This window comes from Muscardinus avellanarius, assembly GCF_963383645.1.
Source record: "Muscardinus avellanarius genome assembly, chromosome: 12".
Classification (NCBI taxonomy): Eukaryota; Metazoa; Chordata; class Mammalia; order Rodentia; family Gliridae; genus Muscardinus; species Muscardinus avellanarius.
The window spans coordinates 2,865,400-3,009,578 of record NC_137798.1 but is presented as its reverse complement, the minus strand read 5'-3'; the positions used below and the strand labels follow the sequence as shown (position 1 = coordinate 3,009,578).

The window sequence follows — 144,179 nt, the reverse complement described above, 5'->3', positions numbered from 1 at the left end:
TTCCTACGAAACCTTTTTTAAGGTCTGTAGCTAAGAGGAAAACAGGCAGTTTGGGGCCTCCGCCCTGTTCATGGACTGGTAACGGGAAAGGGACTCAGTTTCCCCAGGGATTCATCAACAAGGGAAAAGAATGGCGTCCCCTTTTTCCTCCAGGAGCTTGGTATAGCAGTCATGTTCAGGCTTGGTATTCCAGAAGTTGTTAGACAATAGTATTGATGTTAAAGTGAGCTGATAGGGGAGGGAGAAGAGAAGAAGAAGGGGAGGAGGGGGAAGAGGAGGAAGAAAGGGAAGAGGAAAGAAGAGGAGAGAAGAAGAAGAGAAGAAGAGGAGAGGGAGGGGATAGCAAGGAGAGGGAGAGGGGAGGGGAGGAGAGGGAAGAGTAAGGGTTAAAGGGTAAGGGTTACGCATACGTAGTTACATAAAGGAGGAGGAAGCAATAATCAGAGAATATTAGAAATGAAGCAATGAACTCAGAATCACAGATTCCCAACCTGGAAGCACAAACTCATTTTTAACCCTCTATTAAACCCAAAAAGACTGAGGCAGGATGCCAGAGATGGACCAGAACCTGACTCTTCTAATTCCAACAGCCCTTTCCCCCACATTTACTTTATTACATTGTGCTGTTGAGGATTTTGAGAAACTTGGTCTGCACATAAACTGAAGTCTGACATGGCGCCTTACACAGTGTGGACTATGTCAATATTTAATGGCACTCACCTAGGGAGTGAGGATAAAAGCCGCCATGCCCACATTAGCACAAAGGCCTCTTCAGGTCCTGAGCAGCTCTCAAGAAGAAAAGGCAAGAATAAGGGCAGAAGCCCGGGTACAGAGCCGTGCAGAGCTGTGTTGTTATTTTTAGTGTGGAACTCCTCTCGGTTTCAGAGTTCTTTCTCCATGGGGTTTTCTCTTGAACAGCTGCTGTGTGGGATGGAGGAGGTTGACTAGAGGAGGAAACTTCTAAAAACAAATGGAAGAATGGGTTTCAGCTGCAAGGGATTAATGGCACAGGTACAAATCTAACCAGTGACAATGAGCTGAGGAGCCAGAGGGGATGCGAGAGAAGAGAGAAAAGGGACCCCTTACAGAACCGTCCAGAAGAACCCAAAAGAGTTCCAAACATTTTCTTTGGAAAATGCCTGGCATAGGGCATTTTATAAAATTTTGGTGAATAAATAAAGAACTCAGCCTCCTTCTCTCTTCCCTTTCTCTCTTTTCTTTCTTCTTTTTCTCCTTCTCCTCCTTCTCCTCCTCCTCCTCTTTCTCCTTCTCCTTCTCCTTCTTTTTTCTTCTTCTTTCTATCTCTATCTCTCTTCATATTCCTGGGCACAAAGAAGATATGTACACATGAAAAATGCAAAGACACAAAAGGAAAAATAAGAAGAAGAACAAAAAGGAAAAAACTGAAAAATAATGTGTCATTTATTCTGATGCCCATATGTCTAGTTAAAGGAGCTCTTATTTGAAAGCTAAAATGCCCCTTTCCACCAAGACTGATACTTAAGCACTCAGTGGGTAATGGAAGGTGGGGTGATGTGCACTGTGCATCTCTGCTGTCCTGTGAAATGGCACTGCCGTTAAGGCAACCAACACGAGGTCAGTTAAGCCAAGGATAAACCAGAAGTAGGAGCCCCTCTACCTCTCTGGGGGCAAAGACACTTGAAGTTCATGACTAGTTAATTGTAGTTGGAGATATTTGAAGCCCTGGCCTCAGTGAAGAAAAGAAGGTGAACACCAGGGAAGAGATCAGCGAATTCTAGATGGAGACAGGCACATTGGCAAGCTGTACCAGCCACCACCTTCGCACTGCGGTCCAAATCGGACATGAGTGGGTGACCTACAGCAACTCCTGACACTTTGACTCATGCTTGGGAAGAAGAGTAGAGAAGGAAAAGACAACTCAGTCATGTTTAGTTTGTATATGAAGAGAAAACCATTCAGACAACCAAAAATAGAAAAGAGATAGGAAGATCACAGGCTCAAGTCCGGCCTCAGCAATGTAGCAACTTAGTGAGATTCTGTCTCCAAAAAGAAAAAAATTTTAAAGAACAGGTGTATAGTGAGGAGGAAGAGGATGAAAAAGAGGAGGAAGAAAAGGCAACTCAGGTTAACACAGATTCTTAAAAGCTCAGCTTTGTCTTCTTTAAAGAAAGCTACCGGTTTCACCCTATGGGGAATTGTACAAAGACAGGGACTTTGCTGAACCTCCTTAGAACTTACACCTAGAAGCCCTCAGGCCCTAACGTCCCCATGGGTAGTTTCTCTTCTAGGCAGTGGCGCTTTCCTGGAGGGCAGGACCCATGCCTGTCTTCCAGTGTGGCCCACAGTGGATTGCCCCACAGGAAGGCGCTGTGTTGAGCGACTTAGCAAAGGAGAACCATCTGCAGCAGCTCTCAAAGAGGTCACTCATCTCTCTCCACTCCAAAACCAGATTGGCCTGCATAATGGAACTGGGTATCTTATCTGTTCTGAAGACTGTCCATGGTTCCCTCGTGCCTGCAGTTTGATTAGGTCCAACGTCGCTGGCTGACACTCAGACCATCTACGTGCCAGAATCATCTCACACCATTCATTCCCCTTCTAACTCCTCCGCCTGAACCTTTCCTAGTCCCCAAGCACTCGCCATGCCTCTCCAGGCCTATACTTTACTCCTGCTCCCTGGAAAAGCAGTAGGAGGAGGAACAGACAGAAGTCTGGATGCTTGGCTTTAAATCCCACCTGCACTGGTTCATTAGCTGTGGGATATACCGCAAGATTTTAAATCATTGAGTCTCCTTTCCCCATCTTTAAAATTAAGTCTTATAACATCCACCCCAAAAGGTCATAAAATTATAAAAGCAGCAAGATACTAGGTACCCAATAAGTGTTTGTCCTGGGGTGCAAAGTGAGACATACCAAGAGATGTTATGTGCAGATATAAATGTGTCACGTTGAATTTCACCACAATGTATAATCAAAATTCTTTAAAAATGGGTATAAAAAAGATGTTATAGGTTAATAGCTTGCTTGTTCCATATCAAAGAAAATAAACAAAGAAAAGCAGGACAGAAATGGTAGGTTTCATCAGCCTGAGAATACAAGTGAACTTTTCCCCTTGTGACTTTTACCCAGTCTCCTTTAGTATGTGTTCCTGTACATGCGTTTACATTAGCAACATATAGGATGCTTAAAGTATATGCATGAAAAAGCTAATTATGTTAAAAACAAAGAACATTGGACATTAATATAAAAGAACTAAACATTGGTTACCTCCAGTTTACTGCAGGCAGAAGAGCCTTCAGTTCCCTTGAACTGAACAAGTAGCTATGGGAGCATGTTCACGCAATCGTGAGGGAGGGATCTTCTCTAGGTCAGCTGAGTCCACAGTGGAAGCAGATGAGTCAGCAGACTCCACGGCCATATGTCACGGACACAGAAACCTAGAGTCATAAAGCAGAAGATTCTTACAGATTATATAAGCAGACCTCCTGTTGTATAAAGAAATTGAGGCCAGCAAAGGAGCCCAAACAGGACTCCTCCCTTACGCTCTCCACTCTTCGATGCATCATGAATAACAGCCCATATTCGCTGAACCCACCACAGGCACAGAGATGCCCTGTGCCGAGCCTGGAACTGGGATCACAGGCCCAGGAGCTTCTTAAGTAAGTGTTTTACTTACACGATACACATTGGACTCCTAAGGAAAGAAACCCAGTCAGAGCCTTAGAAATATTGTCAGGAGTTTAGTCCTAAGATGGGAAAAAGTAAAAGTTCCCCCTCCCCCTATTTGCCTGCAAGCAAACTAGCAGACACTTCCAAAAGATAAGGTAAACCAGAGTCATGATCCAGGAGCTCTTCCTAATGTAAACAAGAGAAAGCTCATTAAAAGACGAGGGCGCTGGGCGATGGGATGTAAGCACCTTGTGCATGCTAGGTATAATAAATCTCATGCTTACCCCTCCCCTCTCCAAGGAGAGAAACCAAGGGTATAAAAATCACGCAAGTCCTTTCTTCGAGCCTCAGTTCCTTGAGTTTGGCAACTGAGCCATTTACTAGTAAATAAAGAAACCTGCCTCTGATTTCAGCCTCCAGAAATCTTGTCTCAGGAATCAGGGGAAACTAAGAAGCGGGAAGCCCTGCAGCACTAATAAGTGTTGGGTCCACACATGTAAAGAGGATATTCACAAGTCTGAGGGCAGACACCATCCCATCCTTGGGATTCACCGTCCAGCTAGGGAGGAGCTACATGTTCAAATAATTGCCCTGCAGAACACCACCCACATCCACACCACTTCAGGAACTCCAAAGGACGGGATGGTGCTCCCTGGGGGAGCTCAGGAAGCGCCACCAAGGAGACCGATGAGTTGGCCCTTGAAGATAAAGCAGCTCGCTAAGAAGACAGGTGTTTGGAAGGGTGTTTAAAAGGATAAATGGTCCCACTCGATCATTTATTCTCTTTCTCTCTGCAAACAATTGCAGCAGTGTGTGGTGAGGTGTGGCTGTACACTTTGCTCACTCCTCACTGTCCTCTCAACACAAGGGGAGGCCTAGCTCCATGAAAGGCAGCCAAGGGCTGTCGCAAGCTGCGCCAGGGTCAGCTGTATTTTTAAGTCAAATGCCAATCCATTAATAGCTTCCCTAGTTCATTTCTTGGACATAATCCTTTCCATGTGTTGCTTGACACCTCCATAATTGCTGGGAGTAAGGTGGGACTGGATAAAACAAAAATCAGAAGCTCAAGCCTGGCGTGGTGGCACACGCTTGTAATCCCGGCATTCGGGAGGCTGAAACCGGAGGATCGCCGTTTGTGGACAGCCTCAGCTACTTAGTGAGGCCCGCCACAACTTAGTGAGACCCTGTTTCAAAATAAAGAATAAAAAATAGGGCAGGGGGTATAGCTTGGAGATCGAATGTCCCTGGGTTTCATCCCTAGACCCACACACACAAGAAAAAATTGAAAGCTCAGATATACGCAGTTTGATCCAGAAAAGAAAAAAAATAAAAATAAAAAGGCAGGTAGGAAAGCTCTTAAATGGGACAAGAAACATTTGGCACAGTGGGCAGTGAGGTTCTCTGGAAAGTAGACTTCTACAGGAAGGTAGAAGTGCAAGAGACTTCTCAGACATGAAAGGCCCATGAAAGATAAGAGGAGAGAGAGAGTAGGAGGAGGTAGGAAAGGCCAGCAAAGCGTGGTGTCTGACACCTGTGAAAAGAAGAGAGCTTGGGTAGAAGTTCAGGTGCAAAGATTGCTGATAGAGGAGAAATGCCCGGATCCTGCCGAGCTGGTCATCAGCTAGAGCTAGCTGGGCGGTGCATGGCCTCGATCCAAACACGGAGGCGGATCCCACAGGCCTCCGCCCAACAGCACGCCTCCCAGCAGCCTCTTCTAAAGAAGACCTGGGCAGGACTTTTCCATGGCTGTTGAACACTTGCATGATCCTGGAGTGAAAGAATGCACAGGGAATTTACTATGCTGGTAGGTAGTAGAAACTTGTTCTAGAAGCGTGGGAAGTAAACGTAGATCTTAAGATAACAAATTAATTGTAGACTCCTTTTGCTAATTAATTTTGGTATAACTGGCAGGAAAAACTCAGTCACTAGTGCTCATGACTGGTCTGGTTTGAAGGGAGAGCTTTGTGTCCTGAGCTCCTAAGTCTCTTTACACCCAAATCTGTACCCTCTCAGCAAGCTCTTCAGCTGTTTAGCCACAAAATAAAAATATATAAATATAAGCCAAAATAGAGAGAAAGGATGGGGAAGTGAAAGGGGGATAATCCGTTAGACCTTCAACATCATGACAACATGGGTCCCCTTGGTCTATTCCCCAAAAAAATCACCTACTGACCTCAGTGCCAGGCACACAGAGCCTCTACCAAGAGGCTGAACTCCGTCTGTTTGAAGCCTCTCTCCCAGGCCTGGAGCCCTAGAGTAAGGACGCCCTGTGCTTAGATCCTCCCGCTCTCTGTCCCTGCTGTCCCTGGTCCTCGCTGTCAGACCTAAGGGGTTTAGAGCAGAGGCAGGGGGATAGGGCGGCACCTGACCAACCAGGCGAGTCTGTGCTTTCTGGGCCTTGGGCGACATAATGCTGGTGAGCCTGGGTAAGAAAACTTTCTCTTTTATGGAGCCCTTTTTAGTTCCATTTTTATTGTATTAAAATACACATAAAATCATTAATAAATAAATAAATAAATAATAAAATTGGTAGATTTGACCAATTTGATGTTATGTCTATAGTGTGGTGGTAGTAAATGCCTTTACAGTATTGTACATATATCACCACCATACATGTACAGAGCTGTTTGTTCATCTAAAAAATGGGAACTCTATGCCCATGAAACATTAACTCCCCATTCCCTTTTCTCCAGCTCTCGGCAACCGCCTATCTCTGTGACTTCACTGCTCTCATGAAGCATTTTCGTGGCGCACGAAAATCTGGGAGAGACCCATCTCTCCTGCAGTCCCCACTGACCTGGGAACACATCGCTACTCTTGGTGGCCTCTTCATTGCCTGGGCACTGGGCAATGAACCTCTGGCCCCTTTCAATGGCATTCCTCCTCTCTCATCCCAAGAGATGCTCTACTTTATCTCTCTCATGATATATCCTTCATCTTGTTCCCAGGAAATGGGAAGACATTTATGGCAGCCCTACCCTGAAAACTCACTGATTGGGCGGAGGAAGCTGAGAGGCATGAAGAGGTCCTCGGGCTGTGTTTTCTATGAATCTGCAGAGGGCGTGGAGGTGGTAGATTCTGTCTCACACTCCTTTGGGTGAATAACCATCACGTTGTTACCTCAGTCGGCGAGGATGGGAACGGTCCATTTGAGCACCCTGCTGCATGCTCTCTCACGTCCCCTCACAGGGATCCTCGCGGCGCTCCCTCCGTAGGGCAAGTTTCGCAGAAGTACAAAGGCTCGCTTTCCTTCCCTTCAATCATATCCTTCAAGCTCCAAGCTAATCTCTCACGCCTCCGATAAAGCACACATCTTTGTAGCTCTTTCTAATGGGCTAGTGTTTCCTGATCTCTCAATGCCCCCATCAAGTTTGCCTCCATCAAATACTACACGGAACCTTGATACATCTGCCACCCTCATCACAATTCTCTCCCTGCTCGCAGCTCCCCTAGGACGTTTATGTACATTTCTTACTGCATTCTGTGGTGTTATTTTTCACCCCGTTTGCCTTACCCAGTAGCCTGAAAAGTCTTTGAGGATAGCAACCATGTCTGGTCAAGTCATACCTCTTGTCTCGCACCATACCAAGCCCATATAAGGCAATTCATGCATTCATTCATTCACCGCATGTTTCTTAACTACCACTTGACAGGCCCTGAGGATACACCATGGGGATTAAGGCAGATGAGGCTTTTGCCTTCCTGGCACCGGCAATCACAAATGCACCGTGGCATCTCACGATCCTCATCTATTCAGGTGCAGCCCATCAAATAGCACGGAGAAGCCCAGGTTGGGTGGTTTGTGCCTATAATCCCAATACTTGGGAGGCTGCAACAGGAGTACCACACGTTTCAGATCAGTCCCAGCAACTTGGCAAGGCCCTTAGTACCTTAGCAAGACCCTGTTTCAAAATAAAGAATAAAAAGGGCTAGGGGTGCAGCTTGGAAGAAGCATGCCCCTGGACTTGATCTCAATTGCCAAAAACAGAATTATAAAATAAAATAAAATAGCACCGTGAGATTCTCAACTACTTGACACGGTGGTCGTGGGAACCCGGTTGCTCTTCATAGCATTATCATGGCTCAGAATGCCACAGATGCCTCTGGAGAAGTCTGACTTGTTCCACTCACATCTTCGGTGACACAGTTACCCATAGGAAGGCCTGCCGGAAGGCCTAAAAGTCTGATTTGGGGGTCATTCGTGTTTCTTGAGGTGACGCTCCCTGTCCTTCCCCGTAAGTCGCCCGAGAGCACACCCATCCCAGGGCTCCCCAGGTGGCACTTGATCTGTGTGGGAAGCCAGCAAACCCCTCCAAGCCCAATGTCATGTCTCCACTTCTGATAAAAGGATCCGGCTCACTGAGGTTCTAGGTTATGGGACTACTGCTTTCTTAAACTCCCACGTGAGAGGAAGAAAGGATAATAGATCTGAGGCCAGGCATGGTGGCGCACACCTGTAATCCCAGTACTTGGGAGGTAGAGACAGGAGGGCCGCAGGTTGGAGGACAGCCTCATCAACATATCAAGGGCCTCAACCACTTAGCAAGACCGTTTTGAAAAAATAAAATAAAACAGCGCTCAGGGTGTGGCTCAAGGCAGAATATCCCTTGGATCAATCCTCAGTACCAAAAATAAAAATAAGACAACTGATACCCAAACTCTGGAGGTTAGGAATATCTGAATCTGAATCTATCAGTGTTAACAAATATTATGCATTCAATTTGCCAAAAGCAAAGGTCTTCTCACAGAATGTGACCTAAGATCAATGTCCTTTCTGCCCAAAGAACATTTCTTCTTGCACTGTGTATCACAAAGCAAAAAATTCCCGTAATGGAACTCCTGCCAGTGCAAGGTGATGCTCTAAAGATAGCTGTTGACAGTGTAGGTTGGTGGGCCCTAGACATTCTGATTGATCTCCAAGGATGCAGGATGGGGAGACCTGACAAGGGGAAAGTTAATAGGCCATGTCCAGACTGGGAACTGACACAGAGAAGAGCGGTTCTCAGGAAGACAAAATTGTGGGAAGCAGGAGCCTGGGGCCTGGGGCCTGGGGCCTGGGGCAGGGGTGTTCAGGAAAGGCAAACTCAGAGTCAGATCACAGGACAGGCTGCCAGTTCCTGGGAGGAAGGGAGGCGCCGCCCTGTGTTCAGCATGGAGTTATATATTGCAAAGAATATAGCAAGCTTTTCTGTGAAAGTTTCTGTAGTTTCCTGGAAGCCTTCCTAAGACTCTTCTGTCCTCAGTAAACCTTTCCACTAAACTCAGTTGTGCATCAGCTGCGCTGCCACCTTCCTGGAAGCTGGCCATCACGGAGCCTGGCAGACAGAACAGGCTTTTCCAGGTGTGTTGATGCCAACAGTCCAGCCAGATCTTCCCTGCAAAAATGGAATGTTGGTTCATCCTCTCCTCTCGCTTTGAAGTTGCTTTTGCTTCATGGCACTGACAATGGAGACTGGGAATACAAATGAGACGGTCTCAGGCCAACTTCAGGCTATCTGGCTTTACAACCAGGGAAAGCAGGAGCACTACTCCACCCGCCTCCAGAAGACGGCTGCAAAAATAGACCAAGATGAGGCTGAATCTGCAAACCCAAATGCTCTCTGCCTCACTGGCTCTCCCTTTTGGACGCGCTGCTCCTGTACCACAGGCCTCTTTATTTCATCCCTGCTTCCTCCCAGATGCCACAGAGAGGCCAAATACCCTGTCTCTCTGCTCTCCCACTACCGGTCTGGAATGGTCCTCACTCTCATCTCTGTCTTGCATTTTCTAAGGTCCAGATCTGTCTGGTTGCAACTTTATATCAAGGCATACTTGATAAGGACCAAACCTTAGACATCCTAACTGCATGCATAATCTATAATGGTGGTTCCTTAATTTGACTGCTAAACAAAACTCTCCAAGGAGCTTTTTAATATTTACTAACATCTCCCTTGGACGGTCTGAATTTGAAATTTGAGGAGTAAGGCCAGGAGATATTTCTGTTGCTGCTGTTGTCGTTTTAATATTCCTACAGACCTTCACTTAGAAATCATTGGTCTATAAAGAACCATGACACTTGAAATATTCTGTCATATTGATATACTGCCATACGTGATATAACCTATAAATATAGCATGTATATAAGTGTACAGTAGATATATTAGATATATGCTGTCGTATCATTTTCCAATCATTTCCAGTTTACTACTTTTGTTTTTTTCTATCAATCTATCTATACTTCTTTCACCAGATATAGGGCTTCCCACAACTCACATACACACACAAAACACACATACACACATAACACATACACAAACCCACAGATACACCACACATACACAAACATGTATATACACACATGCCACACCGAGTATACAGTGAAAACACGACCAGCCATTGAAGCTGGATTACCATAGCTAAGAAGAAAACAGAATTGCGAGAGACCGCCTTATTTATATTCTTTCTTTTGTTGTGACCCTATGAGATATAAATTCTACACGTGACTCAGACTTTCCTCCAAAGAGCTTTTCCTAAAAAGTGAAGGATTAGTGATCGCTTTACCTTGGGATAAGGCACACAGTCCCATCTAGACTTCCTCTGGTAAAAAGAGGGTCGTGATGGAAATAGAGAGATGATGGTATCTTGGAAAAGTAGAGAGGCAAAAGCCAAAGCTTAGAACTGAGAAGCCAGCAGGAGCACTACCAATCATGATCATAGCGGTTATCTGGTGAGCATCCGTTCCCATGTGGCAGGCACCATGGAGGTCAGCCCACCCGATGGAGCCATCATCATCCCTGCTTTAAAGAGGAGGAAACTGAGTTCAACAGCGCTAGGTGCTTGACCCATGTTCACTAGTGACAGAGACCACTTTCTAACTCAAGCCTGTCAGAAGCCAGACCTCAGGAGTGCTTCTGTCCATTCCACTTCTTAGGATCACGTGCCTTTCTTTTCTCTGCCCTTCTCAATAGAACAGCTCTCACTATTTTCTTATCCACTTGCTCGTGATATGAAATGGCCACTTCATCCCTATAGCTTTTCTAGATGCCTGTATCTCCGTGATTCCTAACCATGAGAGAATTTGATTAGCCACTGAGTTGGCTGCCTCTGAGGAAGATGTCCATCCGGGATTCCATTTGCCATAGCCAGGAGGGTCACCCTGGGTACTGTTAGCAAAGGCACATTGCCTGATCTGTTCATCACACAAGGGCCTCACTTACCACTTGTGAAGCCAAAACTCTGGGGCAGGCAATGTCAACTCACCACTTCCCTTGCATGTAGATTTAGACTAATAATGGTACACCCCTACAGTGCTATTTTGAGATGTAAAGGAGTTAATTTATGTCAAGGGCATAAAACGGTGTCTGGCACACAGTAATTGCTATGGATGATATTATGATACAAGTTGTACTACAAACCACTTGCCGTGTGGTTTCCAGTATACTACACCCTTGAATCTCAGTTTGGTTTATTGGCCTTGACCCGTTCCTTTCAAGAAGATGTGCCTCAACAGGTAGCAAGCTTAAACATCTCTGAAAACGTATTCTTTTTCCCTGCACAGCTTTAATAACACCTGTAGACAAGCAAAGGTAGATGATGCCAGCATGAAAATGGGCACTAATTCTAAAATGACCCAAACCAAGGTTGGCCTTTATCTTTTGGAAAATGATTATAAAAAACCAGATCTTACAGAGCCGGGCGTGGTGGCACACGCTTGTAATCCCAGCACTTGGGAGGCTGAGACAGGAGGATCACACAGGTTCAAAGCCAGACTCAGCTACTGAGTGAGGCTCTCAGCAACTTAGTGAGACCCTGTTTCCAAATAAAATATAAAATAGGTCTGGAAGTGTAGCCCGGAGGTAGAAAAGCCCCTGGGTTCCACCTCAGTACCACAAAAAAAAAAAAAAAAAAAAAAAAAAATCAGATCTTACAGGGAAGAAAATTGCTTATCCCAGAAGTGATTAGCAGAAATGCCCCGCAGCAAACTCTCTCCAAACCACACACATTTTCATTTAACAAAGAAATAACTCATCGATGACCTGATTAATAAGTTAAAAGTGACTGTCCTATGAGCGTGTCCAAATAGTAAGTTATATGTTCGCATGGTATCTTTTTTTAATTTTTTATCAGTGCATTATATTTCATACATCACTGATTTAACCCCTACCCCATCCCCACCCCATTCCCTAGCAATGCCACCATAAGCAATTCTGGGAAAGGGGTAAATATTTCAAGATAATTTCTATGAATCTCAGCCTCACGTTTCCACAATCAGTTTAAGCAGTGCCAAAGTAAGCAGACTTCCTTAACTTGCTAGAGAGTTAAGGAAGCACCAAGAAGCAGCTCTGCCGTGAATCATCAGCCAAACAAACAAGGTAAAGAACTGCTTGGCCTCAGTTATGATCCGTGTTATCAGAACAACAGCCACTAACCTATATTTGTGTTGTCTCCATTTCCTCATTGGATCCCAACTACAGTCCTGCGCTGAAGCGAGACTATTATCATCCAGTTGTACAAGGGCTGAAGTTGAGGCTCACAACATGTCGCTCGCTGCTGCTGGTAAGAAGAACATGGAATCAGAACCCAGGTCTTCTGCCCCCTCTGTCCTTTAGCTGTCCCGTGACGTGTGGTTGTGTTTCTCCAGATTGTAGAAGGAGCCTTCAGATAGTGAAATCAGATGATTGAGAAATAACTGGCATCTTTTAAAGCTCCTTATGTCACTGTTTGTCAGGATACTCTGAGGATAAGCTTGAAAACTGCTCACCCTGTAGCTCGTTCTGATTTAAAATGCACATGAGTTTAGTAAAGATCCTGAGCGATCCTACCACAAAGAAACCTACAGAACTCTCACTAGCCCTGCATTCCTCAAACTGATCTGACCATGGACTATTTTTGTTTGTATTTTTGTTAATATGGCACAAGGCAATATTCTTTGGAAAGTATTTTAGACTATGTTTAAAAAAAAAAAAACAATAATGCAGCAACATGAGTAACCCAACAAGCCTTATTCTTCCCTACTTGATCCTGAGTTTCTTAGGCCCAAACTAAGGTTTATTGTTGTTGTTGTTGTTGTTGTTGTTGTTGTTGTTGTTGTTATTGTTGTTTGGGATTTTTTGTTGTTGTTTGTTTTTTGCAGCACTGGGGATGGAACCCAGAGACATTCTACCTCCAAGCTACACCCCTACCCCTATTTCTTATTCTCTATTTTGAAACAGGGTATCAGTGAGTTGCAAAGGGCCTCACTAAATAGCTGAGGCTGTCTTCGAACTGTGATCCTTTTGTCTCAGCCTCCCAAATGATGAGATTACAAGCATGTGCCACCTCACCCGGCCCAAACTAAGTTTTAAAATTAATACTTCAAGACACCATAACCCATGCCTATAATCCTTATATGCAGGAGGCTGAGACAGGCCAGGCTCAACAATTTACTGAGACCTCAGCAGCTTGGTGAGACTCTGTTTCAAAATAAAATTAAGAAGGGCTGGGGTTCAGCCAGGCGTGATGGCACATGCCTGTCATCCCGGTACTTGAGAGGCTGAGATAGAAGGATCTCAGGTTCAAGGTTCAGCAACCTAGTGAGAATCTGTTTCAAAATTAAAAAAAAAAAAAAGGACTAGGGGGGTAGCTCAGAGGTAGAATGCCCCTGGGTTCAATACCAAAAAAGAGGAAGAAAAAGTAATACTAATTCTAAGATCCCTGGAGGTGCAATGTGCCATTGGGACGCATATCTGGAGAGCTGAAATTTTAAGGAACGGAGGCAGGCAGATGAGAACAGACACAGTGTCTGCCTCTCGCAGTGACCTGCAAGAGTTCCAGGTGAGTTCCATGCCTCGCCTTTTCTCTCCATCCACACGACTTTTCATCGTTTAGGGCTGATTCATTGTCTTGAGGAGTAAGATATTTCTCTTCCCACTCCTCACCTGTGGCTTTCCCCACAGAAAGAACTTTCCTTAACCTTCAGGGAGAAAACTCTGCCTTCTGGAGATCAACATGTCATATATAAAGCAGAAAGTCACCTTGTGGCTACAAGAGACAAAGAGTGGCAGCATTAAGGAAAAGGGGAAAGTCATCTGTGTGTCTTCCAGAAACCTTTATCAGATATTAAATAAACCAGCCAATTGAAATCCACTGAACCATCAAGGAGCCCTTTATTTTACTTTTTTTTTTTTTTTTTTTTGTACTGGAGACTGAAAGTAGGAACATTCTACCCTTGAGCTACACACCCAGCCCTGTTTTATTTTTTCATTTATTAATTTTAAAACAGAGTCTCACTAAATTGCTGAGGTTGTTATCCAACCTGCAATCCTCCTGTCTCAGCCTCCCAAGTCCTGAAACTATAGGTGTGCATCACTATGCCTGGCTGTGCCCTTTTTTTTTTATCAAATGACTTTTGCACACCTTCCTATCACTGGCCACTTACCAGTTGACTAATAAAACTCCATCCCTGCAGAGAACTAATTTTGATTCCTCTTGACCTCACATCTTTATATCCATATTAAATGGATGGCGTTCAAAAGGAGTTTCATCACGTGTGTCCCATGATGAAGTTCAAAACACAGTCATGACAAAGATAGCCCTTTGGCATTTCTATTTCTCTCCTTCTTTCTTCTCCCTGAAGCAGGCCAGAAAATTTAGCTGACCATCTCCTGAAGTAGGTCTTAAGACTCACATTCCGGGCAGGGCCTCCCTATACCTGGAGGAAAGAAACCAAAGACACAGAGACGCCAGGAAGAATCTGAACAAACAGGCCTTGCTCAGTTCCTCCACCCCAGCTTATTAGCATCCTGTCATTCTCCCTTTTGTCCAATCAGATCTCTGCACAACCATCCACTCCTCATTAGACCTAAGCAGAAGAATTAGAGTTCTGCCTGTCTCTTTGGGTCCTTATCTTTAAAGTCTACTGTGCCGTATAAAACTTGTATTAAATAAATGTGTGTGATTTTTCTCTTGCTAATCTGGCCTTTGCTGTGGGGGCCTAAGCTATAAACCTGGCAATGGGTGAAGAAAAACATTGACTTTTCTCCCCTACGCCAACTGGGGGAAACACAGGAGCGTCCCTGCCTCGGCCACACCAAGCAGCAGCCTTTTGAAGATGTTTTCTGTGTCTTTGGCCTCACTCTGGGCCAAGAGAAGGTTGAGTACTTGGCACCCTGGCTGCTCTCTGCAATTTTATTTACCTTCTCAACATGCTCCAAAATGTCTAAGCCTCCCAGAGACTTCTTTTTCCTATTCAAGCTCTCATCTCTAAGATTCTTTCTTTACTATCAGAGTAATTCTTCCAGAAAACAGTCCTGAAGTTCTGGACAATGTGCCCCAGAGGGCACAGGCCAGCCTCTCTCTGACACAGAGGCTGTGGATATCAAAGTTCCTGCAGGGTCCAGGCATCTCTCCAGGGAAGGGGATGTGTTTGTTCCAGAAGGGCTCCTCCAGAGTGGAGGTGGGGGAAACTTCCTTAGGGCCAGCGGAGAGATGCCATTTCTCCACCTTGCCTACATCCCCAACCCCAGCAGATGTTCAACTCCTTCCTATTCCCTCTGGAAAAACAACAGCCTGAGCACCCGGCCTGGAGCATAGCCCAGCCACTTGATCATGTCAGCACTCGACCGCCAACATCGAGCACTTCCCCGTGACTCTCTAGGAAGCACACTGTCATCTCCCTTCTGTCTCTCTTGTTGCCAGAAAGGACCCAAAATAACAGCCTCAACATTACAGATCGAAGGGTTCTTTCTTGAGGCTTTAACCACCCAGTTAAGAGTGGAACTGATGGTTGATGATTCCTTTTCTTGGGCAGAGTGGGTCTTATAGAGTGGCAGTAAGCTGGGATGTGGTAGCCAGGCCTGTTGCTCAGATTCTCTGCACCCTTGTGTCTTCAGAGATAAGGATGCTCCTTTCCTCTGGATTTAGGGAGGGCACCTTTGGAGGAAGAGTTCTGTGACCTTGTGAATGTCCTGGTTTTATGGCCTCCTTCAGGGGAGAAGAGCAAAGACACAGGTGGCCTCTGGAGATTCCACAATCTGCTAGTGAATCATGCAATCCTTTTTCACTCTTCTGTTCTTGGCTGTGACCCTGAAATGAGACCAGATGCCAGATCAGGTTGGCTCTCAAAGAGAGGCAGTCTTAAAAGTAAATAGACAAAGTTTTAGAAGGTTCCTTGCCAGGGGACGAGGATCTGATAAACACTCTTTAATTAGTTGATAGAGAGTGCCTGAGACACTCGGCAGGTGGGGAAGGTTCAGAGGACGTGGTATGGTGCCACAAGCCTGAAGTCCCAGTACCAGAGGCTGAGCAGGAGATCGCAGGCTCAGGGCCAGCCTCAGCTACTAGTGAGACCCTGTTTCAAAGACTAAATTAAGATAAAAATGGCTGGGGATGAAGCTTGTAGGTTAAAAGCCCCTGGGTTCAATCCCTAGTACCAGAAAAAGGAAGGAAGGAAGGAAGGAAGGAAGGAAGGAAGGAAGGAAGGAAGGAAGGGAGGAAGGGAGGGAGGGAGGAAGGGGAAGGAAGGGAGGAAGGAAGGAAGGAAGGGAGGGATGTGAGAGGTATGTCTGTACTCTAGGCCTAAACTAGGGGAACTTGGACAAAACTTGTAAAAGAGAGGGAAGGAGAAAGCTAAAATGAATAGAAGTAGCAGCAGCTCTAACTTTGTTACTTAGGAATTTGGGTCTGCTTACAGTCCGCCTTTTCTCAGCAGTGCTGTTAGCTCTGCCTGGGCAGCACGGGCAGGACAGGTTCTAATGATAGGAGGTGGTCGCCAGGGCCCCTAAGCAGCTGATTGGTTGTTCCAGCTTCTGCACTTGGTCTCCTCTGACCTTGCTTCCTGGGAAAGCAGGGTGGGAGGCAGTGAGTCCTGTGTGACCCCTTGTCACTCAAGACCGGTTCCCCACACCTCACCTTCCCCGCTCCCCCTGCTGCCTCTACAAGACAGACCAGAGACACCAACAAAGGGCAGCAGCCTGGCAAAGGGATTCCAGTGTGGCCCACGGATCACCTACATCAGGATCTCCGGGGTTTTATCAAAAATGCAGGTTCCTGTTCCCACTCCCAACGATTCTGAATCAGTGGTGTCGGGTTTGCATTCCATAGTGTGTAAATCATTCCAATTTAGTTCAAATATCAAAGAAAAGGGAGCATACTGCTTGTCCTTTTTGAGCCTTAACTAGTCAGGGCAGAGCCAGACTGGGCTCCAGATACCCCACTGTGCAGGCTCCTCCCACCCCGCCCCAACACCTCCTCCCAGGCACCGGCAAGGTGGAGAAATGGGTCCAGGTGGGTGACAGGCTCCACTCCCCGCCATCTGTGCACCATTTGCAATCCATCTGTTTATTCTCACAAAATATTTTGGCTATTAAGGCCCCACAGGTGAGACCTTGTTTCAAAATAATAATAATAATTACAATAATAATAATAATTAATAATAATAATAATTTTAAAAGAGCTATAGCTTGGAGATAGAGTACTTAATACCTCTCTCTCTCTCTCTCCCTCTCTCTCTCTCTCTCTCTCTCTCTCTCTCTCTCTCTCTCATCTCTCCTCCTCCAGGAAGAGAAGGAAAGAAGATCCTAAGAGAATCAATAGAGAAGGCAGCAACTCACATCTGTGCAAGGAACCTGGCCTTGTTTTCATGTGTTCTTCCCGATGACCAGCACCTCCTCCCCCAACCCTGTAACACTGGGGACTGAATCCAGAGCCATTCCACCACGGAGCCACAACTCCAGCCCTTTTTATTTTTTATATATATATTTTAAAGCAGGATCTCGTTTAATTACTGAAGCTGGCCTCAAACCAGTATTCCTCCTGTCTCAGCCTCCCAAGTACTGGGATTACAGGTGTGCATCGCCATGCCTAGCTATGACCAGCTCCTCTCGGCCATTCCAGGCCTTGCTTTCTTGGGTTCAGAGAATGATATTATTTAAACAATAAGTTTAAACTGTATCACTGGAAATTGCCCTAGAGATTTACTGTTTTCTCTGGATTTTCTGCCACATATGCCTAACATGTACATGCTAATAAATTTCTGTTCTTCTTTTATTAATCCATAACAAGAGTCTCCATTAAGAAAGGTAGAAAGAACATTTATTTTTCTTTCCCTATATATCTATTATTAATACTGTGAGGAGTATCCTCATTAATACAGGTTGTGACATTTCAGCTAACACAGACTGTAAGAACTTAAGGAGTAAAGAGAGCCTGGTATGTGCTGAGTGCTCAGGAGGTCTTAACTGACATCATCAGTGTTACTGGCTTCTCTCCTATGGATAATTCTTAAGATATGAGGGAGCTCAACTCTTAATTTGGCTCTCATGGGCGCGATACTGAGCAGCAGTTGCCCAGCTGTGATCTTGACCCCTGGCCTGTGCTTGGGCCATCAGTCAAGGCCACACACTGGCCCTGAGGTTGTTCCAGGACTGAACTGCCTGCAGCAGGGTGTGAGGGACCCGGCCGTGCCTCTGTCTCGTCACCCTGTGTCACCCTCAGGTGTCCTTCTTTGGTTAGTGCAAGAGCCCAGGGAACTCCCACTTCTGCCCTCTGAAGATTCGCTGGAATGAAGTGACAGAGACTAAACGGGAGAAAAGGCATACTCACTCATCAGCGTACAAAAGGGGAGAATCATAGCACAGGGCGGGATGGCAGGGGTGTGATCATGCACTAGCCTGGTACCGGGAGAGTGGGGAATGCAGGTAATTTTGAGGGGTGCAATTGATTTTTAGAAGAAGCCATTGGGTCGCGAGAACATGCAATAGCACGGGACAAAGTCCGCTTAGCCAGCAGGACACAAAGTGCCCGAATGGCTTGTTAGTGGTTTTCTGTGGATTGAACTAGAGGGTGATCAGGTGTATTGGCAAACTTCTGTCTTTCTCCCTGTAATATGAGTTTAGTGAAGGCTCACAACAGGGCCACAGGTAATTATTTCTTTCTTTAGGGGGTCTAGACTTTGAGCAAAGAAACTTTTCAGAAAGTTCTTTGCACTCGTGGCGGAGGGGGGAAGAAATGAGGGGAGGTCAGAGAGATTTCAGTTCTGAGGCAGGATCTGAAGTCTTTCAGCATGTCAAAAAACAAATCTTTGGGGTAACATCTCCTGAACCCCAATATTGGCTCTCAGTAGCATTACAGGAACATTTTAATACCACACACACACACACACACACACACACACACACACACACAAATCAGAGAGTTGTCTGCTAAAATGGGGCAGTCTCCTCGGGAAGAAACAGCTGAGACATCCCCTCTACTTGATTTGATCTCATTATATACCCCACCCCAAGCTTTCTTCCCAGACACCCAGTTAAGTGACTCTTGGAGTGGAGATAAAGGCTGAGATCAATTTAGCACAGCTTGTTGCCGAAAAGGAGAACTAGATTCCGTAAGCATTTTGTCTTTTTAAAAGAAGATGATAGCCGGGCGTGGTGGCGCACGCTTGTAATCCCCGCGCTTGGGAGGCAGAGACAGGAGGATCGCGCAGGTTCGAAGCCAGCCGCGCGCGCTGGCTTAGGAGACCCTGTTTCCAAATAAAAATGTAAAAATAGGTCTGGGAGTGTAGCCCGGAGGTAGAAGGGCTTCCAGGAACCCCAGTACCACCAAAAAAAAAAAAAAAAAGAAGAAGAAGATGCTATTAGGAAGTGATAACTACCAAACAGAGGTCTGTTACCCAAATAAAGAGCAAGCACTACGTGTCACAGACCTAAGCATGCTGAAGCATGCCCTAGACATGAGAATCTCTTTAGGGAGGTACTCTTCTTGCGTTAGGGGCTCACTGTGCATACGGGTTGGAAGTCATTAAAATCGCTGAAGCGTGTCATGTCCCAGTGCACCTGGTGGCAGAACTATATGACCCCGAGGTAACACAGCTGGAGACGAGTCGCTGAGATGCTGTCTACTTATGAAACAACAAGTATTCATCCTACGAGGCCCTGAGCTTTGGAGGCCACAGGTGGTGCATGAGATGTGGTTCTGTGTGGCCACTTGTTACCCGTCTGACTTGGAATAAATAATCCAACTCTCTTGGGAGGTTCAGGTCCTCATCTGTGTCACAGGGAGTGAGATGGAATGCATCTTCCCGTGGCTGAAAGTCACAGAGAAAAATGACTCTCAAGAGCTTTAGCAATCATGGGAAGTCTCATCCCGCACAACACAAAGGGCTTGTATGTGAACAAAGGTATTCCTGGTAGCTAGGCCTGCTGCTGCTTTGCTGGGTTCTGGCCTCTTCCTCCTCTGGTGTTGGCTTCCTGTACAAATGTACAATTCCAGGAAAATATCCAGACACCAAAGGAAGAAAGATCTCTTCTCACATGGCTCTTTTTTTGTCAGTGAGGAACTCTCCACCCCCACCCAAGCCAGGCTTCCACTGTGACTGGCTACAACTGTATCACGTGACCACCTCCGAACCAATCGCTGGTGGTGCATTACACGATTGATTTAGACTATTCAGTACTCACCCCTGTGCTAAGGACAGAACCATCTTCCCTGAGGACAGGGTCATAGGGAGGGAGACTAACTCAAAACAAAAACAGGACTCTGTCAAGGAGGAAGCAGTGGCTGGCTGGTGTATACAGCCAACCTTGTCTACCACACTTCCCCACCAAACTCTTGTGGTGAATAAAATCATGAATGAAAATCACTCAGTATGGTCCCTGGCACAAGAGAATAATACTTGCATCTGGCATTTTTTGAGAACTTTGAATATACCAGGCACTTTTTATGGGTTATCTAATTCAATTAGTGCCCTGTGAAGTCAACAGCATAATTATGCCCATTTTATAGGTGAGGAGATGGAAGAATAGGTGGGTTAAGTAACTTGACCAAGGCAGTGTCCACATTCAACCTCAGGCCATCTGACCCCTAAATCCTACTCTCGTGCACTCATTCCCTCAGATTCGCTGCTCTGAAATGTTAGTAAAAATGTATCGCCCCATTCCTTCTCTGAGAAATAAATAAATTTGGGATTCAGTGGGATTAACCCACAAGAAAAATAATAGATAATATGAGATGGCAGCTAGTGATGACCTCGGCAGTATCCTGGAGGAAAGATGGGATATGTTAAGGCCGCACCTAGGAAAAGAAGGTGCAGGGGTTGGGGGTGGGGAGTACCATCAGGAAGACAACAGGGTCTAGGTCTTGGTGCAAGTTTGGAGAGGCAATGGAAAACATGCCACACAGTGTGACAGTTTGTTTCTTCTAGAAATCAAAAGTTATTTCTATTTGACTGGGGGAAAAGGAAATAACTTTAGAATCTGCTAGTTGGAGAAGTGGAGAAGCAGAGTAGAGATCCAACTATGTCCACTTGAGAAGAGACTTGGAGGGGCATCACCCATTAAATTCCTGCGCTGCATACGGTGGCCTTCATGAGTCATGAAATCTTACTCAAGGGAAGGCCAACCCCATGAGAATTTTCCTAATATCTTCTTATGCCTACTGCCTGCTGGCCTCATTCTATAGTATTATGAACTTCTATAGCGTTCTGTAGTGTTGAGAGAAGTTTAATCTTGGTAGGCAAGTCCTAGAATTTTCCCCTGAAATCAGGAAATTATCCCCTGTAGGTTGAGTTTAGGTAAAGGACAATACTAGAGTTCAAAGTGAATGTAATTGGGCACATACCCTCACTTTTCACATCTCTTCCTAAAATTATATACCCATGCCCACAATGTGGGTACCCACACCTTCCAAATGACTGGAGAGTTAAACTTCTCATTCTTATGAAAAGTCAGAGAAGACTGTGTGAAATATTAGACACCAGATATTTCCAGAGGAATCTGACCTAAAGCTTTACCTCTTACATCACTTCCTGTAGCACCAACTTTGATGCCAAGAACCTTCAAGGACACGCTCTGGGCAGGTCTGGGGTCATGTTCTGCTTAAATACAATTGATCCATCTATATTTTATTCAGAGTCATATCTTTTAACAGGTTCTGGGTTTTGTTTGTCATCTTTTACTTTATCTAGTCTTAAAATGTCTTTCCAAATTTCTCTGCAATCTGGCCTTAGGTACCAGGTATCTTTCTAGGTAAATAAAACAGAGTTCTGGAAGAGTTGGGAAAGGATGGTGTTTGAGGTCGAATTGCAACCTTGCCAGTCAGTGCTGGGAGCCTGTGGACCAAGGACTGGATTTCTAAGTCAAAGTCCTCATGTGCAAGACAGAATAATGTCAGCTCCATCCTTAGAGAGTTCTAAAAAAAAAAAAAAATGAAAGCCATCTAGATCATGGTCTGGTACATAATTAATATTTTAAATGTAGTATTTTAAATTAGTATTTACTCCTCTCTGTTCTCTTCCTTTTATATAAAGGGGTGGGGGAGCCAGGGATAGTGGTAAACAGTCATAATCCCAGTCCTTGGGAGGCTGAGACAAGAGAACCACAAGTTCCTGGCCAGCCTCGGCAATCTAGTGAAGCTCTCCACAACTGAGTGAGACTCTGTTTCAAAATAAAAGAATAAATTAAGACTGGGGGTGTAGCTCAGAGGATGAATGCCTCTGGGTTCCATCCCCAGTATCATCACAAAAAAAAAAGAAAAAAATGTTCTATATAGTCCAAACAAAAGAGCACTTGTGTATAGTTTTCATGGTGCCTAATTATGCCACTAAGTTGCTGTCTTTCCTGGGGCAAGTTCTTTCCCTTCTCTGGATCCCATTTTCTCATCTATAAAAAAAAAAAAAAGGAGGTTGGGTTTTATATATCCAAAGTCATCTTTGTAAATTGTATGTATGTGTGTACATATAAGTGATATATATGACATGTATCTATTACACATGTGTAATATATATATTATAGACTGTCTACTTCCCCAAATCTGAGTCACAGGAATTCCCCCAATTCATCAACCACCTCCAGCCCCCAGGTGATCTCCCTCAACTGGGTGTGGTCCAATTTCTTTCTTTGCAACTTTCCCTGCAGGGTCCTTCCTGCTTCTGATGTGTTGTGCAATGGCTGCTAAGATTAACAAGAACCTACTGACCACATAGAAAGGTGGTGTGGCAGGGACCTGGTGATAGCAATCTCCAGACCTGGCCACACTGCCAGCAATTCAATCAAAGCGACTGGTAGCAAGCAAGTCAATAGAAAAGAATGTAGCTCCTCCATGAATCAACCTCAGCCTTCTTCCTCTGCTACCCTTCCTTTCTAGCTTTGCTGAGGTTTCCCCTCCATTATCTGGAGTCCCTCTGGTATCCCTAATACTCCCTAGTTTGGGCGTATTAGAGAAAATATATGTCCCTTCTCTTACTGTGCCTGACTGATCTCACTTAACATAATGTTCTCCAGGTCTTTCCATCTTCTTGCGAATGACATGATTTTGTTCTTTTTGATAGCTAAGTAGAATTCCACTGTGTGTATTTCCCATAATTTTGCAATCCATTCATCTGTTGATGGAGACCTCGAATATGTGTAAAAGTGTGAATGTAGCATGGTTAACCTGGACACTCATTGTTGGGAGGGGCAAAGGGGAAGTAGGGGGAGAGGGCGCCAAGCACAGTCTGAATGTATGCCATTTTTAATATGATCCACATAGAAATAATAAAAAGGTACCTAAAATATGCCATCTTTTCAAAACATTACTGTTTCAGTTGGAAAATTATCATAATAAACTGATTTTATGAAAAAAATAAAATATTGCTATTTTACTATTGTAGTTTAAAAAAAAGGAAAAGAATGTGATGGTACTTCACCCCATGGTTTCCAAACTGGTTGCCTCTGAGACCAGGAGGTTCTCAGAAGAGCCTTTGACTGCAGAGGGGTAGGGGAGGCAGAGATGGATGGCCAGTCCCTCAACTGGCTCACTTCTGACTCAGCTGCCTCCCAGGCTTCTGCTGGTGGAGGCTACTGGTTAGAAAGAAAGAACATTCCTGGAAGCCATCAGTCTCATCTTTCCCTCTTCGGAATGATTCCTATCTGCCTAGATTCAGCAATTCCATTTTCATTAAGTTACCAAAGAAAATAGAGATTTGCGAAAGCTTTTAAAATATTCATCTTATCATGCTTTCCAATAGAGAAAATAAAAGTACCAGTTGGATAAATATTGTATACTAACCATGTGTGGTAGCATTTACTTGTAGCCCCAGTACTTTGGCGGCTGAGACAGGAGGATGGCAGGTTTGAGACCAGCCTTAGCAACTTAGTGAGACATTGTTTAAAAAAAAAAAAAAAAAAGCCAGGGCATGGTGGCACATGCTTGTAATCCCAGCATTTGGGAGGTTGAGACAGGAGGATCATGGTTTGCAAACAGCCTTAGCTACTTAGTGAGGCCTTTTGCAACACAGTGAGATCCTGTTTCAAAATAAAGAATAAAAAAGCCGGGCATGGTGGCACACGCTTGTAATCCCCGTGTTTGGGAGGTGGAGACAGGAGGATCGCGCAGGTTCGAAGCCAGCCTTGCTGGCTTAAGAGAGCCTGTTTCCAAATAAAAATATTTTAAAAAAAGGTCTATGAGTGTAGCCCAGAGGTAGAAGGGTTTCCAGGAACCCCAGTACCCAGTACCCCAGGGCCTCACACATGTGAGACAAGGGCTCTATCCCTTAGCTACACCCCCAGCCAATCTCTCTGTCTGAAATTCATAATAAAAAGTTAGGGAAATTAAACACACACACACACACACACACACACACACACACACACACACACACACATTCAGAGTAGAAATCCACGTAAGCTTTGTATGAATGACATTCTGGAATCCACGCTAGACCTCCACTTGCCTCTCTCCACCTCAAGCCAGCCGCACAAAGTGCAAGGTGGGCAGTGGAGACGATCTCTAGGGTAGAGAAATTTTCCACAAGTCATTAAAAAGAAATGACATGGCTGGGCGTGGTGGCGCTCGTTTGTAATCCCCGCGCTTGGGAGGCAGAGACAGGAGGATCGCGCAGGTTTGAAGCCAGCCGCGCTGGCTTAAGAGACCCTGTTTCCAAATAAAACGTATAAAAAATAGGTCTGGGAGTGTAGACCGGAGGTAGAAAGGTTTTCAGGAACCTCAGTACCACCAAAAAAAAAAATTACATGGCTTTCTGCCTTTTTTTATTATTATTATTTTTATTGGTGCACTGTATTCATACATCATAGTGGGATAAAAAAAAAAACTTTTGTAGACATACATGCACACATCGCCCAGTTAGCCCCTACCCGATCCCCACCCTGTTCCCTCCCCATCCCTCCTTCCCATGCTTGGCTCAGTGGTTGACATCTAGTATTATAGCACTTTATCCAATATTAACAATGATAATCTCACATAACAGTTTCATTTGTCTGATACCAAGCTTTTGAGAACTTAAAGATAACATTTCAATTTTTTTTTGCTTTCTTTCTTACCAGAGAATATTTTTTCTTTTATTTTTAGGTGAAACTATCAAATATTTATGTATTTTTCAGAAAAAAATTTATCCTAATATGGATTATGGACTCTAGATACCCAAAACGATCTCGAAAAAGAAGAAAGCTAGAAGATGTATATTTTCTGATTTCAAACCATATAAAGCTACAATAATTGAAACAGTGTAGTACTGTTCTAAAGGCAGATATGTAAACCACTGGAGTTAAATAAAAGCCTAGAGATAAATTCTTCCATATATTGTCAAGTAAAGGTCCAGTTTTATTCTTTTTCATGTAATTATTATTTTTCAACAATATTTAGTTAAAAGATTATTATTTCCTCCACCAAATGTTCGTGGAAACCTTGTCAAAAACAGCTTTCTGCCTTTTTTAATGAGACAAAATAACTCAGCGCACAGGGAACATGTAAAATTTTCAGTTGTAAAACCGGGCGTGGTGGCACACGCTTGTAATCCCTGCGCTTGGGAGACAGAGACAGGAGGATCGTGCAGGTCAGCCGTGCTGGCTTAAGAGACCCTATTTCCCAAAAAAACAAAAAAAAGTATAAAAATAGGTCTGGGAGTATAGCCCAGAGGTAGAAGGGTTTCCAAGAACCACACACACACCAAAAAAAAATTCAGTACAATTACAAGTCTAATCAGGCTTTTCAGATAATACCTGCTAGAAATGAGAAAACAGAAAGGACATAAAGAGAGGCAAAGGCCAGTGATTTCCCACCTATGATGTAATCTTTTCAAGTAAAACTACACACTCTTTTGGTGAGAAAGCCTAATGGGGTTTTGAAGATGTGATGTACTTCTGAACGGTGACTCAGCCTGCAGCACCTATCCCTGAGCCTTGGGAAGGCCTTTTGTGGGTACTAACAATGAACAGCGATGAGAACTCCTCTGCGCTAAGAGGAACTAGCCCCCTGCCTACTAACAGGAAGGGAGGAAGCGCTGGGATTTCTCACCCCTTGGCCCTGAAGTCTAGACCTGCCTGTGCTAGCCACTTCCCGGGGACAAGGCTCAGGCCAGCATATTCCCAGCGTTCTCGCATGACTCTAAAGCTCACCCAGGAAAGCAGACCACCTGTCAATGTCCATGGGGTCCTTGTAGTCTCAGAAGACTGGGAACAGCCTTGTCAGATCGAGGGTGGGATCCACTTCTTAAGGTCAACACCATGATTCGTAAGAACCTTCTGTGTCCTCCAGATCAGCACTGACTGAGGTCTGGGTTGAACCTCCTTAAGAAACAAAACTAGGCCTCTAAGCCTTCAAAAGGTGTTTATTTTTATTTATTTATTTATTTATTTATTTATTTATTTATTTATTTATTTTTGTGGTACTGGGAATGGAATGCTTCTACCTCCGGGCTACACTTTAGACCTATTTTTTAAATATTTTATTTGGAAACAGGGTCTCTGAAGCCAGTGCGGCTGGCTCCAAACCAGTGCAATCCTCCTGTCTCTGCCTCCCAAGCGCCGGGATTACAAGCGTGCGCCACCATGCCCGGCCAAAAGGTGTTTTTAAAAAGAGGAAGGACGTCAGGCAGTGACAGGAGGATAGCACAGGTTCGAAGCCAGCCTCAGCTACTTAGTGAGGCTCTCAGCAACTTAGTGAGACCCTGTTTCCGAATAAAGTATAATATAGGTCTGGGAGTGTAGCCCGGAGGTAGAAAAAAAAAAGAGGAAGGACAAGACAAGACAAGAAAAGAGGAGCCTTGTAAACTGGAAGTTATTCTTGAGTTCTGATCCCTGTGGGAATGATAGTATTGTTTTCAGTTTGACATGTGGCAGGAAATAGGAGGTGAGCGTGATGGTAGATAAGACGGGAGGGACGGGCTCTTCCAGGGGCACTTTATGCTAGTCATGAGCACTAGGCGTTATTATTTATGTATATTTGATTGTTTATTCATTTATTTATGGTACTTCCCAGTACCACACTCTACCTCTGAGCTACACCTCTAGCCCTTTTTATTTTTTATTTGGAAATAGGGTCTCACTAAGTTACTGAGGCTGGCTGTGAACACACGATCCCCCTGTCTCAGCCTGCCAAGTACTGGGATCACAGGCCTTAGGTAGCTCTGGACGGTGGCTGACCTGTCCATCAAATTGTATTTCAGAAAGCAGTTTCACGTGCTTTCTCTCTGCAAAATGAGCGGCTTTGGTTCAGTGAGGAGTGAAATTCCAAATACCAGAGACTGAAAAGACTTTTGTTGTAGACAGTCTTTGGGAACCTTACTTTTCTTTAGCCCTGGTCCTATTCGTAGCACTCAACAATGATTTACTGTTCAGAGAAAGCCGCATCTGCCAAAAACATTGGCCTGAAAGTCTGATTCAAAAGCTACCCCTGACTCTCAGAAACCTATCCTAGATTGTGGGATATGAGCAACCTTACTAAGTTATAGCAAACAAAATATTAGGGCTCTGGTCAATCTCAGGCAACCCAACTCACTGCCTCTAAGTCACTAAGGCAAGACGACCGAACTTAGCAGAAAGAAAAAAACATCTTTCACCAGAGGAAGAAGTCAGGTGGTACACAGTAAAATATTTTTTTCAGGAACCTGGACCTATTATGCTTCTCTTTAGAAAATCTAGAAAGTAGTGAAATCATCCCACCTGCCTGTATTCCCTTGTATTTCCTCCTCTCTAGCCCCCTCTTAAGGCATCTTTAATTTACCATATGACACTTTCTTTGTATACATCAATACTTAGGACAGAACTTGGTATGTACTCTCAGGGCAGGCAAAGGGACCAGGAATCCACATTAAATAGAAGATAAAATAAAAATCAGTACCCAGATGGTCTGGAAGAATCAAAGGAAGATTGAGACGATGATGGAATTACAATAACTAGGAGTTTATATTCAGCCAGGCTGAGTGGTACACGCTGTAATCCCAGTACTTGATAGGCTGAGACAGGAGGATCACAGGTTTGAGGACGGCTTCAGCAACTTAGCAAGACCCTCAGAAACTTCCTGAGACCCTGATTCAAATTTAAAAAATAAAATAGGGCTGGGGTATAGCTCAGAGGTAGAATGCCCCTGGGTTCCATCCCCAGGACCACAAAAGGAAGAAGGAAAAGACAGAGAAGGAGAAGATGAAGATGTAGAAGGAGAAACTGAAATTTATATGTCACCTGGGAGTCTTTTCGGAAGGGCTGAGGACAGAAAGACGCAGTGCCACCAAGTCAGGACCCTCCGAGCAAATGAGCCACCCTGAATTCATAAGCGAGACACTTGAGGACCCCTTTCTTTTCAGAGACAGATCTGAATCAGAAGCTGCAAGCAGGCAAGGTAGAAAAATGTGGGAGAAAGATACTGAGAACACTCGCTTTCTGAGCTATTGCAGGAAGAAATGATCCTAGCTGAAAAACAGAAGAACTAGACAAACCACTCTAAAAAATAAAAAGAAAATGCAAAGAAATTCTAATTTGACCAGGAATTCTAATTTGACCAGGAATTCTAATTTGAAAATGCAAAGGAATTCTAATTTAACCAAACTTCTAATTTGACCAGGTCAGACCAAATATCTGAATTTATGTCTGCACCTTAGAAAACCACTCACACCTATTTAAAATACATTTTTTTATATTGGAGCACAATTCCAAATAGTTTGGTTATGAGAAGTAAAGTCTGAAAATAAGCTGAAATCCTTTTACAAAAAGATTTATTTATTTATTTATTTATTTATTTATTTATTTTGCGGTACTGGGGATGGAACCCAGGGACATTCTACCTTCGAGTGATACCCCCACTCCTATTTTTTTATTCTTTTATTTTGAAACAGGGTCTCACTGAGTTTCAAAAGGTCTCACTAAGTAGCTGAGGCTGTCCTCGAACCACCACTCTCCTGTCTCAGCCTCCTGAATGCTGGGATTACAAGTATATGCCACCACACCCCACGATAAAATATCTGAATAAACAAAACTTTTTGGCTCATAGTTAGACACAGTGACACACTGACACCCAGAGTCTATAGTATACATAAGGGTTTGTATGTGGTGCTTAAGTATATAGTATCCTACAGGAAATATTAAAGAATTATGCTTGAATCCTTTGGTTGAATCATTTCCCATTCTCTACAGGGCAAAACCTATGTCCTCAAAAGAAGAATCATGAAGATTTTGTAGCAAGAACATGTTTCTAGTCCAAATCCATTAAGAAGAGCCGGGCATGGTGGCGCACGCTTGTAATCCCAGCATTCGGGAGGCTGAGACCGGAGGATCACGGTTCGCGGACAGCCTCAGCTACTTAGTGAGGCCCTCTGCAACTCAGTGAGACCCGGTTTCAAAATAAAGAATAAAAAATAGGGCAGGGGGTGTAGCTCGGAGGTCAAATGCTCCTGGGTTTCATCTCCAGACCCGAAAAAAAAAAAAATCCATTAAGGAAACATATGTGTACACACACACACACACACACACATACACACACACACGTAATCCCTGCCCTATGAGAACTGATATATTAAACTAGCAGAGCTGTTGTAAATATCGGGACAAGGAGTGCACAGCTCAACAGCAGAACAGACTGCGTTTGGGGATAAATCTGGGAGGAGGCCTTGACCTGGAGAGAGAGTCCAGGAGGGTCAGTGGTCCCTGCCTTACAGACCAGGGGCATTAGGAGGGAGGTAGAGCAGAACTGCCAGGCACTCCTCCAATTGGTGGGTTTGACAACTGGCCGGAGCAGGTGACTTGATGAGGCTGGGGCCCTGGGGACAGTGAGAAGCACTTTCCGGCCACTCCAGAAGTCCTTTGTTCTTAACCTCCTTCGGCCAGGTCTCACAGACCTCACAGATCTCACAGTGCCCACATTGGCAGCCAGTCCTTGGGAGGCTGAGACAGGAGGATGACAGGTTCAAGGACAGGTTCAAGGAGGATGACAGGAGGCTGAGACAGGAGGATGACAGGTTCAAGGATGCCTCCACAAGTAGTGATACTTTCATCAACCTAGCAAGACCTTGTTTCAAAATAAAAATAGGGCTGGGGTGTAACTCAGAGGTGAATGGCCCTGGATTCAATATCCAGTACAACAAACAACAAAACAAAAAACAAGTAGCACAGCCCGACCAACACGGTAAAGTAGCGCACTGACAGTACATCTACTTTCACTTTTCAAATAACTTGAAAGTGAAAACTCGGGGCAGAGCCACATGAATCTGAGTTCGTGGTTCCTCTTCCTTTCACCAGTGGCCAGTGATGTTTAGCGCCGATTCTAGCTCAAGCCAGGCCGAGGAGCAGCCGGGGAGGAGGCCAGCATCCCCCGGCCCCACGCCCAGGCTTGGGGCTTCCAGCTAAGCGCCTCACCGAGAGCAGAAACAATCCATCGCTGGAGCTGGTTACTGACCCTCTGTGCCCACCCATCACTTCGTAACCATTAGCAACCAACACGCTCACACCTTTTCGGTACAAAACCTAACATGTCCTGAGTAGACAGAGTAACAGAGCAGGGAGAGGCTCAGGCCAGAATCACGCTGGCTTGAAACCCAGCTTACTTCTCTCTTGTGTCCTCCCAAGAGCAGCTTAACCTCCTAAGCGCTGAGTTCCTCAGCCACGCAGTGCAGACCGCGACGGCGGCCAGTCATCGGTGTGTGTGTGTGTGTGTGTGTGTGTGTGTGTGTGTGTGTGTGTGTGAAGATGAAGTAAAGTGAAATCCACATATTTCTTGGCACACCGCTCTACAGGGAGGACATGTTCCACAGGTTGGTGTGTCTCAGCATCATGAGGAATTTCAGGGAAACAGAAAAATACAGAGAGAAGCCGGGCGTGGTGGTGCACGCTTGTAATCCCCGCGCTTGGGAGGCTGAGACAGGAGGATCGCACAGGTTCGAAGCCAGCCTCAGCTACTTAGTCTCAGCAACTTAGTGAGACCCTGTTTCCAAATAAAATAGAAAATAGGTCTGGGAGTATAACCCAGAAGTAGAAAGCCTCTGGGTTCCACACTCAGTACCACAAAAAAAGAAAGAAAGAAGGAAAGAAAGAAAGAAAGAAAGAAAGAAGAAAGAAAGAAAAAAAGAAAGAAAGAAAAGAAGAAAGAAAAAAAGAAAGAAAGAAAGAAAGAAAGAAAGAAAGAAAGAAAGAAAGAAAGAAAGAAAGAAAGAAAGAGAGAGAAAGAGAGAGAAAAGTTTAAAAATATTGTTTGGTCGTAGAATTGACCTACACTTAACAGGTAAGTCAGCTGTTTGAAGGTTTTTTTTTTTTTTACTCCTAACAGACTCCACAGTCTGGTCAACTTTGCTCTCAGTAGCCCCAGGGTTTTCCGGAGCCTTCCTAGTTAGGTATTGCAGTCCCCAGTTCAAGCCCGAGGTGGAATCAGTAAGGACTTGTCTGAGGTACGAGTCTTTTTTTTTGGGGGGGGGGATACTGAGAATTGAAATCAGAGACATTCTACCTTTGAGCTATGAACTATACCCCCAACCCTCTTTATTCTTTGTTTTGAAACAGAGTCTAAGAACCTGGGGGTCTTGCTAATTGGCTGAGGCTGGTCTCAAACCTACGATCCTCCTAACTCAGCCTCCCAATACTGAGATTTCTGACATGTGCCACTATGCTCAGCCAGGACAAGTACTTTTGAGTCACTGAGCTGGCACCTAGTTGGGTAGTGGGTACTGCCTTCCCCCCTTTTTTAAATGAGGCCCTCTGGACTTTAGATTAAAAAAGAGAAACCCTGGTGGAGCAGTGGAGGGGGTTTATGGGAGGGTGGGGGGATTAATGAAGGAAACACTTCCATTGACATTGTATACATATATAAAATCATCAGTGCCAACCTCAACATCACGTCCAGGGAAGCTCACCAAGTGTTGGGTGCGTGTCTGCCCCGTTCACTCTCTGAGCTACATCCTGATGTAATCCTACCAGGTACTGATAAAAGTATATTCTTTTTTTTTTTTTTTTTTTTTTTTGGTGGTGGTGGTGGTACTGGGGTTCCTGGAAGCCCTTCTACCTCCAGGCTACACTCCCAGACCTATTTTATATTTTGGAAAAAGGGTCTTCGAGAATTAAAAGGGCTGGGGTGTAGCCAGGAGGTCCAACACCCCTAGGCTCAATCCCCAGTGTCAGCAAAGAAATAAAGAGGATTGTGTGTGTGTGGCCTACAAAAATGCTTCAATGTAACTTATTTTAATTACAGATTTAAAGAGAATGTGATAATATAATCCATTCTGGATTGTATTCATCTTTATGCCAACAGTCATACAATACATTTTTAATATTTTGCTGTACTGGAGATTGAAATCTGGGACATTCTACCTCTGAGTCTGAGCTACGTCCCAGCCCTGTTTTATTTTTTATTTTGAAACTGAGTGGTAGAGAGGTCTCACTAAGCTGCTGAGGCTGGCTGTGAACCTACTATCCTTCTGTCTCAGATGCTCAAACGGTGGGATCACAGGCCTGTGCCACTACATCCAACCTACTTTTAGTTTTTATGGAGGAAGGGACTTGCAAATGTCAAATCGTGGCCCCCACACTCCCGAATTTAGATAGTTCTTGGGGCAGACATCCTAGGACTAACCAACCACCCCTTCACTTGCTCTCGCTGGTTACAGAGCAAAAGTCACATCAACTCGAACTTTGAAGAGGGCTTTGTAAACAACACCAACATTGATTGCATATAACTTGTTTATATCTCACAGGCATTATAAATCAAGCCCCGATTTCTTCACACCCCAACCCAAATGCAAACCAACTAACACCACAGCGGGATCTCACCTGCAGGGGCCGAGTGCAGAGCCAGCAGGAGGCAAGTCCCCTCCAGGGAGCACAGTCTCACTTCTGGGGCACTTGTCAATCACACATCAACGGGCCCAGATCACATCTATCACAGATCACCGCGACGCTTTTCACTGGTTAATTAATTTCGCTGGGGTGACATCTAGTCGATAGGTCTCAGTCTATACTGTGAAGCCTTAACACAGACTTCTCCAGCTGCACGCTTTGTTCAGAGCCACGTGTTTTCTCTTTGATACAAGGTACAAGGGGGAAAAAAACCACATAAAACAAAACAAAACAAAAAGGCAGCTTTACTCCTAATTTCAGTACTTGGGAGTCTGAGACAGGAGGGTCGCGGGCTCCAAGCCAGCCTCAGCAACTCGGTGAGGCTCTTGGCAACTTAGCAAGGCCTTGTTTCCAAAAATAAATAAATAAATAAATAAATTATTAGCCGGGCATGGTGCCGCACGCTTGTAATCCCCCGCGCTTGGGAGGCGGAGATGGGAGGATCGCGCAGGTTCGAAGCCAGCTGCGCTGGCTTACGAGACCCTGTTTTTAAAAAATAAAAGTATAAAAAATAGGTCTGGGAGTGTAGCCCGGAGGTAGAAGGGCTTCCAGGAACCTCAGTACCACCTAAATAAATAAATAAGATCTGGAGGTGTAGCCCAAAGGTAATCTCTCTCTCTCTCTCTCTCTCTCTCTCTCTCTCTCTCTCTCTCTCTCTCACACACACACACACACACACACACACACACACACACACAGGTAGCTTCTTTTCTCAGTAGTCTTACTCTGTCCTGCAGATGTATACTGAGAAATTACTTAGACCAAAAGGTTTGAGTCAGTTGCAAACTAGACAGGGATGCAGGCCCATCTTGATCCATACTGCGGTATTTAGCTTTCCGCATTGTTTTGTACTCGGCGCATTCCTGATGTTCACGGCGCTCTCTTGCACGTGACCGTATCATCTGTGAAGCACAAGCTCCGTTCACAGAGAACGCAGCTATCCGCAGAGTGAGGCGTCCCTCCTCCGTCTCTCTGGTCCCTTGCTTCCCACTTCCAAAGGCAGAGAGCACAAAAGAGATATGCGCGGAAGACAGATTATTTGACCCCGAGTTCTTTCACATCTGCCTATGAAAGTTTATCTCCCTACTCCCATGACAAAGAATCAGACTGACTTCAAAAAAGATACCTAAAGCTGTGTGGGATGGAAAGATGGACTCTGATACAAGCATAGCTGGGTAGGGTACGAGAACTTCACAGCCGAAATCAAGCTACTAAACGCTTGTAACTTGTTCACAAAATGGACCACCCTAGGTTTCCTTCATTATGAGTAAGGCCAACTGCTTTTAAAGGCAAAGCGGTTTCTTATGGTCCTTAAGGATAAGTCTGAGGATGAACCCAGTTTGAAAACCGTCTACCCTATTAGTCTGCAAAGATCTTCTCCACCGCTCATGTTTGTCTGTTAACCCCAATGAGTTTCCATTTCAATACTATGCTTATCACAGTACTTTTTGAATGCATATTAAATCAAACAGGTTGTTTTTTTCTTCACCCAGAAAACCACATCCTTTGACTGGTCCTGGTCATTTGAATCTTTCTATGAACTGTGTTTTTCCAGCTTTTACCTATGTATCTTTGTAGGTGTTATATTAGTAAGCAGAATGAGTGTGGTAAGGTGCTAGGTGCACAAAAGGAATTTTAAAAATAGTGGTTACATGACAAAACTAGTTCCAGGATTTAAATTACTGCAGTTGGGATCACAGTGCCAGCCTTTAGGAAAAAAGGCCCAGTGTTGAATCGTAATAACTCAGCCCTCTCAGCGGCTGCACTCCTCTCAAGCACCCAGAGGCAAACCTGAGGAGCTGTGTTAATTGAATCACTTCCAAAGCGCAGCGAGGGAATCAAGGAGCTCTGGGGCCTGGTCAAGGTGCATAGCCTCCCAGACTCCGCAAAGGCGGTAAGACCGAGTCAGAGTTGAGAACCTCGTCCATCTGTTGTCAGGGATGGGGGGGCATGTTTCTGCGCTTTGGGCTTCAGCCAAAGCACCTGCTCTTTTTTCCAGCTGCAGATTCCTTTCTCTAACACACAGTCCTCTTCCCTCCCCTCCCCTGTGTCCAGCTCGCTGTTCGTTTTAACGTTTGCGCCTTGACTTAGACCTCACTTCCTCTGAGCAGCCAGCCCTTTTATCAGCCAAGAACTGGGGCAGGAGCCCCACGGGTTACAAACACTCAAGACCCTATCGCATCCTCGGTCTGCGCCGCGGGAGGCTCAGGTCATGTCGTACGTGGTGCCATCATCTGTGGAGCTCCAGGGAGGGTGGACATTGTCTGTCCGTGTTCACAAACAGGCTGAGGAAAGCTATGGACGTGCTTAGAGTCACATAACTGAGAAGCCTTAGGGCTGAGATTCGAACTCAGTCTAACTCCAAAGCCCCCACTTGGAACTAGTTAAACCATGCTACTGCCCAGACATTTACAAAAAACGATATTGTTCCATCAGGGTTTTTCAAAACTTACCTTTACTGGCTCCAGCTTCTTCACTATCATCATCATCACTATTATTATTATACACTGATTCGTTTACTTATTTTTATGTTTTTATTGGCACAATGTATGCATGCATCATAGTGAGAGTCAAGTGATCCACAGCGCGTGTACACATCACACGGTTTCTCCCCCCCCCCCAGTATGCTGCCCTCTCCCCTTTCCTCTCTCTTTATACATGTAAGTATTTTGTAGTTTGTTTATTTGTTCATTGTAGTACTGGGATGGAACCCAAGGGCGGTCTACCTCCGAGCTTCACCCACGGCCCTACTTTTTATTCTTTATTTTGAAACAGGGCCTCACTGAGTTGCAGAGGGCCTCACTAAGTAGCTGAGGCTGTCCGCGAACCACGATCCTCCTGCCTCAGCCTCCCGAATGCTGGGATTACAAGCTCCGGCTTGAAATCCATTCTGGTGCGATCAGAAAGCAAGTTCTACGCCAGAAGAATTTGAAATAGCATTTATATATCGATTAGATGCGTGCAAACAATACAGAAATAAAAGTTAAAAATTGGGGATAATGAAAAGTAAGTCTCTCCTATTCAGAGCCAACCAGTCCCCTCTTTCAGAAGACCTATTATGTCCTGAGAGGTAGACCTACAACAGAATTTTATAAACTATAATCCCAACTCAGCAATGGAGCCATGTAAAGGTTTTTGATCATCAGTTTTTGTTACTATCATAGAAAAACAATAAATTTGAAGGACCCGCAGTAAAGATAACTCCTGCAGAAGCACATGTAGTAAATATTGTCTCATGCACTTATGTTTCAGTTTTATTTATTTATTTATTTATTTACCTATTTATTTATTTATTTATTTATTTATTTATTTATTTATTGGTGGTACTGGGGTTCCTGGAAGCCCTTCTACCTCCGGGCTACACTCCCAGACCTATTTTATATTTTTATTTGGAAACAGGGTCTCTTAAGCCAGCGAGGCTGGCTTCGAACCCGCGCGATCCTCCTGTCTCCGCCTCCCAAGCGCGGGGATGACAAGCGTGCGCCACCATGCCCGGCTATGTTTCAGTTTTAGAATAAAACATAAATGTACATCTGACTGAGACAAAAGGCTATAAAATGACTTCCTTATTGGGAAATCATGTTTAAAGCCATTTGAAAACAACCTGGCAAACCCACACGCTTGTAAATCATGAAGGATCTGTCCAGATCCTTCTCCCATACCTCCCTCAGAAGTCAGCTCCCAACCTTTCTCTGCAAAGGCACTCAGGAACTCCTCTCTAACTAGGAATAAAAGTTAGGAGACAAACACTAGTGGTAGTGCATGCCTGTAGTCCTAGTACTTGGGAGGCTCAGACAGGAGGATGGAATATTCAAGGCCAGCCTCAGCGACTTAACAAAATCCTCAGCAACTTAGTGAGACCCCGTTTCAAAGTCAAAAATAAAATAGGGCCAGGCGTGGTGGCGCACGCTTGTAATCCCCGCGCTTGGGAGGCAGAGACAGGAGGATCGCGCAGGTTCAAAGCCAGCCGCGCGCGCTGGCTTAGGAGACCCTGTTTCCACATAAAAATATAAAAATAGGTCTGGGAGTGTAGCCCGGAGGTAGAAGGGCTTCCAGGAACCCCAGTACCACCAAAAATAAAATAAAATAAAGTAAAATAAAATAAAATAGGGTTTGGGGTATAGCTCAGAGGTAGAGTGCCTTTGGGTTCAATACCCAATATCACCAAAAAGAAAAAAAAAAAAATTCATGAGACAACACGTATTTGTGTGTTATATTAACATCCTAAAACAAGCAAATAAACAAAAACAACCAAAATTGAATTTGGAGACACTATTTAGGCCAATGTGACTGAAAATCTGGGCTTTGGTGATATAAAGAAATAAATATGATTTGGGGGGCTCTGGGAAGAGACTTTGTAGAAACAGCAACATTCGTCAAAGCAGCTGGAAACAAGGCTGATCTCCACATTTAGGATCCACATTTAGGATGATCTCACACACAGTAAAAGAATCTAAAGCATGCCTCAAGGAGACAGCACTCCTGCCCCCAGAACAATCCACAGCCAACTCCCACAGAGGCCTGCGCACAAGGAGGGCTGCCAGGGACAGAGGCCAGCCATAGCCCTGGCTGAAGGCCCTGGGGCAATGGAGCTGCTGCTCACAGGGCCCGGCCAAACCCCTTAGCCTCAGCCCAAGGCAGGCCACAGCAGAGATTCAGTGTGTTTAAGACACTGTGGTGTGGAACCAGGCGCAGTGGCACACATCTGTAATACCAGTACGTGGTAGGCTGGAACAGGAGGATCTCAGATTTGAGGCCAGCCTCAGCAACTCAGCTGAGATACTATTTTTTTGTTGTTGTTGTTGTTGTTTTGGTGGTACTGGGGTTCCTGGAAACCCTTCTACCTCCGGGCTACACTCCCAGACCTATTTTATACTTTTTTTTTTTTTTTTTTTTTTTTGGAAACAGAGTCTCTTAAGCCAGCGCGGCTGGCTTCAAAACTGCACGATCCTCCTGTCTCTGCCTCCCAAGCAGGGGTGGGGATTACAAGCGTGTGCCACCATGCCCGGCCAGCTGAGATACTATTTCAAATAAATAAATAAATAAATAAAAAGGGCTAGGGGTATAACTCAAAAGTAGAATGTCTCTGGATTCAATCCCGAGTATCAAAGAGAGACAGACAGACAGACAAACTGGTGTGGGACAGCCAGCCACACATGACGAGGCTGATTCTCCTCATCTCAGAAACAGGAGCAGCTGTGCAGGAGAGTGAGGGACGGCGCCAGCCCTCTCCTCCTTTCTCTCCTCCTTTCCCTCTCCGTGTTTCCTGTCTCTCCTCTGGAGCGGTGTGTCCCTAGATGTGATGGCTTTGTCTTTCTTTTAGGTCCATGTGGGGACTGGACTGGGAAACCTCCTTCCCAGGCAGCCAGGGATGTCTCAGCTCTGAAGCTTCTTGGAAAAAGTGGTACTTTTTTTTTTTTAACACCAGGGATTGAACCAAGAGGCATTCTACCTCAAACTATACCCCCAGTCTTTTTTTTGTGTGTGTGTGGTACTGGGGATGGAACCCAGGGATATTCTACCTCTGAGCCACACCCACAGTCCTAAATTTTAGTCTTTAAAAAAATTTTTTTTTGAAACAGGGTCTCACTGAGTTGCAAAGGGCTTCGCTAAGTAGCTGAGGCTGTCCAGGAACCGCGATCCTCCAGTCTCCACCTCCCAAATGCTGGAATTACAAGTGTGCACCATGTCCGGCTTTTTCTTTTTTTAATCATTTTGAAATAGCTTTCTAAATTACGGTGCTTCTCACTAAGTTGCTGAAGCTGTCCTCGAACCTGTGATCCTCCTGTCTCAGCCTCCCAAGTACTGGGATCGCAGTGTGTGCCACCGCGCCTGGTGACTCAGTTATTTGCTGTCTCGGTTACTGCCTGCGGGCTGGACTGTGAGCTCAGGTACATGAGGACCTTGCCCGTCTTGTTCTCTCCCAGTCTCTCGGTGGCAAGAAGGGCACGGAACACTAAGGAGGCATCCAGTAATTACAGCGTAAAGGGCGGAGCAAGCATTAGACAATGCCATGAAGCCACAGACGCCAACAGGTTCCCCAAGCACAACGAGTTGCCGGCCCATTCTGAAGGGTGGTTTGCAGCCCTCCACACCTGGGCGCAGCCCTGTGTGCCCTGCAGGGCGACCGGCTGGTTTAGATGGCTTTGGTGGAGCTCTCCCTTTGCAACCGGACTGAGGTCTGAAAGGCACAGGAAACGGCAAGTATCCCAAGAGATCAAGGCACAACCTAAGAGTCGGGTGCCCAGGAAGACATGGCTGCAGGCCAGGTAGCCAGGAGAGGTCCAGTCCCGAAGGCGCACAATGTTGACAGGTCGGCACTTTTTCTGTAAGTAACGGATTCTGGGCAGTTTAGAAGTACAGAAATAACACGAAGTAACTGAAAGCAACACAAAAGAAGGATCAGAGCTAAGAAAGGCCCACTATTAGGAAGGCCATTTTCATATCTATTACACATGCCCAAGGTAAGAGATGATGGAGTTGGGTGTGATGGCACATGTCTGTAATCCCAGTGCTTGGGAGGCTGAGACTGGAAGGTCACAGGTTCAAAGCCAGCCTCAGCTACTTAGTGAGGCTCTCAGCAACCTAGTGCGACCCTGTCTTAAAACAGAAAATACAGCGCCGAGCGTGGTGGCGCACATTTGTAATCCCCGCGCTTGGGAGGCTGAGATAGGAGGATCGTACAGGTTCGAAGCCAGCCTCAGCTACTTAGTGAGGCTCTCAGCAACTTAGTGAGACCCTGTTTCCAAATAAAATATTAAAAAAATAAAAATAAAATAAATAAAACAGAAAATACAAAGGGGAGTATAGTTCAAAGGCAAAATGACCCTGAGTTTAATTGAGGAAGAGAAGGAGGGAGGGAAAGAGAGAGAGAAGGAGAAGAAGAAAGGAGGAAGAAGAAGGAGGAGGAGAAGGAGGAAGAGGAAGAGGAAGAGGAGGAGGGTAGAGAAGGGAAGGGAAGGGAAGGGAAGGGAAGGGAAGGGAAGGGGAGATACAGTGGAAGTCCAGACCTCCATGTGGTCTTGGAGATGTAGAGGAAGCCCTTGGGGAATGACAGGAAGAAGTGGTGGCTGGAAATATGGGTCTGAATGTTAGGTGTCAGGGTGGATACTCAGAAGGGAGAGTTACATCGAAACTATGGAAGAAAACAAAAGCCAAGCTTGAGGAATGGATCATTTAGAAAATCTGATGAAAGCAAAAATACTTTCCCCAGGGAAAATCATACACAAAAAATGGGATATCATTTCAGAGGTTTCACATATAGCTCTCTTGTTGGTTTGGACAGGAAGTGGACCTCAAAAAGTCCTATAATGAAGGCACGGTCGCCGAATGCCTCAGGCCGGAGGTGGGGCTTTGGGAAGTACCTTGTCAACTTGAAGGCACTCCTGGGAATGGTGGAAGGACTATTTCCTTCCTCTTTCCGGGTCACCTGGTGTGTGCTCCTAGAGACTCTTTGTTCCTGGTCCTCCCTCCCTTTCCCTCTCCTTTCAGCTGCCAGGAGCTGAGCAGGTTTTCTCCGCCACACCCTTCCGCCATGATGCTCCGCCTCAGCTCAGGCCCCAAACAATGGAAGCCGTGGATCATGGACTGAAACCTCTGAAGCTGTGAGCCTACAATAAACCTTTCCTCTGTACGTTGTTCGTGTCAGGTCTTTTCGTCACACTGACAACAAGCTGATTAAATCACCCCCACTGCAATCTAAGTAAAGGGTGCATGGACATTAATTCAAAACCCCTGATTAGGAAGAATAACAGAGAAAGAGTCCAGATGAATGACCCCACCTCTTGGGTGGGGAGAGAAACGTAATGATCCCTAATTGGCTCTTACAGAGACACTGATTACTACCTATCAAAAAAGGTTGGCTGCTGGGCCTGCTGGCACACACCTGTGACCCCGGGACTCGGAAGGCTGAGCTAGGAGGATCACAGGTTCAAAGCCGGCTTCTACCACTTATCCAGGCTCTTGGTAACTTAGCAGAATCCTGTTTCCAAATAAAAAATAAAACAAGACTGGGGTGTAGCTAGGATGTAGGATGTCTTGGGTTAAATCCCTGATACAAAAGAAGAAGAAACAGAGGTTGAAGACCCAGTAAAAGAGGCAAAAGGAGAATAGTACAAGAAGACCACTGTTCTCAAGTTTAGAAGTCCCTCACTCACTAGGGAGATTAAGCGCGTGGCAGGATGAAGAGCAAGGCAGAACTAGCTTCTAACTTTTAGGTGTTTAGAAAAGAAAGACACACTGCTCCGATGGGAGCAGTCAGAAAACCTCACCAGAGCTGTCAGGTGGGCTGCGTGTGGGAGCACATGTCCATGGTCCCAGTAGTTGGGCAGCTGAGACAAGACTGCGGGGTTAGAGCCAGCCTCTGCACCTTAGTGAGACCCTAAGAAACTTAGCCAGCCCCTGTTTTAAAATGATCATAAAATACGACTTGGGGGTATAGCTCGGAGGTAGAGTGCTCTGGCTTTAATCTCCAGTATAAAATGATTTTTTAAAAATGTCTCAATGGAACTCTTTCTTCAGCCGCCTGGAAGGTGCTCATCCTTCACTCCTTCCGGAGATGCTAAGACCCCACTGAGGCCAGGACCGTACTTCCTATCGTGGCAGTTAGCACCACCCTCCGTGGGGCCACCCCGCACTGGTCCACACCATAGCCTCTGGCTCCAAGATGGCCGGTCCTGACTCTGCCCATGAAGCGCCTGTCACCAAGGATAAGATCGATGCGCTCATCACACGTGCTGGTTTAGGTGTTTAGCCAGCAGGCAAGTATTGCACCTTTTTGACCTGACCCGCTTACAAAAGCCCTGGCCAACGTCTACACTGAGAGCCTCAATTACAAGTCGGGGCAGCCCATTCACCTGCTTTCCTGGACAGGTGGAGGAGGCAAAGAAAGAGGTGCTGGAGGAGTCCGAGGATAGCACGGGACTTGGTCTTCTTAAGAAACCTCCTCTGTAACTAGTTCAATAATGACTGGGACTCCTTTAAAAAAAAATCTCTAGCATAGTGGCACATGCTTGAAATCCCAACACTTGGGAGGCTGAGGCAGGAGGATTGCAGGTTCGAAGCCAGCCTTGGCAACTTAGCAAGACCCTGTTTCCAAATAAGAAACAAAAGACCCAGCTTGGGGTTTAACTTGGAGGTAGAATGCCTATCCCCAGTACCACAAAACAAAAACAAACAAAAAAATCTCAGGTGTGCTCAGAATCAAAATCAGATACAGCTGAAAGAAGAGGTTTTAAGAAGTCTGGGAAAAAAAGTTTGCTGAGACTCTGCAGGCCTCTTTCTTTAGAAAGCTCAGCAAGACTCATTTCATGAATGAACTAATAACCTCAATTTGTACTGCATAAATATATAATATATATATGTATGTATTGTGTATATACACATATATAATGAATTCAGTTACATAAGCATGTACATTTGCCTGCATGTGTGCTTAATGCTTATACATACCAAATAGCCTATCCAGATATACAAGTGTTTACACATAAGTCTAATTGTACACTTACATAAAGGTATATGTTTAGTGACTTGGCATATTTACATAGGCTCCCAGAGTAGAGTTTCTGCCGTCCAGAGACTCAGTGCAGTGACTGAAACATGACAAATAGAGGGCACGGTGCCAGCAAGCTTAGCGATTTTGCTATAGATAAGAGATTTAAAAGAAAAATATGAGCCGGGCATGGTGGCGCACGCTTGTAATCCCAGCACTTGGGAGGCTGAGATGGGAGGATTGCAGTTCGAGGACAGCCTCAGCTACTACTTAGTGAGGCCCTTTGCAACTCAGTGAGACCCTGTTTCAAAATAAAGAATAAAAAGTAGGGCTGGGGGTGTAGCTTGGAGGTAGAATGTCCCTGGGTTCCACCCCAGTACTGCAAAAAAAAAATTTTTTTTAATAAAAAGAAAAATATGTGTCTTTTCTCCAGAAAAAATCTGGAAGGATGTGATTTTCTTCTTTGAGGTCTTAATCTTCCACATTTTGAAATCAAATCAACAGCAATGTACCGGAAATGGCCCCTAAGTGTTGACTGAAGCTAGCTGTTCTCTGCAAGCTAAAGCAAAACAAACAAACAAAAAACAAAACAAAAAAAAAACCTGCTCTCTGACCTCAAATAATTGCGGTTAGTTGTAAAGAGGACAGGGAATAGTATATGGCACTTTATGTTATAAAGTGTCAGTAACAGATTCAAGTTTTTGAGGGGGATGGCAAAGAGCTCACACTGGGATGTGAGATCAGTTAGAGAAGGTCTCCAGAAACTAAATCAAAGCCTGCGTACTCGGGACTCCTAGGAGGTAGAAAGATGGATATGAAGATGAGAACCTTGACACCATCAGCCAGAGAGTTGGTTGTGGGGATTGTAGGGCTCACCTGAGAAAGGGGATATAACAGCTTTAAAAACTTGTATGTGATGCTGGGCATGGTGGCGCACGCTTGTAATCCCTGCGCTTGGGAGGCTGAGACAGGAGGATGGCGCAGGTTCAAAGCCAGCCTCAGCTACTTAGTGAGGCTCTCAGCAACTTAGCGAGACCCTGTTTCCAAATAAAATATAAAATAGGTCTGGGAGTATAGCCCGGAGGTAGAAAGCCTCTGGGTTCCACCCCCAGTGCCCACCAAAAAAACAAAAAAAACAAAAAAAACTTGTGTGTGGGGGTGGTGCATGCTTGTAATCCCAGCATTTGGGAGGCGGAGCCCAGAGGATGGCAGTTCCTGGACAGCCTCAGCTACTTAAAGAGACCCTTCTCAACTCAGTGACACCCTGTTTCAAAAACTAAAAGATGAAAAATAGGGCTGGGAGTGTAACTCAGAGGTAGAATGGAAAAAAAAAAAACCACTGTGAGCCTTAGAAGAATAAAATTATTATATAATAGGCATCTAAAATCTACCTGCCCCTTCTCTCTATATGGCTATATTTCTTTTTTTCAATTTATTTATTTATTTTGCGGTCTGGGGATGGAACCCAGGGGAATTCGACCTTCGAGCTACAGAGCTACACCCCCTGCCCTATTTTTTATTCTTTATTTTGAAACAGGGTCTCACCCAGTTGCAGAGGGCCTCACTAAGTAGCTGAAGCTGACGGTGAACCGCGATCCTCTGGTCTCAGCCTCCTGAGTGCTGGGATTACCAGCGAGCGCCAGCATGCCCGGCTGCTATATTTCTTTATATTCCCCAATGTTCAAGAGAATTCTGTCTGGAGAAACTCCTTTGTGGTCTCTGTTGTTAAGAAAAACAGGCTGGAGAATGTAGCTCAGTTGTAGAACGCTTGTCTAGCATGTGGGAGGCCCCGGTTCAACACACACACACACACACACACACACACACACACACACACACACACACACCTTCTTTTGAGCACCCACCCCTTGTATGTGTCAGAATTGAGCTTTATATAAGGCTTCTCTCTTGAATTTGATTGCTAGAATCTGGGAGGCAAATTTTGGTCCCCCTTAAAGCAAGTGCACTGAACTACAGAGTCTGTGTTTTTCAAAGTGCGTTCCTTTCTGGCTCCAAACCACGTGCCTGATTTTTTCATTTCACTCTTCGTAGGTAATGTACTCTCGCAAGCTATCTTGAATTCTGCTTCAGGACAGGGCGGCATATAAATATAAGGAAATATTTAAGTGAAACGGCAAAAGGAGGCCTTAGAGCGCAGAACACCGGAGAGTGGGCCGCTAAGTCAATTATCACGGCGCAGGGTTAGGTATGGGAAGATAGTGGACGCTGAGCGCGCGTGGGGCGGTCCATCTGAATACTGGGGGTCGGGCAGCTCCCAGGCCAAGTCATAGCGCCCTCCCCCCCCCCCTCTCTCTCTCTGAGTTGACAGGTGGTGTGATCTGAGGCTCAGTCTTCTGGGTATTTCTCTAAACCTTACTTTTGTAATCTCTTAGACAATGACCTCTTTGTATTGGGGGATATGGGTTAAGTGGGTACAGACAGAAAGCGCTGGGCACAGTGCACGCCATCGGGGTTAGCTCTCCGTGCCCTGGCAGGGCTTGGACAAGCAGGGTCGGCGGCCCGCGCCGTCCCGTCACCGTAGGAAGGCCCCCCACCCTCCACCCCTGCGCTCTCCCCGCGGCCCCCTGCCCACCGACCCCAGGCCTCTGCAGGTGGGGCTCTGCCTCCGGGGCGCCTCCACGTGGGCCGCCCGCACACCCTGGCTCGGTCTCGCCAACCCAGCAGGTCCAGGCAACTCCACGCTGCCCCCGCGCTCCGATCGCTGTCCGCAGGGGGGGCTGGCGGAGCCCACTCCCCAGGGCTGGGGTGCAGGCAGGCAGCCGCTCCGCCCGGCGGGGCGGGGTCCGGGCCGCGCGCCTCCCCGCCCAGCTCCCCTGCACTTCTCCGAGCCCGGGGGCGGCTTCCGAGGCGCGCAGAGCGCCCCCCCCCCGCGGACATCCGCGCGTGTCAGGTGCTCCGCGGGCGCGCGCGGGCGGCGGGCGCGCGCACAAAGTTTGGGGCTGCGGGAGCGGCCGGGCTCGCGGCGCTCGGGTGGCGGCGGCGGGGGGATGCGCCGCGCCCCGCCGAGCCCGACCCCCCGCGCCCGCTGAGCGGCTCCGGAGCGCGGCGGCCGCGGCCATGGGCACGCTGGGCAAGGCGCGGGAGGCTCCGCGGTGAGTAGCGGCGGGCGGCGGGCCGGGGTCTGCAGGGCCGGGGGTGCAGGGGCGAGCGGGCGAGGCTCCCCCGGGGGGCCCGGGATGGCCAGGGCCCCAGTCCCGCGCCCCGACCTCCCCGGGACCCCCGGAGGCACCTGCCGCGGGCGGGGCCCCGGCGCCCCCTGGCGGCGGCTGGGGCGCGGGGAGCGGGATGGACGGCCCTGCCCCAAGTTTCCAAATCCGTGCCCAGCGAGCCTTACCACCTTCGGGGTGGAAACATGCACGCCGCCCCTCCCCACCGCCAGTCTAGACGTGTTAGGTGGTTCTTGGGACGACAGAAGATGAAAAGAGGGACAGTGACTCTTGGCAGGAGAAAAAAGTCCTGGAGGGGCCAGGGAACTAGAGAGTGTGCCCCCGAACCAGCGCACCGGGCAGCTGCCTGGACGGTGACCAGTTCCTTACAGGCTGGGAAACCTGTGTGCGGTCACAGGGGCAGTAGGATGGCATTTGCCCGGCCTGCGCGGCCATACCCTGGAGAGCCAGGACCCTGGAGAGCTGGATGGAGAGTCTGGATGGAGAGCCTGGAGAGCCTTCCTACTGGCCGGGCCCTAACACTCGGGCTCCCCGCTGGCGCTCTCCCTGCCGGCTTCGCGAGGGCCCCGGAGGACTCCCCTGCCCCCGCATGGCAAGTCTCGGCGTCCCAGCTCTCTCCCTTACTCTTCCACTGCGGGTTTTATGAAAAGCGTAGGCCAAAACTGCGACACCCCCACCCCACCCCTTGGAGATCCCCGCGCCTGGAGAGGGGTCCACACACGGCAGGTCCGAGTTGTGACTCGCTCCCGCAGCACGCGCCTCCGGGCCTTGCTCACTTGGAGGCGCAGAAGACAACTTCAAGTTCTTCTGTTTCACTTGGGTTTGGTGTTCCTTTTAAGTTCATAAATTAAACAGGAGCCGTTTGGTCACTCTGGCTGCTTTTCTTGACAAATAATGCCTTTGCAGCACCAGAGGCTATTCCTCCTGGCAGTTGTTAGAGCACCCTTCAACCTGTCTATAATTATGCATTTTATAAATACTTATCTACCGCCATTTCGCCGGAAGAGGAGCGTTTGAGTATTTTTCAGAAGGCAACCTTACAGCAAGAAAGCCAAGTTTCCACGTTTCTTTTTACGGGGCAATTAATCCCATCTTCCTATACCTGTTAGGTTACAATAGGTTTTTAATAGTTCTCTGCCCCCTGCCCTGAGGAGTTCTTATCCCAAAGTCCTCTGACTCTCGTCTCATTTCCCAGGTTGTGTCTCTCATTCTATCCTGCCTTCCCTTTTTTCTACCCTAAATATTTCCTTCTAGATCTTTCTTTATTCTGATTCCCACATCTGCCTCAGTCTTTTCTAATTCTGGGTAAAAGCACCTACCTCTGGGAATTGCCGTATCAACCAAAGTGATATTCCTTCCCGGCCAAACTAGGACACGTGACTATAACCAGAACCGGCAGGTTTAGGAGTCCTGAGCCGCTGATGCCACCCTGGAGAGAAAATGGAATTTTCCTTGGGTCTCCAGTCACCTCCCCAGCCCCAGAGGGAAGAGCTTGCAGAGACAGCCCGTGGGTGCTGTTGTCTCTTCTCCAGAGTTTAGGGAGAGGCGTTGTAGAAGGGAGAAAAAGATTTCTACTGTGAAGGACTGAATTGTCGTCTTTCCTCTACTCTGCCTTCGGTAGCAGTTTTCATGGTGCAAAGGTGGCAGCCGAGGCAGAAAGCTGACTAATCCCAGCTCTAGACCCGGTTTAGAGAGCCGTCAGGGCTTCCAGGAAGAGAAGGGGCCCGGCTGGGAAGTGTGGCGGGGCACAGGAAGCCAGCTTCTTGCCTGCTCTGCAATGGTGGCCACTCATGTTGTCCTTCCAAACCTGGACCTCCACTTCTCTAGATGAGGGTTTTGGAAAATGACCATGCAGAGTCCAGCTGTCTCTGAGTCCCGAGGACAGCTCCAGGGGCTGGCTGTAGGAGGAACAAGGCATGCGATTCAGCCTCTGCGTGTTGGTTGTGTTTTTGAAGGACTTCACTTATTTTACATTGAATTAACTGTTTCAGCCTCTCTTTGAGTCTGCTTAGCAATTTTGATGTCAGAAAAGATTCACAGCTCCAGGCACAGTTAATATTAATTAATGAATAAAGCTAAAGGGGCTTCAGATACAAAGAGCAGCACAGGTTGTTCAACCGTTAGCCTCTTTGGACTCAGCATCGGCAGCATAAAATGGAAATAACATCTTTCCAGGCTGTGGACATCAGAGACAATGCTTCGACCCCCAGCAGGGTGCTGCCTCTAGCAGAGGTGTTTAATCCAGGGTGGCCTTGACTAATTTGTTTTCAGATTATCATTTTGCTCGCAGATACATTTCTGATTCTGAGGCTAGCACAGGGCCTGGGAAAAATCAGCTACGGTCAGAAACTCTTTTGAGTTCTCTGGCACCAATTCAGTCTCTCAGAAATCACTGCCTTGGGTTAGCAGATGTCCAGTAATGAATTGGTGATTCCTTTCCATTGGCCAGCCCAGCTTAGAATGGAGGCCCGTGTCCACCACAGACCAGAGCTCCGGAACTCGCTTGAAACAGAACCCAAAGCCCAGGTGCTCGCTCCCCAAGTGAGGCCTTGTGCTGAGTGGTCCAGCACTTTTAGCTAGTTTCCTCAATCCCAGATGTGCCCAGCATTTCATTTTCACCCAAGCTTCTCTTCAGTCCCTTCCAAGTGAGGTTTTATCTTGTCAGAGAAAGTCTGCCAAACACCCCTCCAGAAACTGCTTCCCCTTCCTCTGAGAACTGCTTGCTCTCGACAAGCGCAGGATTCTTCTCTAGGAGTTCCCTAGCTTCCTTTTCAATTGCCTCAGCCTGATTCCTCAGCTAGAGTTATTATTTGGTATTAAGGAACCTTAATACCAAATAATACCTTCAGTCAACAACTAGTAACAAACATGGTTTATACCGTGGTTCCCTCTGGCCATGCATGATGTCTTACTCGTCCTAGAATTAGCACTTACAGATTAGCTGATGCCATTCTGCGCTTATCACAGTATGTGGGGAGGAACTGAAGTCACAGTTGAGGGGCCTGTTTTTCTTTTTTTCATCTCTTCTTTGAAATAGCCACAGCCACAGTATGGAAAGGAGAATGAACTGTATGCCCCCAAATGTCATCAGTAGCAGCACCTATCACTATTAAACCTTAAGAGTTTATAGACAAGTATTTGGGTATCATTTTTAATAAAGAGAAAAAATACTCAACCTTTCTAAGTAATTTTGCAAAATGACTTGTACGGATAAGGTCATGACCAAAGATAAAGTGTGAGCAGACACAGGTCCTTTGACCTCCTAGTGCACGTCCAGATCCGAACTCGTCCTTTTACATTTAACTTTTGAAACAGACCCCTCCTAGCTCAGCTTTCTTTCTTTTTTTTATTGTTAAGGGCCCAAATAAATACTCCGTTGCGTAATGGGTAGTGATAAAAGTGACTCATAATTATTACCTGCTTTATCAATAGTGACACAGTTTTTTTTAAAAACCAACTAAGATCTGTAAGAAAGGCAGAACTAATTTAAAATCAAAGCCCCTGCATCAGAACGCCTCACTCCCTGCATACCCTTTAGTCTTTGACTTTTCCCATAAGGTCCTTAAAGACGTGACTGAGGCTGCCTGGCCTTCTGCAACATCTCTGGGACTACTCAAGTTGAATGAATTTAGCTGCAGATGAGATCAGCTTAAGCAATTCTTAAGACCCAAGTCAGTGGCCTAGCAGCTAAAGGAAAGGAACTATTGCTGGAAGCTGAGGACTGCCAAGATAGAGTCTCACCTCTGCCTCTCCCCTTCAGGAACTGGGAGACAGCAGGTCAGAGCAATCCTAATTCCCGAGCAAAAGAGCCCTAGTTGCAACCCTAAAATCTCACCTGTCATTTGCCTGGGAAATATCTCTTTAACAGCCAACCAGTCCGCTTGGTGCATTTGCCAAGTGGGAGGGGTATGTATTCTATCAGCCCAACTCTCTGGATTGTCTTATCGCTATTCCTTTTCTCTCCATTCCGCCTTCAGAACCTGGAGTGGCCAAAGGCCAGTTTGTCCGGTTGCTTCTCTGCTTGCCCTCACCCCCTTCTCTCTTTTCCCCAGGAAACCTCCCCATGGCTCCAGAGCTGCCCCTAAAGCAGGACTAGAGGCAAAATCGGGCAGCAGCCCCTTCCCCTCCCATCCCAGCCTGGCCCAGATCACCCAGTTCCGAATGATGGTGTCCCTGGGACATTTAGCCAAAGGAGCCAGCCTGGACGATCTCATCGACAGCTGCGTTCAGTCTTTCGGTGAGTTGGCTAATTGCCCGTGTGCATTAAAATCACTATATTACTTTGTTCTTCCCTTAAATAATGTTTTATAGAACAGCAACCTCAATTGTATTGGGGCTTTAAAAATAGCTGTGAGCCTTTGAAACGTTGGAGACAGTCTGCTGCGCCTTTGGCACACGACTGTGTGGGTGTAATAGGTCGTGATGAGGGGTGCAATTTGAAGCGAGAAAAGTTTCTGAGCAGAGTTTGCGTTGCCATTTTTCTTAGGTTGAAGGTTTGCCTCGCGACGAGAAATATCATAAAATGGTAGTGTGCATCTGGTGCCCTGACACTTCTCTGTCCTTGCGCTCCTGAGCAGATAAATGATAGGTTACCTACTCAAGCATTGGCATTCAACAGAAATTTGAAAGTCTTACAAATAAAGGCTCGGTGATTCCCTTTGTAACCTGGAATCGCCATTGTGTTCATGACTAGAGGATGCTGGCTAATAGGCGATGCAGTGATGAAGGTCAGATTTCTGGGAAACGAACTGCAGTCACACACGGGGCAGGGAATTATGCAGACGCTGCCCTCTGTCCGCACCTGTACCCGAGGGTGCAGGGCTTAGTGCTGCTGAAAAGCCATCGTCTGAAAAAGGTTTATGATTAATTTTGCAAGTCCTGTCTTTCTTTTGCTTATTGTTTGGGAAGTACTAAATATTTGTTCTCTCCAGAAATGGAAGGATTAAAATGAACGGGTTTCAATGAAATCTTGGAGTTCAAAGATGTCCGGCCTCATATCCCCTGTGTACCATTTTTCGTAGTCTCGCGTCTCCCTCCAGGAAGCAGAGGAGTTTGTGTGGTCAGCTCAGTAGCAGCAGCCTACCCCAGGACGGGGAGCACGAGAGCCATTAGACCTCAGGAGTGGGGACCATTGGCTGCACTATTGGTCAAACCTTCTGTATGGAATTGGGGAAGGCTTGACTCCTAATGTGGCTTAACATTGAATAGTTTCAGATTTTTTAACAGTGTTTTAAAGCAGTTGTACTTAAGTACGAATGCATCAGAATCGTGTGGGTTTTTTTTTCTTTTTTTTTAATAATGCAGATGGCTGGCCCCACCCTCAGAGTTTCTGCTGCAGGGAGTCCGAGGCAGGGTGGGGTCCAAGACTTTGCATTTCCAAGAAGCTCCCAGGTGATACTGATGCAGCTGTTCCAAGAACCCCACTTTGAGAATCACTGCTTTAAAGTGCTATTTGTTGTGCACTTTTTGTTTAATTAATTAATGTACTTGTTTTTTGTGGTACTGGGGTTTGAACCCAGGGGCATTCTACCTCAAAGCTACAGCCCCAGTCCTATTTTTTTCTTTTTTTTTGAAACAGGGTTTTACTAAGTTTTGGATTCCCTTGCTAAGTTACTGAATTTGACTGTGAATCTATGATCCTCCTGTCTCATTTCCCAAGTACTGGGATCACAGGCATGTACCACTACACCCAGCTTTACTGTAGACTTTTTAACTTGGAAGAAGAGCTGAGTAGAGTACTTGCCTAGCATGCCCAAAGTCCTGTGTTTAATTTCCTACACTAGGGAAAAAAAAAAAAAAGAGGGGGAATACTAACTTTTCTTGTGGTACTGGGGATGGAACCCAGAGGCATTCTACCTCCAAGATACACCCCCAGCCCTATTTTTTATTCCTCATTTTGAAACAGGGTCTCACTGAGTTGCAAAGGGCCTTGCTGAGTAGCTGAGGCTGTCTGTGAACCCAGATCCTCCTGTCTCAGCCTCCCGAATCCTGGGATTATGAGTGTGTGCCCCCACGCCTGGCACTAACCTAATTTTAGTTAAATTTCTCTTTATTTACACTTCAGTCTTTTAGTAAGGATGGATATGGGAGCCAAATGAATGGTTTTCTGTCTTGAAATAATCTTCAAAAAACGTACATGCAGGGCGTTTTAACTAGAAGACACTGGAGCCTAGTGGACGTGGGGCTGGCCTTGAGCCCCTACTCACATGCATTGTGCTTGCACCTGACCTGAATACACTGAAAAGTTCCTTACTCAGCTTTTTTTTTTTTTTTTTATGGTGCTAGGGATTGAACCCAGGGGCCTTCTACCTCTGAGCTTCACCCCAGCCCAATTTTTATTCGTTTCTTTTGAAATAGGGTCTCACTAAATTGCTAAGAGCCTCACTAAGTAGCTGAGGCTGGCCATGAACCTGCGATCCTCCTGGTCTCAGCCTCCCAAGTACTGGGATTACAAGCATGCGCCACCACACCTGGCCCTTACTGAATTTTTGCAGTCATATTTACTGGTCCTTGGCAGAGCATGGTAACTATTTCCTGAATAAGAACTTGTGTCTCTAGTTCACTCTTAAGGAAACGGGGACTATACATGTATGGATGTTACCTTTCTCCTCTGGGGCCCATCATTCAACCACCAGCTGAGTACAGGCTCTTTTCCTAACCTTCAAATAATCATGACATTAACCTGAAAAGTAGACTGACTCTGCAGTTGGCCCCAAATAACCAAGCCTGACCCATTCCCTCAGTAGAGCTTACCAAAGCGATGGGAACATTGTTTGGGGGGTATGTTGAGCCAAGAAAAAAAAAGCCTCAAAATGCAACAGTTCCAAAAATCCCATTGAATCTAATATCTTTTATCCATTATCAAGAAGCCGTGATTAGGCCCCTAATTACATCTGCTCCTGTGCTGGGCCAGTGCACTGGGGGATTACACACACACACACATATTACACACACATTACACACACATTACACACACACACACACACACACACACACACACACACACACCGGTGATGCTAACAAGGCCTGCAGGGAGATGAAGTTCTTGGTGCCACGTGGTTTGAATACGTGCACCTCACAGTGCGAGGTGAGATGGAGGAGAAAGGCCCTCCTGGGAGCGCAGTAAGGCCAGGTCTCAGGGTGTAGTGGGTTATGTACTGCAGAGTTTCCTGTCACAGAATTTGCATAAAAGAGCAAAAGAGAAAAGGTCCTCTTATGTCTGGGGTTCATGGAAGCCAGCACCTTCTGTCTGATTTTTACTCTCGTCTCCTCCCTCTCTGGGTATCAGTTGACTATTATTGGGGGAATGGGAGCTTTACACTGAGCCACAAAAACAAACCAAAGAAGCTGTTTTGAAAATAAAGACCTAAAGACCGGGGGCTCAGTGCAGTTTCTCCTGCATCTTAACCTTGCCTTCAGGTCGATGCCTGGAGGGCCTTTCCTTGGTGAGGGCTGTCCTGTGCAATACAGTGGTCACCGCCACATGTGGCTATTGTCATAGGCATTTCTTTTTTTATCCCATTTTTGTTGCCTTTTCCTTTTATTTTATTTTTTTATTTTTTGGTGGTACTGGGGTTCCTGGAAGCCCTTCTACCTCCGGGCTACACTCCCAGACCTATTTTTTATTTTTGGAAACAGGGTCTCTTAAGCCAGCGAGGCTGGCTTTGAACCTGCGCGATCCTCCTGTCTCTGCCTCCCAAGCGCGGGGATTACAAGCGTGCGCCACCACGCCCGGCTCCTTTTATTTTTTTATTTTTATTTTATTTTACTTGGTATTGAACCCTGAGGCATTCTACCCCTGAGCTGGACCCTCAGCCCTTTTGAATTTTTATTTTGAAACAGGGTTCCTCTAAATTGCCGAGACTGGCCTTGAACCTGGGATCCTCCTGATCTCCCAAGTACTAGGATTACAGGCGTGGGCCTCCCCACCTAGCTTATTTTTAGTATTTTTTATTGGCACATTGTAAGTGTGTGTGATAGTGAGATTCAGAGTGACACATTCTTGTATGCACATTATTTGGTCTATTTCTTCCCCGTACCTCCCTTTCCCTTTCCCTCTCTCTTCTCTCTCTCTGGACTCCTTTAAATCAAATGCTAGTTTAAGAGCCTTCAGCCACGAGCGGTAGCTACAGCTGGACCGAGTGAGCAGGGAATGTCTGTTTGCATTGCCACAGGAAGCCTCTTTGATGGTGCTGGAGAAGGTCGATGTCTGGCTAGAAGGGGAGGTACATATTTTGGGGGGAAGATTTTCTAGAAACCACAGGACTCTGGTCTTGCTAGCATTTCTAGGCAGTAGTCCAAATACCGCTTACGGCTTCATGGACATTCAGAAGCATCTACTCATGCCTGTGTCTTTGACATTACCATAATTATCACCGATAATGTTTTCAGAGGAGGACTATTTTAATGCTTTGAAGGATGGCTAGCCGGCTCATGCAAATCAAGGGTACTTTTGAAGGCCTCCAGCAGACCTCTCGATGCCACACACGAGGTTACAGGTCTGTGATCCGAAACTTAAAGCCTTGAGTCACAGCTCGCTGTTAAACCGTGAAGCAGCCCACGCCTACCCTCTGCTTTAATCGGAGGCCGTGCTTTCCAGCCCCGGCATATTATTGCCAGTTAATCCACTCCTCAGCTAAGGAGAATGAGGCAGAGCACCGCAACCTGGCACGCTTATGTCAGATGTGCGTGAATCGCACCATCTGTTTCAGAGGTAGAAAAACCTGTGAGATCATCTGAGCCCTGGGAATCGTTTTCACTTTGTGATTAGGGGTCGAATAGACAGCTTCAGAGATCCAAATTCATGAAGTTCTTCTCTTGTCTCCCTCTCAGTGCAAAACAACATCTGATAACATCAGGGGAAAACGCACATGTACCCCAGAAAGCACCTGTCAACCAGCAGCCCTTCTGCTCCTGGGGCCTGGGGAGGGAACTCGGCGTTTCATCTTAACTGTCAGTGTAAAGGGAAATGCATCCCAGAATCTTATATTTATGAAGTGTTATTTATTTTTTTTGTTGCGGTTTCTATATGTATTGGTTTTCTTTTATACTCAAAACAATTCTGAAATGGGTCAGGTATTATTGTCTCCGTTGGACAAACAAGAAAATCGAGTATCTGAAAATTGAAACAACTTGCCTGGAGCCTGTAGTCTAAAAAAGAAATAGGCTGCTGTGTTCTCCTTCCCCTGCCCTAGCAGCCTTTGGCAACCTGAGCTGGGCAGCCTGGACGTCTCTCCCGAAGCCAGCCTTCCCGTGCCCACAGGAGACCTCATGCCACCCAGCACAGGCCTGCACCCCGTGCCCACCATTCTGCAGGCCTGGTCTCCCCGTGGCAGAAGCTTCATTCCATCCCATGGAAGAAATATTTATTGAACCTTATCTATAGACTGATCAGGTGTCTGCCTGCATTGCATTAACAGCACGCAAAGACCTCCTAAACTAGAAATGCTCCCACCTTAATAGGTATATTTTCCCCACCACGTTTGGACTTTAAACATTTTATGATCTTAATTTATTAAGGATAAAACACTACGTCTGTTTTTAAGTCAGAGTCAAAGAAGAGGAACACATACCCAGGATTAAAGTTTCCTCTGTGGCAAGGTGCAGGTTAGGGATTTCTCCCCACACTGCACCTTCAAGTCTGTACCAAAACAAGGAACCAACAGGCAACAGGAACACAAAACCAGAAGGTGAGGGCCATGGCATCGGCAGGGGTTAGACCCAAGAACTGACAACCGCGGGTAACCAAGTCATAGTGCCCCAGAGAGGCCTCCGGCTTTCCCTGTATTGGCGACAGGCCCTGTGTGAAGAAGGCTGATGCTGGCCCAGAAGCCCCCTCAGTGGACCCCACAGTTTCTGGTCGTCAAGGCCACATGGTTCTACAGGTAAAGGATGGTCCTGGAGCACCAGATCCTGAGTCCTCTGGGCACCAGAGCAGCTCCCAGGCAAGGCTGCTGTCAGCCTTCCAGAGTGATTTAGGTTGATATGGTCAGGATGCTCTTTTGTCTAAGGAGCGACTGCTGCATCTGGGACCTGGCACCACCCAGTGGCCCAGGCTGCCAGGTCTAAGGATGCAGACAGGAACCCTTCCCCACTGTCTGAGCTCTCCCTCTGCAGTGGGGACAGTCAGTCTCAAAAATGCTCACACATGCTGAGCGCAGTGGCACGTGCCTGCTATCGCAGAACTTGGGAGGCTGAGACAGGAGGCCTGCAGGTTGGAGGTTGTCTTAGACCTTAATTCAAAATAAAAAATAGAGTAGACTGGGGGTGTAGCTCAAAGACAGATCGCCCTGGGCTTGGTCCCCAGTACTGCCACCAAAAAAAAAAAAAAAAAAAAAGTGCTTTTGATTGTTTGGAGACACAATATGCTTAGTGGCTTAGAAACCCAACCAAATATAAATCCATTAATTCTTCATGATTAGTACAGCGTCTATATTTGTCCTTATACGGACTTTTTTCTCCATTGTGATAAGATATACATAAAATAAAATCAACCACTTACACAGACTTTTAAAATGTTATTTTAGCATAGTTAACTTTTCAGCTATTACTATGAATAACAGTGTTTATATTAACATTTTATATGCACATTATTTAATTCTCACTACTTTATAAGTTTTTTTGTATTTACAGAGATTTAATTCAGCTCCCATACTTATTTTTAAAATTTTAATGACTTTTAAAATCACTCATGTTCGCTAGAGAGAACTTAAAAAATATGGCCAACAAAGGAAGAAATTTCCAGCCATCCATTCCACCACAAGCAAGTCCAGCACTGTCAGCTTTCTTAGGCGTATTTTTCTGGAGTGACTTCTGCGGAAATTTACATGTCCCATAACTATTGACTTTTGATGATAGCTCTACTGTACCTCCTTGCTTTCCATAATTCCCATTTTAAGCAATTATGGTTTCAAAATCAAGTACTTATGGGGAGGGATGCTAGCATACAAGGTTGCTATTCTAGCCTAAAATTGATTTAAAAAATAATTCTAGCATAATTCCTTCAAATATGGGACCTAAAATTGAAGGTTGCTTGGCAACAAAATTGATGCTAATAAAGAATTAAAGGCATTAAAAGAAGAGTACTTAGTTCTTTCCCATGCTAAATGCGAATTACAATAACCATGGCTGATTTTAGTTATAATAAACAGAAAAAAATACTTGACTGACTTAAATTCTACATGTGATTTTTTCGTCTCTTTCTTGTCCTTCCTTCCTTCCTTCCTTCCTTCCTTCCTTCCTTCCTTCCTTCTTTCCTTACTTACAGTCAAAACTTTATTGAAGCTTTTCTTTAGAATCAAAGAAAAAAAATATTTTGTTTTTATTAACTTTCCCAGGGCGTTTTAAGTAGCAATTGAGTGAGATCTACACACAGCCACTAAGAGGCTCTGGTTTGGTTCATCTGTGATTCTTCTGTAGTGAAGAAGAGGAGGTGGTTAGTGGCTGAGGGAGGCCGTGCTGTCTACTCTGTTTTTTTCCAGACAGTGGCCAAGGACCCTGGAGAGATTTCTGGGGTTCTTCTTAGAGTCTTCAAGCAAAAGAAGCTGCCAGGATGGAGGTCGGATTGGGGGGACACCGGTGATGAACTGAAATGGACAGAGGGGCAGGGACTGCAGGGGAAGAGCCAGGGAGGGGCTGGAGCAACCAGGCGAGGGAGGCCGCTGCAGGCGAGCCAGCTGAGAATGTGGGGACGGTGTCCTCTGCATCCACAAAGCGAGAATGCCTGAGTGGAGGAGTCTGTCTCCCCTTCCCCGACCTGTCTGAGCCACCGCCTGGGACTTTTGTAATCTTTCCCCATTTTACTGGGAAGCCCCAGGCATCCAGGAAGCAAAACACAGTCCCAACATCATCCCACACGAGTCTTACTTCGTTAGGACATGGTTACAGCCTAAAGAGCATCCTTAAGTCGGATGTGCAGCTGGCCACTTTGGTTCATTCCACCTTCGTGTATTTAAATGCCATGTGCACGGGGGCTTATCCCTGCTCCCTTCTCTTCCTCCTTACTGTGGAGTCAAGGTTTCTCCCACCCGAACCTGTCTTGGCCAGCTCACCATTTGCCTCCAGTCCCAGGCAGCTCCTGCCAGCCAGCCAGTGCCCCCGCCTTCAGATGCACTGCTTCCCAGCGACGCGTGGGACCCGCGGGGACCTAGGGCCGGCTTCACGTACGGCTAAGGGTGTATTCTGAGTCTCGGTGCTTAGCGCTGGGTTTACTTGGTTGTCTGGCTCTATGAGAAGCCTCAGTCAAAAAGCTCCCCACGCTTACCCTGCCCATGGTTTCCCCCCATCCCCAGCGGCTTAGAGTGCATTTACTTTTTCAACCACCAACAGCGTCAACAGGAGAGGGACTTAATTTTCAGTTATCTGAGAAAGTGCAGCCTCAGAATTGCAAGGAGAAAAGAGGGAGGAAGACCTGCCAGACTAAAATAAAATAATCATCACACATGGCCCTGACTTGTTTTTTTTTGTTTTTTTTTTTGTTTTTTTTTTTTTGTGTGTGTGTGTGTGTGTGTGTGGTACTGGGGGTGGAACCCAGAGGCTTTCTACCTCCTGGCTATATTCCCAGACCTTTTTTATATTTTATTTGGAAACAGGGTCTCACTAAGTTGCTGAGAGCCTCACTAAGTAGCTGAGGCTGGCTTCGAACCAGTGTGATCCTCCTGTCTCAGCCTCCCAAGCGCTGGGATTACAAGCGTGCGCCACCATTGTCATATTAGACACAGGCCTAGAAAATGTGACCCTCTTAGTACTGTTATAATTTAAAATTTTATGTGAATTTGAGATATATTAATTGATTCTCAGTAAAGAAAACATCAAAAGATTTTTCGTTTTTCAAAATATGAATGAAGACAATGACAGAAATCCAACACGAACGGTTTTATGGAATTTAGTAGAAGGAATATGAGATATTTCAAATAACTGAAATACAGGAAGAGCACAGAATAGCTGTAAGCCTAGAAAACATCTGGAATTAGGGACTAGAACATCATTAGGAGGTAGTGTTCTCTGTGGTTGTTGTCATCATCCTCGCTGCCCTCTTCCTCCTCCTCTTCCTCCCCCTTCTTTTTCTCCTTTCTTCTCCCCTCCCTCTCTTCTTTCCCCAACACATATTTTCTTCCTGTCAGCTAATCATTCTTTTTCACTGAAAATGTATTTCCTTCATGGACGAGGAACACAGCACTATCATGCATTTCTTAGCTTTAAAAATTTATTTTACATCTAAATTCAATTAATCTGCCAGGAAAGAATTTTGATTGGTTCCGATTGGACCAGGTAGCCACTGCTGGACTCAGTCAGCTGTGGTCAGAGGTAGAGTCATTAAAGAATGCATTTCACTCCAGAACCACCGGACTAGATATGGGGAAGGAAGCCAGAGGAAGGCTGACGTGCTGCGTGCACAGAACACCTTTCTGTTGCACCAAGAGCTGACCAAACACTAGAGTGCAGTGTGTAATAGCTTCAAGTTTAGTTTCTATGTTTTAAGGTAACCATTGAAAGGCTTGGGAAAGTATAGTGGTGTTAAATAGTTAAGAAATCACATAGAAATAAAATCAATGAGGTTATAAGTTGGCAGAGCCTGAGAAAAGACAATAAGTGGATATTTTTGTCTTCATAGCATTAGATACATATATGTCTTAGAGTTTTAAGCAAAGAAAAGTTTATAGGCTTTACCTCCAAGAGGACATAGAAAGAGTAAATGGATTTAAATTTGGCAAAGAATTTGTTCCCTCCATCTATAAAGGCAATAAACATCAACATAGGAGTTTACATTTTTTACTATAATGGAATATTGGATATTAGAATTATTTTCCTCCTATAAACAGTTATAAAATGAAAAATATCTGAAGCAACTGTTTTCAGATATTAAGAAATAGGGCAGACTTTGTGATTGTGGTTAAAAAAAAAAAAAAAGACATGTCGTGAACTTAAAACTCACCGTGGCTTTCTATGTCGGGGCATTTTACGAATTGTGGTATTCACACCAGAGCTCAGAGAATAGCATCTTGCCTTGAAGATGAGGCGGAGTTAGCGTTCCGAGTCTCTGGGATGGTGGGAAATTGTAGAGGAGCAGAAAAGGGAGAAGGGAGCTCCAAATACTAAATCACTAATTGGGGAGTACTGAAGTTTCAACAAGAGAGTGGAGAGATACAATGTTTGGTACATTCAGGTCATTCATGAAAAAGACCACAACAGAGAAGTTGGGCTACGTTAGTCCTAGCGTAAGTGCTACTCTTGACCTCCTCTAATCCAGCCTGAGCCCACGCGTAGAGAGGGTCAACCCAAGGGCCCACTAAATTAAATGTCTCCAAAGAGGAACATAACCCTAATGATCAATCGTGTCATCACAGTGCCTAACATTTAATAAAAAGTATAAGACGTAAAACAGCAGAAAATGTGACCAATAACTAGAAGGGAAAAGGTCGACAGAAATGAACTCAGAGATTGTGGAAATTGGTAAACAGAAAATTCAAAACAGCTATTGTAAGTTGCTGGATAATTTAAAGCAGGATGAACAGATAGGTAACTTTCAACAGAGAAATGGAAACAATAAAAGAAACCACAGGGAAACTCGAAAAATGAAAGTATATCACTGGATGGGCGTAATACTACATTACATGCTGAAAAAGGAAAGATTAGTAAAGTGAAAAAGCAGGTGTGTGTGTGTGGGGGGGGTGTTTGGCACTTGGGATTGAACTGAGGGCCATTCTACTTCAGAGCTACACCCCAGCCCTATTTTAATTTTTAATTTTGAAACACGTCTCTCTAGTTTATGAGAGTTTCGCTATTTGCTGAGACTGTCTTCGAACCTGCGATCTTCCTGTCTTAGCCTCCCAGTAAGGGGATTACAAGCATGTGCCATCACACCCATCTTAAAGCAGATTATTGAAGCCAGGATTGGTGGTGCACACCTGTAATCCCAGTACTTGGAAAGCTGAGGCAGGAGCATTATAGACTTGAGGATAGCCTTAGCAATATAGCAAGATTCTCAGCACCCTAGAGAGACCCTGTTTCAAAAACAAAAAATAAAAAGGGCTGGGGATGGTGTAGACTGAAGGTAGAACGCATCTAGATTCAGTTCCTCAGTACCACAAAAAGGGCGGAAGAGGAAGGGAGGGAGGAAGGAAATTACTGTAGAGAAAAAAGTTTCGGGGGAAAACAATTAGGATTTCATGTGATGTAACTGGATTTTTAATGAAAATGAAAGGACCGGAATAACTAAAATAATCTTTAAAAAGAATATTGGAAACTTTAGACTGCTTGTTTTGAAGTCTTCCTATGAAGCTCCAGTTTATGTTGAACCGGTATAAAGATAGACAAATCAGGCGAACAGAAAAGTAAGTTTAGAAATTAATTTATATACGGAGTCATTTAATCTTCAACAAAGGTACCAGTGTAGGTCAGTGGAGATAAGAGTGTCCTTTCAACAAGTGGTGGTGAAAAAAAATTATGTCCATTAAACAAACAAAAAAAATGTGCTGTGACTTGTATCTCACACCACACACACAAAGTAGCTTGAGATAAATCAGCTTTGCCTGATATCTTTAAATAACCTGAATATAAAGTTAAAACAATGAGATTTCTAGGAGGAATATAAGGAGAATATTTATGCAAGCTTGGTTTGGGGAGGCCATGATGAAATACCCATGAACAGTGTCTTTAACAAATTGGATCTGAAAAAGCCAAAAACTTCTCATCAGAAGGTATCATAAAAAGCTGGGTGTGGTGGCGTACGCTTGTAACCCCAGCATTTGGGAGGCTGACACAGGAGGATCGTGGTTCGCAGCCAGCCTCAGCTACTACTTTAGTGAGGCCCTCCACAATTTAGTGAGACCCTTTTTCGAAATAAAGGATAAAAAAATAAGGCTGGGAGTGTAGCTTGGAGTTAGAATGCCCCTGAGTTCCATTCCCAGTGCCACACACACACAAAAAAGGTACCATTAAGAAAATGAATGGGAGCCACAGAATGGGAGAAAGTTCTTTGCATTGCAATATACACCTCTGACAAGCACTTAATTTATGCTAGTATACAATAGGAGACTTCTTCTTTTTGTTTGGTGGTACTGGGGTTCCTGGAAGCCCTTCTACCTCCGGGCTACACTCCCAGACCTATTTTTACATTTTTTATTTGGAAACAGGGTCTCCTAAGCCAGCTCTCGTGGCTGGCTTTGAACCTGTGCGATCCTCCTGTCTCTGCCTCCCAAGCGCAGGGATTCCAAGCGTGCGCCACCACTCCCGGCAGGAGACTTCTTCTAACCCAGATAAATTACCTTTGATTGTGCCTGGCTGGCTTGGACAAGATTAATTTCTGATATAGATCTGATTGTGCTTTTCAGATCAGACCATGACCCTCTAAAGAATCTGTAATATTGGCTCAGTTTCACCTATTTAAGTATTTCCCTTCTATCTGGCCCTGAAAGCAGCTGTCAAACCTTACCAATGATTTCTGAAACTGGAAGATTTTTCATGGAACCATTTAGTAGTTCGCAGACCTACTCCAGGGCCAGAAGTGAGCTGAGTGATTTGAATCAGCTTAATTAATCTTGACTGATCATCCAGTCTCTGGAAAGCATTTTAAAAATTCAAAGTCTGTGTTTCATCCCCGGGTATCTTGATGCAGTAGGTCTGAGGCAAGGCCTTGCAATCTGTTTTGGGTTTTGTGAGGTTTGGGAGTTTGTCATTTTCATTTTTGTTTGGCTGGTTGTTTTTAAATTATTTGAGAGGTCTTAAAAATTGTTCAGGTTTAATATAACCAATTACTTCTGAATAAGCCTAGACATAGTCATTCATTCAGAGAAAAAAAAATTGACTTTTCTTTTTCTAAAATCCTCTAAACTGTGAGCAGTAGGCTATGGAATATCATGATTAAAACTTCGTCATTAAAGAAATAAATTCACCCACTAAAGCCCCAGATTTTACCTATTATGTTTTGTTTTGTTTTTAGCACTGAGGATTGGGCCCTATCTTTTTTATATTGAAGCAAGGTCTCACTAAATTGCTGACTGGCCTGGAACCTGTAATCCTCCTGTCTCATCTTCCCAAGCACTGGGATTACAGGTGTACACCACCATGTCCGGCTATCTATTGTGATTTTTTTTTCTTGTCGTTATGCTGTCTCTTCTCATGATTACTATGCAAGTATGATTAAAGAATATCGAAGTCGCCGATATCTTACGTATACAGTAGGCCTTTCCCATGTTTTGCATAGGTGCCCAGGTGTTTTCCTGTATTGAAAAGTAGAAGAGAGGGGGAAAAAAGGTGGCCAAGGCATCGACGTGCACCCCCACTGCACAGTCTGCTCGGCGCTGCCTGACTGGGCCCAGGGCGGTGAGAGTGCTTGAGTCACTTTGCACGGATCAGGGTAGATGCGCCAGCTGGTGCTTATGACCTGAAGATGAAATGAACATATTTACCCATCCTCAATGGCCAAGCCATTTAGGCCAAAATCTTGCCGACTTTAAGCCCCATCCTTGATGACTTCTTTTTTTTAAATATACATCTGGGAGTCAATTTCTTCCACCAGTGAGTGAGGGATCCTGAGAGACATTGCGTCTCTGTAACCCTAGGTGTGTTCCCTTATGGTCCCTCAGCTTCTGAAGGGGGCAGAGGAGGATATGGATAGGGAGGAGGCTCACCATCGCACCACCATCGCGCCCCTCGGTGGCCAGCTGCCCTTTCAGGGGCTGTGCAGTTCGGGCTAAGTGTGTGTACAGAATTTGACATAAGGCTCAGGATTCTTTAGAAATTACCTGCCTTGAAAAGAGCCCTTAGGTCTCAGGTCGAAAGGTATGACAACCTGTCACTTTGAAAAGAACGCCAGGGCAGCGGGCGCTGCTTCCCTCTCCTGGAGGGCCATCTACTTTTGTTAAAGATGAGAACAAGGGCAACTCGTGTCTGTGAGGTCCCCAGCACTGACCCTGGGCCACCTCTCCAGCCTTCTCTCCTTATATACAAGAGTTTTCTGACTCAGCCAAACTGAGCCTCACGTCCTCTACCAAATATACTGCTGACGTGCATCATCAAACCTGAAAATCACTTTTTCCTCGACCCAGCACACCTACCTCCATCTCTCTGTCTCCACCTAACCTCCTTCAAGGCCTGCTCCAATGCCCCCTCGTCGCAAGGGTGTGCCATCCCTTCCTGTCAGACCTGGCTTTCCCGTCCCCTAAGTGTTTGGTTCATACCTTCCCCTGGCCTTTGCTGTGTTCTGGAATGCATTATTGCCAGCAGCTTTCAGACACTCACTGAGCCAGGATCCTTGCTAGGTCCGCAGCTCTCCAGTAACTGTCATAGCATCTTTTGATTAAAGAACCCTAGCCTTGTGATGAGAAAATCAAAGCCTGGAACTCCAGCCCTGCCATTTGGTGGTAGTATCTGTCAGCCAGTTATTTACTAAGAGATGATATCTAAAATATTTAATAACTAGTGCAACACAGGGCCCCACTGATCGGAGCAGATGCTGGTTGGACATACTTGAGTATCGACTCTGTCTCTGTGACTTTCACATCTATAAAATGGAGATAGGCCCTGCCCATCTCTCAGGGTCGTAGTGATTGTCAAAGGAGCCAGTGCCTGTGAGAGTGAGGGAAAGAGTGATGCAAATTAAGCCAGGGTCGAAGGGTGGCATTCCCAGTGCCCCTGTGTGGGGTCAGCTACCCGGTCCTCAGCTTCTCCTTGACCACCGCTCTCTCCTCTCAGAGCAGGCTCCCAGGAGCAAAGCCAAGGACTTGTTGAACAACTGAGCAGGATACCACACATTGGATAAATCTTGGAATCAACCTGCTAGATCTCCCAGAAACTCCTAACATCAGCTTCTTCAGCATGGCCCCTTACCTGTTTGGACCTAAAACAATAGCAAGTTTTCAGTAGATAAGTTTGGGAAAATCTAATAAAAATGGAAAGCCCAGGAAGGCTCTCTGTTGTTATAGTAAGTTTTTTCTCCCTTGAAGATACCTCCTAGCGAACAGTGGCTTTCAAGTCAGGATTCTTGACGACATCTGGGAGCCTGACTCATCTCACATTTGGCAAAGGGGCTGCCCTGCCAAGGCCTGTAAATGGAATCAGATGCCAGCCTCAGTAACATAGAGTAAAAGAGCAAGCCAATCTTAGTTTCTGCTTCCCCCTTAGAGTTTCTTTTTTCTTCTTTTTACCATTTTTTCTCTTAAAAACTGTTATTTTCCTCACCATTGCCTTCCCACAGCACCTCCCATCTCCAGATCCAAAGATACAGATTCTTAGCTACTTCTCTCTCTCCAAACCATCTACCGCATTCCTCGTATCAACTGCCCTTTTTGTAATCGCCAGTTTATTTGTTATTTCTTTTATTTATTTGTCTCTTTATTTGGTAAATAAATATGTGGTACTGGGGCTTGAACCCGGGGGGGGGGGTTCTACCTCTGATCCCCCCAACCCTATTTTATTTTTTTATTTTGAAACAGGGTTTTACTGAGTTGCTAAAGGTCTTACTATGTTGCTGAGGCTGGCCTCAAATCCCCGATCCTACTGTCTCAGCCTTCCATGTACTGATTACAGGCATGTGCCATCTCAGGCAGTATGGTGTGGTAGAAAGGGCAGGGTTTAAGTCAAAAGAGCAGGACTCAAGAGCCCACACTGCCGCTCCGCAGATGTGTGACTTCAGGCGGGCCACACCCCATTACTCTCTGTTTCCTCACCTCTAAGTAATGAAAAATGTCCAGTCCGAAGAATTGTGAGGCTCAGAGTAGATACCATGCAAAGAGAAGTGCTTGTCCCTAAAGCCGCTGGTGAACATGGGTTATTAGTACTTCCACAGCACGGTGAGGTTTCCTGTGCCTACATGACAACTTTCAGGCCACCTAGACATATGGCATGCGTAAGTCAATGACCCGTCATAGCGGTTTGAACTCTGTGGTTCTCCCCAAAAATCCAGGCTTCTCTCCTGTAGACTGATCTCCCGGTTTCCTCTCTGCCGGGAGGGATAGAGTCAGCTGTTCTCAAGCTCCCATCCTGCAGGTGACCAGACTGAGGCTCAGCAAGGAGCAGGGCCAGGCAGCCTGGGTTTGCTTCAGTTTCTTTATCTATCCGATAGCAATAACACCACCTATCCATAGGGTAATACATGTAAAGGCTTTCTTGGAACAGCACCGGGTATACAGGACACGCTCCACCTATGTTAGCAAAATGACGGCCATCGATAGTGAATATAGTGATAGCTCACGTCTTGTGGTTAGTGTCTGCATTTTCTCTGACAGTACCAAACATTTTTGCTGGCATCTCCCATTCTGACTGGTGATGACATTGTGAATCCCAGTTGCCTTTTAGCAACTTCTGTAAAGCAGTCAGTCTCACAGCACCGGCTCCTGGCTCTGGGATGCTGCGGTCCACACTCTCAGTCGGTCTCACAGCACCGGCTCCTGGCTCTGGGATGCTGCGGTCCACACTCTCAGTCGGTCTCACAGCACCGGCTCCTGGCTCTGGGATGCTGCGGTCCACACTCTCAGTCGGTCTCACAGCACCGGCTCCTGGCTCTGGGATGCTGCGGTCCACACTCTCAGTCGGTCTCACAGCACCGGCTCCTGGCTCTGGGATGCTGCGGTCCACACTCTCAGTCGGTCTCACAGCACCGGCTCCTGGCTCTGGGATGCTGCGGTCCACACTCTCGGTTGGCTTACAGATACTGAGCAGAAGCCAGTTCCTTCCTTTCTTTAGGTAAGAAAAGATTCCTCATCTACTCTTGCAACTCATTCACATGGCAGTTTCTGCCCATCACCTTTGAAAACACTAGGAAATCCTTTTGTCTTGGGCCTCTGAGGGGAGGGAGCACATAGAACAACGAAGCCTGAAAGGGAGCCTGGAAGGCCACCAGCTAACCGCTGTAAGTGAGACCCTGTTTGAGGGGAGCCCGAGTCTGATCACAGATGGCATAATGAGCCACAGTGGACAGCCACTCTTTGGGTTGTGGTTAGTTTGGTCTGAAAAAAAAAAAAAAATCACAGTTCCAGTTCTTGGATAGTCACGGACCGCCAGGAACAAAGGAAAAAAAATATTTTCAATCCCACAAGAGAATTAAAAATAATTCACCGCCATTATAGTGCTTTACAGTTTACTGAGCACCTTAATATACTTATCAAATGTAACCTAATCCTAACTATAACAAAAGGATGGGAAGGGAGACTTCAGAAGAGTTTCCATCGATTATAAAGACTTTGACCAGTGATTTTACCATGCATGGTGTTATGGAGATGTTTTTCGGACAGACCATTCATTGCAAAATTGAATCCTGGGAAGATGTACTCGAGGTATCAGCAGACAGTGATTGCTGCAATTCTGGAATGAGGCTATCTCTTATCTAAGCATATCGATCGGATAGGGTCAAGTTACACATTCAGAATTTTTTCTGAAGAAGGCTGAGGTCAGGGCTAACCAGTAATCAGATGCGCTTTCCGTTATTTCACCATGTGCATATTTGGGGCGTTTTCCAACTTGCTTCTTAGAACCTGTTTGGTCTGTCCCAAAACGGGGAAAGAAGGCCCAGAATGTAACCAAGACGGAAGTAGCAGGGATAAGCTGCGGGGACAGTTCTGCCCTAGTTAGTTCATGTCTCTGCGTTCGGGTGCCCTGGCCCCTGGCTGGCCTCCCTCCCAGCCACCTGTTGGCAGCTCTCTGCATCCCTTTGGGAAGCTGGGATATGACCCTGTTGCCTCTTCTCCCCTCGCCAGATCCATTTAGCTCTGAGCCCAGCAGGCTGCAATGACAGCAGTTCACCAAAGAATCAAATTGCAGTGTAAATACCCAGCCAGAAAACCCAATTGTTCCCAGGGAGTTTGATGGGCACCAAGAGAAACAGAAGTTGGCACTGCCTTCCCCCAGTGGCTCTTAAAGTCTGAAGTCATGGCGTTACCCCAGAGTCAGAGCACCGGATCTATCCAAAACCCAGCATGTCTCCTCCCTGCCCTGTCTCTAGCTCCTAGCCCCAGCCTCCACCCACAGAGCAGCGTCCACTTTGCAGAACTGAGAAGGATAACTTCCCTCTCGACTTCTCAGACCGCTGAGTCCTCAGACATGACAGGCGCAGGCAGAGGCGTGGGTCCCCCAGGAGAGCTGGCTGCCTTGCTCAGCAGAGGCACACAGCTAAAAGCTCTTTCTCACTTTAGGCAATCCATGCACTTGGTTAGACATTTACAGATTGCAGTCACTCATTCAAAACATCTAGGTCATTCTTTACCTAGAGCTTCATGCCTCTGAAGGAAAGCCATGCCCACGGAGGAGCGCTTCTGTGGATGTCTGGCGTGGCTGTGGGAGTGGAGAGCACTTCTGCTGACCATGCTGGGCACTGGGAGCTCAAGGCCCTGCCATTGCATCCACTGGCCACTAGCCCACAGGCCCTTTGGGCTCTCGTTGACCCAGCTAAATAATGCCAATAATAGCTGCCTCTTGTCGATGCTGTGAAAAGTGGAAGGTGTAAGGTTTAGGGTCTCCCAGGTTTTCAGAGCATGTACCAAGTTAGCCAGGCATGGTGGTGCCCGCCTATAATCCTCGTACTTGGGAGGCTGAGACGGGAGGATCTCAGGTTTGAAGCTAGCCTCAGCAACTTAGGGAGGCCCTGTGTCGAAATAAAAAAAAATAAAATAATGCTGGAGGTGTGGCTCAGAGTAGAATGCTCCTGGGTCCAATCCCTAGCAACACACACACACACACACACACAGGCAGAGAGAGAGAGACAGAGAGACAGAGAGACAGAGAGACAGAGAGGGGACACACTTCCAGTGACAAGGACTGGGTTGGTCTGTATAGGGAGTAAGCCTTCTTCATGTGGAGGAATTGAGAAGTACCTCTGCAGCATGAATGGCCAGATGCTAAAGTTTCCCCAGTATTTTCCCCTCCTGCTCATCCCAAGGAGAAGCAGGTGCCCAGGAAGAACCCGAAGCTGGGGCCAAAGAACCATTCCAGACCAGGCGCCTCCGCTCAGCAGCCCCGTGACCATGGCCGAGGATGGGGCCTCAGTCATCCTGGGGAGCAGGAGACCAGGGGGGAAGGAGGAAAGGAGGAAGCCCAGTGAATCCCAGCCCCTGGCCTTGGCCTGCGACAAGATATGCAGTGGTGTGGTGCGTGCTGGAGGCGGCCACGCCGGGTCCCAGAGCTGTGTACAAGCGTTTATTCCCTGCCTCACAAGCAGTGGCTTCACGTTGGTGCCTCGAGCTCCACCATAACGGGGGTATTTATGCCACAGAAATATACAGACACTGGAGATGGCTCCCCTCTTCCCCAGGGGAGCCGTTGGTTAAACTCTTATAAGAGGATTGCTGGCAGCCGCCACACTGGCTCTCCACCCTGCTCTGTGAAATTTGTTCCAGTCCTTAGATCACTCACTTTTTCTGGAGTGTTCTCCTCTTGAACTGAGGATTAAAAAATAGTCCTAGTGGCATTGGTTATAAGTTCTAAGCCACTCAGGCCGTAGAAGGTATGAGATCAAAGTATGTATCACTGCCGGGCGTGGTGGCGCACGCTTGTAATCCCCGCGCTTGAGAGGCGGAGACAGGAACATCGCGCAGGTTCAAAGCCGGCCTCGCTGGCTTAAGAGACCCTGCTTCCAAATAAAAATATAAAAAAATAGGTGTCTGGGAGTGCAGCCCAGAGGTAGAAGGGTTTCCAGAAACCCCAGTACCACACACAGAAAAAATTATGTATCGCTAAGTTCCTTCCTTGCACACACCTCTGACCAGTTTTACCTATCAGCAGTAAAAAAAAAAAAAAAAAAAAAAAAATTTAACTCAGCAAACAACAAAACCCCAGCAGTCTTATTTTACACTTGCTAATTTTTGTGCACTCTCAAACTGGGTTTAAGGCATGTTAGAATCTTGTGTCCACTAGGTTACATTTCCCTGGAACATCTGTCACAGTATTGTATACGTGGGGTTCTGTGAGTGTCGGTCTCTTCCAAGAGCCAGTCCACCCTCCCTTCTGGAGTTACTGACTCCAAGAGTAGCTTCAACCCTGGGTCTGAAATTTTTCCGATCCCTGTTTTTCCATGGCCATTTTCTGCTTCCAGTTTCAACATACCTGGTATTTGGTGTTGTACCCCCAAGACTGACAGCTTTCTTACCCTCGAAATCCTGGTTTCTGACATTCTGCCTTTGGTACACGCAAAATCTCTTCAAACATCAAAAGATTCCCGTGGAAACCAAAACAAAGGGGAAGAAAAGACTTTTTCTGGAGTTTGTCGTGTTGGAGGTTTGCTTTCCCGTTTCGGGTCCGTTTTGCAACAAGACGATCCCATCTCATCCCTCGGAGTCTCACTGTAGGGCAGTGACCCCCCGCTCCCGTCAGCAAGAAGCAGGGTCTGGAAGGCAGCCCTTTGCTGTTTTCTCTCATCCAGGAGCAGTGCACATCTCTGAGGCAAGCAGCTTGTTTAGGAATAAGCCAAGGAAAGAAAGAGGAAAAGGATGTGCACTGATTTAGAGACAGAGCTGGACCAGATTCCCTCCTGAATCCTGAAGTCCCAGTTCACATTGCCAAGGATATCACAGCCCCTTCTGGTCCACCACGGCCAGATGGGACTCCCCTTCTCTAACCTTGAGCGTGGTCTCCAAGGGCTCCTTCTGGACACTTGATACTTGATGTTATTAGGTGTCCTGATGTGCGTCCTTCTCCCCAACTAGTCTGTGAGCTCCCAGTGACAAGGGTCCCTCTCTCCCCCCTTTCTCTTTTTTTCCTTTCCTTCTTTCCCTTCCTTCCTTCCTTCCTTTCTTTCATGGGGTTTGAACCCAGGGGCATTCTTCCTCCAAGTTATACCCCAGCCTTTTTTTAAATTTTGAAACAAGGTCTTGCTAAGTTGCTGAGGCTGGCCTTGACCTTGCAATCCTTCTGCCTCAGCTTCCCAAGTACTGGGATTATAGGTATGCATCACCATACCTAGCAGACAAGGGTTTCCTGCAGTTCATCAGACCTCCTTTAGCACCTACAGTGCTTTCCACATAGTAGATTGGTTAGCTATACCGGTTAATGATAGAGAGAGAGAGAGAGAGAGAGAGAGAGAGAGAGAGAGAGAGAATGAATGTGTGTGTGTGTCACTGAAGATAAAACACAAGGCCTTGTGCCTGATGCTAGGCAAGCATTCTACCATTGACCTATGTCCCCAGTTACCCCCAAGCCAATTTTTTTTTTTTTTTTGGTGGTACTGGGGTTCCTGGAAGCCCTTCTATCTCCGGGCTACACTCCCAGACCTATTTTTACATTTTTATTTGGAAACAGGGTCTCCTAAGCCAGCGCGCGCGGCTAGCTTCGAACCTGCGTGATCCTCCTGTCTCTGCCTCCCAAGCGCAGGGATTACAAGCGTGCGCCACCACGCCCGGCCCATGCCAATTTTTGTTCATTGACTTAGAACGAAAAGTTTCTATATAGAACAGTTAGGGAATTGTATGTTTTCACTGGAAGCATACAAGTAGAGGCTAGGTAACCACTTACCTGTGGAGCTTTTAGGAGACAATAATGTACTTCATAGAAAGGGGAGTTAGAAGATGAGTTTTTCCACATGGAGATTCTGTGATTCCACAAAGTGCAGCTGCTGCCAGCACTGAGACTAAGGGTTGAAAGTGGGTTGTTGGCTTACAGACAGATGCCTCTTCGGCACCCACATGGCTTTTCTGTTTGCTCTCTTGAGCAAATGGACAGCAGGTTAGGTGTTTATTTAGGATACTTCTCTAGCAGCACACCTTATTCCCCAATTCAATTGGTAGAGTATGAGACTGACAGTTTGTACCTACTGAGGTTTCAGCCCTTTAAAGAAGCCTTTCTGTGATGGTACAAGGAGAAGCAGATGGCAAAGGAAAAATATGCACATTTTATTATGCATTGCACATTTTACTTATTAGAATTTTTAGTATGACACCCTGCATTTTTAAAAAGCTTAAAGATGAAAACAAAATGGAATAATTCATTGAAATATTTAAATCAGCTTACAGCAATTATATCAAAATATATATAAGAAAGAAATCCAGCCGCCTGGAAGGTAGATTCCCCCTTGACCACCCACTTGGAAAATGTGTCTTCCGAAGAGAGGTAGTTCCTCACAGAAGGAAGACATGCCTGCTCTCTGGGATGAGGGCAGGATGGAATTCCTCCTTGACAAGCTGGTCTAGCAGTTGAACATTGTGTAGGGAAGAGGTGGTGGTGGGAATGAGGGCGACCACACAGAGTCTTGTTGAAAATAGAGAAACAGAAAGGCAGCCTAAATGGGGTTCTCGACTGGTGCAGGTAGAGCGTATCTCTCTGCTCTCTCCCTCGCTCCATCTCTGCCTCCCTTTGCTGAGTGAGGCATCCCCTCTGGACTTACCATGTGCCAGGACTCACCCCCATGAGAGTCTAGGAGGATTCACAGGCCACAGGGTGGGGACATCGCAGGACTCCGTAGACGAGGTGCCAGGAGAAAGTGAAGTGTGGATATGGCTTGAGTCTGAGGCATGGCGCATGGTTCTCAGCTTTAAGGCAGCTTTCAGGATCAGGATCGAGCATCCTAAGGCTTACAAGAGTTCTGGATAAATTGCCAGAATACAAGAGCCATGCTGCCAAATAGACATTGGCCCCAACCCAGCATCCTCGTGGCGTCTCTCAGGCCCTAGTCAGAAGGACTGGAAGAGTTCTCAGAGCCTGCTGCATGAACCTACCACTTAATGCTTGAATCCCCTCTGCTGACAGATGGACACACCGCATGCGGCCGGGTAGAGTGGAAAGAGCAGGCGTTCAGGAAGCAGACAGACCCGGGGCCAGGTCCCGGCCCTCCACCCATTGTCTCTTTGACCTAGAACAAATGACCTGACCTCTGTGCGCTTTGGTTTTCTAGCTGTAATTTGTGAACAATGCCAACACTGCAGGGTTGTTCTGAAGACTAGAAATAACATCGTTAAAGGGCTCAGCACAGACCCCCGTATTTAGTAGGGCTTCAGCAAATGCTAATTGCTGTGTCAATTACAGCAGGGCTTCTTAAGCAACACCCTTCAGCCTCCTCTTGAAAACCTCTGTGATTGCCGGGCGTGGCGGATCACACAGGTTCGAAGCCAGCCTCAGCTACTGAGTGAGGCTCTCAGCAACTTAGTGAGACCCTGCTTCCAAATAAAATAGAAAATAGGTCTGGGAGTATAGCCCGGAGGTAGAAAGCCTCTGGGTTCCACCCCAGTACCACCAAAAAAAAAAAAGAAAGAAAGAAAACCTCTGCGATGGGCATGCTGCCAATGATGGATGGCCCTGGTAGTTAGAATTTCCCACACACGGTATGCCCAGTCCCATTTCCTGAAACTTCTATCCACCCAGTTTGAAGCTGCCTTTCCTCACTAAGGACATAACGTTGACGTTGAGACCCATAGGGCATGAGTGGCTAGCAAACACAGAAGTCATGGCATAGGAATAGGGTGGAATGCTCGAGGTAGAAACAAAGAGGACTATGGTACAAAATGAAATAAGCAATATTAAAAGAGGAGGCGGGCTCTGTGGGCCACAGCTGGGAGCTTGTTTTATACCAAACCTGCTGGGATTCCCTGGAGTGTACTAGGTGCATGGCCTGATCAGTAGGCTTTGGGAGTTCCCTCCCGGTGCAGTGGGGAACGGGTGGAGGTGGACCAGAGTGGGAGCAGGGAGTCGACGCGTCCTGGAGGCAGAGGTGGGGGCTGGCGAGGACGGAGACAAGCGCGCAGGTTTGAGAAGGGACCTGGGAAGCAGAAGCAAGGTGGAAGGAAAGGACCAGACGTGAGGAGAAGCTAAGGCAGGCTGGAGTTTGGCGGCTCTGAGGATGGCTGGTGGTGCCATTTCTGGAGATAAGGAAGATGGAGGAGGAATGAGCCAGCAGGGAGAGGCCCAGAGTTTTGTCTGGATGGTTTCAGTTTGAATTCACACCTCCAAGCTGGACGTGCCAAGTAGGCTGCTGGACATACTAATTTGGCAGTCAAGGCTGAAAATAGAAACTGGCAGACATCAGCCCAGAACTGGTGTTTTAGTCAGAGGACTAGAGGAGTTCATCTAAGAAGAAGTTCATTTTTTTATTTAAAATTTAAGACGTTTTGAGTTTTTTGTTTTGTTTTGTTTTTGGTGGTACTGGGGTTCCTGGAAACCCTTCTACCTCCAGGCTACACTCCCAGACCTATTTTTTTTATATACTTTTATTTGGAAACAGGGTCTCTTAAGCCAGCCCTGTGCTATCCTCCTGTCTCCTCCTCCCAAGCGCGGGGATTACAAGCGTGCACCACCACGCCCGGCAAGGCGTTTTGAGTTTTAAAAATTGTTGGGGAAAAAGTAGTGGGAGGACTAAGCCACAGAGCATGCTGACATTTAAAGGCTCCGCAGAGGAAGAGGAGACAGGAGAAGAGGCTGAGCGAGCAGTGAGAGCGTGTGGTGTCGCGGAAGCGAGCGCTCCAGGAAGGAGACGTGTCAACCGGCTCGGGATGGGTTGAACACAACTGAATCACCAAGTGAGACAGGAGCAGAGGGATGACTGCGGGGCCTGGCAATGCGGAGCTGGCTGGTAACCTCGAAGGGAATGAGTGGAATGACGGAGGCAGAAAGTCCAAACAGGACGACTGAAAAGTGAACTGAACGGGAGGGAGAAGGCGGTGACGGCGGGACGGCGAGGGCCTGCAGAGCATGTAGGGCTTAAGGCTCCATTTTGCTGCATTTCGCTGAAGCGATAGGAGATACGGGGGCGCATGTATGTGCCATTGGAAGTAAAGCATCAGAGAGAGAAGCTGGCAGTGCAGGGCAGAAGCTAACACACACAGCCGCGATGTTGCTGGGCAGAGGAGGCCCAGAGCCCCGTGGCATTGCCAGTGGAGGCCTTCTGTGGTGGAGCGGGGGGCCGGCAGCGAGGGCAAAGGGCCTCTGCTAGTTGGTGGACTGATAGGGAGGAAAGCCTGTCTTCTTGCTTGTGTTTCTTAGCCAACTGTGACTTTAGGTCATCATTGGAAGAGCCAGGAGTTCTGGGCTCATACATACTATTTCCAACTTGAAACAGGATGAAAATATGACAGCCCTTTGTGTAAAATATGTTTTAAAGAGCAACACAGGTGATAAACAATCAACATATGATCTTCCATTCGATAGCCCCCACCTCCGCCACCGAATCTTTCAAGTCCCCAGCTGGGAAGAGAGTTCACTTATTTTCTCTAAATGTAGACACTTTACTAGAGGGACTTCCCGCAGAGATGAGAGTGGAATTAGGAGATGTCACACCAGAGACTGTCAACACCCAGGAGGCATCACCACCCTTAGCATGAGTGGGTCAAAGGAGACTGAAGAGTGTGATCCCATTACGAGCCACAGCCTCGCGAAGGGCCAGCCAGGGATATTGCTGAAGGAAGACGCAGGTAGCCGCTATCAGGAAAGGGCGTGAAACAGCACAAGAAGGGCGTGTTCTGCCCTCTCTCTCCTCCCAGCTCTAGCTGCTTCTTCCCACTGGCTGAACCCAAGTGGAAGCCAGCTGGCAGCCCAGGTGAGGCGATTCCTGGGTTAGGCCACTTCTGACGGTGAATAACTGGGACGGCCCCGGCCACTTTGTGCCATAAACATTGAAAAGGTTTTGAAGAGCACGCCAGGGGGAACCTTTACACCCAGTGCCAGTGTGTAGAATGCATCTTATTATTAAATACCAGGCGGGCTTTGGAAAATGCAGCTAACCTTGCATTTCAGTCCAGATCATCATGGATACTTAAAATCCACTGACAGTCTTCACATGCAATGTTTGTTTCTAGTTTTTCCAGAGGCACATTAACCATAAACAAGAAAGCTTTCATTTCAGGGCCCTTCCCTCACACGAACCTTTTCCAGGGCCAGAGAGGGCCCTAGAAATGTATTCACAGGGTCATATATTTTGTAAAACTTTTGAAAGTAAGATATTTTAGTTGCAGCCTAGTAATACAGTAACTGTTCCATTCTGACCCTAGAGAGGTCTCTCCTCGCCTTCCCCTGCAGTGTATGAACTTTAGGCTCCTCAAAACCTGGATCTGCTTCTGCTTTCAACAGAGATGGAGGTGTCTGGGTGCAGATTTTACCCCTTTTTCAAGATCTTAGCACCTTTGGGGCAGGGTGACTGCCCCAAATGGAATTGGAAAGGGACAGAGGAAAGAAGCAGGGTAAGAAAAGCAAGGGGGGAGGGATGTGAGGTGCTGGGAGTGGAGAGGAGTACTGAGCCTGGACAAGCACGGCCCGACTTCTCCAGGGCCCGGCTTACATGCTTTTCTTTATACTTTCAGATGCGGATGGGAACCTGTGTCGCAGCAACCAACTGTTACAGGTCATGCTGACCATGCACCGGATCATCATCTCCTCTGCGGAACTGCTCCAAAAAGTTATGACCCTATATCCTTTATCACAGTGCCTGGAACCCCCAAACGGGCGGCATGCAGAGAACAGCTTGAAATCGGAAGCATGCTTTATCTTGATTGGTTTGGAACAACCCAGCGGTCAGTGGATTCCTATGTCTTTTCATACAGCGTGTGTGTTCATTCACCTCTCGGTGGGGTACTACTGTTGATGCCAATGGCTCTGGGAAGCGGAGGGGAAAAAATAACATGCAAACGCAGTCACCTTCAGCACCTCCGCTAGTGAGAAATACTTCTCTGGGACAGCAGTCAAAATTCATAGTCACCCAGTGCAGACAGACAAGGGCCCTGGCATGAGTCAGATGACGCACGGCTTGCTGGCTCCCCTGCCCAATCCTTCAGGAAGCTTCCATGGCCAGGGCAGCTGGAGAACCTGCTGCTGCCTTCTGCCTTCCGTCAGAGGCACTGACTGCGCCAGGTAAACCCGCTGGATGTTAGCCGCCTTGTGGGGGAAACAAGGAGGGTACGGAGAGCGCCCACTTTCCCTTTGCCAGTGACACTGTGAGCCGAGCCCCAGGGGGAAAGGGCTGTAGGGGAGGTGAGGCCCTTCAGCACCTGGGGCCCTGGCCCGGGATTGAGTCATGTCTTGTGGCAGCTCTGTTCCTTTGCAACCCTGTTATCGCCTCCCAGAAGAAGTACTGATACTAAAAAAAAAAAAAAAGTACACACCTGTCTTCCCGGTACTTGGGAGGCCTCTCAGCAAACTTAGTGAGACCCTGCTTCAAAAATCACACACACACACACACTCACACACACACACACACACACACACACACACACACACACAAATAGGGCTGGGGGTATAACTCAGAGGTAGTACACCCCTAGGTTCAACCCCCAGTACAAAAAATAAAAAGTACAAAGTACAAAGGACTGAGAATATAGCTCAGTGATGGAACATTCGCCTAGCATATATGAGGCCCTGGGTTTCATTCCCAATAATACAGTACACACACACACACACACACACACACACACACACACACACACACCAAAACAAAATAAAAAACCCATCGGATTGAATCCCTTCTCTAATCCTGCCCATGAAAGTTTATCTCCCATGTCAAAGGTGGCATTGCAAGGTGGCACATTGGGAGAGGCCCATGTAACGAGAGGTAATAAGTGGGTGCCTCATCTGCAGAGAATTTTAAAGCCATGCCAACACTGAGTCAAAGTGTATCTGCTTTTAATTAACTCCATGTACCATGTTCAGTGTACAATGTCAGAAAGTTGTCGGCGGGCCTCTGGCCTGCACCGTCCCTGGGTGTCCTCGAGGTGACACCTCTGCCCTGGCCCGCCCCTCCTCCTGCTTCTCACAGGCTCCCCTCTACCAGGCACCTCCTCTCCCTCCTGCACCCCAAACTGCCTCTTCAGCCACACACAGTCGACTGTCCTCAGCCGAGAAAGCGAACTCTTAACCCTGCCCCCACTTCATCCCATTTTCAGGGTTACTAATTTGATGCAGAAACGTCTTAAAATAGCCAGCACTGGCTGCCCCCAATCTCTCTACTCCTACTCACTCGACTCCACCACGGCCCTGCCCCAGGGCCCACATCGTCCTCCTGGTTGCCAAGCTCCGTGTCCTTGTTAAGCCGACCTCCTGGCAGCACTGGCATCAGCGCCATCGCCTGCCTCCAGCTCGGCCTGGGACTCCTGCCCCTTGGCCATCTCTTCTGCAGCTTCTCATCTGTCCTCATCTCTGAAGTTTCCCTTTTCTCATTCAAATGCATTTGTGTGGACCGTTTCTCACCAGGATGTCCACCATCATTTTCCCTTGTGTATGTGTTAGAATGGGGGAGACTTGGGGATGGAACCCAGGGGCATTCTTCCTCCAACCTACACCCCCAGCCCTTTTTATTTTTTATCTTGAAACAGAGTCTCACTAGGTTGCTGAGGGTTTCAACAAGTTACTGCAGCTGTCCTGGAACCTACACTCTTAGCCCAGCCTTCCAAGTACTGAGGTTTACAGGCCTGCAGCGCCAGGCCCTGTCCTTCCTCTACTGTTCTGTGCTGCTGTTGACTTTCAAGTCTGTGTTTTTTCTAACCTAAACCGTTTGGGGAAGGTCCGGTCTAGCTTGTCCTGCCAACGCTTCACCCTTCACATGTTCAAATGCCTTAGTGTGTTCCATTGCCAGTTCTGGGTCATGGTGTTTCTACCAAGCCGGAAGCATCAGCAGCAGCCTCACCCCCTCCCCACTTTCCGCCTCCCAGTCTTAGGGTTTCTGCTTCAGAAACGACTCTTATCTGGGCTCCTCTCTCCATTGCAAACCCCCACCTGAACCGAAGCCCCATTGTCACTTTCCTAGGATTTTACCCCTACTGGTCTTCCCAGCTACATGGTTCCCCCTTCTACCTACTATCCACATCTGGACAGTGACTCCTAGCCCAAACGCTAATCGGATAGGCCATTGCTTCGGAGCTTCTGTCAACTACTGGGTTCTGTCTGACCTCTCAGCTTGCCAGCAGGAGGACCCACCCCCAGCGCCAGCCACCTCCCTGCTGCAGCCTGCGCTCTCCCAAAGGCCCTCCCCTCTGCACTAGGCTCCTCCATGTTCTGGATGTAAGGGGGCCCCTTGGACTCCAGGGCCTTTTTCTCCCTCTGCTTAGCAAACTCTTTTCCACTTAAGACCGTGAGGGACTTTCTTGATTCTTCCTTTCTGCCTTTGAATCAAAATAGTTTTCTTGACTGAACAGTTAATTCCTTTGACTTTAAGTTTTTTATTGCTTAAGTCAAAACGTGCCTCTCTGTGGCCTCTCGCTAATCTGGCTTGAAAACCTTTTTATCTGTGACTGCAGAAAGTGCAAAGTGACTTTATTCTGTTACCAAATTAACTTTGTTCGCCTGGACTTCTTTCCGTAAGTTTGGCAATGCAAGATTTAAGATACTTGGGTCTTTGTAGATGAGTATTTCAAGTAAACTGCAGAAACTTGCAACATCTGCTGCAGCTGGAATTTTATTACTAACATAAAAGGTCTCGAGGGCAATACATAATTAATTACAAATTATTTGGGGAAAAAGTTATTAAATAAATTTTCAGTTAAAAAATCAGCATACTATTTTAAACTATACATAAGGTATTGTACCTTGCCTATTTGCATGTCATCTCCTCCACATAACCTCCTCCATGGCCAGGGACCAAGGCTTACTTATCTTTGTTTCTCTAGTTTAGTGACCATCTCATGGTAAGGCACAATAAATATTACGCTACTATGGATAAAAAAAACACTGAGATGGTCTTTTCTGTATTTATAAGAACTCTAAGGTCAGACAGCTGAGCTTTCTTTAGATTAAAAAGTAACCTAGGGTGGGAGGGGATGCTAAGAAGGTATGAAATAGTACTGTGTAATGGAAAGCCGGGTAAAACAATGATGGAAACATGACTGCTTCCTTCTGCTTGATTTCCCTGTTCTTTGACCTGGAAGTAATGGGATGTTTAGTTAAATGGCTCAGATGGTTTCCTATTTTCCTTTGCTAAAAGGGGGGGGGGGGGTTAAAAACATGCTTTGAATAGTTTCGCTGCCTGAAAAGGACAGCCAGCACTGGGCCGGCACTTCACGGCACTTCAGCAGAGCCGCCGCTGAAGGGGACAGTGCCGGTCGGGCCCCTGCTGGCATCGGTCCGCCCCACCCGCAGACGCTCAGCCCATCACTGACCCGCAGGTGCCAGGTGTTGGCTTCATCTCCTGAAGCGAGGGAGGGCGCCAGTCTGCACCCAGGGACGCCCTGACCCCCGGAGGCTTCCTCTCCTCTGGAGGGCTCTTGGAGTGGCCGCCCAGGCTCTGCGCTGGGTGGACCGACTGGATGCGCACCCACGACACGGCGCCACACGCCGCCACGTGCCTGCGCTGTGGGTAGATATTGGAAGGGAAGGATGAGAAGCGACTGGGGAGAAGGTAAATGGTGCCGGGAAAGCCACCGTGTGCTGATTTAATAAACCCACTTAATTATTTTAAGAGAACCATGTTTGCATGCACCTTCCCTTTAAAAAGAAAAATTTCAATAATTAGAGCTACTTACAGAAATATAGACTCTTAAGAGGTGTTTCTATAGAATGTGCCGTTCGCCTGGGTCTCTGCATTGAAGTGATTGCTGGGTTTCCTTATGGATGGGGCAGGAGGAAAGTAAAGCTCGCTCATTCTGGGCTCCGCCTTTCCACCTGGAGAATGGCAGGCACCAGAGCCTTTCTGCAGGAAGTTCCCCTGCGCCTGGGCTTATTCTAATTACCTTTGCTACATGGAGTTTTGGGTGTTGTTGTGTTTTTTTTTTTTATTTTCATGCTCTGATCTCAAGGAGATTCAGAGACAGTAAGTCTATCAAAGTTTTTACATTTTAATTTTAAAAATTAAAAAAGCTTAAACTTTTAATTTTTAAAATTAGCAGTCATACTATTAAAATTATAAACTTCATGACCATAGTTCTTTAGGTTTTCAGGGTCAACTTGCATCGCTTATTCTTTGTATAATGCTACTATGTGTCCTCAGCAACCTGTTGAAAAATGTTTGGCTAATTTGAATAATGTTAATTAAATTCTTCCAATGATTTTAAACTATAGTTCCTCATTTTACATTTTAAACACTTCAGCTCCCTTCCTGAATTCTAAATAATTGCTTATAACTTTATGGATTAACGTTATAAGACACTAAGGCTAATGTTATCTAGATCTTTCAAAGCTCCACATAAAATTAGGAAGACTTCAGTCTAAACCTACAAGTCAAAAGCACTTTACTGTCATTCTCATCTGCTCTAAGATATCACGGGCATGTGACATTTCAAAAATGCACAGACATCTAATAGATATCAGCACTGTAACTCTCACTTTTACTTTCTACATATCTAACTAAATTTTCCAAAGATTAAAACACACACACACCACCTAGGCAGACCCTGACACCCCCGTTCATTGCGAGCTCCGCCAGGCCGCTCACTGCCTCCTCTGTGGGTCCCGCTGGAACCCGCTGAGCCTTGTACCACAGTTACCCTGTCAGTTTCAGTGAGAGAAAGAAGGCACAGCCTTGCCAGCCACACAGCCCACACAGCCTGATTCCTCTGTTGTCAGAAGGAAGGCGGCGAGCCCTGCCCAGGGCCACCACTGGGATGGACTGCTCACCCCTTGGACTCTCAAACGAAGAGTCCTGCATCTGTCTCTACAGACTGTGGACCTGATGAGGTTTTCCTCTTCTTTCACATTCGTGGGGTGTTCAGGATGGTGATGGTGGTTAAGGTGATGCCACTTTTGTATTGGGCGATCCCCACAGCGTCTTGTGACTTGTCAGTCTACAGACGTCCACTAGGTATACATATCTGTTACATTATTGTTCCCAATTATCCTCCGTTCTAGCCGGCTATATCTCCCTCTTCTAACTCACTACACAATCTGGCACATCTTGAATCGGTTACTGGCCACATTTCTGAAGATACAAGGGGCTGCTCTTTTTAGCTTGATTCTGTTGGGCTCTTGTTCGTGGGGCGCAGGCAGCAGGTCATCTGCTCTCACCTTAGGAGTGTACAGACTTCCAAAGACAGAAGTTACTGGGTTTTTGCCGGGCGTGGTGGCGCACGCTTGTAATCCCCGCGCTTGGGAGGCGGAGACAGGAGGATCGCGCAGGTTCGAAGCCATCCGTGCTGGCGTAAGAGACCCTGTTTCAAAAATATAAAATAGGTCTGGGAGCGTAGCCCGGAGGTAGAAGGGCTTCCAGGAACCCCAGTACCACCAAAAAAAAAAAAAAAAAAAAAAAAAAAAAAAAAAAAGAAGTTACTGGGTTTCTGTTAAAAAGGCTTCCATTGCCCTTAACCACAGCCCTACCTATAAGGACGCCTTGGCGAAGAATTCACCAGGGCTGTGCCTGAAGATATGCTACTTTGTCAGGTGACGTTTCTGCGCGTGCTTGGCGGCGGCATGGAGTGGGGTGGTGAAAGGCTGCGGCGGGGGGCGCTGTTCTCCCTGGTTCTCCCGGCCTTCCCCATTTTGACCACCTGAAGACCCTGGACAGACAGAACAGGCTCTGCTTCACATTGGAAGTCCCCACAGAGCACTGAATTCTTCTGATGTACCTGATCTTAATTTTTTTACCAGTCTTTTTTTTTTTTCCAGTTTCACAGCATTATGGTATCAAGTGACATAAAGAAGGGATATAGAGATAATGAAGTTTGTTTAATAATTATTCCTAATTACAAAAGTAATATAGCTCATTGTACAACATGTTTAATATTCAGAAAATAATACAGTAATAGTCACTCTTGTTTATTTACCTATCTTGGTGTATTTCTCTTTTTCTCATATATTTTTATGTAGCTTGAAATAAAAAATATATATAAAGTTTTTTTTTTTTTTTTTTTTTTTTAGGGTCTGGGGCTGGAGCCCAGAGGCATTTGACCTTCGAGCTACACCCCCCGCCCAACAGGGTCTTACTGAGTTGCAGAGGGCCTCACCAAGTAGCCGAAGCTGTCTGCGAACTGCGATCCTCTGGTCTCAGCCTCCCGAATGCTGGGATTACAAGCGTGCTCCATCACGCCCAGCTGCTATATAAAGTTTTATATTCCATAGTTTTTACTTGACTAGCTATTGTAAGAATCTCGAGGTTTTTTTTTTTTTTTTTTTTTTTTTGGTGGTACTGGGGTTCCTAGAAGCCCTTCTACCTCCGGGCTACCCTCCCACACCTATTTTATTTTTGGAAACAGGGTCTCTTATGCCAGCGCGGCTGGCTTCGAACCTGCGCGATCCTCCTGTCTCTGCCTCCCAAGCGCGGGGATGACAAGCGTGCGCCACCACGCCCGGCACAGAATCTCGAGTTCATAAAGACACTTTTCACGGCCATGTAATAGTCTAACACAGGATAAAGCATATTTTCAGATACATGGTCCCGCTTTTGTACATGCAGTTTTTCTACCGTTCTTTCCTTTGTAATAAATGGATGCACACAATTTTGTGTGAATGTGTCTGGGTTCCTTTGACTCTCCCATGCCTTCTCCTACAGAGCATTCTGTGTGTGGAGACACTGGAGACTGGCTGGGTGGTGGTCTTCCTTCCCTATGCCCACCCAGCTCCTTCACTAGGGCACAGACCGGCCTCTGATTTTTTCTGAGTCCCCTTCGCAGCCGCATATTCCTTTGGAAACACCCCCACCCCACCGAGCCCCTGGCTTCAGTGTGGGGTTGGGGCTTTTACCTTTCTCCTCATAGGTACTGGATAACAGAGTTCTGGATCATGTTTAAAATGGACGCCAACCTGACGAGCACAATGGAAGAGTTTCAGGACCTGGTGAAAGCCAACGGGGAGGAGCTGCACTGCCGCCTGATCGACACGACCCAGATGTGAGTGCTGGGGCCCCTCCTGGAGCCGAGGCCTCCTCGCTGGCTTCTCACTCGGCAGTAACTGCCGCCCCCTTCCTCACTCGGAGAATTCCTGGGGTTGCCCCACAAAGTGAAGGTTTGACATCTTCATGGGAAGGGAGAAAGGCCCGGTGACAGTGTCATAGGTGACTAATACCCAAGAGCAGAGAAAAGTAAGTCCCAGTCAAAAGGCAACCAGGTAGTAAGACCTTAACTCAGATCAAGAGAAACTGCAAGTACCAGGACTCACCTCTTCAGGAGTCGATGCAGGAGGCAACCCCCAGCTTGCAAGGGGGGAAGGAACTGCTGAAAAATACCAGTCAGAGGGTGCACCACACAATGTCTAAAGACGATCTACAGATATTTAGATCTCAGGAGTATTTCAGATTATTCGCTGGGCTTCTTATCAGGAAAAACGAGTGTCTCTCCTAATTTGGAGGAGGGGAGCACACACATTGTATGTTAAGGTTTTCACAGTGTGTGGCCACATTATTTTGCAGTTTAGCAAATCTCTAAGATACATTCTAGGACCGAAACATATTCTAGGAATCAACTCATTCATGTCCAAGCTTTGTGACTGGTCTGAGGTCACATAGACAGTTAAGGTTGTGGCCGAGCAGAAGCTGAACCTTGAGGCCCTGTTTCTGACACACCAAGGTATGGCTAAAGAGAAATTATTTTGAAATCACATCCCAGAACTCTAAATAAATCTGCTCATCAGGACGGACTCTATTTCCCTGCTTAGAATTATACAAATTGAAAAATAAAAGAGATTTTTCAAAGTAGCAATTTTTTGTTGTTTTTCATAAAATGAAGAAGCTAGACCTAACCTAGGTCTCCTGTCTTGATATCCACAGCTGACTCTCCTCTGCCAATATTTTCCATGGTATATTCTTTTTTTTTTTTTTTTTGGTGGTACTGGGGTTCCTGGAAGCCCTTCTACCTCCAGGCTACACTCCCAGACCTATTTTTTATATTTTTGAAACAGGGTCTCTTAAGCCAGTGCAGCTGGCTTCGAACCTGTGCGATCCTCCTGTCTCTGCCTCCCAAACAGGGGGATTACAAGCGTGCGCCACCACGCCCGGCTACATAGTATATTCTTAAAGAGGCTGTCTATTGGTATTATCTGACCAGCTATATTTTAGGAATAGTGAGCTAAGTTTTCCTTTTGCAGTACCTTTGAGAATCTGTAATATAGTTACTGGCCAAGAAGGCTACAAAATTTAGCATTCCCCAGGTCCTTTAACCAAGAAGCAGGGCACTCAGGAATACCCTTTGGGTATACACAGATCTGCAACCTACTGCCTTTCAAAACAGGCAAGCTTCCCTCTGCTTCCTTTGTGTTGGGAGTTAAATCTAAGAGACACATGGGTGTCCAATGAGCACACAGGGGGTGGGGGCACCGTAGGGTCAGTAAGGTTTCCTTGGTCACTTTGCTGGCTGGGACAGCTGAGGAAATGACTCAACTCTGCCAGAGTGATCACATGTTCCCCATGATGCAGCAGGAGGCTCACTGGAACCCAGCACGGCTTCCTGGGTGCAGCACAGAAAAACTGATTTGGGGAAATTCTGTTAACATATAGTTTTAGCCAAGGAGATCCAGCTCGTGGTGCGGTGCCCTTTCTTGTGGGCGACTCCCACGGACCTTCTTGCATAAAGTCATTGCAGTTTATTTGTTTTCCTGGTCTTCTTCTTTTCATGGTTACCCACAAAAGCAATGCCCGTGACTGGTCCAGGAAACTTACTCAGAGGATAAAATCAAATACCAGCAAGAAACGGAAAGTCTCCCTGCTCTTTGACCACCTGGAACCTGAAGAACTATCTGAGCACCTCACCTACCTTGAGTTCAAGTCCTTCCGCAGGATATCAGTACGTACCCAAGGGGCAGGGGAAACTTACTCTGGGAAGTTTCTGAAAATAAGCAGAGAAATTGAGCAGCCTGCCTACCTCCTACTCTAGAGGCCCCCTAGTGCTCGCAGGCGTTCTCAGTAGACATCACAACTATGTGGAAAATGGGCACCTTCCTCTGGTTTACTCCCTCGGTGCTTCTCCCATCTCAGGGCCTCCATATCCACTCACCCCCGCCGCACACAACATTGTGAAAGTACACATGCATACTTTTATTTTTTTTTTTAACCTCTGATGGTTATTAGGCTTCCACAATTATTTTTTAATCTTTCTTTTTAAAAATGAGGCTTGTGTCCTCTAAGTTTGAATTCATTCTACGGTAGGCTTTGAATGGCTCTGAGAATCTCCAAAATAGAACAGAGGCTGCTGGTCTAACCCAGATCCTCCCTAAGCCCCTGAAGTGGTGCTGATGCCCAGCAGTGACCTTACTTCTACTGATAAACCGTGTGGACCAAGTATTTCCTATTGGAGCAGCCAAGCAGAGCCAAAGCGAGTGGTGGTGGAGAGAGACAAAGGGAGGATTTTGATTTATCCTCAGGAGCAGGGAGGGCACAGGTGCATCCCATCCTTGCTGTGGTCCTTAGAGCTCCAGAGACCCTGGTCCCATACAAAGAGACCCTGTCAACATGCCCCATGCCAGGACCTCCACTGGACAATATGCTTTTCTGAGAAATGATACCCTTACTCTTTTCAGAGCCACTCCTGCCAAGAGGTGCAGTCTTTGGCTCTGCTCTAAAAGTAGAGAGTGCTGCGCTCTCTCTACTTTTATGTTTCTCCATGCATTTCCTAGAATGGCCTGGGGATGGAGGCCCAGAGGAGAGGACTGGCTTCACAGGACAGCACAGCACACTGGTCAGAGCGAGGCACCTGCGCCTTGCTATGGCCAGAAGGAGACCTGCAAACCAAGTCGCAGAGGTTATTGCATACTTTCTCCTTCACCTTAAAATCCTTTCTGTTTCACACAGATGTGTGGCCAGCCAATCAGGAGCCCCCAACTTCTGCATGGAAATAAGCCTCCAAGCATTAATCTCTACTAACCCCTAGTCCTCCCCTGAACCTGGGCCCCTCTATGAAGCGCCACCTGGGGAGTTTCCATTTGACTCTGCCTTCCTGTCATGGGGCAGGAGAGCAATCAGAGCTGAGAAGCACTGAAAGGAGTCATTTATCACCGTGGAAATCTGAGCGCTGCCGGGAGACTGGCGGCCCTGCTGGGTCAGGCCTGTGGGACATCTGTTTGATGCCAGCATCAGAACAGTGCAGGCACAAGTGAAAAATCAGTGCAGAACAAACAACTCAAGTGGGTCTTCCCGGGGGGAGCGAGCACTATTCTATTGGTAAATGAAAACAAAAATTTAGACTCTCATTTGAGTGCCATGGTTTGCTTCGTAGAAGGCTATTTCAGGACCTTTTCTACATAGTTCTAAACACTTTTCCCAAACAATAGTTTTCTCTCCAAAATGAGGTTGGAGGGCAAATTTATCTCAGCTGTGAATAGAAAAGCATTTGATACTCTGTACTCTTTAGGGGAATGATATCCTTAAAAAAAAACAAAAACTCACGAGGGATCATTCTATGCTCTACTGCTGAGCTACGTTCCCAGCGCAAGACCTGTGCTTTCTGTGCCTGTTATTAAAGAAGTGTTTTGAATCCTACCCAGAATTTTCCCATCCATCAGCAATCACACCACAGTCAGATGGGACTCAGTTAATTTGCAACTGTTTAGGTTGTGAGGCAAGGTCAAGATGTGCTGCAATAACAACACCCCCCACCCCCCACACATACACCCAAATCTCAATGGTCAACAACAAAGCAAAAGTTAATTTTTCATTCACCCTATGTATCTAACATGGGCCAGGCTGGTCAGAGTGACTCTGGACTCAGATATGGGAGGGTTCATCTTGTCAGGAATCTCTATTCTCTACAGCAGTGGAAAGGCAACGTGGCAAGTCACTGGCTCCTAATCCATGTGGGTTCATCACCTGGCCATACCTGCTTCTACAGAGAAGAGTCTAGATGGTCACAGCACCAGACTCTGTGGGAGTGCTGGAGGAGTTCAGACCCTTCCTCCTCTGGCTACTTTCCAGTACAGGGATTCTTCCAACAGGCTATAATCGCAAGTCACCATTGACACCAGATCTCCCAGGGCATTTCCAGCTTTGCCTACAGTGTTTTGTTGGTCGACATAGTGCCACTGTCAGGCTGGGAAACTCTGGCCACTGAATGTAGGGCTGACCCAGGTCCATGTACATGTATTCAGGTTGGTGAGTAGAAGGAAACCCAAACAGGCTTGTGGTAATAGTTATCGTGTTAACACTACCTCACATTAGGTCGCACTTAGAAAGTTAAAAGTACTTTCACACATTATCTTACTTGATCTTTATAGCAATTCAGTGTCCTAAGTAGGGCAGATTTTGTTATCACGTTTTAAAGCTAAGATAACATCTAGAGAGAGCTGTTTTTCTGAGGGGGGTTATCTTTAACTTCAGCAGCAAAGCTGGAATAACAGTGAGACTTTTTTCTTCTATACTATATTCTGTATAATTCAGAAGGGACACAAATAACTCAGATGCAATATTTGGACTAATTAGGGTATGAAGCTATCTACTGATAACTAATTAATTTTGATGTAGAAGGGCCTGGAGGTGATTCCCATCATTCCTGTTAGCTGTGGCCATGATGCAGGAGAGGAGGCCACAAGCCGGCCTGTCCCCTAGTAGGGCCCAGGTGGCCTTAATGCGCAGAGTTGGCCTGCCCCTTGGACCTCCCAGATACCAGAGCACAGTCCTGATGGTTGTTTTTCTCCCCCCAGTTCTCTGATTATCAAAATTACCTTGTAAATAGCTGTGTGAAGGAAAACCCCACCATGGAGCGATCCATTGCCCTGTGCAATGGCATCTCCCAGTGGGTACAACTGATGGTTCTCAGCCGCCCCACCCCACAGCTCCGGGCAGAAGTCTTCATCAAGTTCATCCACGTGGCTCAGGTGAGTGGTGAGGCCAAGACTTTCTGCCTGGGCTGTGAGGATAAGTCATCTCTATTTCCAGCCCAGTCTTCAATTAGAGCTAAGCTCCACCCTCAACCGCAGAGGGGTCTGTGTGCCCTCAGGTGCCCCCAGAGCTTGACGTGACTTTCCTACTCTCTCACCCAAGGACACTGTGGAGGGCCATGCAGGCCACCTCAGGATCAGGATGCAGGTTTAGATCTGTTCAGATCTCTTAACACTTTTTCAGAAGATGCTTGCTTTATTTTCCTAAATCTGGGCCACATGGCAAAGGGCAGAGAAATTCTAAGAAGCACAGGAGCCAGCACAGCCTGAGTCACCAGAGGCCTTTGAGTCCTGCTGCGTTGACAGGGTTCAGTGTTTGAAGGACAGAGAGTCTAGCTTCTCTATCCCAGTTACTATCCTTTATCGGTAGATATTGCAAAGGAAAAAAGACAACGTCCTCATGTTAAAAAATAAAGCTATGTGGGATTAAGCAATAAAAGATTACACTTAATGATATTTTTTTCTCCAACGCTGGCTCACCTAGTGTTTCTCAAAATTTGGACCATGAACTACCTGCTCTGGTATTTATTAAAGGTATTGTAAAGTAAAGATCTCCAAGCCATTCGGTGTCTGGGTTTGGGTCTAGCGGTCTTTGTGTTAAACTGTGCTCCCGGTGATTCTGGGAAACCACCGCTTTAGATGGTGATCCACAGAACAGTCGCAACAAAAAGATGATGTGACATCTTGCTAATTTGGCATCCACCAGCCTGGAATTCAGCTGAAAAGGAAAGATGAACAGAAATTGCAACTCCTGTTTACTAATCTTAGCCAGTGTAAGGAAGACCCATGTAACAGAGATGACAGTCAGTCTCTGGGCTCCTCATGTAACTGACACCTGTAACGACTCTGCCTTCTCTGTCACAGAAACTCCATCAGCTACAGAACTTCAATACATTGATGGCTGTGATCGGTGGGCTGTGTCATAGCTCAATCTCCAGGCTCAAGGAGACAAGTTCTCACGTCCCGCACGAGATCAATAAGGTCAGTGCCGTCTTCTCTGGGGCTCTTAGGCGCACAGCCAGCATCGGCATCAGCATCTTCTCCTTGAGGTCAACTCAGCATTCCCAGTACCCAGCCTCCCTGGTCAGCCAGGCACAGTATCAGGGAGGCCAGTTGAAGCGACCTGTACCTCTTTCCCATCCATATTCACAGGCCAAATGCAGAATTCAAAATTCAGTCACGACCTTTATCACTTTCTCCCTCACTCCAGCTCCTGGCTCCAGAGCACTTTTCCCCAAGGAATAGTGTTTCAGTGCTAGCTAGCCAGAACACTTGAAGACTTTTTGTATTCTTGAATATTACTTGAGCCTTAGAGATAAGCTCTTCGGATACCATTTTGTAACAGGTAATGCTTTGTTGAGGACAAGCATCCTATGTACTTCCCTACATTATTTAGATGTTACAGACTGTATTTTAATCTTTTATGACATAGGGCTAGTATTATAACTATCAAGCACCATGATGTACTGAGGATCTACGCAGGTATGTATGGCATGGGTTAGCTAGTAACGGCTCTCAGATCATTTTCATCTCATGTAGAGGGCCTTTTTGTCCTCAGACCACAAACATCCCAAGCTGGCATGAAAGAGCATCCATCCTCCTTTTGAGGCGTCTCTGATTATCCCTATCAGTGCTAGGCCTCGAGGAAGCCCCTCTCCCTGACAATAGTTGGACCAAAGGAAGACTCTACTCACCTCTCCATTCCCTAACAGGTCTTCTGACATCAAAAGGAACAACTGAAAAGACTGGCCATATGTCAAGGGCCACAGAAAGCCAGAGGCTAACATGCTCCACGTCATTCCGCTTATAAGATAGGGCTGCCCCCTCTCCGCGAGAGGCTCCTCTGGCTTCCTGCGTGTTGCTGCTAGGTCTCAGGGTGGTCTGCAGAGTGCATTAGTGAATCCAGGTTAAAGCAAGCGTCCCCAGGCAGCTGCCTTCACCTGCGGTGAAGAGGAATCTGTTGCCTTCGCCCTTGATCTCTTGTCCTGTGAGCTCCCACACCCCATGCTTGCCTGTGGTGTTCCCTGGAGCAGGCTCTCTTGCCTTCTCAGTGATAGAGGAGGCTGACTCCAAGCCCCAAGTTCTTCACTGCGGAGAAATGAAACTTCTTGGGCCACACTTTGATTACACGAATTTTGGGCAGTGTCTAAAGTGGTTATCTTGTGTAATAACACGATTGGCAGGCAGTCTTTCACCTCACGTTTTGCTTCTGAGAAATGTGGTCATCACCTGTGGGGTTGGGGCTCCCAAATACTGGCTGACTTGAACCCGGAGCCTCCTAGGGGAATGCCATATCTCATTGCTCTTTCTGTGCTGTGGAGCAGCGGTACCCACTCAGGCCAAGGAAGAGCTCCGTGGGGCCTCCCTCATCCTTCCTGTATTCTTCGTTGGGAACTGGCCTGTTCAGTCTCTTCAGTTCAGAGCTAGTCTGTGAAAGGAATGTCCCCAGCTTCCCAGACACAGGCCCATTTTGAGAACCTGGAGATGAAGGAACGCAGAGCCTCATGGGGAGCAGCACATGCAATCCACTTTCCCCATGCCAGTATCAAGGCAGCACTCCCTGAGATCCCATTCCAAACGTTAGGCAACACTGTCTTTTCAACACTAGGGAAGGGAACTGCATGGCTCCTGGAACCTCTTCAATTTTTGTACCAGGTGCTTATCTTTTTTTATTTTTGAAATAAAGTAGTTTTAACATAAAAAATGACAAAGCTCTATTTTAAAATGTTAAGTTATAGTAAAAATCAAGTAAAGCATGTTCTGTAGTTGCAAGTACATTCTGTGACATTTGATATAGCCAGTTGTATTTCATAATCTCTACCTTTTAGATAAAGCACTCTCTGCCTGATAAATGAGGGATGGAATGAAAGTGCAGCAGGGGACAAGAGAAAGCAAGGTGGCCATTGCGGGCAGTACACCATGTCCATAAGGTACCTGTGACTGGTCTGTTCTACTTTACAGGTTCTGGGTGAGATGACTGACCTGCTGTCCTCCTGCAGAAACTACGACAACTATCGGCGAGCCTACGGAGAGTGCACCCACTTCAAGATCCCTATACTGGGGGTGCACCTCAAGGATCTCATTTCCCTGTATGAAGCTATGCCCGACTACCTGGAGGACGGGAAGGTGAATGTCCACAAGCTGCTGGCGCTCTACAATCATATCAATGAACTGGTCCAGCTGCAGGAGGTGGCCCCACCACTGGAGGCCAACAAGGACTTGGTGCACCTACTGACGGTGAGGTTCACGCTTGAGAACACTTCCTGTGTGCCAGGCGCCGTTCTGTATACCTGACCAAATGTGAGCACTGTTAATCCTCATAAAAACTATGAAGTACAACTGTTATTTCTACCTGATGGATGAGATACTGAGGCACAAAGACCTGACTTGACAGGGGACCCACACGACTGTGGGTCAGAGCCTTAGACTCAGGTCGGGGACTGCCAAGGCTCTCTCGTAAGCCTGCTCTTGGACTTCAACTCCTATGAAAGCAGTCCTGATCTTTCTAGAAGGAGCTTGTGCAAATCAGAACAAGAGGGCTGGTAGCAGGTGGAGACAGTGTGCTCTTGTGCAACAGGGGCAAGACAGTGAGTAAAAGGTTTCTTCTTTGGTTCCTTTCACCACTGGCTTAGATCCCTGTTCCTGGAGATCTCCAAGGCAAGGGTAGGAGAACCCTTGTCAGTGCGACGGAGACCAGGGTCTACACTTGGGGAGTGGGGTGAGATCATCTGAGCTTCCTTCCAGACCTGCAGTTCTACACCTCACCAGTTAGTGTGTAACTGTGGTACATAATCCCAAAGTCTGCTTCCTCCTCTGCAAACTCAAGAGGGGTTAGTCTGAAATGGCCTTTAACTTCTCTTTCAATTCCAAAACTGACAAGTTGTTTTAACCTGCTTCTTTGTGCAGAAGGGAATCATGACCATAGCTTTTTCCTGCCTCACAGCATATTGATAGAGCCTCAAGACTGAATCTTGGTGTTCCAGCCCTTTCACCTTGGTCAGGTGGCCTTGGCAGGTTTTTTACCTCCACTCTTTATAGAGGCATAGATATTAAATCAGGGACATTAAAAAGTGGGCATCTTGGAACTTCTCCAAACATTTTAATTAGAAAGAATACTTGCCCTACTGTTACAGCAGGTGTTATACTGGCTAAGCGCTGGATTTTAAAAACAACTGAGTACCTGGAAGATTAAACCGCTGGAAAAGAACCGAGAAATATCAGTCCTGGGAAAATGGACCATGTCCCAGCAATTAACCCTGTTCTCCTTTGATCCACAGTTGTCTCTGGATCTCTACTACACTGAAGATGAAATCTATGAGCTCTCCTATGCCCGAGAACCAAGAAACCACAGAGCCCCAGTGAGTCTATTTACAACTTGCTCCTCAAGCTTGCTCATCTTAAGGAATAGACTTTTAAGTTCAGCTTAATAAGTGTTTCATTTCTATCTGCCCAGCCTTGTGCTAGCAACAGAACGTTTTTCAACATGTATGACACACAGGTCCCATCCACAACGAGCTTACAATTTAGTCAAAGAAACAACTGTGCCAGCAGTAAATAACTATGTGCCATAAGTGTCAAGAGTAGATTGGACAGGGATTTACCAATCAGAGAGGAAGGTAGTTTTGTGGACTACAGTGACACCACTGTCCTATTAAGGAGTGTTCCCACTCAAGTTCTTTTCTATGACTTGGTGGTAATGAGGACACTGCTTGCCAATCAGAAGTTCAGCTGCTAATCTCCAGGTTGATAGGTTAAAAAAAATTATCCTATGATGTTTTGGGTTTGAGTCTGACCCAAAATTCATAGAAAGGGCAGTCTGCTGGGTCTTTTCACCAGCAGGTGAACAACACTGGTCCTGCACGCAGCAGGAACTTCACAGGTTATCTGATCCTGTCTCTCCTATAGGCCAGTGCAATCATTTCAGTCTCCTGCTAAGCTTCCCAACTCAAAAGCCAGTAGTACTACAGGGAAGGGCGCTGGCTGCACATTAGAATTCCAGTTTATCTGTCCAGATGGCTATTTCATCATCTCAATACATATCAAGGTGTAGCTTCCTACTGCAATGAAAGATATTCACTGGAAATATTTTGTAGTTATATATTTGGTGTTGAAGGGGCATTTCATTGGAAAGGCTAACTTACCTTGTTTTTGTAAGATTTTAATTTGAGCCAAGTTTCAGACATTTAAATTCTATCTCAGTTGTCCATGCTTCAATGTTTTCTGCTGTGTGTCTTATTGCCTTTTAACTAGTTTTCCCTCATTCCCTTCTCTACTAAAAGGTGACTAGAAAACAGAAAGGAAACTTAAAGGACCCACTTCACTCTCTGGATAACACTGACAAGAGGTCTAATGGAGAACTGAAACTTGGGCACACTGAGAACTTTTAATTATCTGTAGTTGGAAATAATGGATATAAAGAGCACTTTGGAAATTATAATGCACAATACCAGTGTTAGCCAGGATTAGTAAGGATTTCTCTCATGGGTGTGCTTTCTACTTCCTGTCCCTGCACACAGGAGTTACTGGTGTAACTGGCAGGCGGTGGGGGAGGAGCAGTAAGTCACAAAGCTCCCTTATGGTCATGGAAATTTACCTGAATATTTCATTTTAGCCACTTACACCTTCAAAGCCACCTGTAGTAGTGGACTGGGCCTCAGGAGTATCTCCCAAGCCTGACCCAAAGACCATCAGCAAACACGTCCAGAGGATGGTAGACGTAAGTACCTCTGGGCTTGAGCGGCCGTCAAAGCACTGCCGGGCTTAGTTTTGTGTGGGGGCCGTGGAGGAGGGGAGCACAGTGATAGAAACTCAAAGTTGATAAAATGGAAACGTGTTCCGATGGGAACACAGAGAACTTCTCACACTGGCTGCAGAATGCTTCAGGAGGTAAAGTTTGACTGTGTGTGTGTGCACATGCGTGCGCACAGTACTGGGAACTGAACCCAGGGGCATTCTACCTCCAAACCATACCCTTCCCCCCGGGTACTTTTTTTTTTTAAACAAAATCTTTCTAGGTTGTCCTTGAACCTGCGATCTTCCTGTCTCAGCCTCCTGAGTACTGGGATCTTAGGTATATGCCACTGCTCCTGGAAGTGAGCACTGTGGCACTGCTTGACTCAAATCTGTGCTGACTTGTGTTTTCTGCCTTTCTTATTGTGGTCATTCTCATGTAACAGGAGATTAAGCTCAGAACAATGAGGAACAGGGGATTAGTCGGTAGAGAGCTCTCCAACCGGGCTGTTCCTAGGAACAGGAACTGAACATGGGAGAAGGGCAGGGCGAGGAGAGCGCCATGCCTCTGGGCAGGGATGGCTGGTGCACCTGGCCACCCTCCCCTGGCTGGTGCAGCACAGGCTGAGATGCAGCCGGTGAATCTTTGCCACAGCTTTAGGAGCATGTTTCCTTGTGTTTCCTTGCTCCTCGCATGCGGGCTGTTGAGGGGCTTTCCTCTATCGGCCCCAGCACTTTTGTCATTTGGCTAGAGCAGAAGATAGGCTTCTCTTGAGTGCTTACTGCGCACACTCTATTTTCAGTCTGTCTTCAAGAATTACGATCATGACCAGGATGGATACATTTCTCAAGAAGAATTTGAAAAGATTGCTGCCAGTTTTCCATTTTCCTTCTGTGTGATGGACAAAGACAGGTAAGGATTTGTCTATAGGAATATATGGTTATAGGCATGCTGGTAAGAACAGGTTTACAGAGAATATGTAAACTCAGATGTGTAGCTGCTGTGATTACTTAATAAATACTAGGGCTGAGACAGCAATCATCCAGTGACGGTCTCTTTGTCTTTAGTTTGAATCACACCATGCCATGAAATATCCTTGCTTTCTTGCATACCTCACACTGAAGATTTCATAAGAATAGTCAACAATTGAGAAAAAGTTGTCTTCCTTCTTGCTATGTCCTTATAGTTAGGACAGCATATAGGGAAACAACCAATATTTATTAATACTTTGTATTACTTACTCTTCTCATGGTTACTAAGTTCTCTCTTTCCATAGGAAACCAAATGTATGGCTAGTGAGTTCCAGTTGTGCAGTCTAAAGTCAGAAACTGCAGCATAAGGCCTTCCCCTCCCTATAAGACATTTTACATAATTTCATTTCCATGCCTTATAGATAGTGGTCATATTAATTAAGAAAGCCTTAGCATGGCCAAAGAACAACTGTGGAAGTGAATACGCGGCCTTTCCTACTTCGTCCATGCTCCTACGCCCTTCGATGAGGAGGGCTCGTGGGAGCATCGTCAGGTGTACATGCAGTGTTACCCCTTAAGGGTGAAAGGAGAGTGGGTTTCTAAGGTCCAAGCCACCCCTGCCCCGACTCACGTGCTCGCCTGTCATTCGCTGGCAGGGAAGGCCTCATCAGCAGGGACGAGATCACGGCCTACTTCATGAGGGCCAGCTCCATTTACTCCAAGTTGGGCCTGGGCTTTCCTCACAACTTCCAGGAGACCACCTACCTGAAACCCACTTTCTGCGACAATTGTGCTGGATTCGTAAGTTGCTCGTGTGTCAGGTTGAACTTGGGGAGGAGTATGGGTCAGTCCAAGTGAGTACAACAGGCACGGACTTCATAATCCTGATAAACGTATCCCAGCTTAGGACCCAGTCCTAAAGTGCGTGGAGTTTACTCGAGCTTGTCTTGTCTCACTTCTTCCTGATTGTTTTCTCCCTGCTGCATGAGGCCCGGGATAAACGGTATAGAAATGTTGAGGGTCTACTTTTTAAGTATTACATTCATGTGTTGTTCCACATGTTAGGAAAAGGAAATATGAGACACCCTCCCTGCCATATCAAAAGAAACTCCCCCTAAGAGAAGGCCTGAGCTCTGCCCTCCTGTCCCCCCCAACCGCGTCTCCTATAAATCCCGTTTCCAACCTGAGACTCTGTTCTCATCGTTATGGAGGCCAGAGGAGCCTGTTTGTCCTGATTTGTCCATGCCAGGCGGCAGCAGCTCTGGGTCATAAAGCCACTATAATGAGCTTCTGCAGGGCATTTGACTGTGGTCAATCCAAACCTTCCCTGTTTTCAATTTAAGGTCAGAGAGACAAGGGATATGAGAGATGAAGCAGGTTTCCTTCCCACCTAAGCTAGAGAACAGGCTAAGGGAAAATAAAGAATGAATGTCACCTTGCAGCCTCCCACCATTTGGATGAATGACGGGTTCTGTGTCTTGTCTCACAGCTCTGGGGAGTGATCAAACAAGGATATCGATGTAAAGGTAAGACTCAGCTTTGTGGACTGTATCGTTTCCCAAGGGGCTTTCCTCTAAAAGCAAACTGGCTTCCCGAGAACACCCCTGACAGGCACTGCCACCACACAGGAACGGAATGCCTGGGCGGCCAGTTACGCAGTTTCCCTTTACAGGACCCTCTCTCTGCCTTGGTTGCTCTGGAACCAAGGATGGCTGATTGGAGAATGTGCCCTTGTATAGTCATGGAAGGATATTTATCCCCAGTTTAAAAAGGACAGAGTCACTTTCGCAACAGAAGATAATTAGTGAAGACCTTTGTCAGCTCTACTGGTAAAGGTAGATACTTTGGGCCATTGGGTCCTTCCTAATGACAAGGAAAACTCAGCAGTGAAGAAAGTTCTTTTACTGCAAAGAAGGAAAAGTAAGACCTAGCAGCTGGGAGCTTCCAGGTCTCCCTGGGGTAAGCAAGATGTGCAGTGATCAGGACACCATCTCTTTCCTCTAAGGAAATAAGATGCTGCTTCTGATTCTAAGACTCGCTGATAAGGACCATGACCCTTGTGAGATCCAGGGTTCATTAAGTGAGAAGAATGTGGGTTCCTTAGGACTGTTAGGTGTCCTGGCTCCAGAAGACAAGACAGCCATGTGTGATAAGAGAGAAGTACGTTGTTTGTGAGGTCCTGGAGAAGAAAGAAAGGAAGCAACTTCCTGACTAGGGTATTTTGTCCACAGACTGTGGGATGAACTGCCACAAACAGTGTAAAGACCTGGTGGTGTTTGAATGCAAGAAGCGAGCCAAGAACCTGACAGTCCCCACGGAGAACAGCATCGCTATGGGGCCAGTGTCCAGCCTGTGCTCACTGGGAGCCAAAGATCTACTCCACGGTAAGAAGACACTGGGAAGAGTGCAAAGTACTGAGGGGAGGGCAACGTCTGGAACGATCACCTCATAATTGTATGTCTTCATTTGTAAACCTGGACCTCTTCTGCTGGGACAGGACTGAGCCCTGCCACATTCCTAGTCTTCAGCTCCCTGACTGTGCCTCACACCTAAGGGTGTTAGAATAAGAGTACAAGTTAGGCATTAAAATCAACAGGTGCTTGTTGAGTGACTATGCCAAGTGCAGATACTGATTTCTGGCCAAGATAGTCCCTCAAATTAACAATGTTCCTCCTCCATCCCCAAACCTAAAACAATGATAGTGAGAATATGTGCATGTGTGTGTGTGTGCGTGTGTGTGTGCGCGCGTGCGTGTGTGTGTGTGTGTGTGTGTGTAATATATCTGGTATATAAACAGGCAAAATCTAATGCTTATTATGTTAGTACTGGTTCATATGGTATAAGAAGCCATGTGACCTCTAATTAGAGCCAAAAGGGAAAAGCTCACTTCTCACAACAAGCTAGACTCACTGTTTGTCATCCTGTCTTATGCCATTTTCTCCCTCTGTGGAACAGACGGGTTTATAATATCAAGTACTTACAATTGGGCCTAACACAGATAAGTGCCCTGTGTGGTTCTTACTATGCTTGAAATGGAGTCCCGAGTGGAGAAGTTATTACAGTCGCAGCAAAGCCTGGAGAAAACTGTCCACTGTGCACTTAAGTCACTTTTAAACCCCAGTGTTAAGTATCAGTACGCATTTAACAATCAATTATAGGAAAACTTAAGTGCTTTACTTTCAGGTAAGCAGTACAGACTCCTTATCATACTAGCCAAGTAAAATTTTCTGCTATCCTTCTGAATCCTTTCCCATACCATGTGTCTAAACATAGGCTGACTCCAAATATGGAAGGTGATTTGTTCCTAGGAAAAACTTTTTCCTGAGATTTTATGTTCATGTGTCTATGCGTGTGTGTGTTATATTGGGGACTGAACAAGGGGCACTCAAGCTCTGAGCTCCAGCTCTTCTGATTTTGAAACAAGGTCTCATGAAGTTGCCGAGGCCGGCCTCAAACTTGAAATTCTTCTGTCTCGGCCCGCCAAGTACTGGGATTACAGGAGTTTGCCACTGACTGAGGACCCTTTTGCATACTAAGCAAGGACTCTGTCACTTAGCCATACCTCCAGCTTGATGTTCAACTCTTAATAGAAGTCACCACAAAAACCACCGTGAAAGATATTCTGTCATGTAAAATCCAAGTATTCACAGAACATGGCAGGAAGCAGTTGAGTTTGGGACCTCAACCAGGACTCCCCAAGGGGCTGTTCTTAGGGATTTCCAGCCATCTGTCCCCTCACCCCTAAACCCAGCCCCAAAATGGTAAAAAAAAAAAAAAAAAAAGACTTCTGAGAAAACAGGAAATAGAATAATGGTAGGATAAAAAAAGTATCATGGGCAACAACTGAAAATTGCTGTGAAACTGCTTTTTAAGACAAGCTTTGTTTGTAATGGGAAAACTACCCAATATCATTATCCATTCAAGTTGCTTCCTTCTCCTTAATTCTTTTTTTCTGGTACAGCACCTGCTCATCAAACTAAAATTGCCAATGATTTCATTTGAGCTCATCATTATCTTTTTCAGTCTCCCTGTAACTTTTTGCACAGATCAGTTTTACTTTTTAGAAACGTACGCTTGTACTGCTGTTTATAACATTGTGGTGTCCTATAATGCTTCCTGGAACTTTAAAGGCTCCCTTCCATTGCTTTTTTCTTATTTGCCTTTTCCCTTTTTGCTCCCCCAAAAATAGAGTTCTCAAAGTTCTGTCTTAAACTCCTTGTATGTCTAGGAAATTGACCTAAACAATAGAAGGGGTTATATCCATAATTAGGTCAAAAAAATAGTGTAACTGGTTTAAAGAAAAGGAGGAAGCTGGGCATGGTGGCACACACTTGTAATCCCAGGACTTGGGAGGCTGAGACAGGAGGATTGCAGGTTCACAGCCAGCCTCAGCTACTTAGTGAGGCCCCTGGCAACTAGTTAGATCCTGTTCAAAATAAAAATAGGGCTGGGGGTATAGCTTGGAGGTAGAATGCCCCTAGGTTCCATCCCCAGTACTGCAAAAAACAAAACAAAACAAAACAAAAAAAAGAACAAAAGGGGGAGGGGTTCAAGGCACTCGGGACTCACCTGCTTTCTTTCACAAAGGATGAAAACAGCAGGTGTCTGTCTGTATTTTGAGCTGAGTGATTATGGTAGAACACTGGAAATCAGGAGAAAAACAGAAACCCTTTGAGAGACCCCAAACAACAGCATGGTAAGAGAGACAACATCCTGACACCTGCTTGTGATAGGGAGGAGGAGCCTCCCTGCATAGGGTGAAGACGAGATTTCCACAAAGTCCCAGCAAACTGGTAGTGCAAATTACTGACAAGCCTCGCTACTGGGAAGTTCCACAACCCTCATGGATTTGCAGTCTAACTACAAAAGTAACCTAAAATAAAGCAGCCTTGCTTTGGAAAAATAATTCATAATATATCCACAAATTTAAAAACCCTCCAGGTAGCCAGAATCCATTTTGAGGCAGGACTTATCTGATATTGGACTGCTGGGGTCCAAAACTCCCGTATAGGCCCAGCTCTGGGACCCTATGGATGCTTTGCTGCACTGCCCTGCACTGTCTGGGATGGAAACAAAGGATATTGCCTCAGTCAGTGGGTGATCAGGAAGCCTGCCCCCAGACCAGTCACATGCAGAAGCACACCAGTGCCCTCCCCTCAGTGACATGGCGGGGGAAGAACCCTCCCCGAGCAACGCAGCGATCTGGCTGTTGGGGCTTGGCTCTCTCACTCCACCTGCACTGCAGCTGAAGAGTCGGGGGCAGGCCCTGGCAGCCACTCTGCCCTTCGTGCATACAGCCAAGGGAGACTGCAGGAGGAATTTTGCCTGGCTCGGGTGAGACCTTCTGCTCACTCCCTGGCAGGAGCTATAGCTGAAAGAGTAAGAGGTGGATGGGAAGCCCCAGCTGCACCCACAAACACACAGCTAAGTGGGAAGCGTCCTGGGCCTTGCTCATGGGGAGTCACGCACACAGTAGCAACAGAGAGGAATACCACCACACCTGCATGGCTGCCACCCTGCACTCTGATGATGGGACTGGGTATGAGCTCCAGAGGGGGTGCTACGATTTCTGCTCTCTGCCTCTCCCGAGCAAGCATGCAGGCCAGACCACTCGCTGTCTGGTCAGAGGGTAAGTGCGTCAGGCCCCTTACCACTGCTAGTGCAGCCAGTACCAGAGACCTTACAGGTAACAAAACCAACACCATTGGTGCCTGAGGAAAGCCCCAGCATGACTGTGGAAGTCGTGTGAGGGTATACCCACACACTGCTGTCTGTACCATACCTGCTTTGAACTTCTAGTGTCCCCATTCTTGCATGACCTGCAGAGACAGCCTCTCTCAAACTCTAGCACTGTACACACTGTGCCTAGCTAGAAAATAAATACAACACTGCATAATAAACCAATACCCCAAGACATATCTTTAGGAGAAAGCTGCTTCCTAAGAAGGCCATTATCCCACAGAAGTGGTAGATATCTGATCCACCATAGATGGGCAAATCTCAAAGCAGGAAGACAAAAAATATGGTAAAACAGTATTATGACACCACCAAAAGATCTTAATTCTCTAGTAACAGGTTCCAAGGAAACAAAAATGGACAAAGTACCTAATGAAGAATTCAAAAGAATGGTTTTTAAAAGCTCAACGAGACCAAGCGAATACAGATTACATAGTTAAAGTAGGAAGACAACACAGGATATGAATGGGAATCGCAGCAAAAAGGGATTATGAAAAAGAACCAGCAGATCTTGGAAATTAAGAACTTGATAACTGAAATAAAAAAAAAAACCTTAGCTGAAAGCTTCAATAACCGAGCAGATCAAGTAGAAGATAATCAAAGCTTGAAGACAGGTATTTAGAAATAACACATTCAGACAGAACAAGCATTCAGGATCTTTGGGACACCACTAAATGACTTAATATCTGCAAGGTTGTAATACCCAACAATGAGGAAATCAAGGTCAAAGGCATAGAAACGTCCCTAATATTGGGAAAGGCATGGACACCTGTGTACAAGAGGCTCATAGAACTCCAGATAGCCCCCAAGATCTTCTTTAAGACATAGTCAAAAGAATAGAACAAAGAAAGAACCTTTAATCCCAAGAGGAGTACCAAGTACATTTAAGGGCAATCCAGCTTTATTAACAGCAGATCCCTATAGTTCTGAAGAGAACTGAATGAAGTATCCCAAGTCCTGGAAGAAAACTGCAAACCAAGATGACTACACCCACCAAAGCTATCCTTCAGAAACAAAGGAGAAATAAAAGATTTTCAAAGAGAAGCAAAAGTGAGTGAATTCAGGACCAACAGACCAGCTTTATAAAAGATGCTTTAGGGAACCCTGTGTTCAAAAGGGAAAGAAAGCTAGCTCGTGTCATGATACCATGTGAAAGTATAAATCCCCATAGAATAAATACACACAAGAGAAAGAAATATAAAAGAAACATCAATACAGTAAACCATCAAACTTACAAAGATAATTAAGACAAGAATAATAAAAAGTATTTAAAATAGCTAAAAGAAAATCAACAAATGACAGGCTTACGTCCATACATTTCCATAATAACTTTGAATGTAAATGGACTAAATTCCCCACATAAAAAACAAAGACTGGTTAAAAGGATAAAAACAAGCCCAAAAATATGTTGCCTACAAGAAACTAATTTTACCAGTACAGACACACAAACTAAAAGGGAAAAGATAGAAAATGATATTCTAAGCAATAGAATCCTAAAGCAATGAGTAACTATTCTTATACCCAACAAAATTAAGAAAAAACTATAAGAATGATTAAGGAATCAACTCATCAAGAAGACAAAATATATATATATATAAATCTCTATACACCTAATGTCAGAGCATTCTATTTTATAAGAAATACCATTTTACCAAACAAGAGTGATAAGCTCTAATATAAAAGTGAAGGGTTTCATCAATACCCCATTCTCATTAAAGGAAAGATCATTCGGAAACAACAGAGTTAAACCGTATTATGCATTAAATGGACTTAACACAGAACATCCCATCCAACAGGTGAGAACATGCATTGTTTCCATCAACGCATGGAACTTTATAATAGACCAATTATTAGAACACAAAACAAGTCTTAATAAATTAAAATCTGAATGAAACAAGAGAAACTTTAGAAATTATACGAATACATGGATACTAAACAACATACTTTTGAATGGACAATGGGTCACTAAGGACATCAGAGAGAAAATTTAAAACGTCTTGAAACAAATGAAAATGGAAGCAACATCAACACCTGTGAGATACAGCAAAAGCAACACAGAGAAATGTACACCAAGGAATGAATATATTAAAAAAAGATTCAAATAAATAATCTAATGATGCATCCCCAAAACAAGAATGAATGAAAATCAGAGTGGGAATAGTCTAAAAAAATACAAAAGATCAATTAAAGAGTTGGTTCTTTGAGACAATGAAAGCTGACAAACTTTTAGACTAACCAAGAAAAATAAATAAATAAAAGAAGCCAGCATGGTGATGCACACCTGGGAAGGTGAGACAGGAGGACCACAAGTGTGAAGCTAGCCTCAGCAATATAGTGAGGCTCTCAAGACCCTGTTTCCAAGTAAAAAATAATATAGGGCTGGAAGGCGTAGCTCAGACGTAGAATGCCACTGGTTCAACCCCCAGAACCACACAAAGGAAAAAAGAAAAAAGAGCAAAGACCCAAGGAAATAAAATTAAAGGTAAAATAAGGAAATATTCTGAGAAACCGTATGCTAATATGCTAACAAACTGGAGAATCCAGAAGAAATGGACAGATTTCTAAACACACATTATGTCCTACCCAAATTGATCCAATAGGATATAAAAAGTCTGAACAGGAGCCTGGCGTGGTGGCGCATGCTTGTAATCCCAGCATTTGGGAGGCTGAGACTGGAGGATCGTGGTTCGCGGACAGCCTCAGCTACTTAGTGAGGCCCTGTTTCAAAATAAAGAATAAAAAAATAGGGTAGGGGATGTAGCTTGGAGGTCAAATACCCCTGGGTTCCATCCCCAGAACCGCAAAATAAATAAATAAATAAATAAATAAATAAATAAATAAATAAATAAAATTTTAAAAATGGCGAAGACTGGCTTAAGAAACTCTGTTTCCAAATTTAAAAAAATATAAAAATGGGTCTGGGAGTGTAGCCCAGAAGTAGAAGGGTTTTCAAAAACCCCAGTACCACCAAAAGAAAAAAAAAAAAAGTCTGAACAGACCTATAATAAGTAATAAAAAATGTTTTTTAGAAAATCCTCCACCGGACGTGGTGGCGCACGCTTGTAATCCCCGCGCTTGGGAGGCAGAGACAGGAGGATCGCGCAGGTTCGAAGCCAGCCGCGCTGGCTTAAGAGACCCTGTTTCAAAAAATATAAAATAGGTCTGGGAGTGTAGCCCGGAGGTAGAAGGGCTTCCAGGAACCCCAGTACCACCAAAAAAAAAAAGAAAAAAGTGAAAGACCTCTATAATGAAAATTACAAAAACCGATAAACTGAAGACAATAAAAAATGGAAAGACCTCTCATGCTCATGGATTAGAAAATCTAATATACAAATTCAATGTAATCCCCATCAAAATACCAAATATTCTTAATAGAACCAGAAAAAACAATGTTAAAATTCATATGGAAGCACAAGAGGTCCTGGGTAGCTAAAGCAGTCTTGAAGAAAGCTGGAGGCGTCACAGTACTTGATTTCAAGATGCACTAAGAGCCACAGTCACCAAACAGCATGGTATTGGCATAAAAGCTGACACACAGGCCAAAGAAATGGAACAGAGAACTCAGAAATGAACATGTGAATCTCTACAGAGGCACCAAAGACACGCTGGAGAAAGGCCAACCTTGTCAGCAGATGGTGCTGGAAGTCAGGAGTCACGCAGAAGATGACACAAAGTCAACTCAAACTGGATCAAGAGACCTAATGTAAAACCTGAAACTCTGAAGCTACTACAGGAGAACATAAGAGAAACACTTCGAGATAGTAGTGCAGGCCAAAAGCAAAGAAAACAAGCAAAAATTGACTAGTGGGATTGCACTAAATTTAAAAGCTTCTAAACAAGAAAGGCAACAGCAGAATGAAGAGATAATCTATGGGAGGAGAGGAAATACTTGCTGGCTGTGCATTTCACAGAGAGATAAGATCTAGAATATATAAATAACACAAACACTTAATAAATAGGCAATCTAATTAAAAATGGGCAAAGAATATACTTTTCTAAGGAATTATATATGAAAATATGCTGAGTAAAATCAGCCATCTAAGAAATACACATCAAAACTACAATGAAGTCGGGTGTGATGGCGCACGCTTGTAATCCCAGCATTCGGGAGGCTGAGACAGGAGGATCGCGGTTCGCGGACAGCCTCAGCTATTTAGTGAGGCCCTCTGCAACTCAGTGAGACCCTGTTTCAAAGTAAAGAATGAAAAATAGGGCAGGGGGTGTAGCTCAGAGGTCGAATGCCCCTGGGTTCCATCCCCAGACCCGCAAAAAAAAAAAAAAAAAAAAAAAAAAAACTACAATGAGATACCATTTCACAGCAGTTATTTTTTCTTAAAAGAACTAACAAATGCTGAAGAGGATACGGAGAAAAAGGAACATTAATATGCACGTTGTGCGTATGTTTGGAAATATCATACCCAATACCATTCATACGTAGTTACTATGTGTTCATTTTTTTAAAGTAGGAAAATGAGCCAGGCATGGTAGACAGCACATGCCTGTAACACCAGCTGCTTTGGAAGCTGAAGCAGGAGGGTCACAAGTCTGAGGCCAGCCTAGGCAATTTAGTGAGACTCTCTCAAAAAAATTAAATCTTTAAAAATCACAGTGGCTGCCCGGGCTTGTGTAGCACAAAGCCCAGGGTTCAATCTCCAATACAAAAGGAAAAAAAGTAGGAAAAAAAGAGATGCAAAAATCGTCACCTATAATACTCCTTCAAATAATGTAATTAGACTAAGTATAACAATTTTAAGCATGGCAGTAAACTATAATTATAATTTTGGTTTTATATGGCTAAACTATGTTCTTAAGAGAAAATTAAACTACAATTCTTATTAGATTTCTAGGATTGAAACTATGGATTCAAGTTAAAAATGCTAGAAAACCTGTTTTAAGCTATTTTGACTATCGATCTGATGTCTTAGCTAGAAAATCTATTAACAGGGAAAAAATAACACTGTAATTCAAATGTATACTTTTTGCAGAGCACTTTCTCTTACATAATAATTTTCTCCCAAACTCCAGAAGGTAATATTTTTATCCCCAGTTAATGAGATAAACACAATCCCAAAATTATGTCACGCAGGACCTGGTACATTTCAGTGAGTCCAGGTTTAGTGCTGAGTCTTTGCAAACAGTAAACTTAGATGATCTGTAGTTTATCTTAAAGCCTTCTGTACATCTCAAATACAGTCTTACTCTGCTTTTCTGGGAAATTACTCTTTATGGTTATCGTTTCCAGACTGGACCCTAGGCAGTGGTATTGGTTCAAGGAAGAAAACCAGAATGACTCCTCTGTCCCTTTCCCATCAATATCAAGCAAAGGCCACATATTTGGAACACACTTCCACAAAGCCAAAACTTCCCCTTCAGCGTTATGCTGTGGCCAATATATAAATGAGTCCAACAAAGGGTTCCTACCCCCTGCTAAAGGGCCCCTCTATCAGGCCCCAGACTTTGGTTACTAAGCATACCCGAATCCACAGAAAAGAGTAAGCATAGCATTTCTCTCTCTCCATCGGTCCTGCTCTCTTAAACTGATGGAACTTGGCAGCATTGAGCCAGTGTAGAAATGGCAACCTTTGTACCAACAGAAAAGATGCCCTTTCTTCAGGGTCAGTGCATCTGGACAGCAGTAGCTGTGGTTTGGCCAGCAGAATTCCTGGGTTTCAGCTTGTATGCACTCCCTAAATTGGATGCCTGCAGATGGGTTCTGTTTGGAACATCTATAACAGTAAGAAGGGCATTGTGTGAAACTGTGAGACTCTCGAGTGTGCTTTTGTAAAAGTACTAACACAGTATGTCTCTCCCCACAGCACCTGAAGACGCATCCTTTACATTTCCTAACGGGGAGACGATGGAGCACGGTGAGGAGAGTAAGGACCGGACCATCATGTTGATGGGAGTGTCCTCACAGAAGATTTCCGTTCGGCTCAAGAGAACTGTTGCCCACAAAAGCACCCAGACCGAGCCACTCCCGTGGACTGGCAGCGAGGCCCTGTCTGGCCACGCCGTGCTGTCCTCCCCGAGGAAGACGGCCCAGGATGCCCTTTACGTGCCTCCCAGTTGCACATCTCCGTGCCCCAGCCCAGTCTTGGTCAGAAAGCGGGCTTTTGTCAAGTGGGAGAATAAAGAATCCCTCATAAAATCAAAAGAAGAGCTCCGGCACCTCAGACTCCCGACCTACCAAGAGCTGGAACAGGTACCGTCCTTTTCATTCCTTTTTTCCCAAACTGGCTTAGTGAAGTAAAACAAAACAGGGACAAGTCTGTGAACTGAAGAGTCACCTCACCTGGACTACTAACAGGATAAAGAAAAAAGAGAGGGAGGAAGAACAATGTTACCGATCACAGTAACAAGTCATTTTAGAGACCAGAAAGCAAGGATACATTAATTTTAACACCATTCGTTTTATTAAAGGGGAGGAATGCCTGCCTGCATTCCCAACACATCAAGCTCTGTGCTATGTGTTGGGAGGCCTAGCAGTACAAACACAACCCAACATCCACCTGGCTAGAATTCCTTCTGTAATTCTACATACATCCCAGTGAGGCTGCCCACGAGGCCTCAGGATTCCCTGCCAGACTGCCAGGAGTGGACGCAGAGAACATCTCAAGACACAAGTTAGAGAATATATGGGAAACTCTAAACATCACATTTAGGTAAAACATGAAAAAAAAATGAGATTTTTCTGGATGAAAGGAACTCTCTTGCTCAAAGTATATTTAAAGATGTGCACTAAGGATCAAGTCAATCAGAAGGTAACTGAAGGTGGGCGAGGTGGCGCACGCTTATAATCCCAGCATTCGGGAGGCGGAAACGGGGATCGCAGTTCGCGGAAAGCCTCAGCTATTTAGCGAGGCCCTTCACAACTCAGTGAGACCCTGTTTCAAAAATAAAAGACTAAAACATAGGGCTGAGAGTGTAGCTTGGAGGTAGAATGCCCCTGGGTTCCATCCCCAGTGGCCAAAAAAAGTTTGGATTATATAAAGCCCTTCTTTCTCTTTAAAGTTCTGAACATAACTTTTAAGAATGAAACCTTGAAAAATGAACTTGATAAAAGTAAAAAGGTCTTTGGTCTTGGAAGTGAAGCCTTCTTTCCAATCCAGATGTTCTTTTCTGCCAGCTGTTAGGCTCTGTGCTCTGTCTGGTCCTATGTATGCTGCAAGGACAGGATTACGTGTAAGGTCTCAATCCTGACATTTATGTGCCTATGAACGGGAATGCTGAGACATGTAGGCTGTAGAAAGAGTTCAGATATATTAGGTCTAGAATACTTCCTACTCAGTAAATCAGGGCCAGTAAACTCTCTCCATCTTCACAGCTGCCTTTCTTTTCTTTTATCCATAGTAAATAAATTTTAGGACCAAAATTCCTACATACATTTTAAAGGAATAGTAACATGCCCCACTTTTTCATTAAGTAAAATTCTTACAGCCAGGCCTGGTGGCACACTCCTGTACTTGGGAGGCTGACAGGAGGATCAATGGTTCACAGCCAGCCTCAGCAATTTAGTGGGACCCTGTTTCAAAATAGAAAATAGCTCAGAGGCAGAATGCTCCTGGGTTCAATCCCTCGTACCAAATAAATTAATTAATTAAATTCTTACAATGATTTATCTATAATTCAACAGTCCTATACAATGATTCGTCAAACCAACCCAGTATTTAAAATGCATGTAATATATAAATGTTAGTGAATGGGACAAAAGAAAAAGCAAACAAGGCTCTTGGGTCAGATATACCTGGGCTCATATCTAGTCTAAAACCATATGGCAATATTTCCTGCTTCTATAAAACTTCAATCTACCATCTATTTTCAGGGTGTGTGTAAGAGTCACTGTATTCTAGTACCATTATCATGTAGCACAGCACCAGGCACACAGCAAGTGCTCGGTACAAAATAGTGGCTAACACTCAATCCAGGTCGCTCAAGCTAAGAAACAACCCAGCGCCTCTGTGATTACCCAGACACTGCCCCTGTCTTCTTTTGGTGTTATCAGTGCAATAAAATGTAAGGTCATTAGCCTCAAAATCGAAAGCCTCGAAATCAGCTGATGGCTCTATAATTTAAGTCACTGCAAATTAAATCACCAAGTCCTAGTTTAGGAAGTAAGGTAAAATTCTTATTTTTATCAAAAGCATACGTTAGTTTTCAATGACTTGAGGGACTTAAATTAAGTGTAATATCTCTTATTATAGAATTTTCAAGCACTGCTTTTATGACCCCCAGACCTAACCAGAGACTGTTTCTGCCAAGTCAAGACCTCCTGCTCTATAACCCCCACAGGTTTTGCCACCCTCCACCCACTGTTCAGGAATGGTTTATTCTGCTTGCTAGCCACTCACATCTGGGATATGGTAACAAAGACTAACTGCTATTTGTACATGTTCATTTGGTATATAACTTGTTATTTTCTACTCAGGACAAAATAACTATTTTAAAAACAGTTATTAATTCTCAACCACAGTGAATAGAAGATGCCAAGCAAGTGCTTGTACTTCCAGTGTTGCAACTGGTTTGCTATTCATTGCTACTTTATTAACATACCTTATTCTCCTTTCCCTTTAGGAAATAAATACCCTGAGAGCAGATAATGATGCCCTGAAGATTCAACTGAAATATGCACAGAAGAAAATAGAATCCCTCCAGCTTGAAAAAACTAATCATGTCTTAGCCCAAATGGAGCAGGGTGACTGTTCTTAGCCCAAAAACCTCAAGGGCGATCTGTAGATGAGTACACTGGAGATCTCAGTTCCTACAATGATTGACGCAAAGACCTGGGAACCTGAGATTAACTATCTTTAAAAAGGGTACTTTAAAAAAGAAAAGCCAGTTACCATTTTTGTTACTTTTAAGATTCCTAATGTGCAGCACTGTTTGCTCTTTCAGTCAGCAGACTCGGGGAGGAAAGCTGAAGAATGCAAAACTTTTGGCATTCATACTAAATCTTTCCCTTTCTGGGCCTAATACCAAAGTGTGCTAAACTATGGCTCTTGTCTCCTGACAAGGGAGCATCTCATGTGCTTTGCTCAACTGACTCACCCTTAGAACCAAGATCTCTGGAAAAGGGACTTGCTTCCTTCCCTGGGTTTTCTGCAAACTTGGGGATTTAGTGTGTTCCACCCAATTTTTGCTTATCATGAAAAAATACCCATATTCCAAAGCAGATTGGCTCCTGTGTTGCCGCATTCTGTGTAGATGTGGTTTCTACTTTGCTACCTCAGAACTAATCAGCCCTCACCCCCACTGCACTCCTACACACACAGGCACGCCACACACACACACACACACACACACACACACACACACACACACACGCCACACATAACTACTTACAAGTGTATTTCTAGAGATGCAGCCATGGCTTTTTAGGATCTTTTAAACAACATGACATTACCCAATTGCAGGCCAACTCATAGTTCTAGTCTTAAAATCCTCATAGGTAATCAAGTTCATACCCTGGAAACATTGCTGTTACCATTTCATACATGACTGCCTACTTAGCTAAAATAAACATAATGCAAACATGTTTATCTTCAGATATTCTACAGTGGACAGGATTAGGAATTTGTGGCTTTTTAAAAAGAAAGTCTGGGAAATATGTTTAAGTCTTCATGTTCCTTAGTATTCTTTTAGTTCCATAGTATTCTTTTAGTATACTATTTTTAAAGTTCTCTTTTGAAATCGTGCTTAAACCGTCTTCACTATTAATACTATCTAGAAATAAGCTAGTTGGATTAGTAGCTTAAATAATAGCTGAGAGCATGTACATATGTATATAGAATGTAGATAAACAGACATGCATGTGGTGTGGAATTTTCTCCATCATACAATGTGGAAATGAATTAAACAACTTTTCATCACTTACTCACAAATACAGTTCAGTGTGTTCCAAGAGGGAAAAAACTTAAAATGTAAATTGTACTGTTTGGAACTAACAGTTCGGGAGGGTTCTATTATGAAGGTTAATGATAAATTGGCTAATTTGGTTGCTTGAGCAAATATTCATAAACTTATCAGCCTCCTTTTAGTTCTCAAAAAAAAAAAAATTCATGATTATTTTCTTTTGGGGGAACTTAGCTCCCATGCTTGGAAAACCAGGTACCAAACTGACCTGTAATTCACACACAAGTTAACCAACTGCCAAAAATTTAATCCTAACAAATAAAGGGCCCAAATCTAAAGCCAACAGCACCAAACCTTCCTAAGAATACCGTGCTGCCTACTGAGAGACACAGATCACTTATCTGATGAAAGTACCTCCATACTGAGTTTCGGTGACAGAACTAACTTCCGGTTAGTGTTTGCTACATTTAAGACAATCACTTCAGCACCGCATAGTAACACACACCTGTAATCCAAGTACTTGGGAGACGGAGACAGGAGGACTGCAGGTTCCAGGCCAACCTCAGCAACTTAGTATGACTTTGTTTCAAAATAAAAAATAAAATGGGTTGGGGTGTAGCTCAGTGGTAAAGTGCCCCTAGTTTTTAATCCCCAGTACCAAAAATAAATAAGTAAATAACTTTACACACAAATTAACTTTTTTTCTAAATTTAAACTCAGAGGTTCTCAAAGCAGAACTGCTTAGGTCCACCACCGGGTATATGCACTTACAGTAGCACTTTTTATAGGGAAAAAAATATGAGTTTATGATAAACTTTAAAATCTGTTTTCTTCACTATTTGCCTCTGATAAAGACCAAAAAGGTTATATAACTCAACTTTTAAGAAGTCACTGAAATTTTTTCATTCTTCTTACTCTCCCTCCTAAGTTAATTTTCATATAAGTAATCTGCAGTATAGAGAAATTCAAAAAGTTAGTGCCCTTAACCATCAAGGCTAGACGTGCCCAGCACTGCAGAATTGGCTGGAGTTTCATCGCAGGTCTTTATGCAGCCAGGGCCAACAAAGTGTGATGTGTGAATTAATATTCACGTTGGGCTGCAGGAGCTAGTGGAATCTACAGAAATAATCTGAAACAGGCTTGGGTTTATCAAGCCTAGAATGCAAATTTTTATTTCTCATCTTATCTTGAAATAAGTGTGGGTAGAGATTTATGTGCCAATCTTGTTTTACTAACAGCAACATCACTTCTCATTTTCTTCAATTCACTCACCTTTTTCCTGATCATTTGTGAATTTCTGTCTAAAGTTGTATAATGTAAAAGAACTACATGAAAAAAATGTACAGGTTGTAAAGTTTTTTTGATACTTAATGTAAGTTTTCCTTGTGTAATATTTATATGATAAAAGATCTTAGCATACCTACAACATAAGTGTCTTGTGTTTCTTCAGCTTCATGAATATGCAACAACTTCACCTGAATTTTTACTATAACCACAGAGAACACTCCCCTACTCTGTTAAACAGAGTTTTCCTGGAAGGAAAAGCAAAGCAACTAAATCATCCAGTTAAAATCTTTCTGCGTTTTTTATAGCATAAAATAACAATACAAAAAATATCCAATCTTTCCCCATCTTATTCATGACTTAACAATAAATACTTTTCACATTAAGTTTATAATTACTTAATTTCAAAGAAGACAGACCTGAGATTGTCATTTCTCTGTGGCTCTTGTGTTTAATTCCATAGTTTCATCTAAGCAAGTAAATCACAAATAAGATACTGGTGGCAGGTGGTTCAGTGTAGTGCACAGACGCACTCAGGGCAATTCATCTGTGACCACGATTACTTAGTTATTAGAGATAGCCATCATTTCCCCTTAATCCATAGCCTTTTTTTTTTCTAACTAGACCAATGGAAATGTTTCTGCTACTCAAGTTCCACTGTGGACTTGCCTCTTGTACTCCTGGGTGGGGGTATATTTATTATTTTGGCAATTCATAACACTTCATTACAAAAGAATGAAATCACACGAACATTCAAACCCTGAAGAAAAGGTTAAACGGCCTCCTCACATCCAACCCCTTACCGGGTAGAACATTTTCTAGCCACAAACCTTTTTTAGCTTGTCATACTTTTTATCACAAATATAGGTAAAGTCTTTGTTTTAAAATGTTTTATTTTGTGTTCTCTTCAGTGAGGTAGTTTCTAAGATCTGGAGAAAAGAAGAAAGTGAATTCAAAGAAAACACCTATTTGCTCTTCGTGAGAGTTTCTGAGTGCTTATGTGGTGCTTGTATATAGACTGGACGAATGCTCGTCATACGGCTGGAAGGCAAGGTCGGTTTGATTCAGAAAATACTGGCAAGAGCTTTTCTTCAGGTGCCATTAGGTACCAGGCTGGGCATGTGGAGTGGATGGGGCAGAATGTGAAAACAGAAAAGAATACAATTGAGAACCAGGAAAAAAAATAAGAGACAGTATCAAAAAAGGGTGTTAGATTTTAGGAAACAGTACAGTGCCCACTCATTTGTACTGCAGTCGGTTTATAAGGTATTTTCACATCATGGCCTTTCACATTAAGGCTCTAAATTGCCTTGTTGGCATTCTAGATTTTGCTTAACAAACTGTTCTGCAAAATGAATTTTACTGATCAAAGATTATTAATCAAAATCCCACATTATAGGAAAGAATAAGATATCAGGGTCTCGGTGACTGAGCTTTTCATTCTGCTGAGGTCCACAGGAATGTGTACACAGGAGTGGCCCAGCTACACTGTGACTCCAGAAGTGTTCATGTTAGAAAAAATCTCCAGTGATGGCAGTAAAGGACCCAGACAGCACTTCAATGAGTACAAAGGAATTTCCTACACATACAACTAATGCTTCTACCACATTTACCATAAACCTTATTAAAAAATTTCAAATACCTGTTAATCTCTTTTCCACATCAGCAACTAATGCTCCCCAAACAGAAATGAAACCAAAATGCAAAAGGTTAAAAAAAAATTTTTGTGATACTGGGGATCGAACCCAAGGATATTCTACCTCTGAGATACATCTCCAGTCCTATGTTTCTTTATTTTGAAACAGGATCTCATTAAGTTGCGGAGGGCCTCACTAAGTAGCTGAAGCTGGGCACAAACCTACAATCTTCCTTGTGTCAGCCTCCCAAGTACTGGGATTACAAGCATGTGCCATTACACCCAGCTAAGGAACCTTCTAAAATGAACTCTTCTGGATGGCGTGGTGGTGCATGCTTGTAATCCCCACACTTGGGAGGCGAAGACAGGAGGATCATGCAGGTTTGAAGCCAGCCTTGCTGGCTTAAGAGACCCTGTTTCCAAATTTAAAAAATATTAAAAAAAAAAATAGGTGTCTGGGAGTGTAGCCCGGAGGTAGAAGGGTTTCCAGGAACCCGAGTACCACCAAAAAAAAAAAAAGAAAGAAAGAAAGAAAGAAAGAAAGAAAGAAAGAAAGAAAGAAAGAAAGAAAATGAACTCTTCTGAAATATTTTACTCAAGTGGTCTTTAGTTTGTATTTTTTATTCTTTTTGGAACAGGGTCTCACTAAGTTGCAGAGGGCCTCACAAATTGCTGAGGTTGGCCGTGAACCTGTGATCCTCCTGTCTCAGCCTCCCAAGCTAAATGTACTGGGGTTACATTTAGCTTGTATTTTTAAAAATACTTGTTTTCCAAAGTTTGTAGCTACTGATAAAGGTGTTCTTTTCTTCATTATGGAAAGTCTTCTTCCTTACCGCAATGACTTTTCATTAAGTATAAATACAAAAACAAAACTGTTTACAAAGAACCAAAATTTTCCTGTTTTCTACCCTGGACACTTTTTCAAAGAGCTTGAAAAAATACATGTTCAAAACTACAACATACACAACATTTACATTTAAAGTTTTAACATTATTTTAGGTTCCACCACAGAGTTTACTGTGAAATAAAACAAAAGAGCAACAAACCTGCCAAACATCAAATGCCATCTGTCCACTGGTAACAGTTCAGCTATTTGTTGAATTGGTTAGATTACAAAAAGGTGCTACACTCAAGCCAAACTAGAATACAGATTAGAGTGAACATCACTGCAACGGAAGCAACCCAATCCACTTTGAATTCACAACTCCTGACACAGAACCCAATGTCTTATCTGCCCCAATAACCAAACCACATATAACCATTCTCTAACCCTGTTTCCCAAAATTAGTTGTGACTGGTAATCAAAATTACCAACAGATGCCTTAGCCCTACCTTTACCTCTACCCCTAATCTACTGAAGCTGGAAATTACTGCTTGGCCCTGTGTGGTACAGCTCAACCTGCCTTAATATATGGCTATCTAAAGCGAGGACACAAATGATAAGGGACCAGCTTATAGGAATAGTTTTCACACTCATGTGAAATTGCTTCATTATCCTTGTCCCTGTGAAGTAATTCTGACTTCAAGATAAATTAGCTTTTCAAACAGAACCACACAGATTGCAAATCCAACTGGAAAATAAATCAAGTATGCATACCAAAAAGAAAAACTGGCATTCAGTAAACAGAAACCCATCCAAAGGAATTTTATCCTATAAAAGAAAATCATGACACGTCCCATGAAGACTATCTATACAGCACAACTATCAATCCGTTTTCTTATTTTGTAAAATAGAAATAACAAATATAAAACACGCCCATGGGAATAGACATGAGGCAAGAGACTTTGTATTACAGGTGGGGTCATTTATATGTTTCAACCCTGAACAAAATACAGATAACAATCTAAGTTCAATCATGACAATAAAATACTTTCCATTTTCCAAGTTCGATGGTAATAAATATTTACATGTTTAAAAATACTTTGTTCGTTTTTTTGTTTTTTAAAAAGACACAACATGCTCAAGAGTACACAGTATGGAAAAGTCGTCACTTTGAGATCAATTCATAGTAGAAAACAATGTTCTTACACATTAGCCCAATTCAAGAATGAAGTCATCAGGGAATTTAACATGGCATTTACTTCAAAGATGATATTCAAGTTTGTTACTTAGAATACTATGTCTAATGTGTCTAACAAGAAGCTCTACTGTCTAATTTTTGCAGTTCTAATATCTTCTATACCCACCACCCCCACCACCTCCTCCTCCGCCTCCATAAGGATCTCCATAGCCTCTCCCACCATAGCCCCCTCTCCCGCCATAGCCCCCTCTCCCGCCATAATCTCCCCTGCCCTGGAAACCCCCTCTACCACCCCCACCCCCACCCCCTCCTCCCCACCCTCCTCCTCCTCCCCCTCCCCAGCCACCTCTTCCACCCCCACCACCTCCTCTTCCACCCCCCCCACCACCCCCCCAGCCGCCCCTTCCGCCGCCTTCTTGTCTCTTTTGCCAAGGGGGCATTTCAGGGGGTGGTGGTTCAATTTCATTCGGCCGTCCTCCCCTGTCAGGCACCCTTCCCATCAGCACCTGTGTGAAGAAACATTCTCTTTCAGTTTCTAATATATATATAATTTTTTTTTTTTTTTTTTGCAGTACTGAGGATGGAACCCAGGGCCCAGGGACATTCTACCTTTGAGTGACACCCCCAGCCCTATTTTATTCTTTATTTTGAAACAGGGTGTCACTGAGTTGCAAAAGGCCTCACTAAGTAGCTGAGGCTGGCCGCGAACCGCGGTCCTCCTACCTCAGCCTCCCAAACACGTACATCACTATGCTTCAAGCTTCTAATATTTTAAGAGTTAAATCTACAAAAAAGTTTCAAATATACTGAAGATATTATTTCTAATAAAGAAACAAAAACCAAACAGTTAACTGCTTGAAAGTATCCAACATAATAGTATAAATTAATATTGAAAATACAAGTGTGCTATGGGACAAATTCCTTAGAATGTAGTATTATTTTTAAACAACCTTGAAGAGTACTTCTGACACTTAAGAGCTTATTAATTTTCTCATTTAAATTTGTTTAAAAATTTTTATGACAAATGTGGTATCTATCATATTAATATTTCTTTCAGCAAAACATTTTCAATATCCACAAACTATATACTCTACATTAAGTAGCTTCATATCCATTTATACAATGACAGGTCTGAATTTTTCATTGTCATTCATTTGATAATGGAGCATCCAATTTTATTTCAACCAAGTGTAAAGTATATATAACATGGATATAATGAGGTCAGAGCTGAATATAATAACTGCAACCCCATGTGTCACTATAAAGAGATCAAAGGATTCTCAATGAACGATCCCTTTAAGAAACTTAAGCTTACTTACGTTCAATGATTTTGCAGCTATTATACTATTATAGGTTGGACATCCCTGATCCTAAAATCAAAGATGTTCAATGCTCCGAAATCCAAATCTTTCCAAGTGCCAACAGGGTGTCACAAGTGAAAAAACTTTTAATCTGATATTACGTGATGAGCCAGTCAAACCACAGCACACGAAAAAACTGGTATAAAATGGCTTTCAGACACTGTGTAAGCTGTGTGACCACCGGCCGCAGCCAAGGGGACCCGACTGCTTCCTGCTAGTGTTCTGCAGGAAAGAAGGCAAAATATGTGCCTCTCAACTAGAGTGAGACACGAACCAGCTGGAGTTTACTTCCACTGATTCTTTCATCAAAACCGTATTTAGAGCCAGAAGCAACAGTGCACACCTGTAATACTAGTACTTTGGAGACTAAGACAGGAGGATTCCAAGTCAGAGGCCAGCCTCAGCAACTTGGCAAGACCCATGAGATAACGAACAGGGCTGAGGGTGGCCGGGCGTGGTGCCACGCTTGTAATCCCCGCGCTTGGGAGGCGGAGACAGGAGGATTGCACTGGTTCGGAGCCAGCCTCGCTGGCTTAAGAGACCCTGTTTCCAAATAAAAATATAAATAGGTCTGAGAGTGTAGACCTGAGGTAGAAGGGTTTCCAGGAACCCCAGTACCACCAAAAAAATAACAAAAAAAAGGGCTGAGGGTGTAGCTAATGGCAGAGCATTCAGGTTCAATCCCCAGTACCCCCCAAAAAGCACACAAACTGTATTTTGGAATTTATGTCATAAACAAATAACAGAGTACTGTGTTCTCACTTAGAATAAGTTTCTATATATGCAAACATTCTTTTAATATCAGTAATAAGGTTCTAATAAAAAACCTTTCTAGGTTGTTATTCTCACTGGTCTTTGCTGCCAAATACAGTATGTTAGTGGACACATGGCTGTTCTACTCAATGAATATAGGATTGTCTTCAAATAATCACTATCATGTCTAAACTCAAAAGAAAGACAGGCAGTATCACTTACAAAAGCAAAACTCTTGATCTAGCAAGACTAGATGTGGATTATAATATATACAAGATATTGATTAACAGTTGGGCGTGGTGCCACACGCTTGTAATCCCAGCATTTGGGAGGCTGAGACAGGAGGATTGTGGTTCATGGTTAGCCTCAGCTACTTAGTGAGGCCCTTTGCAACTCAGTAAGATCATGTTTCAAAATAAAGAATAAAAAAATAAAAAGAATAAAAAATAGGGCTGGGGGCATAGCTTGGAGGCAGAATGCCCCTGGGTTCTATCCCCAGTAACTAACACACACACACACACACACACACACACACACACACACACACACACACAAAGAGAGATATTAAATAACATATTTAAAGAAATGAACACTTTCAGAAAATAAAGGGGACTGATCAAAACTGGAACTCACACTGGCAATGCTAACTTGGCAATAATTAACAAGCTGACTCTAAAAATATCCACTCAAGGCTGGGGGTACAGCTCAGTGGTGAAGCACTCGCCTAACATTCTTGAGGCCTGGGTTTCAATTTTTTGCTCTTATACAATTTGCCATGAAGGGCTCTACCTAAATGGAGAAGACATGCTACCTGAACTGACAGAAGCATTCTAGATGAGTTCACTGCTACTGCTGTTTTTAGCAAAAGGCTCAGAGTCCTTGAGCTTATTTAACTTAAGACCACTGCTAAAGAAAAGCAGCTATACTCTGAATCAAGACCTGGAAGCTGAGATTCAGTAACTGCCCCAAGTAGGATTACCCTCATAAATTTCCAACCTATTGGCTTACAGCCCTCTTTTCAGAAAAAAATTAATAATAATAGTAATTAACAAACCCTGGCAACTTTCACGGCCCCCTTAGTTTTATTAAATACATCCCAAGTGCACCCAAGGCTACTACCACCCCGTGTCCAGACACCACCCTTGCAGGGGGGTAGATGGCAAACGTTGGGACTCTGTGCTCTGGAGAGATGCTAGAGCTAGGCTGTGGACCCAGACCACTACAGCTCCAAGGTCAAACGTCAGTACCTGGTGCGATCCCTTCAGAATTAAAGGAATTCTTACTGGAAAGAAAACAAGTAATTCCTGCTAAAGCTACTGATAAAAATCATTCTCCATTGCTCTAACTCAGACAGAAACTTTAATTTATGAACCAAATTTCAAATGAATACACACAAAAAACAGAGATGAACTTAAATTCCTCCACATTCTCCTAGTTCACTAGGACATAAATAAAAAGTGGGCTAAATTCTGCAAAAACATTTAATGAGAATATGATAAGTTCATTCTCCACTAGGATGAAAGAAAACAAACTGACCTTATTAATGGCACACGCCGTCTTCTCCCGGCTGGAGCCGCTACTGGTCCTGATGATCTTGGACAGATCTTCACGAGCAGCCAGTAGATGCGCCAACGTAACTGTCGTCTTCGGTGACAAAGCGTAGCGCTTGGGCTGGTAAATCCTTGCTATGTTATCTGTTTTCACCTAAATGACAAAGGTTAGCAAACATAAATAAAACAAAAGTAAACATTAAGAAAAGAGCAACAGCAATTATAATTTTCAGACAGAAGAGATAACACAAACAAGGAAACAGAAAAGAGTAACTTACAGGTAAAATGAAAAACAAGACCAACAGACGCTAAAAGAACATATAACTACCAGTAACAATTCACTAAGAAATATAACACAAGCAGGCATGGGTGGCGCGCTTCTGTAATCCTTCAACAGGAGGTTGAGACAAAAAGATCACAGGTTTGAGACCAGCCTCGGCAGTTTGGTGAGGGTCTCAGCGACCTAGCAAGACCGTTTCCAAACAAAACTAATTAGGGCTAGGGTATATCTCAGAAGGAGAATGCCCTGGGTTCAACCCCTAGTACCACAAAATAAGGGGGGGAAAAAGAAGAAATATAACACAAGATTCTATTCATAAAGCCTAAAAGTAGTCTTACCAACAACAAGTACAGATCTTTTAAAAATAAAACATCAATGTATATTGCAAAAACAAAAGCAAATTTTGAATAAATGATGAGAAATAGCTTTCTAGATGAGGAGAGCATTTTTTCTTTTTATGGTGATGGTACTAGGCATCAGACCCAGGCACGGTCTACCTCTGAGCTATACCCCCCAGCCTTTTGTATTTGTATTTTTATTTTTTTGAAGATTTAAAGAAGTTTATTAAAAGATAGAAATACAGAGGATAGGTACAGCTCCATAACAGACTGGCATGGAGGGGTGACTCGAATGAATACACCCTGTATTTTTATTTTAAAACAGGGTCTCACTAGGTTACTGAGGCTGGCCTCAGAGTATTACTGTTGATTTTCTCCCAAGTCAGCCTATAGATCTAGACTTACTGTAATCCTATTAGAATGGGTTTTAGGAGGATTAAAAAAAAAAATGTCAAAGCTATTCCAGAAACAAGATATGTAATAACTTAAAGAACTTTAGAAAACCAGATATTGTGACATAAAAAATTGTCATCTTAAAACCTAACATTTTTTTGAGCACTAATTAAATGCTGTTGACTTTGGTATTATTTCTTTAATTCTCAAAATATTATTTTAGATTACATTAGAGTGGTTGATGTGTGTGTGTGTGTGTGTGTGTGTGTGTGTGTTACCAGGGATGAAACCCAGGGGCATTCTACCTTCAAGCTACCCACACTCAGCCCTATTTTTCAGTCTTTTTCTTTTTCTTTTCTTTTCTTTCTTTCTTTTTTTTTTTTTTTTTTTTGTGGATTTGGGGATGGAACCCAGGGGCATTTGACCTCCAAGCTATATCCTCTGCCCTACTTTTTATTTATTTATTTATTTTGGTGGTACTGGGGTTCCTGGAAACCCTTCTACCTCCAGGCTACACTCCCAGACCTATATTATATATTTTTAAATTTGAAAACAGGGTCTCTTAAAGCCAGCATGGCTGGCCTCGAGCCTACCTGATCCTCCTGTCTCTGTCTCCCAAATAGGGGGATTACAAGCGTGCGCCACCATGCCCGGCCTAAAATGAGATTTTTTAATGGTTCTAGAATGAACTGTTAGCTAGTTGTAGAATATTAATAACAACAATAAGGCATGCCAAATTCCAAAGGGAAGTCCAAAGAGAATATTGATTAAAGTTTTAAATTTTATCTCATTATAAAGATTAAAATATATATCTATAAAATAACATACATATTTATAAAGATAAAAATATATAAAGGTAAAAATATACTATATATATATATTATATGGATTAAAATTTCTATAAATCTAACAGTACAAAACACAATCCAGAGACAACTTAGAAAAATATTTTAAGAAAGTAGCCAGCAAACTTCCTTAATACAAAATAATACATAAAAACTCAAGAGAAAAACAAGAAGACTCTACAAGGGGAAAAGACATAAATAGAAAAAGGGAAAATTCAAATGACTAATAAGCTTATGAAAAAAGTTCTACTCTACCAGAATTACAACTTAAAATAAGTTAAGTCTTCTATAACCATGAGGTTAGCAAGAAACTTGGTAATATTCTAAATGTTACAGCCAGGCGTGATGGCGCATGCTTGTAAGTACTTGGAAGACTGAGACAGGAGGATCTTGGGATCATGGCCAGTCTCAGCTACATAGTGAGGCCCTCTGCAACTTAGTGAGGCACTATTCCAAAATAAAGAATAAAAAAAAATGGGGCTGGGTATGTAGCTCAGTGGCAGAATACCCCTGTGTTCAATCCCCAGTATCAAAAAAAAAAAAAAAAAAAAAAAAATTACAGAGGCCATAGTAAGACAAAATTTTATTTACCCTACAGGTAGGGGTTCCCAAATTCCAAATTCTGGAAAATAATCTGCTCAACAGGTTTAAAAGAATTAACTTCATAATCTTTGACATGGTAAATTTTCTCTTAATCTACCATTTCTGGTAAAATGTATAAGCTATAAAAATTATGTAAAAACATTCTTAGTTTTCTTTTTTGGAAAAAATTGAGCACATACAGAAAAAAGACTTACATGCTGGTATTAAGTTCTACAGCATGGCTGGTGTGGTGGCACATACCGGTAATCTCAGTACTTGGGAGACTGAGATAGGAGGATCACTGGTACGAGCCAGCCTCAGCAACTTAGCAGGAGCCTCAGCAATGTAGGGAGACCGTTTCAAAATAAAAAGGGCTGGGGGTGTAGCTCAGAGGTAGAATGCCCCTGAGTTCAAACCCCAGTACCAAAAAGCAAAAGTAGTTCTAAGGTACAAGAGCCAGTCTCAAAGTCTGAGGTTGCCAATCCCTACCAGCGACTACAGTTTCCAGTCTCTCAATGCCTCTCTCTTCAATGAAGGACCACTGTGCAGTTGAAGGAAGTCACCAGTAAGAGAGAGATCAGAAAACAACAACAAAACAAAAAACAGGCGAATGAAAAATTACCCTCGAGGACACTCATTTAATTGAAGGGGGGAAAAAAATCACACTGCATTAAAGAAATTAGTATATCCAAAAACATGAAAGTAAAACTGGGGACATCCCCAATAGAGTACATCAGAAAGGAAGAGACAGAATATGAGAGAAAATACAGCAACTTAAGCAGGTCTATCCAGGATGCCTCACATCTGACTAACAAGAATTTCAAAGATAAAAAGGGAATAAATTAATAAAGCAAAATATAAAAGCTCATATAAATATAAAATATAAAAGGTCATCTAGTGTTCAGCATAATCAATGAAAAGAGACAGAAATCAACACACACTGTAAAATTTCAGAACTCCAGAGAGATGCCAATAGCATCCAGAAAAAATGAAATGTCATCCAAAAGAAAGAATGACAACAGGCTTCTTAAGAGCATAGTAAACTCCTTTTACATTGCTACAAGAAACATTGCCTTCAGCATTCTTAGAGAAAAAGACTGCTATTTATCCAAATAATCAAAAGCGACAGTAGATAAACCTTTTCAGAATGCTGGGATTCAAACAATCAGGTTCTATGCGCCCTTACTAGGAAGTTCTTGTGAATGTACTACAGCATAATGAGGAAATAAACAGTGAACGAGCAGGTCACACGGTACAGAAATAGAGAGCGGCCAATGGAAAGCCATAAAGCTCTCAGTAAGAGGATGCGAGTTTCTAGGACAAAAACTCAAGAAATGCAGAGCTCATTAGAGGGCTTAATTTTTTAAAGTATTATTAAGAAAAATTAAAGCCTATCATATAGCAGAAATACAATGCAAGAAAAAAACAAATTTAATTGAAAGATGATACATCTGTCAGTTGCATGGCCTCCCAAAGATGCCCACAGCCTCAGGTCCATTGTGTACTATCTGTGGACCCCCCTATCCTTATAAAGAGAGTCAAAATATCCTTATAAGGATCCTTATAAAGAGACAAGAGAGTGTCAGAGACAGAAGATAATATGATGATATAAACAAAGAGGAAAAACTATATCATATTCTGCTGCTAGCTTTGAAGACAGAAGATGAGCCTGAGAGCCAAAAAAAAAAAAAAAAATGCAAGTGGCACCTAATTAGAAGCGAGGAAATGTAAAGACACGGATTCTCCCATAAAACATCCGGGAGGAATGCAACTCTGCCAGTATCTCCACTAGAATTTTTGACCTCCAGAACTAGAATTAATTTGTATTATTTAAGCAACTCAGTTTATAGCAATTTGTTACAGAAGCCAGAAAAAACTAATAAAATACTACAGAGAGAGCGAGAGACAGCGAGAGACAGACAGACAGACAGACAGACAGACACAGACAGAAAAAGAGAAACCGAACACGTGAGAGCCAAAAAAAGAACTGAAAGCTCCAGAGCAGAGTCAGGACACCCAGGAGACCCAGCCCAGACGTCAGCTGAATGAAGAAGCTACATGTGTTCATCAGTTCTGTGTTGTTACTAACAAAACCCCTGAGGGTGGATGACCCATACAGAGGTTTATCTGGCTTATGATTCTGGTGACTAAAGGATTCAAACACCATGGCACAAGTGTTCTGGCAAGGAGCCCCCGGAATGAATCATAATTTGGCAAAGAAGTAGAAAGAGAAACAACCACATGCTTGGAAAGGGGCCAGGCACTCATGCAAGAATTAACTCTTTCCTGCAAAACCAAACCCACTCCTCAAGACCAACACTAATTCATTCATGAGGACAGATGGCCTAAATACCTTCCATTAGGCCCCGCCTCTTAAGGAGCCACCACCTCAAGGCCGCCTGAGTGGACTAAGCTTCCAGCACAAGAACACTCGAGGGACAGTCCACATCCAAACCAAAGCCCTGCAAAAGTGAGCCCAACTGATAGGACATGGAGCGGAAGAACTGCTCAATTAATCAGAAAATGGAATCACAACGCCTGAACTTCACCTGTAGTCAGGACAAAGTAAAAGAGTAAAAGGCACTGATTTATCCTCCAACCTGAACAACTAAGAAGGAACAAGACAAGGTGAAACGCCATTTTCATATAGTGAACATCAAAAAGCTCAGGAGAGTGAGCCCGGAAAAGAGAGAGGCCTACAACTGCTCCTGCTTACTGCCTGAGAGTCCAAGCTATGATGCAGGATGGAGTCGGGAGGATCCAGACTGAGCCTGAACAGAAACCAAAGACACGAAGCAGGAGTGATGGAAGACAGCGCTCTAAAAACCTATCGAAAGAGATTCCTATTTAAGACTGCTCCCACTCCAGAAAGCCCTTTCCAGTGCAAAATATTCTGTGTTTACCTAGCTTTAAGACAATTCTAAGAAGACCTGCTTGGTCATCAGTACTACTACAGGTGTGCCTGCAGCTCGGTTTTTGTTTAGTTTTGTTTTGCGGTACTGAGTATGCAACCCAGGGGCATTCTACCTCCAAGTGACACCCCCAGAACTATTATTTTTTTATTCATTTTGTAATAGGATCTCACTGAGTTGCAAAGGGCCTAAGTAGCAGAGGTTGTCCTCGAACCAAGATCCTCCTGTCTCGCCTCCCAAATGCTGGGATTACAAGCGTGTGCCACCATACCCAGCCATAGCTAGGTTTTTAAATTAGTTGCTCACTATATATTTCATTATCTTATAGGATGTCCCTTCTTTTATGCATATTCTGGAATAAATTACAATATCTATGCATTTAAAATAAAGATAAAATGCTAGGGAGAAATTAAATTATTTGCAAACAGAAATGTATACAAGACTGGGATCATGATATATAAGACCAGCAGCTGACCTGCCCAAGTGGCTCAGCAAATGTGAGTTACTAACAGCAAGCAAGAGCTTGAAGCGCTTTCAAAGGGCGCCACCTACAGGACACAAACGGGAACACAGTCTTACCTTTGCTCTATCAGACCACCCAAAGGACTGCACTGTCACATCTAACCGCTTCATTAACATCCGCCGGCGGCACTCATATTCACAGGAAAGGGCATCGTTGATTCTTTCCAGTTGCTCCTGAAGAATTCAGAACAAAACCCATACGCGTAAGATTCACAATGCACAGAAAGATATGTGAAAATGCCGTAAACACTTCCCACTGACTCAAAAGATACTACCCTTGACCATTCTCTGATCCTATGAGACTTTATGGCAGATTATGTAAACAAGAGAGCATTTGATAGAACATTCGCGCTCTTCAGAATATATGAGACCAGTTTATCTTATCTTCATAAACATACTAATTTAAGTAAGATATGTACTTGCTAGCTAAGTATGGGTCAGTCATTTCTCATCTGTCAGCCTTAAAGATACTATCCTTTTTGAAATCAAACAACCACACTAACATGTTGGGTATCATCAATATTCTTGGCCAGGCATATTTTTAATTGATACTTTGATTGAAGAAATGTTGGGACATATTATTCTAGAATATTACTCCATTTTAATTCTCCAAAGTAACATGTGCATGCTTACAACGAACATCTGGATGCCCATTACTATGTCACTACTATGGTTTGGATGTTCTTGTCCCCACAGAGGCTCCTGTATTGGAGGCCTGTCTGCAGGGTGGCAGTACTAGGAAGAGAGCGTTAGGAATGAGCGCAGCCTTGAAAAGGCCCTTGGGTCAAACAGGTGCGTGCCCTGGACAGGGACTATGGGAGCTCGGCCTCTCTGGCTTCCTGTTTGACCTCAGGATCCCCTCCCTTCCACACACATTGCCATCCATCCTGAGATTACACAGCAAGAGGCAGCCAGCCCCTGCCAGAGCCTCCACTGCGCTGTTGAGACTTTCAGCCTCCAAAATAAAAAGAGCTATTATGGAAGCTAAATAAAGATTTCTTTATAAACTTAGCCTGACTTGAGTACTTTATTACAGTAACAACAAAAAAAGACCAATACAACCAACACATCAACTTAATTATATAAGGTTGTGTATATACTGTAGTTGTTCCTATACTGTTATAGAAAGAAAGATTTACCGCCTGTTCCGAACTTAAGTCAATTTTCAGCAGTGGTTTTCCGACATGATTTTTCTGGACTTTGGAAAGAATATCCTTCACCTAGAAGGAAATACAAAAGATTGTGAAAATGTCTACACCTAAATTAAAACAATTTTATTCTGGTTTCAATTGTTCAACATTAGAGAATAAATAAAATGTTAACATAAAATAATTAAAGTACACTTCTACACACCAAGAAGTATCATTCCAAGTACAGGGATTTGGGATTACAAGTGTGCGCCACCACACCTGGCTGTGCAAGTACTAGGGAGTGAGCACAGAGGCACACCTTCAAACTACACCTTCAAACTACGCCTTCAAACTACGCCTTCAAACTACACCTTCAGTCCAATTCTATATCTGATTTGTAAAGAGGGTCTCACTAGGTTGCTGAGAGCCCTGCTAAGTTGCCCGAGACTAACTTTGAACCTGCGATCCTCCTGTCTCAGCCTCCCAAGTACTGGGATTACAAGTGTGAGTCACCACACCCAGCTTGCAAAGTGACTTCTGTCATGAAAAACTGGCAAACTCTAAGGGTACTCATCCAAGAATATTAGATATAAGGCCAGGTATGGTGGCTCGCACTTGTAATCCCAGCATTTGGGAGGCTGAGACAGGAGGACTGTGGTTCGCGGACAGCCTCAGCTTCTACTTAGCCCTTTGCAACTCAGTGAGACCCTATTTCAAAATAAAGAATAAGCCGGATGTGATGGCACACGCTTGTAATCCCAGCACTTGGGAGGCTGAGACAGGAGGATCGCACAGGTTCGAAGCCAGCCTCAGCTACTTAGCGAGACCCTGTTTCCAAATAAAATATAAAATAGGTCTGGGAGTGTAGCCCAAAGGCAGAAGGCCCCTGGGTTTCATCCCCAGTACCACAAAAAATAAAAAAAGAAAAAAGAAAGAAAGAATAAAAAATAGAGATGGGGATGTAGCTCAAAGGTAGAATGTGCTTGGGTTCCATCCCAGTATCACACAAAAAAGAATATTAGATACAAATAAATTAAGTCACATGCATATTAAGTCCAAATCCAAAATTTAGATGATAAGAAGACGAACTTCTCTTGGAATAATAGATATATCTTACACTTACAGTTATACTTTCTTTCTTTTTTTGGGGGGGGGGGTGGTACTGGGGTTCCTGGAAGCCCTTCTACCTCCAGGCTAGACTCCCAGACCTATTTTATATATATATATTTTTTAAATTTGGAAACAGGGTCTCCTAAACCAGCGCGGCTGGCTTCGAACCTGCGCGATCCTCCTGTCTCCGCCTCCCAAGCGCGGGGATGACAAGCGTGCCCACCATGCCCGGCACACTTTCATTTTTAATACAGCACATTATATTAGCACGCAACAGATTTGGGGGGGAATAAAAATAAAACAAATAAAATACCTTTGATTCCACTTGGTTTAGCATAACTGGAATGTCAGAAGCCGTTGACTTGGGCACACCAAGAGCATCACACACAGCTTGAACTTCCTGATAAATTTCACTGTTCTTATCTAACTGAGAATTTTTACCTTTCTTCTTCTGTAAAATCTGTGAAGCTTGAAGTTCTGTACTTAAAAATACTATAATAAAAAAGGTTAAAATGAATGTTAATATCTGCACAAAAATTTCTTAGAATATATATATATGTATGTATGTATGTATGTATGTATTTGTGTGTGTGTGTGTGTGTGTGTGTGTGTGTGTGTCCCTTCACTTCCATTTCATCTAATCCACTCAACAGCCATATTTAAAAAAATTACTCAACAGTCTCGTTCAGTCATAGTTCTCAATTCTGCCTGCCCATGAGAAGCAACCTTGGGTTTAAAACAAACTATACTTGCCTGGTGTGGTGGCACACCCCTATAATCCTAGTGCTTGGGAGGCTGAGACAGGAGAATCACAGGTTCGAGGACAGCCTCAACAAGTAGTGAGGCTCTCATCAGCCTAGCAAGACCCTGTTTCCAAGTAAGAAGTAAAATTGGGCTGGGGGTATAGCTTGAAGGCAGAACGCCTCTGGGTTCAGTCCTCAATAACACACACACACACACACACATCTAACTTGCACTTCATAACTACTAGGTCAGAATCTCTAAAGATGGGATCTTGGCAGTAGTACTTTTACACAGTTTTCCAGATATTTCTTCTGCTTAGTTTAAGTTGAAACTGCTATGTTAAATTGTGGCTTTTTGTATGCATGTAATTTTAAATAAATAAAAATAGAAAACTAGCATCTTAATTTCGGTAGTGAAAAGTTAGTTAGTTTGTTTGTTTATTTATTTATTTATTTATTTATTTATTTATTTATTTATTTTTGTGGTACTTGGGTGGAACCCAAGGGTTTTCTACCTCTGGGCTAAACTCCCAGACCTATTTTTTTTTATACTTTATTTGGAAACAGGGTCTCACTAAGTTGCTGAGAGCCTCACTAAGTAGCTGAGGCTGGCTTTGAACCTGTGTGATCCTCCTGTCTCAGCCTCCCAAGCGCTGGGATTACAAGCGTGCACCCACCACGCCTGGCTGTGAAAAGCTAATTTAAATCAAGAATATAACCATGTACTAAATAAAAATGTTGTCAGCATAAGGCAAGGTAGTCAGTTTAATTTTTTTATATATATATATAAACCCAGAAGCAGTGGCACATGCCTGTAATCCCAGCTACTTGGAAGACTGAGGCGGGAGGATCTCAAGTTCAAGGAGAGCCTGGGCAAAATAATGAGATCCTATTTCAAAATAAACAGGGCTGAGGATAGAGGTCCCTGTAATCACTTGCCTAGAATGTTTGAGGCCCTGGGTTCAATCCCTAGTATCACAAAATAACAGTAATATCTAATAAGGGGAAATGAGGAGGACAATACATTAAGTGAGCAGGAGAAGGAGATGAGTGTGTCTGCAACCGCTTCTCAGTCTTATTTGAGAGACAGCGCACATGCGCACACATCCATGCATGTAGGAAAAGAGAAAGGAAATAAACCAACAAGGTACTTCTCATCCGAGAAGGGAACTTATTTTCTTCTTTACAATTTTATGTACTTTCTAAGACTTACATGGTGAGCACGAAGTTTTTTTAGTTTACCATTTTAAGCATTTTTAAGTGTAGAGTTTTGTGGCCTTAGGACATTTACATGACTGAGCGCCCATCACCACCCCCCACCCCCAGAACTTCACGTCCCCGTCACACTCGGCACCCACAGACCGTAGGTCCCCATCACTGCCTTCCTGGACATTTTTGTAATTTTATAAGAACTTTGCCAACTTTTATTTCTTTCTTCTGACTTCTACTGCAAGTGGGTAGCATTGTTACTCCTGAGCTTCTTAATAGCGAAGGCAGAAAGTGTAACATGATGCATAATATAGTTCTCATTGGCTGATGGTAAAGCACGCAAGTTCCTCTAGGCCACTACTCATAGCTTCTTTTCTATCCCAGTACACCCAGTAAGCCAGGGTCATTTCAGCCTCTTATTAATACCAGCGGTTCATTAATCAGTGACGCACACTGAATGGGAAGACATAAACAGTGTGAGAACTGAAGTGCGGGGGGCGCGTGACTTTGGTCCCCTCAGTATACACAAGGTCATTCAATGTCAGCACTTCTCTCATCACCAACCAAACACACACACACACAACTTGACTAACACTAGAACCTATGAGGAATATGTTACATGATACAAATGAAACAAAAATGTAAAAAATAATTAAAAGTAAATGCTACAAAATTTTATCAAATGGCCAGTTAGTACAACTTTAAAAATAGCATGAAAATAAGGTAAAACACTTTGAAAGGACCTAACCCAAACAAATGGATGTATTACTTATTGTAATTGTTTCAGTATAGATAATTTAATATCTAAAAATAAGATATAGTCATCTGCTTAGCCGCCTAGTTCCCTGAATTTTACAAATTAAACAGGACTTTGGAGATCACCAACTTTAGTCGTCTAGCTATAATTGTTCAGAGATGAATTAAGTGAAAAAAAATATTCAAAAATACTATATACAGCACAAAGGGCACTATATATTAACCATATTATCACAGTGTTAGAGGTTTTACTAGTAGAATTAAAACTACATTTATGCAAACACTTCTTAGCTTCATATTTTAGATCAAATACTAAGACCTTTTTAATATATAAAATGCCTATGCTTTATTAATGAAACCGCATACATTTTGACTTAAAAATAACAATAAGCAGATCTAACAAATGCACTTAAATGTCCAAGGAAAGATAACTTACATAAAAGTTTCAAACAGTCATCCTTCTTTTTTAAACGGTCTTTAATATCTCCTGATACGAGAACGGAATATGGGCAAGCCATTTCTTTTAAAAACCCACTTATCTCAAGCTGGAAGCTCTCTAAGTCATCTCTCCCTTTAAAAAGAAAAACCACAAAACATTTCCTGATTAGTTACCACATAGCCCAATACCGTAAAATCCACTACTTGATTTCAATTTTACATTCAATTCTAAAGTTCACTATCAAACTTACTCTTTACATATATAACTGAAAAGTCTAAGTAAAGACAGCCCAACAATTTCCGTACACATACAAAGTAACACTTAAAACATAAACACTTGAATAAGTATCAATGTAAGAACATAATCAGTCATGATACTAAATACTTTCATATTTAAATCTCTGACAATTCTAGTCCAATGGGACCATTCATAAAAATCAGATAAACTGAAAAGGGTCTCACTGAGTAGCTGAGGCTGGCTTTGAACCTGTGTGATCCTCCTGTCTCAGCCTCCCAAGCGCGGGGATTACAAAAATTAAAATTTTAAATAACCAAATGCAGGCTCCATGTTTTTCTAACAAACAATACTAGAGTTAACACAGCAGTTATAGAGGTTTTCCCCTGTACAGTGGTCACGCTGTAGATAAAGCTATGCATTGTTACGTCGGTTCATTTGCTATCCAACATAAAGGTGAATGAAACCATGGCAATACCAGCTGACGTGAGACTTTCTTCCAAGTTGCACAATGATTTTATCTGAGAGCCTAACCAAATGCAGAGCTCTGAAAATTCGGGTGAAGACAGCCCCCCTTCCGCTGCTTTGGAGAGTGCCTGTTCTTCTAACAGTGGTCCCTTATACCTAGAAAGAAAGAAAGAAAGAAACGCTAAGAAGAAGCCTCCTCATACTTTTCTATGATGGCCAGCTACCTTTATTTTTTAATTTATTTTTATGTATTTATTTATTTTATGGTACCCAGAGGCATTCTACTTCTGAGCTACACTCCCCATTCAATTTTATTTTATTTTTTATTTAAAAACAGGGCCTCACTAATTTCATAGGATCTTGCTATCTTACGACAGTTGGCTATGAGCCTGCAATCCTCCTGTCTCAGCCCCCCACCAAGCACTGGGATTATAGGCATGCACCACCATGCCTGGCATCACTGCCTTTTTTTTTTTTTAATTAGTTTTACTGGAACACAGCCAATAAGTGTATTAATTTACAGATTAAATGTATAAATCTACAAATTGTCTATGTCTGCTTTCAAAGTCTATACTGTATCTGGCCTTTTACAGAAATTATTTGCTGATCCTTCCTCTCTATAGTTAATATTTGGCTTTTTTTTTTACCACATTTCATTTTACAGTAAAATACCAACTGTAAGTATTGCATAACAAAGTCAAATAATAGAAAGGCTAACAGCTTAATATTATTTACAAAAATATGAAATATAAAAAAGTACAGATAAAAATTTCAAATGTAAAAAGTAAACCTGAGCCGAGTGTGGGGGCATATGCCTGTCATCTCAGTACTTGAGAGGCTGGGACAGGAGGATTACAAGTTCCAGACTAGCCTCAGCAACTGACTCTCAGAACCAATGAGACCGTTTCAAAACAAAACAAAAAAATAAACAGGGCTGGGATATAGTTCTGTAGTAGAATGCCCTTGAATCCAATTCCCAGTCAAAGGAAGAAAAAAAAAAAAAAAACAAAACAAAGAACGAACCTAAATCTGAGAGCGACAGATGAGATCATTTTAACCTAAATTACTTATTTATTTCTTTGGGGTTTTTTTTTGTTGTTGTTGTTATTGTTGTTTATTTTGTTTTTCTGTTTGTTTGTTTGTTTGTTTGTTTGCAGTACTAGGGATGGAACCCAGAGGCATTCTACCTCTGAGCTACACCCCAGCCCTATTTTTTATTCTTTATTTTGAAACAAGTTTTGGAGGGCCTTACTAAGTAGCTGAGGCTGGCCATGAACCTGTGATCCTCCTGTCTCAGCCTCCCAAGTAGTGGGATTACACGTGTGTCACCATGCCTGGCTTATTTCATAATTTTATGCTTTTAAATGTTTTAAAATACCATATATATTATTGTAATTAAATTAGACATCAATTCTCTACTTGTATTGTTCTTTATGCAACTACATTTTAAACTAATTCATAGCCGGGCGTGGTGGCGCACGCTTGTAATTCCTGCACTTTAGAGGCTGAGACAGGAGGATCGCACAGGTTTGAAGCCAGCCTCAGCTACTTAGTGAGGCTCTCAGCAATTTAGTGAGCCCCTGTTTCCAAATAAAATATAAAATAGGTTTGGGAGTATAGCCCAGAGGTAGAAAGCCTCTGGGTTCCACCACCAGTACCACCAGAAAAAAAAAAAAAAAATTCATAGATTTTAGTGATTTGCTGTGGTCTGAGCCACTGCAGGTATTATTCTGATATTTTAAATTGTTGTATCTCTGATAAGTAGGAGCCTACTCATGACTTGTTTCTAGTATTCTTTGAATACTTTCTTTTCTTCCTATGACAAGATGTTCCTGCTCTAGACTTGTAATCAGACATTGCTCAGAATCCTTGGTCCTTTTTAATGGCATTTATATTTTATCTAATCTATTTTAACGACATTTGCATAATCCTATTGTATAAAATAGATATAAATTATAGAGTCTCAGAATAGGAAATTTAGCATTATTACTAACAATAAAGTTATAGGAAGCAGTTTAAAGTTTCAGATTAATTGAGCAATTCATTCCTGTGAATCAAATTCCTTAACTGTGCTTGACCTCTGTAAATCAAATTCAAACCTTATTATTTTAGTGGCTTTATTTTTTAGAAACTTTTCATCTCACGCTCCCAATGGATAGGTGTGTATCTGAAGATACACTACCGCTGCAGCTGTGCTCCCGGGAGGGAGATGGGATTCTGGGATCTCAAATATCACCACGGGCCTGGCTATTGCTTACTTGGAGGTTGTTGGTCACTGTTCTGCCCAGGCTGCACAGCCTATTTTGCACTGCAAGCTCAGCCTGCTCCTACCACTCACTCCAATTCAAAGGTTTTCTGATCCATGGGCTGCATACAACACTCAGCCTCTCCTTGGATTCCAATACGCTCAGCTTACCACACTGATCTGTTTCACGTCACCAATTGGTGTGCACACACAAACTGAGTCCTACTGGAATAAGTGTAAAGAAAAATGTAAGGCCACGAGGAGTTCCTCTTGACATGCTGACTCACCTTTGGCTGAATTTATATGATACAGTTTGGAAATAATGCTTTCTAGCCCTGTTCACTGCACATATCAGAACAATTTCCTATTAACTCATATAATCCTTGACTTTAACATTTAGTATGTTTTAGTAAAAATATCTAGGAACAAATTCTTCACTTGAATACATCTGAGGAAAATTGTTCAATTGATCCAGTTTGGATAAGTGATCTTTTTTTTTTACATTCCAGAAGGATGCACAGAAAAACAATTCCTTTCCATGCAATTAATCCACCTTCAATATATAGACATTTCTTTCATTTTGCTTTTAATTTTTAGGGCATTTGTTTCTTTTTTGTTTTGATTACATTTTTATTCCATTTTGCTTATAATTATGTAAAACATGTACATGGTATTAAAGTCTAATTTACAAAACAAGATTATATTTACATAAATCTAGTTTGCAATCTTAATCATATCTTATTCCCTCTTCTCTGCCTCCTACCCCATAGGTAAATATTTATTAGTTCCAGGTTATCCTTCTATAATGGTTTTTAATATAAAAGCAAATGTTTTTTTAAAAAAGTATTTACTACACACTGTTCGACTCCTTGCTGTAAATACATACATGCTCACACATATACACATTTGCCTATAATAAAAATCAGTATTTAGATACAATTTAATTAATTTTACAGTTGCTGAGTACTTAACTGCCTAGATGTATCTGACTTCATCAGTTACTCTTTTTTATATAGCTCTTACTTTTTTATATTCATATAGTATTTGGTGCCCTTCTCCCCGCCCCTCCCCTTTTTCTCTCCCTCCAAATTAATTTATGTGGATGATACTGAAAATGGCACACATGCAGACTGGGCTTGGTGCCTCCCACTTGCCCTTCATCCCCTCCCAACAATGAGTGTCCAGGCTGACCAGGCTACGTTCATACTTTTACACATACTCAGATGTAGCTCCTCCCTTAATCAACCTCAGCCTTCTTCCTCTCCTATCCTTCCATTCTAGCTTTGCTGAGGTTTCCCCTCCATTATCTGGAGTCCCTCTGGTGTCCCTAATAGTCCCTAGCTTGAGCATATTAGAGAAAACATATGTCCCTTCATTTCTGTGCCTGGCTGATCTCCTTAACATAACATTCTCCAGGTCTTTCCATCTTCTTGCGAATGACATGATTTTGTTCTTCTTTACTGCTGAGTAGAATTCCATTGTGTATATTTCCCATAATTTTGTAATCCATTCATCTGTTGATAGAGACCTAGGTTGGTTCCTATTTTCGCTATTGCTATTTGTGCTGCTATGAATATAGGTATGCATAAGTTACTATAGTTCTCTGATTCCAACCCCCTTGGAAGGATACCAGGAGTGGTCTAGCCGGATCATACGGTGGATCCATTCCCAGTTTTCTAAGGAATCTCCACACTGATCTCCATAGCGGCTAAACTAGTTTACACTCCCACCAACAGTGTAAAAGAGTTCCTATTTCCTAACATTCTCACTACCATTTGTTGTTATTTGATTTCTTAATGCTTGCCACTCTGACTGGGGTTAGATGGAATCTCAGTGTAGTTTTGATTTGCATCTCCCTGATGGCCAATGATGTTGAACATTTTTACTTGTATCTATTGGCCATTTGTATCTCTTCTTTTGTGAAGTGTCTATTCAATTCAGTTGCCCAATTCTTTTTTTTTTTTTTTTTTTTTTTTTTTTTGTGGTACTAGGGGTGGAACTTAGAGGCTTTCTACCTCCAGGCTATATTCCCAGACCTTTTTCTATTTTATTTGAAAACAGGGTCTCACTAAGTTGCTGAGAGCCTCACTAAGTAGCTGAGGCTGGCTTTGAACCTGTGCGATCCTCCTGTCTCAGCCTCCAAAGCGCAGGGATTACAAGCGTGCGCCACCACGCCCGGCTGCCCAATTCTTAATTGGGTTGTTTGTTTTGCTAGGGTAAAGTCTTTTGAGCTCTTTGTGTATTCTGTATATTAGCCCTCCATCAGAGTGGTGGCTGGTAAAGATCTCCCATTCTGTAGGCTTTCTCTTTAGATTATTGATGGTTTCCTTTGATGAGCAGAAACTTTTTAGTTTGATGCCATCCCACTTGTTAATTCTTGTTTTAATTTCCTGTGCTTTGAAGATCAGTTTCTAATGAAGGAAATGTAAGCTGTTCCCATTGTTTTGCTAATATAATTTGGCAATTTTTTTGGGGGGGTGCTGGTGGTGGTACTAAACCCAGGGGTGTTCTACCTCTGAGTTACACCCCCAGCCTATTTTATTCTTTATTTTGAAACAGGGTCTCACTAAACTGCTGAGGTCCTTGCTAAGTTTCTGGGGCTGGCTTTGAACCTGTGATCCTCCTGTTTCTGTCTCCCAAGTACTGGAATTATGAGTGTGCACCACTACTTCCAGCTTTATTTGGCAAATTTTTGTCACTGTATACCTGGGATAGATTCAGAGGTAAGATTATTAAGTCAAAGAGTAAATGGATATATAATTTTGCTATTAAATAATTTTTATTATTAAATGTTTCTTTTTATTACATTTAAACATTTAATTATTAAATGTTTCTTTTTATAAGAACTGTGCCATCAAGGTATCAAGAGTAGCCATTCCCTGGTAAAACACAGCTGTCAAACTTCTGGAATTTTGACCATCTGGTATATGTGGTATGTTTTTACCATCTGGTATAGTTTTAGCTTACACATCTCTATCAACAAGGTAAACATCACTGCATGTGTTTAAAGGCCATTTGCATTTATTTTCCTCTTAATTCTGAGAGAAACCTCATGAAGAGTATTTTCAAATGCCTATTTTGAAGGTAAGAAATTAAGATTTAACAAGAAGTGGGGCATGGTGGTACACACCTATAATACCAGTACTTGGGAGGAGACAGGAGGGTCTCAGGCTCACAGCCGGCCTCAGAAATTTAGTGAGGCCCTCCACAATTTAATGAGACCCTGATTCAAAATAAAAAAATAAAGCAGGGCTGGGGGTAGAGCTCAGTAGTAGAATGACCCTGGCCTCAAAAGCCAGTACCCCCGCCAAAAAAGAATTAGAGTATCTGCCTTCAGTAGCAGGCCAAATCCAGTGCTAGGCACACATATTTATAATTCACTGAACTTTCATAACATTAGTATCAGACTAATTCTATAGAATCGGAAGATAAGCAAGTAAGTGATGGCACTTGGATTTAACCCCCAGATCTGACCTCAAATAATCCACGTGACCTCTTAAACCCCTTCCCAACATCTGTGAGGAAACTAAGCAAATAACCTGGGCCTGTGATCCAGGCAGGAAAAGGCAGAGCTGGGACAGGATCACTCTCTGCTCCTCCCATCCAATGGCTGCCTCCCCTGTGTTACCCCTTCTTCCAGATCTTCAAGTGCCTCACTGAGATTAAATAATAGATGTCTCGTTTTCTCTCATTTGCTTTAATTTCTATAATAAAGCAAAAATCATAAACTCTTGAATAAATTTAATTCACAGTAGTAGATATGACATTTTTCACTGAAATGTCAATTATAAAATTTAACCATCACATCAATTCAATAACTCATCAAGTTACATCATTTCTTACACTTCTCTTATGAGCAAGGCTATACATCACTGCGTAAGTTTAAAGGCCATTGACATGAATTTAGCATGGAAAAAGAAAAACTTCATAATCCTTAATGCCTTAGCTCATCAAGTAATGTAAAAATAAAAGAGGAAAAATAAATGCATTTAACAAACCTGAGCACCTAATAACAGAATCATACTAGTGATTATCATTTATAATCTGTTTACGGCATGCTAGGTCAGCTTGTTCTGTATGAATAGTCCCTCATTTAATTACCATAATATCCCACATAATAAGTACTATTCTTAGCCTCACTTTACAGATGAAGAAACCTGAGCCATACACGCTACCTCTACAGCCCTACGTTTTTAACCTCTATTGAACTACCACTATCCAGAAACATATTAGCTGTTTTAAATAATAGACATGTCTAAAAATATTCTGCTAAACAATTTAATAAGAGTAAAAACTAGCTGGGCATGGTGGCGCACATCTGTAATTCCAGCATTCGGGAGACTGAGACAGGAGGATCGCAATTCGCGGACAGCCTCAGCTACTTAGTGAGGCTCTTTGCAATGCAGTGAGACCCTGTTTCAAAATAAAGAATAAAAAATAGGGCTGGGGCTATAGCTTAGAGGTAGAATACCCCTGGATTCCATCTGCAGTACTACAAAAAAAAAAAAAAAAAAAAGTACGAACTAGTCAGAGCAAGCTGAGCGTATGCCTGTAATCCTAGAACTTAAAACACTGAGGCAGGAGAATCACAGGTTTAAGGACAGCCTCAGCTAGTAGTAAGACTCTCAGCAGCCTAGCAAGACCCTGTTTCAAAATAAAAATAAAACAGGGCTGAGGTAACTCAGAGGTAGAGCCCCTAAGTTCAATATTATAAAAGGAAGGAAGGCAGGCAGGGAGGCTGAGTAAGAGCAATGCTTCTTAACTTTTATGTGCATATGAAGCTCTCAAGGGTCTTGTTTAAGATTCTAATTCAATATAGCTGGAGCGAGATCTGAGCACCTATATTCCTACTTGCCAGTTAATGTCAATACTGCTGATACAAAGAACTCTACTTAAGAAGTATAGTCCTGGAGTATTTCTCATTATCCTCCTGCAGTCTGAGAAGTTAGAGCAGGTATTAAAGAGTTGATTTGTACTGCATTTAGTAACTGTCAGTGCTGATCACCTTACTGATGCTTGAATTTCCAATGCAACACTACTGTTTCCTAAGACTAGCCACGCTCCTACTTTGTTCTATACACTCTTATTTAATTTAAAAACCGCCATTGCTAGCGTGGCATGGTGGCGCACACCTGTAATCCCAGTACTTGGGAGGATGAGGCAGGAAGATAGAAGGTTCAAGGACAGCCTCAGCAAGTTCTGAGATCTTCATCAACCTAGTCAGACCCTGCTTCAAGATAAAAATAAAATAAGGCTGGGGGTGCGGCTCAGAGGTAGAGTGCCCCTGGGTTCCATCCCCAGGAAAGAAAGAAAGAAAGAAAGAAAGAAAGAAAGAAAGAAAGAAAGAAAGAAAGAAAGAAAGAGAGAAAGGAGAAAGAAAGAGAGAGAGGGAGGGAGGGAGGAAGAAGAAAGAGAGAGAGGGAGGGAGGGAGGGAGGGAGGGAGGGAGGGAGCCATTGTTACTGCAAACACTAGACGACTGGATTGACCTCGTCAGGGCCCTCACTAGAACCATAGTTGTTGGTCTGACACTACTTCCAGCGAGATGATCCACATCGTTAGTCCATCAAGGCTGGAGGCTACTCTCCTCAAACAGATATACAGGGCCTAACTTACTTTATTTTCCATTTTCGTCAGCCAGCATATGAAGTGTGAGGTCCTTGCTTTTCCCGTCGTTTACCATCCTCCTGGCCTTGCTCTAATCGGGCTCTCCACCTTCCCTGCTTCCCGAACTCTTCCACTGCGTTCCACTGTAAACAACTTGTACATCTCTTCTCAGAAAGATTACTCCTACCACCCCTAGCTTTGGTTATTCTTACTCTCAATTCCCAAGCTCAGCTGGTAAGGTTTTTGTCCTCCGTACTTCCCAGCACATCATCCACATCACTGCTCCTGCTCCCCCATTATCTTATAAATATCCGCTGCTCCCCTGAAGCTCTGGCCAGTCACCCTCTTTCTATTGTGGTTTTCACCTATCAATCTCCTGGACGCTCCTCAGCTTTCCTTTGATCAGTTTCCCTCTCCAGCCCTACTCTTGCCATGACATGGAGTGTCTTCAGAGTCCATATGTTCGCCGGGTGTGGTAGCACATGCTTGTAATCCCAGTACTTGGAAGGCTTGAGACAGGAGGACAGAAGGTACAAGACCAGCTTCAGCAACTCAGTGAGACCTTGTTTCAACACAAAAAATAAAATCAGGATCAGGTTCTAGATCAGAGCTGGAATGCCCCTGGGTTCAATCCCCAGTATATCTCTCACACTCACAAACAGGCACAGTCCACACGGACACCCCATTAATACCCGAGGTCCCAGTTACTTCCTCTTTACAATTCCACCCATGCCAATCAGCCACCCTGCAGATCTTGCTTTCACTAGAACCACTCCAGCTCTGTTATACATAGGTATAACATCCCCTAACGAGCTCACTTATTAATAATACTCAGAGTTGACACAGTAGAGTCATGCGGTTGTACTGGACTGACCTGGGTGGTGCTCGGTAGAGTATGGCTGAGGAGCTGGTCCTCGGGGGTGCAGCCCTGGAGGTTGTGGATACGGTTCCTCCTCCCCTGGCTCGCCCTCTTGCTCCCAGCCTCCATGCTGTGAGCACAGTCCATGTGCTCTCCCTTCGCCATGCCCTGAGCTCTGCGGTCCCCAGCCTCACGTGGACGGAGTCAGAAAGTGTAAGAAAATGAATCTTTTTTCCTCTAAGTCAAGTGATCAATCGTTTAGACTACAGCTTCAAGAATGCTGATGGATACAACCTCCCAAATCACTCATTCAAATATATCCCTTAACTACAACCTGCTATTTGTCCTTTCAAATTCCTTTTCTGACCACTCACCTAAAATTGGATTTCCTCTCTATCTCCTCCCACTGGTCCCTCTATATTCTCTGTATTTATTAGCTCTTTCCTGTTTTCACTTAATTCCCTACTCAACTTAGACTCCCAGTATGTCTTTTCACTTTGCTGCTTAATGAATACTACTACAGAAATGAAATCTTGAGTTCTGATAGCCAATCAATCACAAAGTCCCACAAGGCACTTCCTTCCATATCCACTGTCACTAAACCTCTTTTGCAGACTATTCAATTCTCCATCCCATTTGCTGACAGATGTAACCTTTTCAAGTTAGGTGTCTAATTACTCCCCCTTTTGATTTAGAATGCTTCTATCACATCCCATTGTTGTTAGATAAAGAATAAAATCTACAACATAGCCTGAAAGGCATGCCCTGGTCCTCACCCACCGGAACTCTGGCATCCAATCTCCCACCACCCTGCCTTCCAGCCACACTAACTTCCTTTCTGACCCAGTACAGCACACTCCTTTCTACTCCAAGGTCTTTATGTCTGGTGTCACTGTAAGAACACCTCTGTCCTCCTTCCCCATCCCATCTCAGCTAACTGCTCTGCATCCTTCCTATTTCAACCCATGTCACTTGCTCAGGAATCTAACACGAATCCCTACACCTCCTGACATATCATCTTGTTCTTTTCATTTAAAGTGTTTATCACAGCTTAAAACTTTATGTTATCAGGTCTACTTCCATACATGATGGTAAGCGCCACAGGGACTGGATCGCAGACTCCTCAGAACAGTGTCAATATACAGCTGTGTTCCATAAATATGGGAATAAACTTCGTTCTATGACAGTGGCTCTTGATTTAGGCTATGAAGCTTTTAAAAGGTATGCATGCCTACACTGCACCTCTGGAGATGAGGATTCTGTCAATCTGTGGTACACACCAAACAGCAAAACATTTTTCACAAGCTCCATAAATGGTTCTGATGCACAACCAGATCTATGGGTTGAGATCTACTGTTCCACAAAATATCAGACTATTAAAACTAAAGCGAGCCAGGCATGGTAGTGCATGCTTGTAATCCCAGCATTCAGGAGGCAGAGACAGGAGGATTGCAGTTCATGGACAGCCTCATACTTAGTGAGGCCCTCCTCAACTCAGCGAGACCCTGTTTCAAAATAAAGAATAAAAAATAGATCTGGGTGTGTAGCTTGGCGGTAGAATGCCCCTGGGTTCCATCCCCAGACCCCCCCCCCACAGACACACAAAAAAATACTAAAGCAAATCATCTGCATTATCACTCATGTCAGACATGAGGAAAGTGAGTAATTTCTACCTGCTTTCATTTATAATATACAGTATCACTAACCTGTTCCTTCCCAGTTTTTTTCCTTTTAATTCCTCTCATTAATTTCTTTGTGTGTGTGTGTGGGGGGGTAACTAGGGGGTGGACCACAGGGCCTTTCTATCTCCAGGCTATACCCCAGACCTATTTTATAATTTATTTGGAAACAGGGGTCTCACTAAGTAGCTGAGGCTGGTTTCGATTCTCCTGTCTCAGCCTCCATGTACGCCACCACACCTGGCTCATGAATTTCTTTTTTATATGACAAACTAAAGCATCTTGACCTTAAATATCTTCATCAGCCGGGCATGGTGGTGCATGCTTGTAATCCCAGCATCAGGAGGCTAAGACTGTTCCAAAATAAAGAAAAAAAATAGGGCAAGGGGTGTGGCTCAAAGGTCAAATGCCCCTGTGTTCCATCCCCAGACCCGCAAAAAAAAGACAAAAAAATCTTCATCGCTATAAAAAACATTATTCACAAACTACATGGACATTTGAAAACAGGGTTCAATTACAATACAGGTATGTAAATAAATAGCTACTTTTTTCATATTTCATTACCATAAAATTTAATTACAAAATCCTATCCTCAGCTATTCCAGGAAAACCCAATTCTCAAGTATGTAAACTGTTTTACTTTCCATACTGAATAATGTGAAACTAATTTTTCTCCATAGACATCAATATTATCAAGAACTTCATTCCCCAAAACATTATATGAACACTAAGTTCAAGAAATAAAAGAAGAAAAGTGTTATCTTCTCCTTTTTCATAAATGATGTATATGCTCTCACTATTCTTACCTGGAGTACTTGGCAAGTCAAACTGGAGCCTAAACCTTTAGAAGCAATTCAACTTGTCTTGGTTATTTTCTTAACCAAGTTAAGTGAGAATCTCCAAGGAATTTCAGAGAAATTTTTTAAATGGCCCTTAAATAATCACTAGCTCTCCGAGTGTGGTGGTACATGCCAGTAATCCCAGTACTAGAGAGAAGCAAAGACTGGAGGATGGCAGGTAGGTGGACAGCTTCAGCCTCAGCAACATAGTAACACTCCCAGTAACCTAACAAGATCCTGGTTCAAAACGAATAATAAAGAGATCTAAGGGTATAGCTTGAAAGTAGAAAGCCTACAGGAAAGGGAGGGAGGGAGAAAGGGAGAAGAGGAGAGGAGAGATGGATGGAAGGAAGGAAGGAGAGAGAGGGAAGGAGAGAGAGGAAAGAGAGAAGGGCAAATAAATGTACAGATAGCTCCAACCTCTATAGTTTTGTTTTTGTTTTCTTAATCTCAACTCTCTGGACCTATGCACTCTCCTTTGAACTTTTTAATTGGCGGTACTGGGGATTGAACCCAGGGGCATTCTATCTCCAAGTTACACCCCAGATCTGTTTTTTATTCTTTATTTTTGAAACAGGGTGTCACTAAGTTGCGGAGGGCCTCCCGAAGTAGCTGGACCTGTGATCCTCCTGCCTCAGCCTCCCAAGTACTGGGATTACACATGTTGCCACCACGCCCGGCTTCCTTTGAACTTTCTTCATGTAGTCATTTACCCGTTCAATCAACCACTACCTACTGTGATCGATCCCATTGAATGGGGTCGTATTATCAGTAAACAAAATAGAAAAGGCGCCTTTTTTTTCCCGGGGCTGACTTGAGGAAGGATGGAGAAAGGGCAAGGGTGAAGTTCAAGAAGCCAATGGGCAGGACAAGATAATCTGGGAAGGGGCTGTGAGGACCGACAGGATGGGGGAGGGGTGTTGTTACATGAACGGATCCCCGCACCCGAATCTATGAACATCATCCCTCGCTCCGCTCCGGGAAATTCACTCGCCACAAGGCAATTATAACGAGCCGCAGACAGGGAGCTCTTTGTAGCCCCCGCTCTGGGAATGGATCCTCTGAAAACCGGCTTTTCTCCCTGCCTGGGAGGTAAACAAATACGCACCGATGGATGCCGTGGTCTAATGTTTGGACCCGCGCTGAATTAAAACACGTTCTCTTGTCAAAGACGCAGAAGTGACGCCCGGGCCCCGGGAAGCCCCCCGGGGGCCACCGCAGGGGCCCCCGCGCCCGGCGGGCTCAGGTCCCGGCACCCGCCGCGGGCGCCAGGGCTGCGCCCCCAGGAACCCCGCGGGACCCGCGCCCCAGCCGGCCCGCCCTCCGCTCCACGCCGGTTCCTCCCGCCCCCCGCTTAACTCCGTCGGCGCCGGCGGGAGCGCGCGGCCCGGGCCCGCACCGCCGCCATGCCGCCGCCATGCCGCCGCCGCCGCGGGGCAGGGGGGCCCGCGTCTCCCGGGAGAGGCCCGACGCTCACCCCAGCGCCTCCAGCGTGTCCAGCACGTCCCCCTCCATGGCCGCGTCGGGGCTCGGCTCCGGCCCGCGCAGGGTCCCCCGGCCCGAGGCGTCCGGCGCTCTAAGCGGCCCGCCGGAAACCGCGGCCCGCGCCAAGGTTCCGGCGGATGCGCGGGAGCGCCCCGGTCCGCCCCGGGTGCCCCGGCTGGAGAATCCGCGCTTAATAGGGCCCAAGGCGGCTCTGTCTCGCTGTTCTCTTAAAAATAGAGAGAAGTAAATGGCAGTACGATAGGAGTCTTCTTGCTGGGCCTTGTCTGTGTCGTGCAATCACTCTTAACCAATGTGATTCTGCCCTAGTTGATCTCAACCGGTAAGACTCCAGACTTCTCTTTTTATTACAAGAATCTTGAAATCAAATTTAAATATATATGGGTCTGGGAGTGTAGCCCGGAGGTAGAAGGGTTTCCAGGAACCCCAGTAACACCGAATAATAATAATAATAATAATAATAATAATAATAATCCTGAAATGAAATTATAATTATCTTGAGCTAAAATTAGTAATGACAAGCCTGGCGTGGTGGCGCACGCTTGTCATCCCCGCGCTTGGGAGGCGGAGACAGGAGGATCCCGCAGGTTCAAAGCCAGCCTCAGCTAC

The 144,179-nt window shown here is 44.4% G+C and overlaps 2 protein-coding genes across 3 annotated transcripts; one reads left to right on the top strand and one right to left on the bottom strand.

The window, feature by feature from the left end:
• Positions 1-45,258: 45,258 nt before the first annotated feature.
• RASGRP1 (RAS guanyl releasing protein 1) lies at positions 45,259-109,130 on the top strand (the record flags this gene model as incomplete). Of its 2 annotated transcripts, XM_080708139.1 has the most annotated exons (17): positions 45,259-45,293; positions 49,421-49,605; positions 75,575-75,695; positions 81,501-81,569; positions 82,883-83,014; positions 84,748-84,901; positions 87,750-87,923; positions 88,851-88,967; positions 90,948-91,223; positions 92,264-92,344; positions 93,598-93,702; positions 94,520-94,629; positions 95,345-95,489; positions 96,178-96,214; positions 96,920-97,072; positions 106,241-106,626; positions 108,996-109,130. In XM_080708139.1, the coding sequence occupies 17 exons, from the start codon at positions 45,259-45,261 to the stop codon at positions 109,128-109,130; spliced, it is 2,415 nt and encodes an 804-aa protein (XP_080564265.1). The 2 variants fall into 2 exon arrangements, with proteins under 2 accessions (XP_080564265.1, XP_080564266.1); XM_080708140.1 differs by lacking the exon at positions 93,598-93,702.
• A 6,230-nt stretch (positions 109,131-115,360) lies between these two features.
• Positions 115,361-143,582, bottom strand: FAM98B (family with sequence similarity 98 member B; the record flags this gene model as incomplete). The annotated part of the gene is made up of 8 exons (XM_080707959.1): positions 115,361-115,720; positions 118,865-119,032; positions 124,808-124,924; positions 125,890-125,970; positions 127,304-127,482; positions 130,135-130,269; positions 130,850-130,995; positions 143,545-143,582. 8 exons carry the CDS (start codon positions 143,580-143,582, stop codon positions 115,361-115,363), a joined length of 1,224 nt encoding a protein of 407 aa, XP_080564085.1.
• Positions 143,583-144,179: the final 597 nt, after the last annotated feature.